Raw genomic sequence first — 144179 nt, 5'->3', positions numbered from 1 at the left:
CTCTTTCCGATTGCCCGTCAGTTTGCGGATGAAACGCAGTACTGAAATTCAATTTTGTACCCAAGGCTTCCTGCAACTTTATCCAAAACCTCGAAGTAAATCTCGGATCTCTATCCGATATAATAGATTTAGGCACCCCATGTAATCTCACTATTTCAGCAACATATAATTCTGCCAACCTGTCAAGTGAGTAATCAATGCGTATCGGAATAAAATGAGCCGACTTTGTCAATCTATCAACAATTACCCAAATAGCATCTTTCTTCTTTGGAGTTAAAGGCAATCCTGTCACAAAATCCATCGTAATACTATCCCACTTCCACTCTGGAATCGTTATCGGTTGAAGTAAACCCGATGGTACTTGATGCTCAGCCTTCACTTGTTGACAGATTAAACACTTTGATACAAATTCCGAGATATCCTTTTTCATGCCTGGCCACCAATACAACTTCTTCAAATCATTATACATTTTCACACTACCCGGATGAACTGACAAGTCACCACTATGTGCCTCACATAAAATGGTCTGAATTAACTCATCATTTCTTGGTACACATACTCTATCCCGGAACATCAAGCAATCATCTGAACCAATTTGAAAATCTGAGTCAACACTGCTTCACACTGAGCTCTCTTGCTTGCAATTTACTGTCATTCTTTTGAGATTCCCGAATTTGCTGAAGAAATAATGGTCTAGCTCTCAATTCAACCAACATTGAGCCATCATCAGATAAAGTTAACATCGTACCATAGCTCTCAAAGCAAATAAGATTTCTGCTCAAGGCATCAGCAACCACATTAGCTTTCCCGGGTGATAATCAATCACTAGCTCATAGTCTTTGATTAGCTCGAGCCATCTTCGTTGCCGCAAATTCAAATCTTTTTGGCTCATCAAATACTTCAAACTCTTATGATCAGTGAAGATTCGGCACTTTTCACCATACAAATAATGACGCCAAATTTTTAAAGCAAAAACAATGGCAGCCAATTCTAAATCATGCGTCGGATAATTCTTCTCATGCGGTTTCAATTGTCTCGAAGCATAAGCTATTACTTTGCCCTCTTGCATTAACACACACCCAAGACCATTCAACGATGCATCACTGTAAATTACAAACTCCTTCCCGGACTCAGGTTGCACCAACACTGGCGCCTCAGTCAATAATGCCTTCAACTTTTCAAAACTCTGTTGACATTTATTGGTCCATTCAAACTTGACATTCTTCTGCAGTAACTTAGTCATAGGAGAAGCAATCATCGAAAATCCCTTGACAAAGCGTCTGTAATACCCAGCTAAGCCCAGAAAGCTTCTAACTTCTGTCACATTCTTTGGTGGCTCCCAATCAACAATTGCTGAAATTTTGCTTGGATCAACCCGAATACCTTCACTTGAAACTATATGTCCCAAGAATCCAACCTCACGAAGCCAAAACTCACTTTTGCTGAATTTAGCATACAATTTCTTTTCTCTCAGAATCTGCAACAGAGTTCTTAAATGTTCTGCATGCTCAGATTCATCCCGAGAATAGATTAAAATATCATCTATGAACACCACCACGAACTTATCCAAGTACGGCCGAAAAATTCGGTTCATCAAGTCCATAAAAATAGCTGGAGCATTTGTTAACCCAAAAGGCATTACTAGAAATTCATAGTGTCCATACCTTGTTCTAAAGGCGGTTTTCGGCACATCAGACTCTTTAACTCTTAACTGATAGTAACCAGACCTCAAATCAATCTTAGAAAACACTGTTGCCCCTTTTAATTGATCAAATAAATCATCAATTCTCGGCAAAGGATACTTGTTCTTTATAGTCACCTTGTTGAGCTGACGATAGTCAATACAAAGTCTCATAGAGCCGTCTTTTTTTTCACAAATAACACAGGAGCACCCCAAGGAGAAAAACTCGGTCTCACAAATCCTTTATCTGTCAACTCTTGTAACTGAGCTTTTAATTCCTTCAACTCAGTCGGAGCCATTCGATATGGTGCAATAGAAATCGGTGCAGTACCAGGTAACAGATCAATAGAAAACTCAACTTCTCTAATCGGAGGTAACCCAGGCAATTCCTCTGGAAATACATCTGGAAATTCACAAACTACCGGCACTGATTCAAGCTTCGACCCAGTAATATCCGTGTTCAGCACATAAGCAAGATAAACTTCACATCCCTTTCTCAAGTATTTCTGAGCAGACATGTGCGAAATCACCATAGGCAACTTATTCGGCTCATTTGTTTCAACCCGGAGAATTTCACCGTTTTCACAATTTAATTCAAGAATTTTCTGTCTACAATTTACCTTGGCATCATGCAATATCAACCAATCCATCCCCAAAATAACATCAAACTCATCAAATGGTAACAACATCAAATTAGCCGGGAAACAGTGACCTTGAATCATCAGGGGACAATTCTTGCAAACCTTATCGACTAAGACATATTTGCCTAAAGGATTTGATACTTTAACTACAAATTCAGTGTTTTCAACAGGCAATTTCTTACTAGACACCAAATTCATGCATATATATGAATGAGTAGAGCCGGGATCAATCAAAGCAATAACATCAATATCATGAAGAGAAAATGTACCAGTAATCACATCGGGAGATGAGGCATCCTCTCGAGCGCGTATAGCATAAGTCCTGGCAGGCGCTCTAGTTTCTGATCCTCCAGCTGCATCTTTATCACACTCTTACCACTGGCTTTGCTTCCCACATTTCTCGGTGGTCTGCCTCTACTGACAACATCACCCGATCCAGCTCTTTGTAATCTTTCTTCTTCTATTCTCTCAGGGCAGTCTTTTACATAATGCTCTTGGGAACTACATCTGAAACAAGCTCGTTTAAATCCCCAACACTCACCAGTATGTCGCCTGCCACACTGTTGACATTCAGGTCTGGTGTTTCCTACATTACCCACACTTGCCACTGAGGTAGCTCGAGTTGTAGTTCCGGAATATGACCTCCCTCGGTCTCTGCGTGAATACCCAACTGAACCGGTTGGTCGTGGATCCATCCCTTTAAACTTCTTCGGGTGAGATTGAAATGTTCTGCCCATTGACCTCTTCCTTACATCTCGAGCTTCCATCTCTGCCCTTCTCTTTTCTCTACTCAGCTCTTCAGCTTTGCAAGCACGATCAACTAATACCACAAATTCTTTTAACTCTAAAATTCCAACATGTAATCTGATGTCTTCATTTAGCCCCTCTTCAAATCTTTTACACATAATAGCCTCCGTAGGCACACATTCCTGGGCATATTTACTAAGCCGGACAAACTCCCGTTCATATTCTGCTACTGACATTCGGCCCTGTTTCAATCCGAGAAACTCTTTGCGCTTCTGATCAATAAACCGTTGGTTTACATATTTCTTTCTGAATTCTTCCTGAAAGAAGTCCCAAGTAACTCTTTCTTTTGGAACCACCGTTATTAATGTTTTCCACCAACGGTATGCCGAATCCTTCAATAAAGACACAGCACATTTCAAACATTCCTCAGGAGTACAAGATAATTCATCAAATACCTGGATAGTATTTTCAAGCCAAAACTCGGCTTTTTCCGGATCATCATCAACATTGGCCCTGAAATCTTCAGCCCCATGCTTTCGAATTCTATCAACGGGTGGTTTACTTCATCTCACCAATTCAGCACTTCGTGGAGCTACGGGGACCGGCGGAGGAATAGGAGGGGGTGGAGGAGGTGGAACATTCGGATTTACACGGACATATTCTGTATACCAATCACTCATCATTCGGAGGAAGGCTTCTCGAGCCTCATCCTGTCCACGTGTCTCATGTCTACTCTCTTCATGCGCGGTCCCTTGTGCGGGAACCGGCGTGTTACTTTCAACATCATCTGCCATACTTCGATTAGGATCCATTTACTATATAAAACAAAATTTTAAATTGTCAGAAATCATCACACTATCACAATATATTGATGGCATGTATAGACTGACTTTCACACATATTTTATTGGTCCGAGAACCGACTAAACCGTAGCTCTGATACCACTAAAATGTAACACCCCTTACTCGTATTCCGGCTCGGAACAGAGTATGAGGTATTACTAAGTTTTTTTAAAAAAATTTCGACAGCATTTCTGCTTAATTTTGCTTAAACCTCCTGCAAATTTAAATCACAATCCAATATATATATATCAACCAAACTCATTTATAATAATACTCACAATTTAACTATTAATGAACACCACATTTTAAATCAAACCATAACATATATTTACATGATGATTCCATATTTCATAGGTCGTCTATACATGCCATAATTTTCCGGAACGATAGTAGCAAAATACCCCAAGTGTGAAGGATAGTGTGGATGATTGTCTGACTTCGTTCCAAATTTCCGAGTTGTCGGAAGTCACTATAATCAAGGGAAAAATAAAATCGAGTAAGCATATAGCTTAGTAAGTAAACACATGATAAATAAGTAATTACTCACATAACTACACCAAAATATAAACTTATTCATGAATAACTTCATTGTTTAGGCAATTTCCAGCAAACTGTTTTTCTGCGTCATAGTCGCTAATTTATTTTTATCCGGAGCTACAGGGCTCCAAATTGAGTTTCGTAAATTTTCCCTGAAACTAGACTCATATACCATTTCACCATAAAAACTTCAGAATTTTTTACCCAGCCAATTAGTACAGTTTATTCATTAAAACTTCCCCTGTTTCACTGCCCAACGGTTCTGACCCTTCCTCAAAAAAATTCACTTAACTCTCTGTACAAAATTTTAAAAATGGTTTCGCTTGTTTCTATTAAAAATAGAGTCAATAAGGAATCCAGGAATTTAAATTTCACACCATAATTATTTTTGTACAATTTTTGGTGATTTTCCAAAGTTAGAACAGGGGATCCCGAAATCAATCCAGCCCTGTTTCAGTAAAATTCAGATATCTCCAAAAATACAACTCTTTTGCTTATTCTATTTATTTCATATGAAAATAGACACATTCAGCTTCAATTTCATATATTATTCAGCTTCCCATTCATTTTCCACCATTTATGGTGATTTTTCAAAGTTACCCATCTGCTGTTGTTCAACACAGTTTATAACTAAATCGTTCCTTTTTTCGTTTTTGATATTTTCTCCCATCTCATACATGGATCGATTTAGTATCCAACTCAATATTTGCCCCATAAAAATTTCCACCATATGGCAATATTCACCTTCCACACTTTTTCGTTGAGCACTCGGAATGTTAACCGTTATTGGTGGATCTCGCACTTAGCACCACCACTTAATCGGGGAATCAGCACTTAGCAACCCCTTGGGGAATCAGCACATAGCAACCCCCTTTTTATTTCAGAGATACGGTGGATATCGCACTTAGCACCACCAATGAACCGGGGAATCAGCACTTAGCAACCCCTCGGGGGAATCAGCACATAGCAACCCCCTTTCACATTTCAAAGATACGGTGGATATCGCACATAGCACCACCAATGAATCGGGGAATCAGCACACAGCAACCCCTTTATGTACAACATACTTCGGCTTATTCCGAGTGTTCAACCCATAAATCATATATTGCAACCCTTTACCACCTTTCCCGATTTAACAACATTTTTAGGATATGGCCAAACATTTATTTTAATTCCAAATAAATCTCAACATATATCAATTAATGTCAAAATAATACATCAAGTCACGTGTTTACTTACCTCGGTGCAAAATATCGTAATTTTGCACTTCACTCCACTATCTTTTCTTTTCCTCGTTTGAGATAATCTTCACGTCTTTCTTGATCTATAATAGCAAATTTAACTCATTTAATGTTCACATTCATTAAAATAATCCACCACCCAACTTTTTGAAAAATTACAATTTTGCCCCCAAACTTTTGCATAATTACACTTTTGTCCCCAAGCTCGGAAATTAAACTTCATCACTTATTCTTAGTTTTATGACATGCTGAACATTTTTCCCTTCTATGGCAACATCAAATTCTCACTCTAACATACACTTATGAACAATAATTATTTTTACCGATTATGCCTATTTACCCGTTTTCGCTTAAAATCGCTTAGCAAAAGTTGTTTAACATAATTTATAGCTTCATATTCCACCATAAAACAGCAAAATAAACACATTTCACCTATGGGTATTTTTCCAAATATGAGCCCTAACACGAATTATTGCTAGAATAAGCTAAACCGAGTTACGAGGATTCCAAAAATGCGAAGAACATTAAAAACGGGGCTAGGATGCACTTACTATGAGCTTGAGAAAGCAAAGAAACCTTAGCTATGGCTTCCTTCAAATTTCGGCAGCAACTAATGAGGAAGATGATGATTTTTGTCATCTTTTTCCCATTTTATTTTTTTTATTACCAAATGACTAATATGCCCTCACTTAAAAAAAATCTATTTCTCTCATTTCTTATGTCTATTTTTGTCCATCAACTAACTAATGGTCTAATTACCACATAAAGACCTCCAATTTAAAATTTCATATCAATTAGATACTTCTACATATAGAACTCAACTTTTGCACTATTTACAATTTAGTCCTTTTGACTAAATTGAGTGCCCAAACGTCGAAATTTTCGAACGAAATTTTTACGAAAATTTTCCGTGAAATTGTAGACCATAAAAATATAATAATAACCATATTTTCCCTCGTCGAATTTGTGGTCCTGAAACCACTATTCCGACTAGGCCCAAAATCGGGCTGTGACAAAAAGCGTATGGAAAGGGTCAAAAGGAGATGCAGTTTTGTGTATGGGATTGATGTAGGAGCTGTAACAACCCGGTTTTGACCCTAATCAGAATAGTGGTTTCGGGACCACAAATCTGAATCAGAAAAATATTTTAATATTATTTTGTGTGTTTATTTTGTGTGCATTCGATGGTGTGAAATTTTCGTGTTTTAATTTCGTCGTTTAAGTGTCCGATTTAATAAAAGGGTTTAATCGCGTAAAATAAAAGTTAAAGGTTAAAATTTAAAAGCACCTATTTATAGTTGTCTTTTTAAGTGGGAGGTCTAAAGATGTAATTAGACCAAGATTTAGTTAGTGGGTGGTATATGCCAACATTGCCCTTAAGTTATGTAATTTATAATTTATTTAATTAAGGTTAATTTAGTCATTAAGTAAATTATAATATTATAACTAAAATAAGTCATAAAAAGATGAATATATTCATCTTTGTTAGCCGAATATTGGAAAGGAAGAAACCATCCATGGTTTCTTAAGTTTCGGCACTTTCATAGCAAAATTAAGGTATGCTTTGGTTTCGGTTTTTGATAATTTTTACGTTTTTGAGATCGTTGCTTTGAATACTACCCGACCCATGCTTGAATTTCTAATTTTAATGAATATTTTGAGTTATGCCATTGATGAATATTTGTGTTTTGTGATGTTTGATGATGAATAATGGAAGATATGTCTTAGATTAACATGTTTTGTCTTGGGATTTTTGATGAATTTGAGTATTTAGGGCTAAATTGTGAAAATAAATTTTTGAGGGACTAAAATGTGAAATAAATGCAATGTGTAGACTTGTATGAGAACCATGAATATTCGGCCCTTATGTGGTATGGACAAATTTTGTGTATTTTGTGTTTTGTGCAAAAAGGACTAAATTGCAAAAAGTGTAAAATATTAGGGACAAAATGGTAATTTTCCCATTTATGTATTGTTGGACTCAAATGAATGTTTTGATGAATAAAAAGGTTAAATTTGACTATGTTTAGATCAAGGAACGAAGAAAACGAATTTGGATCGGGGGAAGTCGAAGGTAATCGAATAGTCGATCGTGTTTGCTGATATCCGAGGTAAGTCTATTAGCTATTTAATGTCATAAAATCAGTATATAAATAAGTATATGAGCTGTTTTTGGATGAATTATAATTAAAAATATGATAGTTGAAATAATTAAAAGTATAAGTGAATTATATATATATTATGCAAATCTACATCTATATGTTCTCGTATTGAACTTAGGTATGCCATTTATACAAGTTTATAAGGGGTTCGACTATGCAACTATGCATGTATATGTTCTTGTGATAAATTTAAGTATGAAACTTATATATGAAAGAGGGAGATTCGATTAGGTATGTATGTTCTTGTAAAGGTTCTTGAACGGGGTTGAAGAGATGAAATTATTAGTTTGGATTATCTTAATGTGTTCGAAAGTACGATATTAATAGTATGCTTCAATGTGTTAAGTTATATATATATATATTCGGATGTATAATTTAGATATTGAGTTGAATTTGATGACTGAACTTTTTATACCGATGTGGGTTAAGGATATAGTTTATAAATTATTGAGCTGAATTTTTATGTGAATTCTATATACCATTATGATATACAACTCCTATGAATTGAGATTCTTTTGTTAAAGCTCAGTATCATTCGGTTTATCGTTAGTGACATAATTCAGACTTTACGTCTAGCAGGCTTAATGCCGGTGAAATTATTCAGACTATAAGTCTAGCAGGCTTAATGCCGGTGACACATTTCAGACTATAAGTCTAGCAGGCTTAATGCCGGTGACACATTTCGGACTATAAGTCTAGCAGGCTAAGAGCCGGTGTATTGAATCAGGTTTTAAAACCTAGCAGGCTAAATGCCGGTGAATCCGTTTAAAGCATGTGATAATATACAATTGATACCTCTATGATTTTGATTATATGAAATCGATGTATACATAAATGTTCAATCACATGATTTTAGTCATATTAACTTGATGAGCATATATATATACATATATTTGGTCTAAGCAATTGATAGATATGTATATATATATATATATATATATATGTTGCATTCGGCATAGGTGGATATATTTATGTGTATGCATTCGGCATAGGTGAAAATAAGTGTATGTATCTATGCATTCGGCATAGATGGGTATAGGTGCATATGTGCATTCGGCATTTATGGATGATAAGCATAAAAATTTGGCTTTTGATATATGTAGTTGAATAGTTGTATTTAAATGGATTCGATGAAGTGCGAACAATAAGTACTCTAGAAATCAGTATATGCTGTTAAGGATTATGCTAGTAACTTGATTATATGCATATAATGTATATACATTTGTCCGTTTATGTGTATTAGATAAATATACATCCTTTTAGACTTAAACAAAATGACTCAATAAAGTAGTGTTTGATTAGTAATCATATTTGATGATTGTAATTTCAATAAATTTACTTAAAGGATTATATGATTCTTTTATATGTATTTTAGATATGCTGTAGACTTACTAAGCTATAAAAGCTTACTTTGTTTGCTTTTGTTCATTCGTTTTTATAGATTTTTTTTGGAGATGCGTTACGAGCTCGGGGATCATCAGCACCGCCCATCACACTATCGACTTCTTTTGGTATTTTGTTAAATATTTGAACTCGATCTTATGGCATGTATAGGCTTGATAATGTTTTGGATAATTTTGAATCCTATTGTGTAAATAGCAATGCGAAAAGAGTTTAACTTCCATGCTTGAATTTGATTATATATGTTCATGAATTGGACTTGCATTTGGAATTAGATATTAAAGTTATGTTTATGTGAGCTTGGTTTCGTAATGCCTCGTAACCCTGATTCGGCGACGGAGACGGGTTAGGGGTGTTACAGGAGCAGTAGGTTCTCGAGGTGGGATTTGTTTGGCATGGAAAGGGAAATTACGGTTAGTTTAAGAAGTTTATCAAAAAGCCATATTGATGTGATGATTAAAGATGATAGTGTCAATGAAGAATGGAGATTTATGGGGTTTTATGGTTCACCTTATGTAAGCAACAAGAGTGCATCGTGGAATTTGTTAAGGACTCTGTGTCAAGAACAGAATCATCATTGGTTGGTAAGTGGTGATTTTAATGAAATAATGTATTCCTTTGAAAAGAGCAAAGGTCAACCGATGGAGGAGAAAAGAATGGAAGCCTTCCGTGAGGTTTTAGATGAATGCCAATTAATGGAGAAGTCTATTGAACGAGAAATCAAGGAATATTGGGAGTCATCAAATGGATCGCTATTTGAAAAACTTGAAAGGCTGCAAATCAGATTGAAAAGATGGGCAAGCTCAATCAATAAGAGCCGAGACAGTTTAAAGAGAAAGCTCACAAAGGAACTAGAAAATCTAATGGCAAGGGAGAGGGATGATGATACAATGGCAAAGCTAATTGATACTAGAATTATACTTAATATGGAGATTGATAAAGATGAAATGTATTGGGAACAAATGGTACGAGCCAATTGGCTTCAATTAGGGGATAAGAATTTTGCCTTTTTCCATAAATATGCCCTAGTTCGTAGACGAATTAAAAAAATAACTAGGCTGGAATTAGGCGAAGGACGGGAACTCTCTAATGAAACAACGATTAATGAGGCCGCTTCTATTTTTTTTTAGAATTTATTTTTGTCTAATAGAATTGGGAATCTATCCCACCTATTAACGGCCATTGATATTAATATCTCTTCTGATATCAATACAACTTTTGATGTGATCCGGCCCGATTGATTGAGTCGATTCACTTGATTGCCCGATCGTCGACGAGAAGTTTGTTCGATTTTGTAGATAGATGGAGTTAAATGATTTTTTTATAGCGGAAGTTGAGAAAATGGGTTCAAAAGATGGTTTGGATAGATGTTTGATAGGCGATTGTTGAGCTGAGATTGAGCTTCATCTTGCACTTGGGGCCCTCGTGTTTAGGCCAATCATGATAGCAACGAGTGGTGCCACAACATGATGCGATTGAGATCACATCAACTTTATTATCAACATATACGGCAGAAGAGGTTCATTCGGCTTTGAAATGAATAGGGCCCACTAAAGCACCAGACTATGATGGTTTTCTGGCATTATTTTTCAGAGATTCTAGCATATTATAGGTAAAGATGTTGAAACTTTCTGTTTGGGAGTTTTGAATGATGGTAAGGATTTTGACTCTTTAAACCTAACAGATATTGTGCTTATTCCAAAAATCTTGAACCCCACAAGTTTTGTAAATTTTAGACCTATTAGTTTATGTACGATTATTTACAAAATTGTGGCCAAAACAATAGCAAATCGTCTTCAAGAAGTCATTGGAAGATGTATTGATTGCAGTCAAAGTGCTTTCGTTCCTGGAAGGTTAATCTCTGATAATGTGCTATTAGCCAATGAAATCTTCCACACTTTACGTCAGAAGCGTACCGGAAAAAAAATGCTATATAGCAGTAAAGTTAGATATGAGCAAAGCTTACAATAGAGTTGAATAAGATTTTTTAAATGAAGTTATGCTTCGGATGAGCTTTGCAAAGGAATGGTTGGCACTAATTATGAAATGTATCTTCACTGTCTCTTATGCAGTGAACATTAATGGAAGAAGGGGATATATTTTTAAACCTACTAGAGGGCTCTGGCAAGGCGACCCACTCAGCCCTTTTCTTTTTCTTATATGCATTGAGGGACTTTCATCTTTAATGAGACTGGCTATAAGAGAGGGCTTGTTAAAAGGAGTAAAAGCTAGCAGAAGGGGACTAGAGATATCACACTTACTTTTTTGCAGATGATTGTATTCTGTTTGGGGAAGCAACAAATAGAGGAGCGATGATTTTAAAAGAAATTTTGAAGGAATATGAACGATGCTCAGGCTAATGTGTAAATTTTAATAAATCAACGATCTTCTATAGCTCAAACACAGTTGAGGGGAAAAAGAAGACATTTCAACTTTATTAGGTGTGAGAAGCTCAACAAATCTGGAAAAATATTTAGGACTCCCTAATATGGTAGGAAGACGGAAGAAATAATATTTTCAAAATCTCAAAAGATAGGGTTTACTTGAGAATTGAAGGGTGGAGTACAAAGCTACTATCACAAGGAGGAAATGAGGTTTTCATAAAATCTATGCTTAGGTAATACCAACTTATGTTATGTCATGCTTTCTTCTACCAAAATCTTTATGTGGGGAATTAGAATACATTTTTGCTAAATTTTTGTGGCAAAAAGGACATTGGAAAAACGGAATACATTGGTGCCAGTGGAAGCATATGTGTCATTCAAAAGAAGAGGATTGAGTTTCAGAAACATGTCTAAGTTCAATGTTCCCCTACTAGCAAAGCTAAGTATTTTCTGAATGATCATTTTCTAAAATCTCGTTTGGGAAATGCAAGCTCTTATATATGGAAAAGTAGCTGGGTGACGAAGGATATTTTGGCAAAAGGACTTTATTGGAGGGTGGGTATAGGTATTAATGTCTCAATTAATGACGATGCATGGATTATTGACGTAAAAAATTTTAGATTATCTTCGTTTGTTCATATTATGCGAGATTCTAAAGTTGCTGAATTAATCGATAGTAATGAAAGAATATGAAAAATGGAGCTGATTGTCAATACCTTTTCGGAAGAAGATGCTGAAAAGATCCTCCGTATCCCATTAGCAGGAGGACCTCACGATGATTTTCTTATTTGGTGAGGTGAATCTTTGGGTGAATTCTAAGGAAAATCCTAGAGTTTACGCTTTACAAATCGACTGTAGAAACTGTTAGAGTATGCCTAAAGATCAATCATGAGATGGTTGTAATAACATACTTAATTTATCATGTTTATTAATATAAGGTGTTACCATTATTATTTCAGTTTCTTTTCTGTGTGTATAAATAAACTGTTTTCTAATAATGTCCTAAGAATAATATGATTATTCTTAAAAGATCCTTAGTCAAGTATTATTGTTGGATAGGACAACAATAATGCATTAAGACTAACATGTAGTTGATTGATGATAAAGAGTTATCATTGATATGGAATATCAGAATCGATGCATGAATATGTGTGTTAGAGAACAACATATTGGACTGACCCATTATGAGTATGTTTCTTGGATTATTATGTAATTGTCACAACATTACTCATAGTGATTAATATGTATATGATCCTCAGACTTGAGATCATCATAATCCCAACATCGTGAGTAGTATATTTTGATACAGTCAAACGTACACTGTAACTGGTTGTTCTATAAAGCCTGGTGTTGGATATACCACAATCGATGTAGAGGGATATGGTTAGTCGATATAGAATAAGTTCCTCTTATATAATGGGAGTAATATCTTAGGCCACTTGATTAAGTGAGACTAGAAATGCATGGCCATGCTCAAATAAGTTGATATGAGATGTCATACTTATTTGTATATCGTAGTCTGCTTAAAATATCAAGGAACATGGAATGGACTATACAAGTGTGACTATTCCATGACTTGTGTCCAATCCAGAGATAAAGGACTTAAGGATTATTGCATAAAAGGTTATGTCCAATCATGACCTCTTGTGACTTAGGTAGCAATGATGCATTGCTAGATGCCACTCATTGTGTGTAACATTGGAATCGTTCTAGTATTACTGCTAACGTTACAAGAACCTACAGGGTCACACCTTATAATTAAAATGAACGGAATAAACCATAGTTGGTATTGTTTTTAGGTGTCACTTGAATTAAATTAATTATAGAATTAATTTAATTCGATTTCCAACACATTATGTACAAGGTTGTTGTACACATAATGAGGTTAGCATATGAATTCAAATAAATATATGGTTTACCGAAATTATAGTATAATTAATGTAATTATAATTTTCAGTTTAAAATATTATTATATTTATTTTAATTCATAAATAAAAACCCTAAAAATAAATAATAAGGATATAAGTATCCCGTTTTTCTTTGTTTTAGTCTAGCAGCCGTCAAAGAAAATTCACTCTCAAAACTATTTTGGGGATTTCTTCCGTTCGTAGTCAACTGGGTGGATCACGTAGAGGTCGGAGTCTCGATAGATTGCGGCTTAGTTCGACTGTAGATCAGACTACACGTTGTTGACAAGTTGCTGTCTACTCAGAACAGCATTAGGTAATTTCGTAACCCTTTTCACCCCGATTCGTTCCTCACACATGGATCCGTGGTTAGGGTCGCCGATTAATAAATTTTTCCGCTGCGCCGTAGGGGTGCCGGCGATCCAACAGAAACTTTTACAAAAAAACTTTGGCTGCTAAATCTACCTACTAAAATCAAAGTTACAATCTGGAGAATATCATGGAACTATTTGCCTACAAAGGTCAATATGCAGCATAGGAAACTAGTCAATAATACAATCTGCCCCCAACGTAGAGGAAAAGCTGAAACAATCGATCATATATTTCGCGAATGCCCAGTTTCAGTTGAAGTTTGGACAACATTATCAATCCAGAATATCCTCATGGATACTAATATGGATTTTTTACAGTGGCTTACCTGGGTTTGTTATTAGTATACCCCTCGTCAATGCAGTTTTTTTTGTTGTGCACTTTGGGCCATCTAGGGAGAAAGAAATTCTAAAATGCATGAAAAGAAAATTAGCACTGGACAGGAAATAGCGAGTTTCGTAAATAATTATATTACTGAATAAAACGATATTGAAAAAAAAATCTAGTAAGTTCGAAGTAGTTTAGAAGATGGAGTCACCCACCTAGTGAGTTCGTTAAAATCAATTTTGACGGTGCGTATGATGGGCGACATTACCAATCGACTCCGGGTATCATGGCCAGGAATGATGACGGGACAGTTCTCTTATCTTGCTCAAAAATTCATGAAGGGGTGGCCTCCGCCTTTGCTGCTGAAGCGATTGCATGCCGAAAAGCAGTCCAAATAGGAATCGAAAAGCAGTGGCCGACGATCATAATCGAAGTCGACTCTTTAACAATAATCAAGAAATGTAAAAATAAGAGTCAAAATCGATCACAAGTAGGAGTGTATATACATGATATTCAACAGAGAACAGGTAGATCTAGAAATATTGTGTTCAAACATACACCGAGATCAGCAAATGCTTTAGCACATATACTGGCAACAGAAACTCTGAAAAAGGAAAAGGAGGTATACCTGGTAAAGAATGTCCCTGGGTATGCCGAAAATCAAAAGGAAATTGATTGGGTGCTTGAACCAGACTAAAAATGACCGGAGAAGAGGATAAAGAGAGGAAAGCCTTTAAGCAAAGTAAATGAACACTTTTTGAAAGGATAAGCTTCCCTGAGAACTGAAACCGTCAAAAAGAAAAGAGAAATGGTGGTGAGTCGATAAGATGGGTATCAGTAATTTCTGATTGGGCAATCGTTTGGTGCTTTTATTATCTTTCTAGATTATTCTGAATTAATATCTAGGCTATTTTTTTTCTTTTTTGGGCCACTTTAAGTTTCGGGACCAAATTCTTTTCTTTTCTTTTCTGTTTATTCTCTTTTAGACCTTTGTTATGTAATCTAATTTCATTTACTTAATAAAGCCCAGTCTAAAAATTTTGTCAAAAAATTATCAAAATATTAATATCATTAATCAAATTGTAAACATATTTTAATATATGATATAAACAAATTAAATATAACATGTTAAGAAAAAAAATACCTCCTTAAATTTATAGACACTATTTATGTTATAAGTATATATGTGTTTAAAATTTTAATCAACATCAAAGTGAATTTGGAAAATATTTTAGGACACCTATATTATGTTTATTTTTTTAGTATTTTAGGTGTTTTTTCGTTGACATGATTGGATCTGGCAGTAATTAGTAGTAATTATTACTCACAGTAAATCTAGTGTGTAGGAAGTTACCTGAAAAACGGACAAGCATGTGGCTGTCTTTGTCCGTGAATCGTCGCCTAAATGGCACGTGTCTAACATCCTATCCTACATAATTATCAGTTCAATGATTGGATTTATCACGAATTCACCGATATACCCCTCAACTCATATGTGTCCATTCATCAGCATTTTTGAGCCCGTACTTATATTAGTAAACCGTGTCGCACTAGAATATTACCTCCCAATAGAGTTCGGTGAACATTTTTTAACGCAGTTAAGCGGTGGATTAGTACTTTGATTATTTTATGAATTTTTTAATTATATTATAATTTTTTTACAAATAAAAAAAATCTATTAACATATAATTTTTATTTTATGTTGCCAAAAGTAAGAAGATAAGAAAAGTTCCTTATAAATTTACAATTATAACGTATCCTCATAAATTAGATAATCGTTTTTAATATTAATTTAAAAGTTTGAGAAGAAAAATAATTTTAAATTTTAGTGAAGAATATTACTACATATTTAATGAACTTTTTATTATTATTATATAAATTTAAGATGATCAGTTAAACAGTTAATGTAAAACTTATCTTCTTTTTTTGCCAAAACGTTAAATTTATCTAATGTCACACATTTATTATTATTTTTACACAAATTTATAATTGTTTGATTTGATTATATTAATTCGATATATTTGTAAAAGTAATGTATGTTGAATAAATAAAAATATTTTTTATTTATTTAAAATAATAATTATTAAATATAGATCAAAATTTTTTAATATAAATATGAAATCTATTTTAAAATTAGATAATGTCACTAAATTATTAGTAAGTTTATGTTTTGGTTACTTAACTTTAAAAAGTTACAAAATAGTCATTGAACTTTTTAAAAATTTTCATTTAAGTTACTATATTATTAAAATTGTTGTTGTATAACATTCTCAGTTCACATCGCTTGTATCAATCAAAAGCTCCACTCCTCTTCTCTTTACAGTTTAGTGTTTTTTTTAAAGAAAAAACTTTGAAAGCCATGAATCTAAAAATCAAAATCAAAATAACTTTATTCTCCGGTCTCCGACATTGATCGTTAGATTGACTTAGATATAAGGTATGTTCTTCTACTTGTTGATGAGTACCGATCTATCCTACCATTTGTCAAATAATCATTTGGAGCCTGCTAATTGGACTTAAAAAAAAGCTTAACAATCTAGTGATTTAAATAAAAAATCTCAAATAATTCAATAACAATTTTACAAAACTTTCTGAATTTTAGTGCTTAAACATAAACTTACTGATAATTTAATAACTCGAGTATAATTTATATAGAAGTATGTAAAAAATGTAAATATTAATATAATCATCTCTCTCTCTATATATAGTTTCTTAAGCTAGAAAAACACAACTTCTACATGGTTAGCTGTCCACTGGTTTTTTTTATTAATCTTTTTTTCCTTTTATTCCATCAGTTTTCCCCAGATTTTATTTTCTCTTAGCTTATATTTTTCTTCCCCCACCGTTTTGACATTTGAAAACTTTCCGGGACTTTATTTCCTTTAAAGAAAGTCCCAGATTCTTAAAACACATTTCTCTTGGTAGAGATCTGGAGTTAAGGTTTTTGCTCTGTTTTAGTCAACGATCTGGGGAGTTCAGTTTGGTCTGGTTTTTTCTTACAGCTAAAGAATCAAAGGATTCTTTTTTTTGTTCTTGCCTTTGGTGAGACGCCATTGGAGAGAGAGTGAAAAACAACAACACGAAGACGAAGACGACGAGTTTCAGTTCAGTTTCTTTTTATATTCCTTAAAGCTTTTATCTTTGTATATAATACACGCGTGAACCTAGGAATTTGACTCGTGTAATGCTGCGAGCAGACTCAGTGAGTCTTACGCTTTCTCTGAAAAATGCGTTTCTCCATGATTTCTGAAACACAGATCGTTCATTTTCAATCTTTATAGAGATATAAAACCTTACCCTCCATACATATTTTTTTCTTCGTTTCTTTTTTTTTTGTTGTTGTTGTTGTATAGTATAAAAAAATGATGAGAATGAAGACTAAACCGACGGCAACAACCTTTAAAGGCGGAGGTGAACCGGTTGCACGTGAATGGGAACTTAGACCCGGAGGTATGTTAGTACAAAAACGAAACCCAGATTCCGATCAAATCACGATCCCACCGGCGCCGACTATTAGAGTTAAAGTCAAACACGGCTCTATTTACCATCAAATCAACATCAATTCTCAAGCTACATTCGGTAAAAGAAAATCGCACTTTTTTTTTCATCATAAAAATGGTTTTTTTTATTAATTACAGTGAATTAATTATAAAACAACACTTTTTTTTTTGGTTTTTTTGCAGGGGAATTAAAGAAAATGTTAACGGGACCAACGGGATTACACCATAAAGATCAAAAGCTAATATACAAAGATAAAGAGAGGGATTCGAATGTGTTTTTGGATATGGTGGGTGTTAAAGATAAATCGAAAATGGTTTTAATTGAAGACCCAATTAGTCAAGAAAAGAGATTAATGGAGATGAGGAAAAATGCTAAAATGGAGAAAGCTTCTAAATCTATATCTGAAATTAGCTTTGAAGTTGATAGGCTTGCTGGCCAGGTAATTTGTTTTTTTGGGAGATTATGTTGTGTGTGTGTTTTTTTTTGTGGGTTTTGATTTATGATGGAAATTATTTTGTAGGTTTCAGCATATGAATCGATTATTTCAAAAGGTGGGAAAGTAAATGAGAAAGATGTGGTTAATTTGATTGAGCTGTTGATGAACCAGTTGCTTAAATTAGATGGGATTATGGCTGATGGTGATGTTAAATTGCAAAGGAAAATGCAGGTAAATTATAAAAAAAGATATCCCAATCTCTCTTTTTCTTTTTTATTTTATAAAACCCCTCGACCTAGCGGATTAGGCATCGGCTTGTTGGTTAGGCGAAAACTTTAGGTTTTTCTGTATTCAGGTTCGAGTTTTACTATACTACCTGTATTTCGCTTGATTTCATTTTAGGCAAAAATATTATGAAAGTTTTACTATACATAATTATTTTATTTTAACTCAAAAATGAAAAAAAATTAATTTTTGTATATTAGATGTCTTTTCTATTAAAAATTTATCTATTTTTACTATTAAAAATTGATGCGATGCGTGTATTTTATAGACCAATTTTAAGCACTAGAAATGAAAAAAAATTTTAATAGAAAGATTAATTTACTCATTGATCTAACGTATTTAGATTAATTTGTCTATTTTTTCAATAGAGAAGATAAAATACTATCCTACTTTTAATATAAAAACTTCGATTATACTTTTACCTTTCATTTTACATTTCAATTGATTTGACATAAATTTATACTTATGAATGTACTGAATTACTATTTTTTTTCTTAAAAAAAAAACCTAAAAACTTGCAACCCAAAATCATTGGATATGTTGATGAAGGTGAGAAGGGTTCAAAAATATGTTGAAACATTGGATACGTTGAAGATTAAAAACTCTATGCCTAACAACAATGGAGGAGGTGAAATGGAAATGCAATCTGAAGACAAGCATACCAATGGGCAAAAAGTAGCCCCAATCCAAGAACGCCGCTATAATCAGCAACAGCAACAATCGTCGGCAGCGGATGGGGTGGTAGTAACGACAAAATGGGAGACATTTGATTCATTCCCAGCATTAGTGCCGGTCCCTTCGACATCTACATCGACTGCCAATAATTCAATCTCTCCGCCGAAGTTCCCTTGGGAATTCTTTGACTGAAGCAAATGCCATTTTTATTGTTCGTGTGTGTGTGGATGTGCTTTAGTGTTTGCCATATGATCTTATTGTTTTCTTCTTCATTCTTTGACGTAGTTAGATTTGGTTGAACAAAGCCCCCTTATGTTTTGAACATGTCATTTTATTAGTTTGAATGGGAAAATAAATACGGGGGCTTCCACTGTAGTTCAATTCTACAGTTTTATTTCAATTTGTATTCTCCTAAATTTAATGGTCGCAAACAACTATATATATTTTTTATGTTACTTCTTCTGCTCTTCATATTTCTTTTATTTGCATTCTACATTATTTAAATATAGATTTAAGTTAAAATAAATCTAAATTAAGAAACTAACATAATGTAAAATCTAAAATCTTAAAATTTGCGTTTAGTGAAGATCTCATTGATAAAAATATAGATCATATTTAAATAAAGTTTAATTTTTTAATAAACCATAATCACTTCCTACTTGACTATAGTTTTATTATCATCATTTATTGTATATGTAAAAATGTTATATTTATCTAATATTTATTATTTTAAATTACAAATTAGAAATAAACACTATTTCATAAAAAAATACCCATATTAATTTTAATTAATCACTTTGCTAATAAAAATAAATAAATCAAACACGATTCTAAATGGTGCGACCAGAGATGAATTGAAGGGGTAAACAAGAGTTTTGGCTCTCCAAAAATAGAAAAATCTTTGTACAGCCCTTTAAGAGATGTTTAAATTTTAATTTAATAATGTTCAAATTACACTTTGACCCAAATATGATTTTTTTCTAAAATTCCTTAAAGATAATATACTTATAAATTAATAGATAATATATATATATTCACTTCTAAAAACATTTAAAAAATAAAAAAATTCATGTGTTTATACCTTGCTTATAATGGGGACAATATCTACATTAAAACAGACACAAAAAGGGGAATTTCCAATGATAGGAAGCCAAGTATCACAAAAAAAAAAAAGTGATGGGGTTGAATGTTAAGAAGTAGGGATATCATTGTTTTTTCTTTACAAATGTCAAGTGATTCCAAATTCAGAAAAGAAATGTATAAAGACCTTCCATCTTTGATAGACTTGGTTCAATTGGTTGGTTGATTTTGAAAGGCTATATATAATGTACCTTTTACCTACTCAAAATAAAGTAAAAGAAGCAAAGGGACCACATTGTAAATGAGATTGAGTAAAGAGTAAGGTCACTTAGTTTTCATTTGCCTTCTTTTGCTTGGTTAAAAAAAACATGATATATGATGATGATGATTATCATCATTATTATTGTTATGTATCCTTTTGTATTGTTGAATAAGAAAGGACTAAAAATTACTCTTTTTTCTTTTTTTAATTTATTTATGTTTGGGGCTTGGAAAAGGGTTAGAATTAGAAGGACCTACTCAAATTAGATTAGTTCCAACCTACCCAAAATGCTCCTAAACTTTGAAATATATGTATAGATGATTAAATATTCAAATTGGATCCACTAATTGATTTGATTTCATTCAAAACTTATGGAATGCATATAAATAGAACTAAAGAATTAACAAACCGATAAAAACTTTAGAGATCAACCCAAGTTAACTTCCAGAATCCATACATTTACATAATGTGAGACTTGAATCTAAGACTTCAAAATTTTTAGAATCCTCAACCTTGTCGTTTAGTCAAAACATTGTTTGCTAACTGATGTAAATTGTTAATTTAATATGATATACTATAAAATTCATCATTCAATAAAAAGTTGATTAAGATGGTAAACATAATTATATATAATTTTAAAGTTTTCATTTTTTGTAATGGTATAATGTCAAACTTAGGCATCAACATTTACATTTTTTTGTCAAATTGACTCTTGTTCTTTTATTTAAACTAAATTTGACTTTTAACCTTTTAAAAAGAGTTATGTTAGCATGAAGTGCACGTGCACTATTATGCGTGTTGCTACACTAACATCGTTAAGAAATTGATATTTTAGTTAACATTTTTGTTAAAAAAATAATTCGACTCTTTTTAAAAAGTTAAAGGTCAAATATAATTCAAAAAAAGAATAAAAATCAAATTGACAAAAGATATAAATGTTAAACATTAAATTTCACGATTTATCTTTTTTAATTAATAAGATTTCACCATTTAATCTATTAATCATTGAACATTAAACACGGTAGCATTAAAACAAATATTATATTAAATTCAATATATACATTTTTTAAAATGAATATACATATTTTTTTAAAAATCAAATTTAAAATAATTAAATTCTTCTTAATTAAGCCATCCTATCAAACCTATAGCTATTAGAAACAATATCATATATATATTTGTGACTTCTCCCATAAAAAATTTCTCCTTTTTTACATCAAATTATTTTCAATCCAACATAGAAACAAAAACCCTAAATAAAAATAATAATTGATAAAGTGCTCAACAAGGGAAGGGTACAGAGGAAAGGATAATGATTACTGAGATGGTTGATTCACTTGGTTGGGGCTTAAAGCCAGAATTAAAGGTGGAGAGAGTTTGCAGATTGAATATAGAACAAGTATAGGCTAGGCATTCTTGAAAAGTCTATCCTTTCTTCAACTTTTTTAGGTATTTATAGGTGGGGCATCATACAATATGGTGTTAATGTGTTGGACTTACCATCTAGTCATTATTATGGAGCTTGTGGGAGCAATGTTTTCAATGGAACAAAGATGTTTGTGACATGATGGATCCTATCATTCATTTTAATTGTAATGGAATAAAATAGTTGAGCTCACGTGATGTTTGGTGACTAAACGACTCCATATTCTCAATAAAAAATCAAGTCATCCATTGTCCGAATAATCCTCTCGAAAGAGTGAATTCATAGGGGACCACTTGAGTTGCCAGTGGGAGGCTTACTATTCAAACATCTTTATAAACTTACCAGTATAATAATAATTAAGAATAGAAAATTGTGAGGAGGAAAGCTGAGATAGAAGTTACTATCAAACAAATCATTTGAGCTTGAACGGCGTTGACATATCTGGTTAGCATTGCAAGTTATTAAAATAAATAAAATAAAAATGGAAAAAAGGTGGTCATCTAGCATCCAATTCAAATAATTATAGCTTGTTTAAATTAAAAAGGAAAAAAAAAGTTAGCATTCAATATTTTTGTTTAAATCAATAATTGCTTGCAAAATATGAATATATTTAGTCAAATTTTATTTTATTTAATAAAAAGATTAGTTGTCCCTCATAATTGATAAAGCATTGGCCATCAGGGTAATAATAATTCAATCATATATATCTTTTCAGTACACAGTTTGTTTGTTCAATTTGCCATTTTTCTGAAAATTTTGTGATGTCATTAGGATATACTAATACTTAATTAGTAAACAAATATATTAACGTATTATGGAGGTTTAGGAGTTGAATTTTCTTTTGCTTTCTTTACTTAAAAATAAGTAAATTAGTCCTTGTACATTAAATCAAAAAGTAAGCTGATCATTCTATAAAAGATTGATCTTTGTATATATAACCATTTGATTATTCTGTCAATTTTTAATAATAAAAATTGATGAAATTTTTAATAAAATTTTATATAACATACAGAGAATAATTTATTTATTTATTGAATAAAAGAAATAAAATATAATTTAATACTTTTACAGAATATCAACATTAATCATCATCAAAATAATGATTCTGATAATTTTGATTTATCGCATCAATTTTCTTTTAGAAAAAAAGCAAGCTACTGATAGTAACTGAGGACGGGAGTTCCAAGAAGAAAAAAAAGAAAGAAATTAATTGATTGAGACGAAGAGTTGTGGAACCGTACTATATTGTTCCATCACCCCTAATGTTGTTGGACTTACATGTAATATCAACCTCAAGTGCAGTATTATATTCTTATTTATGAGTTAAAAAGGAACTATAAATAATTTTAAATATTATATCAAAAAAAAATATCTTTAAAAACAAAATACAATTAGTGTTTGAAAGCAAAGGTAAAAGTAAAATTGAAGTCACAATTTTTGTTTGATGCAAATCTTAAAATAACGTGTTTTAAGTGTGCTTGATCTCTGTATTTTCTAAATTATTACAATAGTAATAATATGGGTTAAACTAAAATTTAGTCCACAAGTGAACACATTTTTGTGCATTGAATTTTCTTGTAAAAAGAATAGAGAATGCAGGCAATGGGTCTGCTCCAATTAAGCCCAGAGAACAACTACTTAAACGGCAAGATGCCCACTTGGTATATTCGATGTGGGATATCTGCTCCATTTCTTGAATTTCGTTAAGCCCGTTGTTCGTTTTGTTTAGATTTTTAGTTGGGCATGCAAAGCCCAAGAGACGTTTCACAAACCTAGCAATTTATTTGTATCACTTTTTAGATTATACTCATATATTTGGTTATAAAAATATTAATTCACTCGTGTATCTTTTTGCATTATAATAAAATTCCTTAGTTAACATTATTGCTCTAACAACTCAAATAATGAGGGTTTCAACGTTTTTAAGCATACAATTTCTTTTGCTTTAGGAATTCAAAGTGATAATGCATTGGATTTGGTGTTTCCAATTTAGTAACACCAACTTAATCTGTGAAAGTATGATCATACCAAAATCATTATATAAAAATACCCATAGAGGAAGGGATGGTGAAATTAGTTAAGATGAAAAAATCATAAAAAAAAAAACTATATTACCTCAATTAGTTTCAATTTAACTATTATTAACTCACCTCCGAGTAAAAGTAGCCTCCACCCACTATCATTCGACCATATTTACTTTTAAATATATAAATATTTTCATCCACCCCAGACTTTGTTCGCTATCCTCTTCCATAAGGAACACCCCTTTTTAATATCTTTAGTGGTGTTTATCTTTATCTTTTAATTTGAGCTTGATGTTTGTTAATTTCATTTTTCTCGTGGATATACTTTAAAAAAAAAAAGGTGCTGATTCAATCTTTAAGACAATATTCATATAAAGTTAAAAGCCACGATTAAGAAATTAAAAAAAAAAAGGAAAAGAAAGCAAAAAAGTGTAATTGTCAAATATTTATATCCTATTTTTGAGCATCATAAAGGCCCACTAAATCTAATAACTATAAAAAGAATAAGGAGTGAAGCTTGGCCCAACTCAGCTTTAATCCTATTCATATTAAAACCAACATTTTTCCTTCCACATTTCACACTTTTATCAGCCGCCACCAATGGATAAAAAAGTTAGTATTCTAGACCTTTTTATATTCATCCTTGAAATTTTTGGGTTCATATTAATCCCCAAATTTGTATTTTCTTCTTTTAACTACGTGTCACGACATCACTTAACTTTAACGCATTATAAAATCTTCTTTTTTACGTTAAATTCATTGAATAAAAAATATTATAACTTTTATTTTTATTCTTCATCGTTATTAGTAACTTTTTGAAATATATAAATAAAGTGATCCCTACTTTTAAGGGGGGGAGTTCAAAGTTGACACGGATTCGTAGCCCAGTGAGCAGCCAAAGGTGTCTCGCAAATGCAAGATGATGGAGCCATGCCAACGTTCCCGGGTTTGCCAAATACCCATCCTCGCCTTTGTCTCCATAAAAGGGCGCCACCGTCTCTGCTGTCGCCATTATCCCCCCCCCTACTATTATTCCTTTATCTCTCTATACAATATTCTTTTTACTGGGCGGTGCTCCATTCTCTGAAAATGACCCTTTGTTTTCTTTTTTTTCTGGAAATTCAACCTCTAAAGTGGTGCTTTGAATGGAAGCAATGCATCATCGGATCAGGGATTTATTTGTAGTTATCGCCCTCAATAGTGTTAAGATAATGTCACCCCATCTTATTTATTTATATAGAGAGATAAATAATGGCAGCCTTTTTTGCTTTTCAACAGTTGAAAAGGTAGAAAAGAATATTTTTTGTTTGGCTACTCTTTTTTTATGTCCAATATGTGGATCTTACACCACTTACAGGGTTCTATTTTGATGAAACGAATAACTATGGGGCACAGCACACACAACTTGGTTGCTAATTTCATGGAAGCATTTTGGAATTTATAATTTACTCATTGGTTTTTATATATATTGACAAGGGATAGGGGTATCGCGGGGCAAAAGTTAAAACAAATTTTCTTATGGATAAATATTAAATTATACATCAATTTTCATATAGTTTCCGAGGTTATATATTAATTTTAATTTGGTGTACTTGTAAATTGTATCAAAGTTCATATATAATTTTAGTATTTATCCCTTTTTTTTTATATTAGGGTGATCAAGATTGGCTTATAAAATTTTTAACCATTAAGTTAACATAGGCATAAATATAAAATTTATACATGGACTTTGATTTGATGCAATTATATATATAAAACTTTGATTTTGATCAATTGTATAAATTTAAAGAAATAAATACATACATTTATTTTTATACTAGATTAATATAATTGTTTGTGTATGTAATATATCAACGTGCTAATTCGATAATATTGTCAATAATTTGTGAAAATTAAATCAAATAAAAAAAATCTTGTATAATTTTATACAAAATCAAAATTTACATTCGACCAAAGTTTAAGTATATTATTTTTGAACAACCAAAAATCCAATTTTATCAAACCACATATGAGGATGGCCCTGCCTACCCCCTCCTCCTCGGTAGGGGTATAAGTTGTCTAAACATTAACTTAAAATTACATCCATTTGTATTTATAAATAGTGGTCTTCGAACATTATTTCGTCAATTATATAAATTTTTAACAATAAAAATAATAAATTTTTTAATAGAAAGAAACGTTTTATTGTAATAAAAAATTTAATAAAAGTAGTGTATTAAAAGGAAAAGGGATGTAGTAGAACAGTGGGAATTTGGGCAGTATAGTCATGGCACACAAAGGAAACATTGTACAATGAAAAGAGCAGAAGAAAAGAGGAGTCAGCAGATTCGTGGCCTCACATCTAAAAGAGAAAAACAATATCTAGTAATGAAGAACGTATCTGTACCTTGGAAATTTTTATTCTCTATTTACCAGATTTATAACTGTCCTTTAAATCTGTGGGACGTCACATATGTCGCCTTAATTAATTAATGTTTTAATCTTTAATTAATTGATGACAACCAAATAAATCTTTTTTATCTTTACATATATGCTAGATTTTATTCCATTGATTTTAGTTATGTTATATTATGTGTAACCCTATCAAGCTACGACGTGCATTGAACAATGAAACTAGACTCTAGGTTTAGGATTGAATCAATGATGCTATAAAAAAATATATTAACAAGGATCGTAATGTAAATTATTTTAATGGTTAAAATTGGATTATAATTTTTTTTAAGAGATTTCAAATTATAACTTATTAGGTAAAAATATTATAAAATTCTTGGATTAAGAGCCGGATCGTATTTTGTCTTTCTATTAAAAAATGAATAAATTAATCATTGTATATTAAACAAAGAGTCAATCGATCATTTTATTAAAAATTATTCATTTTTACCATTAAAAATTAGTATTTGCATATCAACTGTATGGTATTTCATCAACCATGCCAATTTTTTACATTTAAAATGGATGGACTTTTAAATAAAAAGAACAACCGTGTGACCCCTATTTTTTGTTTTGTTTTGAATTAATCTCGGCTTGTTTTCAAATTGATTTTAGAGTTATAAAACTTTAATTTAAACCCTATTTTTATATGAGTAACATGATTATTGACTGAAAGCATATTAATGATTGTTTAAAGATAAACTTTGGATTTATTTTGTTAATCGTCGTAACTCTAATCCAATGACGATGACGAGTGAAGTGTATTATATAAAATTCGCATGGTTTGCGATCCCAAAAAAGGCATAAACCTTGATAAATTGCAGGAAAAAAGTTCCAGATGCATTATTTTAAGGTGAGGATAAAAGAATTTGTTCCCTGAAAGAGATGATTAAGAAGAAAGAATGAGATCCCCGAGGCCGAGAAAGAGAGCAAAAAGTTATACATTTAAGTTGACACGGAATTACGGCCACATTATCCAAACATCACTATTTCTCAAACGGTTTATACTAATGTATACCCAACAATTATCCCAAACCAGGTTTGGTCTCTCTCAACCCAACAGTTTTGGCGGTCTTGTCTCCTTGACTCACTGCCATTTTGTATATATATGCATTTAGTTCTCTTATAGTTTATAGAGGTATAAAATGCATATGATACGTTAGTGATATAAAATTTTGATTTTAATTTAATTATATTTATTTATTTTAATATTAGATTAATATAATTATTTGTGTGTATAATATATCAACATAAAATAGTACTAATTTGATAATATTATTAATAATTTATGAAAATTGAATTAAATTAAAATTTCATATATAAAATTCCACAAAATTAAAATTAATATATATATTAAATAAAAAATTATTGATAATTTTAATATTTATCCAAAAGAAAACGTAGCTTTATTTAAATGGGGATTTTTTTGTATAACATTCCAACTCATGAGAGCATCACTCTGATAAGTTCGATTGACTTCCATTACAAAAGGATTCTGCAAGTGGTGCCACTGCCACCCTTCATCTGAATATGTTCCTTTACTTATCACCCCAAAGATTCTGCTTCAATATATTATTCAAGTTTTACACTTTTTTCGTATCTATCTTATTTTTATCCAATTTGGTACTTATAGTTGAAAAAAAATTATATATTTTAGTATTTAAAAATAAAAATATTAGTTTTTAATGTTAAATTCAAATTTGAGAGTTGGTTTCATAAAAATTAATTGTTAATATTATTAACTAATTATAAATTTTCATCAAATGAACTCTAAAACGCTAAAAGTATATAATTTTAAACAAAAAATAATCTAAATACTATTTTTAGAAAAAAGTGTCAAATTCATACATTAAGCCAACAATTAAATTATCCAAAAAGAAATTAATACTAGTTTCATGCCACTAGCTTTGGTTCAATTTTTTTTTTAAAATATTAGCTAAGAGGATGTGAAAGTGTTTTATTCTTTTAACAGGGAGTTAAGTGAGTATACCAAAATAATAGTAAAAAAATTGCTTCAAATTAGTCCTTTTAAGCTTTACATGAATCATGCCTCATTGGACCGTGTCTCTGCTCCTGCATCATGCAGTTAACTCAAGGAACACTGCGTCTCTTCATGCGTTTCAAATTCATTCAACCAAAACCATTAATTATTAGTTTTTGGTTCATCCTTTTGCAATACATTCAAAGGACCTAAACTATGTCCACACAATACTACAAATAAAAGTACATTAAAAAATATATAGGGTAAATTAGGGTATAACTGACCTGAATTCGAGTACTACTAAGTTTGAGTTTGAGCTCGACTCAAAATTTGAAATTTAATATTTGGTTTGAACTCTATCGAATAACTATTTTTAAGTTTAAATTTCGCTCGAGATATAATCAAGCTACTCAAGTTTGATTAAACTCATTTATCAATTGTTGTACTCGAGTTTGAACTTGACTCAATAATTAAGCTTAAGGTTAATAATATATATTAGGGGTAATAACGTAATATTAAAATATGAAAAACTCGATAAGGCTTGCAAGCCGGTTAAATAAAGTATTATTAAGCTTGAATTTGGTTCGATATTTATCCAATCTAATTCAATTTTTTCGAGTAGAACACAAATAACTTGTGAGTATTAATGTCTCATTTACACCCCTAGGGTAAACTGCACCTAAGGTCACTAAACTGTTCAAAAATTTATGTTTGGTAACTCAACTTCAAAATAAAAACTTTCAAATAGTTTGGTGATCATTTTTGTAACATTTTGAAATTAAATAATTAAAATATAAATTTACTAAAAATAATAATAATTTAATGATGTGAGAATTTTTTTTTGACATAATGGTTTTATAATATTCATATAGTTAATGATATTCTTTTTATACAATTGAATTAAAAAAGAAAACAAACTTTGAATAACTCCTTTTGTTCCCTCCCTTTACCTTCTTAAGATATACAGTACAGGTGACAAAAAGGGGGATAAAAATGGTTAACTAAACGAGGCAATAATGATTTGAATCACTTAATAAAGAAATAGATTCCTCCTTGAATTCTGCTTTGTCACTGTCATCGACAACCAGTACTGTTCCGGTCAGTTGTTTAGCCTTTGCAGCTTCCAAATCCCAATCTGTTCTAACCAAGACCACCATCATGGTCAACACACATGAGCCTTGTGCAGCCATTAGTCCGAGCCATAGTCCCTTGAAATCAAACCCAGCAAAGAAAGCTAGCCATATTGCAACCGGCATGCCAACAAGGTAGAAGCAACCGAGGTTTATGTTGGCTCCTACTTTGGGCCTGGCAGTGCCTCGTAACACACCACAGCCTGTGGTTTGTGGGCAGTTCCCGAGCTCGCATAAACCGATTATCGGCAAAACGAGGGAGGTTAATGCTATGATCTCTTTATCGGCGGAGAACATAGTAGCCCATATTTTCCTAACTGTTACGGCAAATACAAGTGCTGAAAACCCCAACATGAAGCCACAATGAAGGCCTACAAAGGCGGCGAGTTTAGCTCTTTTGGGTTGGTTAGCACCGAGTTCGTTCCCTACCCTTGTTGATACACTGAAGCTTAGTGAAGATGGGAATATGTAGATCAAGGCTGTTGTTTGAATCAAAATGCCCATTGAAGCAACGGTGGCTTTGGGGTTTAACAACAACCCACATAGAAGGATCATGATCTCGTACCACCACCATTCAAGGCAGACTGAAATGCAACTTGGAATGGCTAAATTCAATAGGGATTTCCATTCTTTAAAGCACTCCATTGAAAACCCTCCCCATGTCTTTTTATGAACTTTGAAGTAAAGGATATAGATTATCAATGAGGCTACAAGGTTGAAGTTGGTCCATACACCACTAAGAGCAACACCTTTGGTTCCTAATTTGAGAGGGTATACGAGAAGGTAATTTATTGGTACGTGGAGAAGAATTGATAAAATGGCACAACATGTTAGAGGTAAAGTTATGGATTGGGTCCTTAGATAGATTCTCAATGGGTGTAAAAGGGATTGAGCTAAGAGATCAAGGATGGAGTAAATAAGATATGATTGTGCTTCAATGGCTATAGCTTCATCTTGGCCACAAAGTGTGAGTATTTTCTTCATGTTTATCCATAGAAGAGAAATGGGTAAAGAGGTAACTAAAAGCAATAGCACCGTTCTTTGCAACGTGATGCCAAGAAGGGTATACTTTCGAGCACCAAAAGCTTGTCCACAAATGGATTCCATTCCCATGGCAAGACCCGAAAGGATAGAGTAACCGGTGATATTGGCAAAGCCAATGGCAAGTGAACCACCAGCTAAAGCAAGTTCACCGAGTTGACCGAGGAAGAGCATGGAGATCAACGAGCGGGAATATAACACGAGCCCCGTTAGTATCATGGGAAGAGCTATCTTAGCTATGGAAATGGCTTCCTCGATTGCAAGAGACACAGAAGGCATGGCCCTTTCAAGCTTTTCGTCTTGGTTCCATATTGGGCTTTTAGGGGTAAACGATGGGTACATGTTGGACCCTTTGTTGGCTTTGATAGGGAGAAGGTAAGGCACGTTTGGATTGCAAGTGCAAGTGTCATTAGAGGATGTAAATTGACACATCTCTTTTCTTATTTGTATTAGAAACGAGAATAGAGAGTTTTGGGAGGTGGAATTGAAGAAAGTGGGGGATTACAAGGGTTTTTATAGTGGGTTTTGATGGGGAGGGGGATGACTCTTATCAACTTCACACGCATTTTACTAAGCCATAAGACTAACCCACTTTTCTTTTCTTTTCTTTTATTTTCTTTTTTGTAAGCTTCTATATGTCGTCTTGTGCCAATGCAAAGGAGCCAAAAAAAGAAATATAAAATGATTCGAGATTAAAGGGCTTTAACCCAAATTTTCAATTAGCATTTGAAATCTAATGAGTCAAAAGTGTTATCGTGGGATGTCTTTGGGGTCAAACTTTAACACACGAATTTAGTGATGAAAAGGTCAAAAAAATAAGGCCTACGAAGACCGTCTATTGAAAGTGTGTACACTTGCCGTAAGAGGTAACAAACTTGTACCAATTTTATTTCTAAGATCATTGGTACTCTCTGTAACCCTTTAACCCTTTCTAAATAAGGAAAAGGAAGCATTTAGTTCAGTTTTGTTGTTGCTTTTGTTGGTAACTTGAAACCCCATTTGGGATTGTTGTGTCTCAAGTGTTTGGTGCTTTACAAAAGTCAAGTAAACCTTGGGTTAAATTCTATTGTTAGCCCTATACTATGCAAAATTCATGGATTTAGTTAATGTACTTTAATTCAATCAATTTTTTAGTCATTGTACTTTTCAAATTGGTTAATTTTAGTCTATTTATTTTTTGAATTTTAAAATTTAGTGAGTAATGTAGAAATAACAACCTGACGTGGTATTACACATATCATGATAATATATTTTCTGCATCAGATTTTGGAAATAACAAAATTTAACTTAATGAATTTAATATTGTTTGGGGAGGATTGAAATTTTAAAACTTGAAATGTACAGGGACTAAAAATGACCAAATTAAAATATATAGATTAAATCCACAACTTTCGTAAAGTTGAGTGACTAATGATAGAATTTAACCTAAAGCTTTCTGTTGGGGAGTTTTGATTGAAATGAAGTCACTACAAATATCTCCGTGAAGACCATGGAACATTGTTTGGTGGTTAAACAATGATGGTTCCATAGATGAGTGGGTTTGGTCTATAGAGAGAGCTATATGTGTTTTGCAATGTATGTTCATTTTAGGCCCCTTCCCAAATATGGCATGAGTCCTAAGCCCATCGTTTTGGCGGCTCCTTTTGTGGCCTTCAATCTAATTTTTCTATTCTTTTTTCTTATCATGTGTTTTTGAATTATCCCTGAACTTGATAACATTTTTCAATTTGGTTTTTGAACTTTTTTTTAGTTCTTTCAGGACCCGGCAACTTTTTCCAATTCGATTATTGAACTTGAATTCCATTAAGGAGTAAGGATGTGGCACTCTGAGATTTTGTGACATCATCACCTAAAAGTTAAAAAAACAATATATCAAATCTAAAAAATACAAAAAAAATTAAAATTATTAAAAATAATAAAGAAATTATAAAATTATTACTTTTCAAAAAAAAAATCAGATGATAATGTGCTAGTGCCACGCCATCATTCCTTCACAAAAACCAAGTTTAGGGAGCAAATTGAGAAAAATATCAAATTTTGAGATGAATGTGGACCAAAATAAGTTAGGGACTAAAGTGAAAAAAGTTACCAAATTCAAAAACTAAATGTTATTTTATCCTCTTTTTTAACCAATATTAGCACTACAATTTGAGGAGGGGATATCATTGTAAAGGTTTGAACTAAGAATCATAAGATGTGAATATAGAACTTCAAATATTTGCTACTTTTGATTGTTGACCAAAAAAACTTTGTGTTTAAACACAAATTAGGAAATTCAGTGGTGAATCTTGTCATCGAATTAAGAAAATCCAATAGTGGATCTCACCATTAAGGTTTGAGGAATTCAAGTAAAATATCGAAAACAAATTTGAGGCCTGATTAAAAACTTTAAAACTAAAAACCTTTAAGGGATTTAATGAGAATTTAAAAAAAATTAAAGGACCCAAATAAAAATTTCAAAAAAAAAAAAGAGGAACTCAATGAAAATTTCTCAAGATTTTAGCCATTGACATCTATAACCTTTTAATTTGGACACAAAAAGTAAAGTAGAGAGAGGGAGTAAACGCCCCTAGTGATTGAAAACGTGTGGAAATTTATGGAAATGGAAAGATAGAAAACTATACAAATGTTTAAAGTTTGATAATTGATACCTTACTTGATTCTCCAGAAATAAAAGAAGTTTGAGTTCCCATTTATTTGATACCTTTAGACTGAGTCCAAGGCATTAAAATAACCAACTCTTTTTAATTGGAGTCCCACCACCATTTTTCGGAGGACTCTAATTTTGTGGCTAGGGGGTCTTCCACCTTTCGGTGGATCCCTTGGAAGCTTTTGTTGTATTTAATAATTATACAATTACGGTTTTCGATTCTTATAAGAAAAGTATACAAAATACCATTCATTTAAACTATTTAACACGTTTTGTAAATTCTCAATTTGAAGTTTTGTCTTCATACGTTGTTATTGGAAGTTCAAATGCTCAAAGAGAGACAAGTTCCCACTAGGTATAGTCCTAGTAGTAGGATTCTTACGCCACAAGTGCCTTATATGTTGTAAAGAATAGGGGTTTGATCGGTTTGACAAGGGATAACAATAATTAAATAAATAGTTACAAAATTATAAGATTGGTTCAATTGTCAATTGTTTATCCTAGTTTTACAGTTTTTACCAATTCCGAGCGATTTGTTTAGAGCAAGGACGAAGGTAGAATATAAAATATTGTTTTATTCTTAGGACCATGGCCATTGTCTACCCCTATTCAAAGGTCGATTCAACCCCCAATTCCAAGGCGCTACATTGGTAGATTCTCAATTAAACCGATCCAATCGATCAATTCAATTCAGTTCAAGTAATACTAGTAACCATGCACGCCTATATACTCGATCTTCTTCGGCATCCAATGTATTGTTTCTTCAAGTATTCAAGCTCCTAAAATAATCAAGAGCTATCGTGGTGTTGAGGGATTAAAGGACCCTAAATAGACAACAATTTATATACTTGTTTCAAATGAGTTAAAAATCTCTGGAAAGATCCCTAAAGAAAAATTATATAATTAGAAGTGAAAATAGGGATGCATGTAGGGGTGTTAATTGAATTAATAGAAGTATTTAAAAAAACCAGCACCGTTAAAACTTCAGAAAATAATAATAATAAAGCTTCAGTTATAAAAGGACGAGATATGGTTGTGATGGGAAATCAATCCAAACGAAACGGCTGCCCTAATTTACAATGATACAGAAAAAGTCAATAATCCAACACCATTTTGGTTTTGAACAAGTCTTCAATACGACTTTGAACAATAATATTAGCACGCATGCACAACCAAAATTTTGAATTCTTTTTTCTTACAAAGAATAATTAGGTCGCAATAATCCCATCTTCTTCATAAGGTGGCTTACCCACTGATTAAGACCATGCATGCAAACTGGTCGGGTCTTCTTGTAGGTGTTTTGTCTGTATGTTGAAGAAAAGCATCCATTTTTTTTCTTCACCAAAAAAGCTATGATATGGAAGAAAGTTGGCCAGATATTAACTTCACCTAATTGAATGATAAAGATGGCTATTTTTTTTTCTCAAGGTGAAGAAAAGTATCTAATAATATGCATCAGCTACCAACTTCAGTATTTGCATTGTAAAACGTCGGTTTAAACTAGTTGGAGGTCGGGCATGAAGTTTCAATCACTGTATCAACATAGCTATAGACAGGGTCCTAATAATCACACCCATTGCCCATTGCCCATTGCCCATTGCTGAAATTATAGTAAGGCCCCCGTTTTTAGAAAAAGCCTAGCCTAAAGCTCATAATGAGCAGTAAGCCCATTAGTTGGTGTTAGTTATTTGTCTTCAAGTTTAGGGTTTAATCCGTGAATTTACTAGCTGTGGGTATAGGGTTTTAGGGTTTAAATTTGAACTTGCATTGTATCAAGAAATCATATATATCAAATCTAAACCTATCATCTTCAAAATATAACATTATCAACGTACTCATATTTTATGAATAGTTGATGGATATGCTTCAAAAAATGGATATAAAATTTTAAATTTTCTGTAAGAATTTATATTTATATTATTATTATTTAGACCCGTGATTGAATTGGTATTGTTAGTTAATCAAACTCCAATTGAATTAATATTATAAGTCAATTGAGCACAAATTCTATTGGAATATGACTAAAAGTTATTGTTTTTACAAAGTAAATTATATTACTATGAGAGAATGTTTTTGTCTTTTAAATTTTCTTATATATTAAAATACAAAAATAAGTTACATTATTATAAGAGCTTTTTTTTAAGATTTTTTATATAGAAAATAATTTTCTATGCATGAACAAGTTTAAAACTAAGACACCATAAGTTTACACAATGTAGTGGATCTTGGTGTTAAGTTTCGTGGGTCTAATTAAATTTTTCAAAAAATTAAAAATTTTAATTAAAATTTTCAATTTTTTAGAGGGCTTAATAGGAATTTTAATTAAACATTTTCAAAAGAAAATTTGAGGTGCTTAATAAGAACTTCTAAAAAAATTCAAAAAAAATATTAAGAGGCTTAATGAGAAATTACAAAATTTTGGGGCATGTGTAAAACTTTTATAAATTTTAAAGAGCATAACAACAATTTCTTAAATTTTTGGGGTCGAAGGTGTATATAAAATCTTGAGTGATGTGTATATGTTGGAAGATTATTTGGAGATTAAAAAAATAGTTGTTCTAATTGTGTTTTTTATTTTTTATTTTATATTTTATTAAATTTAAGTATAAAATTAGGCTCGGACTAATTTGATCTATCCAATTCAAATGATTTGAAAATTTTAAACATAATCCAAGGTCAAAATGGCTGAGCCAAGTTGGCCACTTGGCCCATAAAAACCTAATTGTCCTTGTTGTTAGTTATGTAGCTAACTAAAACATCCTAATTAAATTCTCAAAATATTAATATCTTATCTATTAGCTCGAGTACTAAATATTTGCTCAAATATGATAAACACGTATACATATTACATGAACAACTTAGATTTAATTCGTTGAAAAAAAAGTTTCCAAACATTATGGACATTATTTATGTGATAATTACATCTTATATAAAATAAATTTAACACCTCATTTTGTATGGTATTCAAAATGAGGAGATGGACATATTTTATGGGAATGGGGTCCTTAGATTTGAATGGAGAAAGCAAGGGACTATTAAGTAATGATGAGCCATTTTCAAGAAAAAGAAACTATTGGTTTGGTGGGTCGATTTTGATAGTATTGTATACATCTCTTTATTATCTATGTGCGGCTCTTTCAATTCTTATGCTTCTTTTCGCCATCTATGAATTCTTAGCTAAGACATTTTCTTGGGTTTTTAAATTTCATTAAATTCCTATAAATACTGTTTTTGAATAGTTTTAATCTTTATTTTATTAAAATATTATTTGATAAATGTTAGATGTAATGATAAAATAAATTGAAATACCGGTGAGAGAATTTAAGTTCAAACATTGAAGTCAATTGTATCTTTATTTAGTTGACATCGATACTAGTATGGCAAGTCCAGGAGGACGTAGATTTGGGCATACTTAAGTTTATTTTTTCTGAGGTTATTGAATATGTATTATTAGAAGTGGGCATTGTATAAAAAAAAGTTCAAACATTGGAGACAATGTTGTTAAGAGTGGCAATAACGAATCTCAAAAGGATTAAATTCGATTGACTGTTTGAATTTTAAATATAGACAATTTAACATATTTTTTTGATGTTAATATTATAGTGTTATATATTATTATAGATTTAATTTCACGTGATAAAATTTACATAATATATAAATAAAATAAAATAAAATAAAATATTATAATAATAAAAACGACTCGGGTTAGGTTAGGCTTGGGGCTTTGAGCGTTAGCGTCTAAGTTCAACCCATATTTTAAACAAGCTTAACTTTATTTCACGAACCCATATTTCACAGCTAATATTTTGATTTAAACCCTCTCAAATATCATGTCGGACTTTGAGCTTAGACAAGTAATTCAGTCCTTAAAAAAGTCTAGGCCATTGAAACTTTCGGATCTCAATTTTGAGTCTCATTTTATAAAATTCATATACGAGTTCTTAGTTCGGATTTATTCTGGTCTAAGTCTCATCATATGTTTGTCCCCCTTCCATCCTGATGTATTTGGATAATAAATCTATTTATTTGTGCATTGTAATGATTGATTTTGATTATACTTATACATATACATCAATTTTAAACTGATTTGAAAACTATTTTTTCAACTAAAAGTTCATTTCAGGGAAGGTTTTCATATTGAATTTTAGTTTAATGTGTAATTTTATACATGAACTTTGATTTTGTGCAATTTTATACATTAAATTTTGATTTGATCCAATTCTCACAAATTATGAACACAATTATTGATATAATTTTATTTTATGTTTATATATTGCATACACATGTAATTAAATTTTATCCAATATAAAAGTAAATTCATATGTTTAATTATGGCTGAATTAAAATTAAAGTTTTATGTAATCGCTTAAGGGTGGTTCTTTTTTACAAAAAGGAAATTAAAGTTTTACTTATACATTTAAATCAAAATCAAAACGTTACATGTACAACTAAATTAAATTAAAGTATGAGAATTATAATTATAAGAAAGTTAGGATATAATGGAAGATTTTCAAAGTGAAATTAATTAAAAAGATGGAACAAAATCTTAATGGTTGTGTTATAGGTTAGGTTAAGAGATATGTAAATATAATTGGACCATCCTTTTTCATTTTCTGTTTATAGGACCAATCTTATCAATATAATTGATCTGTCAAAACTGCAGAGTTTTAACCTTAAGTTATTATAGCACCGAGATTTTTCGATAGCTGCATTATTTCGTCGGAAATTGCCTTTATTGTTATTTATATGTGTCTATTAAATGTGAGATGGCCGACAATGTTATATTTTAAGTCGTAAAATTGGCATTCCTTGTATAATATTTTATTTTATATCCATATAATTAAATCATGTATTTTGAATAAATTTAAAATATATATTAATTTTATTAAATTTGAGTTGGCGGGATTTTATCTAACAAACCCTAATTAATTTTAATTATTTAATATATTTGACTTCAAAATGAATATTTTGAAATGATCTTGTTGTTTAATATATGGGATGGTCCTTTTTTTCCTTCCTTATTTTGCATTTGTTAAATGATGAATTTTATTTGTAAAAGACGAGCATTTTATATTTATTTAATCTTATTCATTTCATATTTGTATATAGTTTTTATATACATAAATTAATCTATATTTTTATTTAAGTTCCTGACTGAGTTAGTGTCACGAGTTAGAGATACTGTGAAAATATCATTCGGTAATTAAAATAAATTATATTATTCAATGATATGAGAATTTGAACTCATGTTATTTACATTTTAATTGTACTGTGCATACGATATTATTTCTATAAATTATATATCTATATTGATAATGTTATTGACTGAGTTGATATTACAAGTCAACTCGACACTAATAAAGATTGATGACAATACTGTAATAAACAATTGTAATACATTTAGGCCTCGTTTGGTTATTGGTGTAATAATATAAGGAAAAAAGTTTATTTATTACTTATGTATTGCAATAGTTAAACACGAAATAAGAAATAGTTAGTATATATAAATTAAAACTTGAAATGAGAAAGATAAGTAAAAACTCTCGTAAAGAATAAGACATTTTCAATATAAGCAAAAACATTACCAATTGAAATAGTTACTACTAAAACATGTGTAAACGCAACATTAGTATTCTTAATACGACGTATTTATATGTTTAAATTTCATTTTACTCACAAATTAATCTATCTTTTCATTTTAATATCCTGTTTATTTCATGTATTATCATTAATTAGTTTCAAATCATACATATGGTACATTTAAACGGAGCTTTATGTTAAGAGCACATAGTTTCCACACTGATAGAATTTAGAATAATTATTTTTAAAATATTAATATATATGAAAGGTACGTAAAAACATAGTAATATTTGTAGGTAGTAGCGACAATAGAAATACAAGTACTCATGGTCGTTAACATTATAGAGCAAAGTTTGAGTCTTGTGTCGCCACTTCCTCCTCAAATTTGTGAGGAAAAAACAAGCAAATGTGTGATAAATGTCTACTTTTTAATATTAATAAGGAGAAAATTAAGAGGTAGGGGACCAATCATCCTTCATTAAACCCTAGGGGTGGGTCAGTGGCACTGAGAAGTAGTTCAGAAGTTTTAATTCAATTTTCTTACACCAAATGACACTTCCCCAATATGGAAAAATTTTATATAAGATTCAAATAGAGAAATTTTAATTCATTTTGTATAAAAATATAAAAATGCCAAAATAAATTATCCATTATAATTTATAAATAATAACTAAGTCAAAAGTATTCCTAGTCATGGTTCTAATTGGTGATTAGTGAAATGTATGATTACTTAATTAATTTGTATCGATAATAAAAATATTAAGCAATTTTGAGGGATGTTGAGATTAATTTAGATAGAGTCTAAGGAGCAATTTTATCAATCAAGGCCCTCAATTTGAGTCAAATGGATGTTGAGATTAATTTCACTCAAGGTGAAAACAAAATTGATGATATTCTACAATGCAATGCTGAGATTAACTTCAATAATTAATTATGGTTTAGGTCTTTTATTTACTTTATTTATTTCTCTTTCACAACCACAACAAATGTTTATTCGATTATTATATCATTAATAATATTATTGTCTGTGCTTTTTTTATTTTTTATAATATAATTATTAATATTTATATTTAATTATTTGATATCTAAAATATAAGAAACCATTTTGTTTATGGTTTATATGTTTATTATTCGTAAATAATTTTTTTATTTACAAACATATTCATTATAGGTTCGTAAACATGTTCATTTTCATAAATAAATTAATTCAATTTAAATGAGCGAACACGAACTCAAATAATTTATTAACAGAAAAGATAACTCGAAATTTTTTTAAATTGCCATAATAGCATTATTAACCTTCAATATTTATTTATTTTATCAATTTAGTCTTGACTCTAAAAAAATTAATCCTCAACATTTACTCATTTTGTAATTTGGTATTGTTTTTGCAGTTTTTTTTTGTGACATTGAGAATTAATTCTAAAAGAATGAGAAAAGATGAAAATTATTATCTTGTAGTGTTGGACGTTTCTATTTTTAGTATATTTTATTATCAAATTTAGTTGATAAAATTATTTTTTTTTAGCTTTTTAAGTGAAAGAGTAAAAAAATAGTAAGACTCCAAAATACACAAAATTACACAATGTGTAAATGTTAAGGTCAATTTTTTAGAATTAAGATTAAGTTCACATAATATATAAATATCGAGGTTTAAAGTTGACATCATTAATGAGCTAGTGACCAAAAATGATAAAATTAAATAATAGAGTAACTAAAGAACACCTCGAAATCCAAACGATTACATACGACATAAATAGGCTCGTATTAACTATTTATAGTTGGGTTAGTAACTATTAATACAATTTTCTCTAAAATTTTATAAGAATTGAAGATGTGGAGAATGATTGTTATATATTTTCTATTACATGGATTGAAATAGAGATGAATGAAAAAGAAGGGATATGAACCTCATAGGATAGCCTGATAGTGGAGGGTGCTTACAATTTTAAGTGTGGACTGAGTTTAAATCGGGTTAGTCAATTTAATTATTTGGGTTGTTGTAATTGAAAAAAAAGAAAAGAAAAGGAAAAAGGAAGAAGGAATATGAGTAGAATTGAAAAAGGGGATCATAGAAGGACAGGGAGTAGACCGTAAGACAAAACAGTTAATTTACAGCTAATCCATTTTTTTAATTGTCGAGCCCCTATTTGTCCAATACGTGTGCGCTGTTTTAGCGCCTCGCTCTCATAACCATCACATCATCAGTCATCTTCAAAGAAGAAAAAAAAAAAGGTTCCGCGATTTCCCCACGCGGCCACGCCCTTTCCCCCGTCCTCTTCGTTCTTTTTTACCATATAAATCCAATCCAATCCCCAACCCATTACTCATGATTCAAATTTCTGCCATATTACACACAAACATGACTGAATCTGATTCTTCTTCAACCAATGTGCCCCCAAAAGACCAGCCGCCACCACCAACTGTTCCCATCCCTGACGCTCCGCCGCAAGAGCAGTCGCCGAAACCATCATCTACTCCATTGATCTCATCGAAAGAAGGCGTAAGTGGGAATTCCACATCGAGAAAGTTGCCGGCGGTTTATCGAGGAGTAAGAAGCAGGAGTGGGAAATGGGTGTCGGAAATACGTGAGCCGCGTAAAACGACGCGTATATGGCTAGGGACATACCCTACACCTGAAATGGCAGCCACCGCGTATGACGTGGCTGCTCTTGCCCTAAAAGGTCCCGACGCGGAACTGAACTTTCCGGATATGGTTCATTCGTATCCGAAAGTGGGTTCTACATCGGCAACTGATATTCGTGCCGCCGCTGCTAGTGCCGCCGCTTCTAGACTACTACCCAAGGCTGTAACCAACACTGGGTCATCATCAAAAAACGAGGACACCACATCGACTACTGCTATGGAGATTACATGTTCAGGTCAAGAATTTATCGACGAGGAAGAGCTTTTAAACTTTCCCAATTTGATGGTGGATATGGCAGGGGGAATGCTAGTAAGCCCTCCAAACTGGATAAACTCACCACCTTCTGATGATTCACCAGATAATTCAGATGTAGATACACTATGGACTTACACTTAAAATAGAAAAATTCACTGTAAAAGTGATGAATGAGAGAGAGTATACAGTACAATGAAATGTAGAAGAAGAAGAAGCATGGTTTAAAAACTAGGGTCTAGATGCTTCTGATGATTCAGTAATATGAAATGCAGAAGGTACTGTCATTTGTCCTCTTTTTTTAACTCTGTCTCTTCTGGTTTTTATCTCTTTTAGGGGTTGTTCCATTGCTGGAAAAACATATGAACAAATCAGAAGCCAATATAAGAAGAATCTGAGTGGTTTTACATATCTGTTGCAATGTTGATGCTATTATAAAGCTTGGGTTTTCTTTTGTTTTTCTAATAACTAGTGTTTCACTTACTTATTGCATCTATCTCTACTAAAGGATTGAGCAAATTAATTTTTACAAGTACAATTAAAGTGTAATACGTGAGCATAAGGTCTTTTTCCGGTGTTTCACTCAAAATCCCAATGGTGGACGACGACGACTCATAATTTTTTTCTGTTGGTACGACAGGCTCTCATCCTCAGAATTAGAGTTTTTCACCTTTTTTTTTTCTCTGGTATTATTTTCCTTACCTTATTGCCTATGAAAAAAAGCCTATTTCTAAGCTAAAAGTCATTTGGGGTGGTCTCACAGACTTGTCTGTATGATGGTTGGTACCACCACCAATTCTCTTTCCTTTTTATAGTATTATTTTCAATCACCATATAGAATCCATAGGCCATAGCATAAAGATACTAAACTGGGATATTTCATATCCTTACTATCACTGAGATGCACGGATTTTGATACTCGAAGCGACACAACTTTCTTTCTTTAAAGTGGAAACCTTTTATATATATATATTATTTGCTTTATCCTGTTAACGGCATAAACTGTTTTTTAAAACAGGTTTTGTTTACTTTTGTGTTGTATTTGTTCCCACTTAAACCACCATGTCTGGTTTTTGTTGGTAATAATAATACTGCAGGCAGGGCTGCAGCATTAGTGCAAGTGAAAAAAAGAAATATGTGAGTTAATTGCGCGATAGCATTGATTTTAAAATGTTGAAATATTATATCAAATTCTTATGTCCATAAATTTAAATGTTTGCGACATCAACAATTATATTTACCTTCAAAAAATTTTATTGGGATTTAGAGCAATGCAGGTTAGGGTTTTTTCCCATCGGTTGATTCTAATGCGCTGTTAGTTTCATGGTAATACTTAGGTTCTGAGAAATTTCAAATCTTAACCTCAAGTCTTTGAAATTTTTTCTGATTTATTTTAATTGTAGTTAACAATTAATTAATTATTTTAATGTTTGTATTTATTGTTTCTAGCTAGATGAAACTGGTGACATAGTTGTAATTAAAAAAAATCAAAATTCACCTTATCACCAAAACAACATCCTTTACGTATCTATTTGAAAAAAAAACATTACATTAGGGTTTGGAAGATATCAAAATTTGGGTATTAAAAAGATGTTAAGCTAAATAGTTTTTATTTTATTTTAAATTTATTAGAATCTCAACATTTGGTCTATTGGTCAAGAGTGGTTATACCGTATTTCTAAAATTATGGGATCAATCCATAAGCCATGTTTATGTGGTAAGTTAAATGAGTATGTATTGTTTATGTTACTCATAAAAAAGTAAATATTTAAGGATTCTTTTTAACTAAATCGTTAATGAGAATTTAAAAAAAAAAAGAAGATTAAGATAATGACATGTGCCTGTATTTTAATTCTAAACATATATTGAAAGAATACATGTCATCTCTCTATCTTTTTATCTCATGGAGAAGATCACTAAGCTGATTTGAGGCTTTTCCTAATTGTTTTCATTCATTTTCTTCATCATTCCTTTTGTTATAATAACTAATAAGCAACAGCTCTTCTAAAGTTAAAAGACTCTTTTTTGAACTCTCTCGGGTAATGGTATGAGAGGCAGGATTTTGTAGCCATTCCAGAGTGGAGTGGGGAGAACCTTTTTTTACATGATATGGTGACATTCACCTTTAATTCCAAATTTGGCGCTTTGGATCTTTCGTTGATGAGTTGCTTGACATTTTAGTCCGATATTGTAGTAATTTGTTCTTAACCCTCATTTAGTATAACTTTTAGAACATCATGCCTTGCGATGGTCTAAGTTATTTAATTTGCAAAATTAAATCCATGTATTTTAAATTAGCGATTACCAAATTTAAACCGGAATTGAAATCAAAAAATGAACTCCAACTCCAATCTCCTTATGGTTAGACTCTATTCAACATTAATATCATGCATATATGGAGAATGATACCATATTCGGAGATTAAAAAGGCAAAATTTGTGGCGAAAGTCAAGGAAAGAAGTCTCCATCCCAAAAGATAAAGAGAGAGATTTTGTGACGCTTTTTGAGAAGGTATTTTCTTGCATGGGATCACATGGGTAGTCTCGTTTGCAGCTTGAATTTAACTTATTTTCACCATATTATCATTATTTCATCATGGGGTCCCAATCCAGCAAGTCTCATCCTCGATTTGCAAAACAAATCTCTCAGACAATCATCAATTCAAAATTTTAAGGCACAAATAAGTTGTTGGGGCTCAACTTCATTGCTATTCTTATATTAGGGTCTCAAGTTTTGAATTGATGTTAAGGTCTGAAATATTTTTATGTCATGAACTTGACAACTGTTTCATATTTGGGCTGAAATTATCTTTTTGTCTAAATTAGTAATTAAAATAAGAATAATTATTAAGTTTAGATATTGATTAGACGATGAAAACAATTGCCTAATTCAACTCAATTGTCAACTACAAAATTTAATTCCATCTCTAAAAAGATATATTTAAACCTACTGAATCCAAGATTTTATAGCAATAAGTCGGCAATGGAAGATGAGTGTAGGTCAAACAGAGGTTGTCTCGTAAAAAAGAAAAAAGAAAACGGTCAACTTAGTCACAGACAGAGGCTCATATTATCATCAAAGTTAAAAATGTAAGGTGTGAAATCAGCAACGACCGACATATCTTCAGACAGGTAAATTTCACATTTCACGAGACAATGATTCCAAAAGTTTTAGCCTTTAAGTTGTTCTGGGTTCCTTGTAGAAATTTTAAAAAAAAAACATAATCTTTTGATCTTATTGAAGGAGTAATAATTTTATAAATCAATTAAGTTAAGTCCACCAATGGTAAAATAACACATTTTACCATAAAATTAGTCATTGTTAAGCATCATTTAATTTTTGAGACAAGCAAGGCTGTAACATTAAACAAACTGATAAGTGGGCCAATCTCTCATTAATGACATGATTTTTTCACATTTATTTAGAAAATAAGGTTGAAAAATGACTAACCAACACTGTACTATGAGAACTACTGTTTATCCACTGTTTTATTTAGTGCTAAGATGTGAGGGTAGTCCAAATGAAAATTCAAATGCTCTGATCATGTTGGCCAACTTGCCTGATAAAGACCATCAAATAAGTCAGACATCTTTATTTTAAAAGAAAAAGTCTGCATAGACTTTGAAACATATATGGCATGGCAGACCATATATCTTACTGTCCAGTGTCCACCTCCATTTCCAAATTTGTCATGTTTTTGAAAATGAAAGAAACTACTCTCTACCTTCAAAACTTTTCGTTTCTTCAATCCATTCATCAATTTTCTATTTTTGTTTTCATTATCTTTTATTTATATTACTCTCCAATTTTAACATTGGTTTTTTAGTTTGTGATTATATAACAAGGGCAATGGTAGAAAATTTTTTTGTATTTTCTTTTAGAACCAAAATATAATTTTACTATTTTGATACTTTATATTTTTTGTCAACTATTAGAAGGATTAAATCACAATTTTATTGTTTTTGGATGACTAAAAATATAATTTCTCCATTTTTAAACATATAATTTTTTTTTAAAAAAATAAAGGGTCAAACAAAATTTTTCAATTTTAGGAGGCCAAGGACCTTCTCTTCGCTCCTAAACGATATTGTGGTTTCCTAAAAAAAATTTAAAAGATATAAAACCTAAAAATAAAAAATAATTATTAAAAATTTTAAAATAAATAAAAGTTTTTGAAATGATGAAATACCATAATCTTAAAAAGTTAAAAAATCATATATTGATAAAATATAAAATGTAGGATCAAATCGGAAAAATGTTTCATATTCTCATTGCTTATCCCTAAGAAATTGAATGTCCCTTATCTAAGAGTTTTGTAAATATAAGAAAACAATATTAAAAGAGATTTTTTTTTATGTTCTTGATCTAATTGTATATTGAATGTAAAAAAGAATTAATAAATAAAAGTTTTAAAAAGCATAGCGAATAATTCAAGTCAAAATTACAGATTTGGGGCCCTCTCTTTTGTTCCATGTTTAAGATTTATATATTTCAATCTGTCTCATTTCATCAACATTTGGTTTAAATGGTGGAGCCTTCATAATACAAGGGGTGAAACTTGGAATTTTATTTAGTAATTAGATTTTAGTGTAATTATTTGTAATTTCACGAAAATGACATGTTTGGGTAACTATTGCATTTGGTGGGTCTCACCGAATTGAGTGTACTTGAAGCACCTCAATTCTTAAGGAGGAGAGTGAGAATTAGAGTAATTACATTCAAATCTTTTTTTATATAATTTTACAAAAGTTGTAAAAATATATATTATAAACATAAACACATGTGAATATTTGGAATGGCTATAGGCAAAAAAATACATCATAAATCCTACAAAAATTGTTATAAAAATAATTTGTGGATTTTATAAAGTTATAACAAACAATTATATTATTTAAATCCTAAAAAATTTCTATGAGGGAAAATTATTATAATTTGTTTATATTTTATAAAAGTATTATAATTTATTTATTTAGAAAATATTATGATCAAATATGGACATAACTTATTTATGTGTTCGTGTTATATATTATAAAAATAATATACTTATTCACAAAAAAAATGTTATAGGTTTTTTTTATTGTAACTTATTTATATATAAAAAAATTCTAAAATTTTGACAAAAAATTATATTATTTATAAAAAAAAAGTGTTTTGAAAGTATTGAGTAATTTATAAATTTTTTTATCAATGTTATATATTATAAAATTTATATTATTATTTATTTAATTTATATATTACGAAAAATATTCAATCTAACATAAATTGTTCTCTAAATTAAATTTTTATAATTAAAAATATAGACTAATTAGACTATGAAACCAAATATTATAAAGTTGATTCTAATATGTAAATAGAAAAAGTTTTTTTGCACAATATATTGGGGTATAATACCATAGATTGCTCGCGAACTCTTTAATTTTAAACATTCAAGGCTTCAAAATACGGTTTAGAATACATTTGTTGTTCTAAAAAACTATTTTTTTATATTAATAATAGCACCTTAGTATAACATAAAAAAACAATGTTAGATCGTACTAGTATGTTGCAGATTTTATAACTTCAGTCATAGATAGAATTGATATGATCCAAACTTGATAAAGTACATGGAAAAAAAGAGATTTGATTATTAATTGTTTATCTTTTTTACTGTTTTTATTATTAATTGTGTTATCAACTACTTTTTTAGACTAACATAATACACATGATGATTTAATTTTATTTTTTGTTACTTGTCTAGAGATTATTTTTATCCTAATAATAATTTTTATATTTATTAATATATTTTTAAAAATATAAATTATGTAATTGTGTAATTACAATTTGTACTACCAAACATGATATAGAAAATTACGATGTAATTATACTATATCAGCGAAATACGTCTAGACAATTATAGTTCTTTATAATTACTAGAGAATGTAATTACTGGGTTAATAATTACTTTTTCATTTAATTATTTTATGAGTTCTAAACAAACGCTAAAAAAGTCCTAGTCGAGTTTAAATTTAATTGTTAATATGTGCTAGGAAAAATGTTTTTTTTTTTTGGTAAGAAAAAGATGAATTTGTGTCTTTCTAAAAGTGGATTAAATTATAATAATGGACTATTTGATTATTATAATGTAGATATATCATTCAATCTAGCTTATGATTCGTTTGAATGTCGGTAACTGTGTTTTATGATTGGATGTTTTTAGATATTCGATCATTTATTAAACAGTGTGAGTTAAATGTATAATGTGGTACGTAAGTTTAATTTTAATGTTCAATTTAATATATAAATTTGGATTCAATGTTAAATTTGGTACTTATATCGAATGATATTACATAACTTAATGGATGTTTGACACGTATTCTCATAAAAAAATATAATTAGTTTATTGGGACAAAAAAACGTATTCAATTAAACATTAAAAACAATACTAAATGGTATATTAACCTTTACAATATCGCAGTGATATAAGAGAAATATCTATGTAAAAGTATCATAGAGATCCTTATATTAGGAATAAGATTGTATTTTGCCCATCTATTCAGAAAATTGGTAAATTAGTCACTATATGTTAAATCAATGAGCAAACTAGTCATTTTATTAACAATTTCATTTATTTTTAATGTTCATAACTGGTTCTTGTACCTACATTAGCATAATGTACATGTGGCACGACACATGTAGCTATCTGGTTATTTCATTAGCCACAATAAATTTTAATTGTAAAAATTAATAAAAATTTTAACATAAAAGGCCAATTTATTCTTTGGTCTAACGTATTAATAATGATTTACCGTTTCGCATCCAATTCTTGAATTAACAATTTACTATTGGGGTAACAAATATCAATTGAAATATTAGTTGAATGTAATGATAAAAGATTAAAATTGACTGAAATCATCAATTAACACTTAAATCTAGAATTTAAAGATTAGACCATCTTTTTGTCTCAAACCCTAATCAAGAAAAATGGCCCTACAAATAGAAATTGGAAGAGGTGCATAAAGTGTAAAAATCAAATGATAATGTTTAAAAAGGAAGTCCTTTTCTAGAGAATGGAATAATTGGGTTTTTCTTTTTTTGCCTTTTCTATCTTTATTATTACGAGAATCAATTTGTGTAAGGAGACAAGAACATGGTCTTTTTTTTTCCCTTTACAAATTAAATTACATGGTGTGGGTGAATATTTTTTTAATTTTAATTTATGTTTTATAAGATTTAATGGCTAAATTGAGAGTTTCAATAATAATAAAACATAATTGATAATTTAATATGTAATTAAAATGTTGTAATTTTTAATCATAAATCGGAAAAGTTTATTCAATTAATTCTTTAAACAATAGTACGGAAGTATAGATATAGATTTGCCCTTTAAAAAGCCCAAGAGATTATGATTTGAAGTGATGAATCCACAATTTGCCCAAATACTTTAAAAGACTAAGTGGGCTGTCCAAGACTGAGAGCCCATATACCATAAAATGTCTAAAAATGCATTTTATATTAGGATTTTTAATAAAGAACCTAGACATTATATTTAACTGAATCTATTAGTTTGTATTATATATATATTTTTAAGTTGATATCAATAACTTTGATAAAATCAACACAAGAATTTACATGGCAGTTTAATTTTTTTTAAAATAATTTCATACTACCTAAAACGAAATATCTGATAAATAACTCAAATTGGGATAATAATAATAGGTTTTGACGCGGATAATATCCGAGCCTGAGAGGAAGCCACCGCAGATGGGAATGGGTTATGGGCCACGCCGTACACGCACTATGACGCGGCAAATACAATAAATAAGTAAATAAATAAATTATAGTCCTACTGGGTCACCAATCCATCAGCATCGGCGCACCTTTTGTGTGTGTGTTTCTTTTTCTGTCTGGTAGTGGAAAAATGGCGGTTGGGAAGTATTTAACTGTCAACCGTGTATTAGGAAATTCGTGTGACGTCACTTCAAGTTTGGTACGGCTTTTCCCTATGCCGGTTGCCTTGCCACCCCAAATATGTTTTCCACTCTTGTCTTAAAATGTTCCGTTCAACTGTCCTGCCCTTTTCATCTCATTTCTAATTCATCGCCCATTTTTTCCACTCACTCGTCCTAACTTTTGTTTTCCAACTTTTTTCTATTTCACTAATTATGGGACGAAGACAACATCTTCGTATTATATCACGTGATTATCAATTTTTTAAAAATAATTTATTAAAATAGTTACTTTTGTTCATCTTAAATTATATTTTGGTCACTTATGTTTGAAATCTTACATGTTGTAATATTTTAGTCACTGAGCCATTAATTGTTATTAATGATGTAACAGTAAGCTGGCGTGGCACGTTACATCATCATTTCAAACAAAATTTTTAAGTTAAATTATACAATTGTTCCCTTTTGCGTAATTTAATTTTCTTCTTCTATATTCTTTTAACTTTCATTTTTTTCCTTTATTTTCTATTCTCTTCTGTTTTTCTCTCTGTTTTCCTCCATTCTCCATTTCTTTTAACGTATCAAATAACAAATAAATATCAAGCAAGAAGGTCTTAAAATACAAACTAAGCCTTAATAATGTAAGCAATAGAAAATAACTCTTCGAAATGAAATGTATCATACACATCTTAACAAAGAATCAATTATTGTGAAAACAAAAGTAAACCTAAAAAAATAGGTAATAAAAAATCCAAGATACTATCTTCCTCCCCAAAATTAAACCAATTTTTTTCCTTTCCATTTTTCCAAACTTTCTCAGCATCCAAACACCCAAAATAGTCCACAAAAAAAAATCACAGAAAAAACCTGTCGACGACTATAGCAAGGGTTTTGATATAGCAATCGATCCTTTCCTACTTAGTAGCTCATTCTTCATCGGGCTTATCTATAATGATAAGTCAATGCTCATAATCACAACCCAAAAACAACCGGGCCATTTCAATCGCCAGTTGATTGCTGAAGTTCGACCCTAAGTTGAGCAAAGAGTAAGTAGAGTTCCCGGAGCATTTGACGCGACATTGGATAGAGGTGAAGCATGTGGGGGCAAGAGGGAGACATTGAACGATATGGGAAAAAGGGGTAAGAGGGCGGTGGGAGAAGCGGAAAAGCGGAGGAAAGGGATGAGAGGAGAATGGGTGATGGATTTGAAGTATAAGAGGCGTTTGGGGAGGAGAAAGGATAGAGTAAGGTGGCATGTGAAGGTGGATGTGGCGGCACATATAAAGGTTTGTGCCATGGTGAGTGAGAGATTGAATTTGATGAGAGTTGAGAGTGTAAGAGAGGATAAGTTGAGAGAGGGTTTGTGCCGTCCTGTTTGATACGTTAAAAGAATTTGAGAATGGAGGAAAACAGAGGGATAAGTAGAAGGGAATGAAAAATAAAGAAAAAAAAAGTTGAAAGAATATAAAATAAAGTTGAAAGAATATAAAAGAAAAAAATTAAATTGCTCAAAACATAGAAAAATATGGGGAGCAGTTGTATAATTTAACCTACAATTTTTGTATGAAATGATGATTTAATGTGCCACATTAGCTTATTGTTATACCGTTAGCGGCAATTAACAGCTCAGTGACTAAAATGTTACAACATGATAACGTGACTAAAGTGTAACCCGAGGTAAACAAAAGTGACTATTTTAATAGTTTACCCAAAAAATTAAAACAATTTTTAAAAAATATATAAATATTGACATAAAATAAATTTGTAATGCCCCAATATTTTAAACGGAGTAGAAAGCTCAATAAATACCTCAAACAAAAATTATTCGAAACACTCATTGACTTAACACTCATGAAGGTTCCACTTACTTCTTAAAAACAAGTCTTGCTTATTAATTGTCATCTCTGATTTCAATTACCACAGTTAATCTAAAATGCTTAACAACATATCCAATCGTTACCCTATCCAAACCTATAATAACAAATCACTTGACAAATCGTATTTGACCCACCAATAGAGGCTCGACAAATGGCACGTTGAGGCCACAACTAAAGGTATAAAAGCCCATAGCCACAAAAGGATAGGAGACTCTCTCTTTATTCTCCCTCAACTTTCTCTCTCAATTCCAATATTATCTCTCATGAATATTGTCCAAGGCAACTCTTCACCTTGCATTGAACAAGATGAATCACCCATCTCTATATTGTTAGATTCGGACGTCAACAAATTTAATATATATTTCAATAATATTTTGAGTTTTTGGAGTTGGATTTGAACAAACAAAATATTTATTTGCAAGAGATGAATTAATTAGTGATGTAAGAAGCTAAGATAAGGTGGTTGATTGATATTGTAGTGAATGATTTGTGAGTTTAATAATAAAATTTCCTTAATTTAGCGAAGAGACAAATCTTTTGCTTACCATAGCATTATGTATAGGCTTCAAGGTTGTACAAAAAATTGGCAACTATAAAAATAAATCAAAATTAAAATTACATCACTCATTGGAACAGTTAAAAGATAAATGGTGCGAGTAGCTCGAAATGTAAGAGATAATACTGAAGCTGACGCTTATGACTCCGACAGCTACAGAAACAATAATTTTCTCGAACACAAAAAAATAATAATCAGTCAAAATGTCAAATAGAACACGTGTCGTTCCCTGAAGTATCGAGAAGTTGTCTGAAAAATTGGTACAGCTGGCTAAAGAGAAACCCAAGCGTGGATGCCCATCCACCTTTGCCCCCACAATTCCCACAGCCTGGATCCTCTTCGACTTTCCGTGTTCGTCCCCCTTATTTTTAAACTGTATAAAATTCGTGTACTTTCTAATCCTATGATCTCAACAACTTCAGATACTTATAAACCCCTTTCATTTCACACTTCCAATTCATACACTTACCTTTTTTCTTACAACTTTGGGTTTGATTTTATTCTACTGGAAGTGAAACTTCAGTGTCAAGCTCCTTATTCAAATGCTAAAAGTCAAATATTTGATTAATTGAAAGTTGAGTTCACAGTTTTATTCCTTGTTATGGATTCTTTGAGTTTAGATTATGGGCCGGTTTCGTCACCGATGTCGGATAGTGGGAGTGGAAATGGAGCTTCTCGTCCGCCGAATTTTTCCGATGAAGACGTGATGTTAGCTTCGTGTTACCCAAAGAAGCGAGCGGGAAGGAAGAAATTCCGGGAAACTCGACACCCGGTGTTCCGAGGAGTTCGCCGGAGGAACTCCGGAAAATGGGTTTGTGAAGTAAGGGAACCTTACAAAAAGTCAAGGATTTGGCTCGGGACTTTTCCGACGGAAGAGATGGCGGCGCGTGCTCACGACGTGGCGGCGTTAGCTCTGAGAGGAAGGTTAGCTTGTTTGAACTTCGCTGACTCTGCTTGGAGACTCCCTGTACCAGCTTCTACCGATCCGAAAGACATCCAGAAAGCGGCGGCGGAGGCAGCGGAAGCTTTCCGACCTGTTGATTCCGCCGGAGATGGCTCAAAGACAGCTGAAAAAACGGCGGTGGAGGGAACTAAAGAGTCGGAAGAAGTGTTTTATTTGGACGAAGAAGCAGTGTTTGGGAGAGAAAAGTTTCTGGCAAACATGGCGGCGGGGATGATGATGTCTCCGCCTCACAGTGGATATGAAAAAGATGAACAAGAATTTGAGTTTGCCGATGGTTATGTACGGCTGTGGAGCTATTCTATTTAAAGTATTAAATATACATAGGAAATTCTATAATTAGGATATATATGTGTATACATGGACGAGATTAGTAAGATTGGCTTCTCGTCAGGGTATAGCTTCTTGTTCCCTTATTATTGCTCCGTACTTCAAATATTTTAGTAAGTACGGATGGTCTTAAATGGGGTCCGGAGTTTTGATTCAGATCGCACGATCCTGACACGTAAGTGTTACTGTGTGTATTAGGTGCATCATTTGATTATCGAAAAAATGATAGAAAAAAATGACAAAAATATCTAAAATTATTTATGGCCTTTTCTAAATTTATAAATAGGAAGATAATATGTTTTAACGCACCTAATCTCACATCTTCCTACATTAGCAATAATGTCTGTATCAGTCGAATTAAGATTCAATTGGCATAAAAAAATTTATTTTTAAGCTCAAAGGAAAAAGTCTAACCATCAATCCAAAGGCCATTATAAGATTTCACATAAATCAATTGATAATTAAGCAACTACAGCATTAATTAAAGCTAATGTTGCTGTAAATAGCATCAGGTTTAGCCAACTTTAGCTTACCACACTACTTGCTTAGCCCAACCATTGTAAATGGGCTTCCAACTACTTCTGGGCTTTATCTCTTATTGTTGCTTCTCTAGGGATTTAAGTTGCTGGAGTATTCAATTTTTTTTAAATCGATTAACAAACAATTCGATGATCAATACGATATATCAATATCCATAATTAGTAGAGCAATTCTTAGATCTAAATTGATAACACGGTCCATGCGGAAGATTGAAGAATAAAATATTTAAAGCCATTTCAAGAAAAAATTAAACTATAGAAGAGAAAAGAAAAGAAAAATCTTTTGATTGATGCAGAAAACTATATATAAATAATTTTAACAACCCAATAATTTGAATGAAAACTTTTGAATAGTATGGTGGCTAATTTGTAATTTTAAAAAAAGTAAAAGATAAAGACATAAACATACTAATAATTTGGGTATAATTTACCTTAAAGTTTAAATACCTACTATTTCTTTTAAGAAATAGGAACTGTAATTACACAATTGTATAAGTAAAAAAATTAAAAAGGGCTTGAAATTCGTTGTTGCTATTTATTTGCATGTAAAAACTGCAATATTCAAACTATACTTAGATTACCCATAATTATAAAAAATTAGACTAAATGAGTTTTCAAACTAGTCTCAGGAAAATTTAACATCGAAATCCCAAAACAAAATAAAATCAATTTGAAAATGATATGAATATGCTTTAAACATGCCTTCGTTGCTACATAAAGCTGACTAAAACAAGCAATGCAAGTAAAACATGCTACTTTAAAGCTACAAAACACAAAAATTTACATTGAAATTGTGTTATCTTCGTGAATACACGGATCTTCACAAAAAAAAAAAAAAGACGGTCTAAAAAATTGGACTTACAGATTCTACAGAAACGCGTAAAAAGAGAAGATGTGGAGAGCCCCCATCGATGGCTTCATCACTGGTGAGTTCGGTTACTCGATAGGGTTTCGCTGTTTTGGGGTTAGTGCACGCGTTTCTGACAGATAATAAAGTCATTTCGTTTTCTTGAGGAGTGTTGAGGTCCTGAACACGGCATCGTCCCTGACAAAGCTCCAGGAAATGTATGCGAGAGGGATATTGGCTGCATGCCAGAGAGCATGAGCATCGATAAAGCCTTTATAAGGTGGGAAATCGTATATTTCCAATAGCAATGCGATGGTTCCCCCTACATTGAACAACCAGACCTTCCACCGTGAAGGATGGCTCGTTATACCGGCCCAAACTCCCCAAATGAGGAGGTTGGCTACACCCATGGCCATACAAACTTTCGTATTTAGACCTGCAAATAAATCCGGGTTTGTTATAAAGGATACCAAAACGAACCGATAAGAGAATAACTCAGGATAAGAGATCAGTGATTCATAAACTGAATTACCATAATCAAGCTTGTAGAAGTTCAGATACAAGATATGTGTCATCACAAACGCAATCAACGGAGCAGCAACCATGACTCTCGAAGCTTCGTCTCTCACATCAAAGGTTCGTAGGATTGTTAGAATAAAACTGAATCCAACTAGTGCAACGGCAGATGAATAATCCAGCTTCTCTGTCAACTCAACATCTCTACAGGTGAATTAAGTTAGAGAACATTGCACAAGAGTTACACTATCCACGCTATGGTGAACACATGATCAAACACCTTATCACTCGAATTAATTCCTAAAGGCATTGAAAAAAAGGACTAATCATTGTCAAAATTCTCTAAATCGTGACATTAGTACAAAGAGGACTACTTACCGAGTGTGACAAACGGCACTCCAAAACCAGAAATTCATTGCAAGGATGGCATAGATGTGAAACAAGCCAGTGTATTCATAATAAGTCTTTTTATCAGGCCTTAAAGGCAACTTATAATTCAAAAGGATAAAAAACGAGAGCCAACCATGAAACTGAATCGCGAGGCTTATCGCAGAGAATGCTACAGCTGCCGGTTCCTGAAAAAAATCACCCAAATTAAACCGTCACTAACAAGAACAACAATGTAAAAAACAACAACACAACAACAAGACACATTTCGCCTGTGTTAACCTGGATCGCGTAGACGCGTTGGAAAGGCCATTTTCCGTGATATTTGATCGGTTTCCCACCGAGTTTCCATCTCTGTTCCTCTCTAGCAATCATACAATGGTACCGACAATCGGACCGACAATCCCATTGTTTCCATTTCTGATAAAGGGGTTCTTGCAAATACCATGGTCCATCAATTGGTTTCCCATCGGAAGAGAATTTACAGTGTTGAAAACACATTTCCCCTACACACCCACTTTTTTCACAGTCTTCTAAACAAGTCCTGAACATACCACGTAAGAATAATTGTCAAAAACCTAACGAGAATAACAGTTAAATTGCCGGGAAAGGACATTAAGGTCATCAAATTAAATCCAAATAGACAATATTGTAAATATAGCAAATTCAAACACCATAAAAATCTGTAATTATTGTTTGTTTTTTAAGAATATTCTTATTTGTATACCACCGATTATAAACAAAATTTTCTCAAAAATAATCAACCAACATAACTTTTTCATGAAATTAAACAAAAAGGGCATCTATTTATATCAAGAAATTATCACATATTCAAAAGCTAAAGACCCAAGCTTCATTTTTTTTGTTGAATCCTGCGAATAGAACCAAAAAAAAAAAGAATGGAAATTGAGTCAACTTACTTGTAAATCGGATCAGCATCACCTTCACTGGCTTCAATTGAAGGAACAAGAAAGGAAAGAGCAAAAAGAAACATAATCAAATGGCTTCGAGCTATTTGATTCATGGCCAAAAAGAAAGGGGAAAAAAAGTCAACAGATAAAAAAAATGTCTTGAATTATTATTTTTTCTACAGAATAAAGGATAGGTGATTGAGGTTCCAGAGATGACGCGATGGATTCTGCCCCATGGAATAGGATAGAAAGAGAAGGGGAGAGTGCGTTCGATATGCAGAACCGAGTTGAGCTGGTTTTAAAAACGAACTCAGTGGAGAAAAGAGGAGAAGAAGGAAAGGTGTGAGAGTCAATGTTGGGGAGAAAAAAGGAGGAGAATAGTTATTTTTATTTTATTATTATCATAATTATTATTTTATTGTTTTTATGGAATCGTGACCGTGAGACCAGAATCTCGTGAAAGTGCTGAGCTCAGAATCTTGACACGTAGGTATACAATGTTGTCTTGTTTTTCCTAAAACCACATTCGATTTCATCCGTATTGACGATTATGCCACTGGTCATTGACCATTTTATACGGTGTCGTTCCTTCAGAGGCGTTTTTTCTTTTAAGGACAAGTTTGGTTTTCGTCCCTTTAATTTTTATAGATTTGATCTTATAATTGCATGGTTAGCTTAAATAGTTAATATTATTAATTACTCTCATTAAAACACTAATATGATCTTTGTCTTAACAGCTTTTCTTCTAACATAAAAGAATCTAAGCATGATAAATTGAAAACAGGGTGAAATTAGAAATTTTTTTTGGGACAGGTCGAAATTGAATTATAAAATTTGAGAGTCAAAAAGCAAATTTATTATTATATTAACTTATAACTTTATACTTTTTAAAAGCAATAAATCAAAAGTTTTAACATTTTTTAGAGATTAAAATATAATTTTATTATATATTAGCATGTAAATTTACAATTTTCAAAAATGCCAAAGCATAATTTTCTTACTTTTAAGTGGGCTAGGACCCTTCTTCCTCGTTGCTACCGTCCCTCATTGAAAAATGATGTTTCTAAAAAAAAATCGATAAAAGTGCTATGGAGGCACATATACCAGAGTTCGGATCACATTTTACTTTCTTTATTCAAAATATGAATAAATTAGTTATTATATATTAGATTAAAAAGTAAATTAATTTTTTTATTAAAATTTTCATCAATTTCTATTGTTAAAATCTAGTGTTAATGACAAAATAACCAGATAGTTACATGTGCATGCCACGTATATCTCATGCTAATGTACAAAGGCTAGCTTTTAAGGGTAAAAATACATAAAATTTTTAATAGAATAACTATTTTACTATTTGATCTAACATATAAAAATTAATTTACCTTTTTTTAGTAGAGAGAGTAAAATACAATTCAACTACCAATACAAAAATCTCCGTAATATTTTTACTAAAAAATCACATCAATATAACTATTTAGACCTAAAAGTATAGTAGCCAAATTAAATTATAGGAATTAAATACAAAAATTAAAGTATAGAAGAAGGATTAAAATCAGAATTTAACAAGTTTAAAAACAGTTACTTCGACGTAAAGACACGTGCTACGACCAACCTTGTCTCCGTCTCTGTAACCGTGCCTCTCCTTAGCCAGCTCAATCCCACGCGCGAAAAACTCAAAATTCCCCTCTATACCAATCACATCATTTCCAGCCAACTTCTCTCCCTGCCTGGGCAAGATTGAAGATTATCTTTCGCCGTCCTATCGTGAGTGAGTCCGGCTCGAGGATCTACGAGTCAGAAACGGATACCGAGTAAAAGCCGAGTCGCCAAACTTTGATAACTCGATGGCAGTCTTTTTGTTCCTCTTGTAGTCTCTCAATAAATGCTCATATTCTCTATAAGTGATTTCTCTTGATCTTAAATTGAGCTTACAGGCAGCAGGCCAGATCCGTTATGGAAGTTGCTTAGCCGATTATGATCATTATTATTTTGGAGGTCAGATTTTAGAAGAGTTTTGCATCGAAAGGTTTAAAATAGTTTATGATTATATTAAATCTTATTTTCTTTAGATTTGACATTTGAAACATTTGTTGCAATTAGAATCTGCATGTTCGTGAAATTTTCTATCTGTCTATCCAGTTTAACTGGATATATGCTGGTGGAATTTGATTTCCTAAAACTGCAAAATCAGAAAATGGCAATAACCTTTTTTTTTTTCAAAAAGAAAAGGTGTGAACACATGCTTTGGTGACTCAAATGATAACTTTGGTTGTTCATAGATAAGATCCTTTGGTTGGGAAAAAGAGTGAAATATCAATGGAGCATGGTAAGATTTTAGGCATGATCTCTTTTATGCACTTAGGGAAGTTTTTATCGTCTGTTGAAAGTTGTTTGGTAGAGCTAAGGTTAGTTTTGAAGGGTTTTTGTAGGTTGTTGCTTATCAGAAACACATTCAAATCCACAAATGAACCTTTAACCTTGGACAAGGTTGCTGTCTAGATTTCTTTACTGGCATCCCTTTTCCATTCTCATGTTTACACCTTTTGCCATAATGCTCATGTCATACATTTGGAAACCTTAAACCAACTTTGGCTGCTTTTGAGAACTGACTTTGTCGTTAGTAGTTTGCAATGTTGAGTAATTCTACATTGCTAAGAAATGTGCAAGTCTAAAGGTTTATATATGATATTCTTTTAAGCTAGGTTAATTGAGTCTCCATGACTAGCTCATTTAGAGCGAGCTACTTATTCAAAGATAGCTTAGTTGTTTTGCCATTCTCTACCCTGTGAGCGAAGGTTAGCTTGGTCGGATGATGCTCTGCTCTTGAAGGTATATCCAATGCTTTTCAAAGATCTTCATCTTCTCTTTAGGCTTTACTTTAAGCTACATCCCTTCCACGATAAAAGTTGGTTTTCAATTTTTAAAGTAAGATGTGGAAGTTTAGTAAGTATCAAACATAAGATTATGCCTTCTTTTTACAATAAATAGGTAAAAGTCGTTTTCAATTTCGAAATTCAGCAAATTAGCCGTTTTCGAAAAAATTGGATCAAGTTAATCTCTGTTAACTTCGAAAGTGAGCAACTGAGGACAATTAATCACAGAGTTAATGTCATTCGTCAATTTTACATGATTTTGATTGGTATTATTTAGCCTTTAATGTTTACATATTTTGTTATTTTGGCCTTAATTCTAAAAAAAATTTAACAAATTTAGTCTCAACATTTACACAAATTTTGTGGATAAATTTGTTAAATTAGGGCCAAATTAATAGAATGTGTGAACTTTGAAGAGTAAATTTATTATTATACCAATTAAAATCATGTACAATTGATGAAAAACATTAATATTATCATTATGATTAATTGTTCTTAGTTGTTAACTTTTGAAATTGACATTGACAGAGATTAAATTAGAGGTGGTCATGGGCAGGGCGGCCTGGCCCGGCCCGACGGCCTGCCTGAAATATTGGAGGATTCGGGTAAAATTTAGGCCGAAATATGGGGTTGGGCAAAAAAAGAGGTCCGTTTAGAAAACGGGCCGGGCCTCGGGCATCACTTTTTTGGCCCGAATATAATAAATATATATTTTATTTTTTTAATTTTAAAATATTTTAAAATACTTTTTTTTTAAAATAAATTTTTGGTGTTTATTAAAAAAATGGGCTAGGCCGGGCCGGACTTGGGCTTAAGAATTTTTCCCGGGCCGGGCATAGACAAAATTTTAGGCCCATATTTCGGGTCAGGCCGGGCCTGAGCCTAGGATGAGGGCCGAAATTTTTTTGGGCCTGGCTCGGCCCATGATCATCTTTAGGTTAAATTACTTTTAATTTTTTGAAAGAGATCAATTTGTTGAATTTCGAAGTTGAAAGAAAGGGATTGGAAAGGTTTTTTACCATAGTATTATTTGCCCACTGTGAATGGCAATAATGATCAAATGTACAAAACCAACTAGTAGTGGTAATTCTACACGTGATGGAGTTTTTTTAATTACAATGGCGGTGTAAGAATAATCATCTTGGAACAATGATCAAAGATACAAAATCAACTAAAGTGCTTAATTGTCCTACACAGGTGTACATATTTCTTATCCTTGAGGCCTCCTGATATGGCAATTCTTAATGGGCTTAAATTTAACCCTAGCATGCAGAACTATGGCTGTTCTTCTAATCAGTTCAAGTGGCGCAGGCAAAAGCCCAATAGTAGACGATGGGTGAAGGCATAGTACTGCCTGCACGGGTTAGAAAGCAAACGATTACAGTGAAATAGTGTCCCCAAACATGCTTTGAATGGTAAGAATAAATAGCATTCTGACTTTTGTTCCAAGTTTACCCTAATCAAGATAGACAGTAATTTCCAGGCTTCCTCCTATGCTTTATATATATACAAACTATACATGTGTTTGAAATTATGAATTGCTGGCTAGGTAGTTGGTAGCTAAAAGGCTGTTATTTGAAGTTTCCATAGATACCATTAATTACTTTTAGTAGTGGCTTTCATGTTATTGCAACCTTGATTTTGCATGAGTTTGGACCATTCTTTTTTATGGAACTTCAATTGATGAGGCTTTAATATCCGCCACTTTTTATGGTTTTTTTTGGTAATTTTTTTTATATTAGTCTTGCTATTAATTATAATCTTCGTATCAAACCCTTAAATCAGAAAATAATATATGTTTAAGTGTGTTTCAAAACACTTCCTTCTGATGAGTAAAACTCAATCACCTCTCACTACACCAAAACAGGCTTTTAGCGGCGTTTGGACAAAAAAACGCCACTAAAAATCAAGCAGTAGCGGCGCTTTTGGAAAAACGCCGCTAAAGGTCGATCATTAGCGGCGATTTTTAAAAAATGCCGCTAAAAATAAGCATTAGCGGCGTTTTTTGGAAAGCGCCGCAAAAAGCCTAAGCCCAAGGCACCGTTTTCTGAGTTTTTGGGGTCTTTAGCGGCGTTTTTGAATAAGCGCCGCTAATACTCGTACCTTTAGCGGCGTTTTTGAGGAAACTCTGCAAAAACATTTTATCTATCTATTTGCTATGTAATTTGTTTATTTATATTAATTAAAATCCAATTTATTTTTAACTGAATATTTGTTAAAAATGGATAAATTTGAAATAATGACACGTAGAAATAATTTGAAATAAAAAAAACATAGAAAAATATTTGTTAAAAATGGAGAAATTAAAATACTATTATTTAAAATAATTTTAAAATTTTTTGGATACATAATTGATTGATTTTTAATTTATATATTATACAATTTCAAATATAATTGTAAAAGATACGATAGTATTAATTTTAAAATATTTAATTTAATTATCATTATAGTTTAGGATATATATATATGGTTAATTTAGGATTTAGGGCCGGTTTAAGAGTTACAATTTTAAGGTTTATAGATTATGGAATTAGGGATTTTGATTTAAGGGTTGTGATTTAAGGTTTATTGGTTAGGGGTTAGGGGTTAGAGTTAGATGTTAAAGGTTAGAAGTTTAGGGTTTATGGATTCGGTGTTAGGTTAAGGTTTAGGGTTTTGACTAATTAATATATTTTAAATTATATAATATTAAATAATGTTTTGGGGTTAGGGATTTAGGGCTAGGGTTTAGGATTAATTTAGATTAATTAGTGTTTTTTTAATTTATATATTAAATAATGTTTAGGGGTTAGGGGTTAGTGATTCGGGGTCGAGTTAGGGTTTAGGATTTAGATTAATTAGTATTTTTTAATTTATATATTAAATAATGTTTAGGGTTTAGGGGTAGGGGTTTGGGGTTTAGGGATATGGGTTAAGAGTTAGTGATTTAAGGTTTAGAGATTAAGGTTTAAGCTCAGATTAATTAGTTTTATTAATTTATATATTAAATATGTTCTTAATAATAAGATAAATATATTTAAATTATGAGTATATATTACGCTTTATCGCCTTGAGTATGTGCTATACCAACCGGGTAAGTATTGACCGCCCGGCCGCTAAAGATAAGGGTCTTTCGCGGCGTTTGCGGAAAAAGCACCCCTAAAGATCATGGTCTTTAGCGGCTTTTGTGGGGAAAGCGCCGCTAAAGGTCTTAGTCTTCAGCGGCGTTTGTGCTAGAAGCGCCGCTATAGACCAACACCTTTAGCGGCATTTTTTTCTAAAAACGCCGCTAAAGTTAGCGGCGCAGTCATTAGCGGCTTCTGTTGCGGCGCTTTGAAGTATTTGCGGCGCTAAAAAGCGCCGCTAAAAGCCTGTTTTGGTGTAGTGCTTCTTCTTTTTTTTGAAGTCATTGGAAAAATATTTGATTTGCGAGTTTTTTTTCGGGTTAAATATTTTATGGGACCTTAACCCTTTTTGTTTCAAGTTAGGTCATGAATTTGACAATTGTTCTTATATTTAGGGCCGAACTTTTTTAATCCAATTTAGGTTCTAAACTTGACAATTGTTTTCATATTGGAGGCTTGAACTTTGTTTTGTCAAAGTTAGCCCTTGATATTTCTTTTAAAATCTTAAAGTTGAAGCCTCAATTTACATGTAATTGTCAAGTTCATGGATTAACTTTGCCTAGTTGAAGCTTTAATATGAAATCAATTGTGAAATTTAGGTGTTTGAATAAAAAAATATACACCCCCAAATAATTTTGTTTTGTATGAAGCAAATAACAACCAATATAAGTTTAGAAGCAAATTCTTTAGTAAACTATAAACCATTACATTTAAAAAATATTAGAAAATTGAAGGGGGTTTTGAGTTTGTTATAGGGAGATTTTAAACTTCCCAAAGTTTGCATCTTTCAAATTCTTTTTAAGATGATTAAGTTTAGCATAACATTTTAATTATTAATGTGTTTGAGAGAAAGAAAAAATAATTTCAGTTGATAAATTTAACTTGAGAGTTTTGATTGATTTATTTAAGTTGGAATCTAAATTTTTTTGACTTTCATTGATACTTATTTACTTTTATTTCTTTTCCTCTTATGATGCAAGAAACCTCCAAAAGCTTGAGCAGATTGTTTAGAGTTATAGATAAAAACATAAACATACAAAATACTTAAAATGTTATGTGTGATTGTTATGAATTTTCAAATTTCACTTAACCCAAAAATAATAAAAAGAATAGCTTTCAAATAAAAATATTTCATTTATAATTCGCCAAGTCACTGGTTTTTTATTTAAAAATATTAAAATATTAAATAAAAAATTTTAAATTTTTAATCAATCCAATAAATCTCTATTAATTTTTTTTATCTAAATAGTTTAAACTTCTTTTTTTTTTTTAAATGAATGAGAGTGGTTATCAGTCACAAAGTGGTCCCATTTGACCTCATGTACTTGTTCAAAAAGCAAAACAAAGTCGGGTAATGGTATGAAACAAAGTGTTTTCCTTTTGGATTAATTGCACTAAAACCCCTCAAATTGTGATGCTAATTTTAAATTGATTTCTAAAATTAAAACATCCTAAATAAGTTTTGAAAATATTATTGTAGTATCAATTGGGTCATTCTATTACCTTAACTAATAGTTTAGACATTAAATATTATTGGGTCATCCTAAATATTATTGTCGTATCAATTGTGTACGTATTGCATGGAGAGCAAGAAAATTTAATTACTTACAAGGTAGGCACACTTGTTTATAGTTTGATCTACGTGTTTTAAACATGTTTCATGTTAAATTCGAATCAGTATTCAATATCTAAATTGACAACTAAGCTGATAGAAAAGATTTAATTGACACAATATTGATCATTTAAAAACTCAATTAGAATGTTTTGAAATTTAAAGAATAATTTAAAATATGAACAATAATTTAGGGATGTTCAGTTGAATTTTTAAAAAATTCAACTTCTTTTCCATTTATAAGACTTTTGATTGTGTGTACAAGATACCAAATATATCAACAGATTCGATCATAGCCAAATTACTGTACTTTCCGTTTGTGAACACTAAGGGTCACCAAAAAGAAAAAAGTGAATTGATCAACACCCAAAATACATCTTCACCGGCAATTAAGGTTTTACAACAATAAATTCAGACCAGGTTGCAAGCATTTTAACAAGCTTGAATCTTTGGTTCTAAGGCAAGGAACAAAAAATACATTGTTGTTGAACTAGAAATCTTAAACATTGGGGCATTCTTTGTACCTAAAGAACGTTAGGGTCGTAGTAAGAGGAAATGACAGATTATTTAAAAGCAGAGTAGATTGATTGATGTTCCATCTTTTAGTGAACACAACATGGGTTTCGAATTTTGGATGTTTCTTTCACTTGTTTATGTCTCTCATTTTCATTTTCATGGCCTCTCTCTCGCAGAGAAAGGTATTCTATGCATACATACATATATATATGTATATGATCTTATGAACGTAAAAGTTTGAATGTAATACGTGAACAATTGGGTTTGACTGTTTTTGGCTGCAGCTCCGTATTACAGCTTTGTTCATGAAGCAACGATGGCGCCAGAAGTGTTGTTTTACGACTACATAATCATCGGTGGTGGGACCGCAGGTTGTCCCTTGGCAGCGACGTTGTCTGAAAGTGCGAACGTTTTAGTCTTGGAAAGAGGAGGGTCGCCTTACGAGAATCCTACCAAGTCGGACAAAGGGAATTTCTTCCCTAATTTATTAGACGTCTCCCCCAGTTCGTATGCTCAAGAGTTCACCTCTGAGGATGGTGTGTACAACGCCCGAGCTCGTGTTCTTGGTGGTGGATCAGTGATTAACGCAGGGTTTTACTCGCGTGCTGAACCTGAGTTCTTGAAACAAGCCGGTTTGAATGAAGCTTTGGTTAATTATTCATACCAATGGGTTGAAAAGAAGATAGCTTTTGAACCACCTATGTTACAATGGCAATCTGCATTACGAGATGGGTTACTCGAAGCCGGAGTTTTGCCGAATAACGGGTTTACATTTGATCATATTTACGGGACTAAAATTGGTGGAACTATTTTTGATGGGGATGATCATAGACATACAGCAGCAGATTTACTAGAGTATGCTAATCCATACAGGATTAAGGTTTACTTGCATGCCACGGTAGAAAAGATTATATTTGAAACAGAAGGTAAATGGAACTTGTTTTTGTTTATGTCGTAGGAACCCCAACATATATATCTAATATGTTGTGTTTGATTCAGTTTTTTCAAGAACAAGAGCTCAAGGGGTTGTTTTCGAAGACGAATTGGGGAAGAAACATTGGGCGTTGTTGACAAAAGATTATAAAAGCGAGGTGATCTTATCGGCAGGTGCCCTTGGTAGCCCACAGTTGTTGATGTTAAGTGGCATAGGCCCTTCTCAGCAGCTTAAGAAATTTGGTATCAAAGTTGTGATGGACCAACCCATGGTGGGTCAAGGACTGGTTGATAATCCGCTCAACGTTCTGTTGGTTCCGTCTCCGAGTCCTGTTGAGCTCTCACTCGTTTCGTTCGTTGGCATCACCCGGTTCGGCAGTTATATTGAAGCTTGTAGTGGGATAAGTTTCACTCCCTCTTGGTCTCGTAGTGTTGCTAAAGCCTTGGCTGCTATCTTAAACCAGGTTTGTTACTTTTAACTAAAAAAAGGCTTCTGTATATTTAGAGTTCAATTTTTAACTATGGTTGAAAAATGTAGACCGAGCAGAGTAGTACTAAGCTGTTTCAAGAAGGGATACTGAACCCCGAGTCACTCCTCGACACGAGGATACGAGGCGGAATTATTTTTGAGAAAGTGAAAGACCCGATTTCCTCAGGTTATCTTGAGCTTCGGAACATGAATCCTCGTGACAACCCTAAGGTGACCTTCAACTATTTCCAGGCACCAGAGGACTTGATGAAGTGCGTGCACGGTGTGAAAATCGCTATAGACGCTGTATATTCCAAATCATTCTCGAATTTCCGTTATGAAATCTTGTCGGCTAAGGCTCTCCTAGAACTGATCGTTAACCTTCCCCTTAATCAAAGACCTAGGCACCTTACTTCGGCATTCTCCTTGGAAAAATTCTGCATGGACACCGTGATGACAATTTGGCACTATCACGGAGGCTGCCGCCTCGGCAAGGTTGTCGATCGCGACTACAAGGTCCTTGGTGTGGAGGCCTTAAGGATTGTTGATGGATCCACATTTACTTCCTCCCCTGGGACTAATCCTCAAGCTACTGTTATGATGCTTGGAAGGTAAGCAACATTAGCACATCAATGTGTGTGTGTGTATGTATGTATGATTGAAATTAATATGGGTTTTGTTCAATAAATCATGAGATGCAGATACATGGGATTGAAGATACTGCAAGAGAGATATTTCGGGAAGTATCGGAAGAAATAGTTGGATGCTTGGGAATGTGCAATGCAAAGCTGATTTTGGTTTTTTGATAGAAGGCAAGACATGGTCCTGCTTGATTTGTGCTATTTTGGCCGTCTGTTTTTATAGTTTTTGCTGTTTTGTAATTTCTGTTTATGACTTTGATTGATGTGATGCCCTTTATTAATGTTTGAATATATCCTGATTTATACATCTCTTATTATTATATTTACAGTCAACCTTTTTTATTAAAAGAGTTAAAATGCTTATAAGTTCAGCCGATACGATCATATGTTTAACATGAAGAAATTCCATAATACATCAATAATTTAATTAAATTTTAAAAGATTGAGATGTATCTTTTTATGAAAGGGTTATTGACTAAGGCATTTTTTCTCTCTAAACTAGATGGAAAATCAAATCAATAAGACAATTAATTTACGATTTTGAATAAATTATGAATTATTTTATTGAGGTTTTTTAAGGGTAAAGTGAGTCAAAGTTTGGGCTTCCTAGTCTTTCTTTTAACATGAATTTTGACTGCACCAACTTCCTTTGTTTTCGTATATTTGTAATTAATATATGTTCTTTTACCTTAAAATCTACTATTTCAACTGATTCATTTTCCTATACTTTTATTCAACATATCAAAATATCTCCTTTAATGATAGGGATTATTTTTTAAAACAAATTGGTAAAATAAGTATTTTTTTATTAAAATTTATTAATTTGGTATGTTGATTAAGTTGCACTCATATGATGTGTTATATAATTGACGAAAAATAAATAGATTAAGTTGATAAATTATTGGACTAGAATTTTAAAATTGAAATCTATGGAAAAAATATAAAATGATCATACAACTTTTTGACCCTTTTTCAGGTAAAATACACCCGTAGTTATCCAACTATTACTATTCTTTTTTTGGTAATTTACTTATAAAAAGATATAAACTATTATTTAACTTTTTGACTTTTTTTTCTGTCATCCTACTATTCAATTTTTTATTTGTTGGTCACCACCCATTAAATTACCGAGGGAAAGACAATTTGGTACCTTTTAAAATTAATATAATAGTACTTTTAACTCTCAACATTTATAAATTGTATCAATTTAGTCTTGGTTCCAAAAATCTAACCCTTAACATTTACATATTGTGTAATTTGATTTTTTTTTGTAATTTTACTTTTACTTGTGACATTAAAGGCTAATTTTAAAAGAACAACAAAAGATGAAATTATTATATTAGATTTTCTAGTGTCTCCTTTTTGGTATGGTCTCGATCAAATTTAGTTGATAATTTCTTTTCTTTTCTTTTCTTTTTTTACTTTTTAGGTGAAAAGATCACAAAGAGAAGTAAAATTGAAAAAAAAATTACACAATTTATAAACGTTGAGGGTTAAATTTTTTAGAATCAAGACTAAATTGACCCAATGTATAATGTTGAGGGTTAAAGTTACTATTATGCCTATTTTAAAAACTGTCACGACATTTTCCCACAAGTCATTTAACAATTAGTGACCAAAAAAGAAATAAATTGAATAGTTGAATGACAAAAAAAAAACTTACCAAAGTTGTGCGGCTACAAGTATAGTTTACTTTTTCAATTTTTAAAATACAAAGACTAAACCTCAAATTCTATAAAAGTTGAAGGACTAAAAACAGATTTTAACGTTCTTGAAATAAGAAAAAGTCACAATTCCCACACCCACTTTGTTTTTTTTCCTTTAATGCAATTCATACTCTTTTAACTCAACAAAAAAAATATATAAAAAAAAACATTAGGAAGTCCAATTAAAGCAAACCCCCACACACACTAAAAAATATGTAAAACATAGTAAAAGTTATGGCTGAACTCTCCATACAAGACAAGACACGTGACATGTCTGCTACCAACATGTTGGCGTGTCGGCACACCATTGCTCCAAACCTCACGTCATTGTACGATGATGTTTCTTTCATATATTTAAAAATTAAATCATTAGTATTATACTTATTTTGCTACTATACTCCTTTCAATCTTTCCTCTTTTCTTCCTTAGTTTTACCAAAAACAAAATAATGCCCAGACCCAGTCTTTTGAATCTCTTTTGATCACAATTTAATTTATTTTTTATTTGGGATTTGAGAGGTTTTTTTTTTTTAATTTTTGTTTCCATTCTTAAAGTTTTGGAGATATAAAGAGAAAAACGGACCTTAGGGTTAATTTGTGGTTAGAAAATAAAGAGATTTTCTTCTTCTTTTTGGTCCCAAAATAAAGAGATTGATACTTCAAAAAATAGAAAGATTCTAAGCGTTTTTGTTTTTGAACTTTTCATTTTGTTCCTTTTTTTCCGTTTTTACAGCTTTGATTATTCCCTTCTTCTTCCTTTAACCAGAAATTTTTTGTTCTATTGACTGCAGTACGTTGTTAAGTTGTGAATTCCATTGGAAAATCTATCTGGGTTTTCCTTAAAATATAATTTCCATTGAATTCTATACATAATTTTCCTTTATATATCTGGGCCCAACTAGAAGAACCATTTGAAGTATTTTTTCTTTTTAATTTTTGGTGAGTTTTTTTTTTGCTGTTTTAAGCTTTTAGGGTTTTGCAGCATTTTTTTAAAAAAGTAGGAGATGGTGAGAGGCAAAATTCAGATTAAGCGAATTGAAAATGCAACGAGCCGGCAAGTCACCTTCTCTAAGCGACGAAATGGGTTGTTGAAGAAGGCTTATGAACTATATGTTCTATGCGATGCTGAAGTAGCTGTCATCATATTTTCTCATAAAGGAAAACTCTATGAGTTCTCAAGTTGCGAGTAAGTTCATTGTTCATTGATTTTCCTTCATTTTTTTCATTTCCCCATAACGTAGATTTTCAAGAAATTTTGCTGGAGTTAGTATATATGAATTCGTGTTGTAGCAATAAAGTATGGGTTAAGTTGCATTAGTTGAGGATAGTGGCTGATGATGTTTTGGGCTATAATTGCTTTGAAATATAGGATTAATTTCATGCCTGTCTCTTCTGACTCCTTTTTTCTCGTTTGGTCTTAATCATATCTTTCTATACCAATTAAGTTTTATATTTTTTGTACGGTTAAGATTTTATGAACAATCTTCAAATCTTGTTCACTTACGGTGGATTTTGTTTTGGTCCTTTGACTAAATATAATTATACCCTATTTGGCAAATCTTTTCTTTTGTTTGTTTGTTTTTGGGGGTTTTGGCAAAGAAAATTAAGAGCAAAAATAGTATATAAGTTCTATGATCAAGTACTTGAATCCTTATTATATTCATGTGTTTCTGCTTTTTTGTTTACGAATTTTTTAGTTCCCTATCCTTGCTTAAGAAAGTAGATCATCTCATCATCCCTTGAAACTCTGTTGACCTGTGTCTTCTAATGAATTGATTGTCTTTTAGGGTTTTGCAAAAGGTTTTTGAACAGCCAGTTGCAAGCCTAGCAAGTGTTGCTGGGAACCATCCATTGACATAGTTTTGGTTCAATGACTAGATTTTCAGTAGGGCAATCTTAAATTAATTACTGCATATTAGTAAAATGGACACCCTTTTGTGCCATAGGATAGCTTTACCAGCAACACCAGCGTATGTATAAGAGGTAACTAGATTCTAGTTTAAAACAAAGCTTCTTTCAATCATGGTAGTGAATGCTAAGCTCACACACTAATGGATCATAAACATGCAGACTCTGCTCTTAAAAACAATATTAGTCATTTCTAATAGCTCACCAACATGTGCTTAACTAGGTGGAAAAATAGAATGATTGAATGAGGGAGTGATAAAATGAAGAGAAAATAATTTTTGAATATGTTTGATAGAAAAAAAAAGTGAGATTAGGAAAGAAAATAAGAGAGAGAACCATTTTTCCTCATAATGCATAAAAATACATCATATAAAATTGAAAAGTTAGTTTAAAACTATGCATTTTTTAGAAGCTTCATTTCTACCAATTAATAAATGGAAAGAAAATTATTGTTTCTTTCAAATTTTCTTCTTTTTTCTTATTAAGCACACTAATGAAAAGAAAAATTATGTTTTACATTTTTTTATTTTTCTATTTGTAACACCTCATACCTGACCCGACCGTCGGGTCTGAGCTATAGGATGCCCAATTCGTTGTTGGTTCAACTACGATTATTTACAATCAATTTATACTATTAGATTATTAAATTTAACTAAAACATGCATTCAATACAATATAGACTTGATTTACGGAAACGAGATCCTGAAACTGTAATTTTCAACATCACTGACTTTCGAGTTATTTTCATTTTTTAATTTTCTTTCCGCTCTACCAAGCAAATTAGAAATAACTGATAGGGTGGTTAAAGACACATCTCCTATTGTTGATTTTCATCTGCAATCTGAGCTTTAAATGTTCCTTTGCCATTGCCCCTTTGTTCTTGCAAACTCTCGGCATGTGACCCTTTTGCTTGCAAGACCTCTTTCAAAGTGAATAATCTTTTGAAAGTGTCCATAAGGTGGATATTTCTTCTTTCCACCATCATTTGCATTCTTTGTTTCTCCTTTATTTGTCGCTTCCACCATCATGTTTTCCTTATTGTATGAATTCCCTGGCTTTTCTTTGCTCTTAAGCCTGAACTGCACTCTAATTATCATGTTCTTCCTAATTAGCATGTTTGGTCTTGTTTGATAAGATATAGTAGACAAGTCTCTTGGATCTTCAAGATATGTAATGATTTCTTTTACTCATACCTGTAAAATTGTAATGACTTTTTCCACAACTATTTTTTCACTAAACTCATCTCCAAGTAGCCAGGTGCTAATGACAATGACCATATTAGCTTCATTATACTTTTATCTTCAGGTTCTCAAAATCTCTTCTCAAGAGTTGTTCCTGTCAGGGTTTTCTTTGAAACCTTGGAACTACTCCTTCAGCATGTCCATGCCTCCTTTAACACATTAATATAACAAAAGATATCACATGTCAAGCAAAATATAACAAAGAAATATGGAAAAATCTCTCTAACAGCAAAGTGCCACGACAACACTTTAACACATTGGCATTGATATTCCTTGATGAAGAGGCTCCACTGGCCATTAGCTAAGATATGCTACTCTAGTAGACAATAATCTATCTATCTATATGTATAAGGAGGCATAGGGAAAGTAAGGATTGACACTAAGCTGTTATATCCTATAAAACAAAAGTCTTATTTTATCGTTAGATTAAAAGGTTGTTGATGTTATTACAAATTATCTTGGCCTCCTATAACCCTATAACATGTTCCATAAACGAGATGATGAGAACCTAGAACTGTAGATAAATATCTTGGTCTCCATGTCAAATGGTAAATCTAAATCTAGTCAATGAACATGTATTTTTAATGTTTGTAAGAGGAAGTCGTAGTTGTTTGTAAAGATCAATGCATTTGCAGATATATAAGGTTTATGGGTGGTTTTCTACCGAGTAATTAAATTTCATATGCTGCATAGATGAATATATGGATTTGATTAGACTCAAAAGTATCAAATACAAATGAAACTAGAAAATTTATTGGCCTTGCTTGGAACTGTTTTGAGAATATTGTGATTATAACTTTGATGGCATGCTTTATTGTTTGTTTTCTTTATTTTTATGGTCCTAGATTTAGGTTACTTCTAGATGGGTTGTGAGCTTAGTTTTAATGAGATTAAAAATAGTACAGTACCATAATTGTAAAATTAAAAAGAATGGTTGGTTATGTGATTGAATATAATAATGAGATGAGAATAGAAAATAATGATTAAAGACATTAGTATGAAAATTTTAGATAGTGTTAAATTATTTATGTATTTATATTAAAATTTTAAGAATTTTATTCTACACATTATTTACAATTATAATTTGTGTTAAAAATAAAAAAAAATTTGTAATATTTGAAGAAATGATAATTATGATATTTATAAAATATTCTTTTTAACAAAGATAATATTGACAATTTGCATCGGTGAAGCTGGAGTCATAATGCACTAGTTAATAACTGAGGGTGCAATGAGATTTATAATTTATTTTTCACCACACTGATACTTTCCGAACAGCTACCTATGGTGGGATTGGATGGAAAGAAATAGCAGTTAAACGATTATCTAAAGGGGTCTTAGTCTTTATATTTATTTTAGTTCATGTAATTTTTACTAGTAATCTTGCATTATGTATACATTCCTCATTTTTCAGTTTAATTATTTTTAGTTTTTGCACTTTTTCAAATTTAAAATTTTTTGTGCTTAAACAATTAAATTCTTCAATTAAATAAAATGATTTTCTATAAATATTATGTAAAAATAATAAATTAATATAATATTATACATGTGATTATATGTTAAATTCCTCTTTAATCATTTGTTATTTTTCTTTATTAAACTATAATGTCGCCATTCATGTATAAATAATATTCTAATTTTATTTAATTTATAAATAAAATTTGATGCTTTATGCAGCAACATGCAAAACACCATAGAACGATATCGCCAGTACAAGAAAGATGTCCAAAGTAACACCCCTCAAATTGAAAGATACACACAGGTTAAACCTCAACAATATTATTTCCATTGTTTTGTTGGCATAATTAATTTATTTTCTTAATGAGTTTTTAATTAATTTTTAAATTGATTTGCATATTGTTACGCAAAAACATTTTTATTCTTGTGTCTCGTAGTAATTTATCTTAGTTTTTTTAAGTTCTTGTGTTGTATCGTACTCGTGTTGCATGCTTGTATATGTTCTAAGAGAAGATAAAAATATGATGGAGACATTTGTATTAAGTATTAGATTGCATTTTGTTCTCATTACTTTGTTCTCATTATTAAAAAATGGACAAATTAGTTCCAGTACATTAGTTCAAAAAGTAAATCATTAAGAACTGATGTTGCTGACGGAATAACCAAACAGTGATACGTACGTAGAGTGCCTCGTGTACATGATGATGTACAGAAATCAGTTTTTAACAGTAGAAATGGATAAAATTTTTAACAGAAAGACCAATTTGTTCTTTGATCTAACGTATAAAGACTAATTTTGTTAATTTTTTTTAATAATGAAAGAATTAGTCAATTTTTTTTAATAATGAGAGGAAAATGAAATCTTACTCTGGGATATCTGATTTGATTAATGGGATTTTGCATGTAGCAACTAAGGCTTGAAGCAGAAAATATGGCTAAGAAGATTGAGTTCCTTGAGGTTTCTAAAAGGTTAATGATTTAATTAGATGTGTTCTTCTTACATGGGTTTTCATTAAGCAATTATTACAAATATGAAATCTGTTTGAAACATAAGAATTTTGTTGTCTCAGGAGAATGTTGGGTCAAAATCTTGGTTCTTGTTCTATAGATGAACTTCAAGAGGTTGAAAACCAGCTTGAACGCAGCTTAAGAAACATTAGGGCAAGAAAGGTTAGCTCAACTACAATTTATACTTTTAAGATAAACCATTGAAATCTAGCATAAACCTAATTGAATTTAAGATAGTGAATCTGTCATGTTTTTGTATGTTGCAGGGCTATTTATTCAAGGAGCAGATACTGCAACTAAAAGCTAAGGTATGATATGGCTAAACAAGTGCTAGAAGTTAGGTTGTATTTTGTCTCTTCTATTAAAAAATGGACAATTAATTCCTATATGTTAGATCTAAGAGCAAATAGATCTTTTATGTTCATCAATTTTTACTGTTAAAAACGGGCTAGGCTAACAGAATAACCATACAGTGACGCATGGCGTGCCATGTGTATTTCATGTTGACGTATAGGAACCAATTTTTAACAGTAGAAATTGATGGAGTTTTTAATAATAAAAAAACCAATTTACTTTTTAATCTAAGGTACAGAGATTAATTTATCTATTTTTTAATAGAGTCGACAAAATATAATTCAACTACTAATACAAGAACTTACATGATACTTTTACCAGTAATAATTTTTCTTATGTTAATCCTAATCTAGGAAAGATATATGCAAGAGGAGAATGCCAAGTTATCTGCTAAGGTGATCTACTTTTTTATATTCGTATCAAACACATGATGCTATGAATATATGGAATGTCTTTGTATCGGCTAAATACTTGTATCTAACACATAGTTAACAACCGAACAGAACAATGGTACAACATGCAGCCAGCAGAACGCGGAGGTGGAGACAGAATTGTTCCTCGGGTTGCCGGAAAACCGCTGTTCCTAACAGGCAGGTCTTTGGATATGGAATGAAAATGGTATTCCCTATAGGAATAATGCTTGCTTGTACGCTATCGCCATTGCTACTGGTTGTGTCACTTGGATGTATGTATGTATATATATATATATATCCTCGACGCTCACCCAGAAACTGGACATCAGTGGATGGGACAAAGCTCGATGGGGAAAAACAGATCTTAATTCAATGTCGGTTTTTTGCTGATTACTCGTCTTCACTTACAACAAATAATGGTACTATATATATATATATAAATGATTATTAAATATGAAATAGAATTAAAATTTTAAAATAGAAATTAATAGTCTAAACGAGGCTTTACATCTTAAGGACATGCAATTAGAAGTTCATGTGTGAGGTTGTAATTAAGCTTAAGCTATTATTAAAATATTATTTTTGTTTAAGTCCGATATAACTCAAAACATGTACCTATTTAATACTTATTTATTTATTAAAATTTTATATAAACAATTAGGAATTTCTTAAATTTCCAAGAGAATATTAAAAAACAAAAAAAATAATTGTATGAAATAAGAATATTATCTTTTTCTTATAGTTTAATGTCATATTAACTTTATCTTCAATTTTTAAATTTTTATTTAAATCTAATTTTTTATTCAAAATAAAGATAATAATGTAGCATTAAATTATTAAAAATATGATTATTTAATTAATCCTTTCCGAAAAAAAAAATAGAGAGCAGCAAAGTACATCCTGCTACATGTCGGCATATAAATTATTAATACCCACATCAAACATGACACGTGCATGTCTTTTCTAAACTCATGATAAGTTATGGTAAAATTTTGGTCCCATGTTTTGCTTACTTTGAGGGTTTGATCATTTTTAAGGTTACTTTACTCTATTTAACCTAAAAAAATTAATATTTATAAAAATGACTTTGGTTCAAAAATATTTATTTAAATTACTTGAAATAAATAATAAATTTGGGTTATGAGAATCCAATGGTCGGCACCTCCTTGTATCTCAGCCCCATGATTGCCTGATGATTGTGTCAGACTTTTAAAAAATAATTTTGAGTTCTAAAAAAAATTTTGGGTTTTGGCCAATAGATAGCCGGCACTAACACCTTTTTCGGGTCCCAAAATTTTTTTTTGAGACACTTGTAATAGCCCGATTTTTAGTAATGTCAGAAACAGTGGTTCGAGACCACCAAATCCAGCAAGTAAGCTCATAAATTTTATTATTTAATATTTACGAGCCAAATGTGGTTCTTAAAAGGTTTTTTTATTAGTAAATTTATGTTTATAAGGATTTATTAGATTAATTGATTTAGAAAATGAGGTATCGAGACCTCAATTTTATAAACCGAGCTGTAAATATTTTTATAAATATTTACGGAGTATCATTAACGTAGTATTAAAATTTCGTTAAAAAATTTTAACGTTTCAGTAGTCAATTAATTAAAAAGAATTAAATTAAAAAAGGTGCAAAACTTGCTAACGTGATTAAATAGCTTAACAATTAAATAAGGCAGGACTAAAAGGGCAAATGGACCCATTTTAAATGGCTGAGTCGGCATAGCCTACAAAAATCAAATGTTTTATGTGATTAAGGGCAAAATTGGAATTAAAACAAAGTTTATATGGCCAAATGTGATTCTAATAGTTTCTAGACATTTTCTTCATCATTTTTCTGTCAAAAACAGCCATTGAAGAGGGTTTAAGCTGGTCATTCATATTTTAGCTTCATGTAAGTTTAATTCTTATTTTTTCTTGAGATTTTTATGTTTTTAGACTTTTACAATTAGGTCCAACTTACTATTTCACTTGTTTGTGATTTTGTTGAAAGTTTTGAAAGTTACCATTGATGAATTCATATGATTTTAGTTATTAGATGATTTAATTGAGATTTTAATGAATATTTAAAGGTATTTATTAAGGAATTTTGGATGAAATCATGTTTTAGGGATTATTTTGAAAAGTTATTGAATTTATGTGAAATTCTAAAATTTCATGGAATTCTTGAGTTTTCATTGATATATATGAACATATCTAGGATTGGAATAATGATTAAATTGCATGAATTTCATCTTCCAAGCCTAGGGAAGAAATCGTAAATAAGTAAAAGTATAGCGGCAAAATGGTCATTGTAACAACCCCTTACCCGAGACCGTTTCCGGATTCGAGCACGAGGCGTTATTTGACTTAACTTACTAGTTCGGAATACAAAAATTTGCTTTTAAAATTAATTTCACTATTCCCAACAAAACTGTCCACCTGTGCGACTGTCACTAATTTAATTATAACTCGAGTTAGGAAACTCAAAATTTAGATTCGTAATTTTTTTTCTGAAACTAGACACATATACCTTTTTACCATAAAGTTTCAAGAATTTTTGGTTTCGCCAATGAGTACAGTTTATTCGTTAAATTCTCCCCTGTTTCACTGTTCGACGGTTCTGACCTCTTGTCACTAAAAATCAATTATCTCATTTTACAGAATTCATATAATATTATTGTTTGATTATTTTGAAAATAGACTTACTAAGGAATCTAGACATATAAATTATGATCCATAATTATTTCTGTATAATTTTTAATGAATTTCTAAAGTCAGAACAGATGATTTCAAAAACCATTCTGACCCTGTCTCACTAAAATTCAAATATCTCAAAGTATACATTTCCTTTGCCTACACGTTTCTTTCATGTAAAAATAGACTTGATCAGCTTTAATTCTATATATCATTAACTCTCTAATTCTATTTATACTATTTTTGGTGATTTTTTAAAATCACATCACTGCTGCTGTCTAAAAATTGCTTCTTTGTTTAGCTACCATTGAAACATATATAACACCAAAATATGTTCTTTACTAACCATTTCAATAGCTAATCTTTAGCCATATCATATGAACATACTCAAAATGAATAAGTCTCTATACATGCCATAGCTTTAAACGTTTTGAAATCACATAATACCGAGGTGTCTGTTGATAGTGTGATACGAAGCTTCGACGACCCCAATTCGAGTAAGCTCAAAACATTATAAAACAAAGGAAAAGAAGAAAGGAGTAAGCTACTAATAGCTTAGTAAGTTACATGTAAACAATAAACACTCATTTAATATATTAACATTTTTTTAACATATAACTAATCAATACATTTCTTAGCAATTTCAATCAGTTATATATGCACAATCTTACCAAATTCACTTGCATATACATTTAAACACTTAACCTTTATCACATATGCTCATTCTTTCAAATGTACTTGCATACACACCTCATTTTATATTCACTTTAACTCATTATTAATCCCATTGAACACTCGGAATATACACGGATACGTAGAGAATTAGCACATAAGTGCCACACTGATATGTAGCAGAAGCTACCACTGAAATGTAGTCGAAGCTACCACTGATCAATAACACTAGAAATGTCCACAGGCCTGTTCATACAAGCTGTCAGGTATCTGTAACACATGCTAGATTACTCAGCACCCGGGACTCACTGTAACACTGTAACACTGGTCTCTAGTGACATGTCACTTGTATCCACTTCTAGTCCTAAGTTCAACCGGTAATTTACACTTAACACTTTATTTTAAACACTTTATCACTTGAATAATCCATGAACAATTTTTCTTCCACATTCAATATTAATTATCATATCAAATATAATTCACAATTTATAAAAATATATTGCTATTATTTACACGTAACTTACCTCAGATGCAAAACGACTATTTTCGTAAATTAGTCGATAACCTTCTCTTTTCCCTGATCACTTTCACTATTCCTTCTTTCTTGATCTATATTAACACAATTTAATATATTTTATCAACATTCCATTTAAATACGATTCATACACAATATTTTGACAAACTTACATTTTTCCCTTAACTTTTTAAAAATTACACTTTTGTCCCAAAGCTCTTAAAAATAAAATTCACTAAATTTCTTAAATTTTAAACCTTACTAAATCATATTTCATGCTCATAACAGCCCTCAATTTCACAAAATCACAACTTTATGCACATTTTACTATCTTTCACAATTTAGTCCTTTTCTAACATTTTTATCGAAATTCATCTAGTAAAACTCGTAATTAGCACTTCAATCATTCATTATCTATCATCACTCATCAAGTTACAACTATATCATGAATGGGTAAATTTTTTTAAACTTTAATTTTATTTAAAATAAATGGTAGAAACAAGAAATTCAAGCTTCAATAAGCATAAAAATACGAAAATAATTAAAACGGGGAAGGAAATCACTTACAATTGAGCTTAGAAAAATCAAGAGCCCTAGCTATGGTGACATGAAATTTTTGGCAGCAAGGGTCTAATTTGAAGAAGATGAACACTTGTTTTCATCTTATTTTGTCTTTTATTCAATTTTGACAAAAATGCCCTTGACCCACTTACTTAGATAGTTTTCTAGAATTACCCTTATGTGTCCATAGCACTAATTTATGGTCTACTTGCCACATAAACACTTCCAATTTCATGCAATAATTCAATTAAGTCCTTTAATCACTAATTAGACACACTTTATATTTTTCTCAATTTAGTACTAAAAATTCAATTAGGCACTAAATCATTAAAATTTCCTATCCATATATTCACACAATATTTCAATCAATCGGTAATTAATAAAAATTTATAAAATTAAACTATTTCACTTCAGATTTGTGGTTACAAAACCACTGTTCCGATTAGGCCCTATTTCGGGCTATCACAGTCATTTTTCCCAAGGTGTGAATTGAGATGAATTGAATATGAATTGTATTAAATTGAGTTAAATTTACTCATATAGATCTGGATAGATCAAAAATGGAGTTAGATCGTGGTAAAGAAAAAATATCGGATTAGAAGATTTCAACTCACAAACAATTGTCGAGGTAAGTTTGTGTTACTAAATTGTGTATATTTATATGTTTAAATTGAATGTTGAATATGTAAATTGTATAAATGACATGTATGTGTATATAATTTACCTCATATCCGACAATTCTTGATAATGAATAAGTCTCGATAAAATGAATGAAACTCGATTGGATACAGGGTTCTGTTTCCCAAACTGGTAATGTTTTTGCATATGTTGCGGGCGTACTATAGCTCGAAAGAGCGTCCCGTTATAAGCCCTCTCAAGCTTCCTATTATAGTGTTTCTTGCGAGCTTCCCGTTAAATACTCTTTAGAGCATCTCGACTGGTTGTGTTCTGCATATGTTGTAAACACACTCACGCTCTTACAGGCGGTCTATTTAAAAGTTCTTTGTGAACCTCCTTTTAAAGTGCTCTTCGGAGCTTCCCGTTAGTGCTCGCTTGAACTTCCCGTTATATGGCTATCGGATGCTTTCTGATTAAGTGCTCTTCGGAGCTTCCCGTTAAGTGCCCTTCAGAGCTACCCGTTAAAGGCTCTTTGTGAGCTTCCCGTTTTTAAGCCCAGATAAGTTTCCCATTACATGCTCACATGAGCAATCTGTTATATGGCTTGAAAGTGTGCTTTTTATTTAAGTGCTCTAATGAGTACTCCCGAATATGAGTTGACGAATTTTTAATTTGTACACTTTATGTGTACTACCCTCGTTTCCATCAATATTACAAATGATTCAACGGGTGAATCAAAATGAAATCAATATTTGAAAAATACATTAAATGTATCGAACTTGGTATTTGATGAGCTCATCTTTGTTATTGATATTTACATGAAATGAATAACTAACATATTTGATGAGATTGTGTGCTTAGGCTATGACCAATTTATTTGGAATGTATGTGAATTTTTTCTTAATGTACAAATGAATGGTAAGTTAATTGTTTGTTATACGGACTTACTAAGCATAATATGCTTACTCTGTTTTATTTCATCTGTTTTATAGTAATACTAAAGCTCGTTGGATTGGACGTTTGGCAGAGATCACTCACACTATCCACCGGCACATTTCGATACAAATATGATACTAATTATAGATATAATGGCATGTATAGGTTTTGGTTAGCCAATGTTGGCATACAAATATTTTGGTTGTAAATAGCCATTGGAATGGCTTGTGATGAATGTGTTTTGGTATGTTAACATATGGGTTAATTTCATGTTTGATATTAAGCAAACATGGTCAAATAGATAAATTCACAAACATGGATTATGAAGTGATATGGTATGTATGAGACTTGAGTTTTGCATGATTTAAATGTTTTGGACTGACTTTTGGATGTGTTAAAATGTTTGTGTAGGTGGATGATCAAATGGGTGAGAAATAAAGCTTGGAAATGGTCTTATTTTGTCCACAAGGGCAGAGACACGAGCATGTATATCAACCGTGTGTGACACAACACACAGCCTAGCACATAGGTGTGTGTTTTGGTCGTGTGTCCCCTGCATATTAAAATTCAAAATATATCATTTTTTATTGTTTGTAAAAATACTTTAATAATAGGAATTTTTTATCATAATTAATATATTTTGATAATATTGTAGAGTACATTCTTACCGCCACTCAAACCTTGTTTAGGTTTAAGTATGAAGCACCTAAGCATTTAAGACAAGGCAGAGCTAGTTAATTATGTTTTGAATGTTTATTTTTTAATATTATTAAAATATTTATTGATCTTTAAAGTATTATTATTTTTAATATGGTATTTGAATTTTTTTTCATTACATAATCCTATTTAACCATTCGAATAATAAATTAAAAAATTAATTACAATAATTAAAAATACATTATTTAAAAATTAAACATTAGTATTACCAAATACTACACATAATTGGAGGTCCAAATGCCTCAACTAACACATTAGGGCTTATCCACCGTTCATTTATCAAAATCATAGATAATTTTAAATTAATATTTATTTCTTTCAAAAAAATATCTGTAACATAGATATTATATATATAATAAATACCTGTTAAAATATTTTGTAGTACTTTCAATACAACATTAGCACTTATATCTATAAAATTATTATAATAATTAAAAGAATGTAAATTTGAGTACGAAAAACTTGGATTGGCTGTAATCATTCATTTATACAATATTTTTTTTAAAAAAGTTTAAAATTCTTTTAAAAGTAACTTTTAAGTTTGTGTTAAAGTCAAAAGAAAATTTGATTTCGGGAGACTAATTATGTGTGGAAAAGATTTGATATCCTTGTTGAAATCTGTATTATCTAATTTTTAAAAATATGAGTTGAATTCAATATTTAATTATAATCCGATGAAACGAAAATTTATTTATTTAAAATAAATTATATTTTATATAAAAATAAAAATATCTTCGATAATTTTGAAAATACTCGTTTTAAGAAGAGCAATTCATTTTTAATAAAAATGGATGTAATCCTACACATATATTCACTAATGCATAAACACAAATACACATGGATAACGCACATACAAACATGTTCATAATTATAACATGTACATTTAACCATGCGTGGGAAATTAAACCCATATCTACGTACGTGAGGCATCTAACCAGGGCGTAGTTATGGCTAAAATAAATAAAAAATAAATTTTTTTAAGTTTTTTAAAATTTCAAATTAATAAAGATAAAATCGTATTTTGACTCCTCTAAAAATTATAGAATTTTAAATTATTAAAATGATAAAATTATACTTTTATTATAATAAAAATTACTCCTAAAAGAATTTCTGAGTTGGTGCCTACATCTAACTATCACCATGCTTTCTTTCGTTGTAGCTTTGGATTCCCATACTGTTTGTCGTGTGAGTTTTCAACTTGAATTTAATTTTTGGCCTTTTCGGTGTCCCAACCAACCACCATCATTATCTCCCTTTTTAATATTATATTATACCATATTAATAATAAATAATAGGTAAATTATATTAACGGTCATTTAATTTTGAGGTAGTTAACAAAGCATTTAATTTTTAAAAAATAACAAAACAGTCACTAATTAACTAATGTGATTAATTAACTGATGTGACAAGTTTTTATTAGTGTCTTAACGGGACTGTTGATGTGACAAATTAATTAACTGATGTGACTAATTAACTTGTCACATTGGATATCCATTATGGAAACTCACTCAATTTAAAAAGAAATTGAAAAAAAACCCTTAATAACAGAGAAGAGAAGAAGAAGAATGTTCTACGAGTAAACAATATTCCTTTAGGGAAGCCGTTCAAACAGTGACTCAGCATCCGCCATCGCCTCACACTTGCAATACGTTGTCAAAAGTGCATTACTCACAGCTGTTTCTGATAAATACTGCATCTTCACAACTTGGGCATGAAGTTGTTTTCCTTCTTCGAGAGTCGAAAGGATTCCACAAATTGCTAGCATACTTGAGTATGTATAAGAATTAGGCTTGTTACCCCAGCTTTCATAATTCATGAACAAGCTAAAAGCTTCTTCAAATAATCCACAATTAGCATAACCAGAAATCAATAAGGCTGGTATTTACAAACTCATCCCCATTAAGTCCAGTCTTTGCAATCAAACCATGGTAAGTCCTTCCAAATTCTAAACATCCTTCACCACCACAAAACTTTAGAATGCTAATCAAATGACTAATGTCCAAATCATTTCTAGCATAATCACCATTTTCCCCAGTTCCAGTTTCGTGAAGATTTGTTAACGCGCCAGTACCAGTTCTTTCAGGAATTCGAGAAAATACCCTGCATTCATTCTTTAACGGAACTGGAAAGTTACATCTTTGAAGCAAGGTTTGATCTTTAACAACCAACAAAAGACAAGGAAGACTTTTTTTTTTAGTCTCTTCTTCTTAGACTATCTGTTGGTGTAATTTACCTCTATTATATAAACACAAACATAAATCCACTTATCTCAACCTCAATATTCAAGTTTTCGAAAGTTTTACATTTCGAGTTTCGTTTTAAACGAAATTTTAAAATTCATGATAAAGTCAAGAATGTACAAAGTCGAAAATTGAATTTAGTGCACGAAATTTAAGTAAAACTAAACTAAAAAAAATATTCGAATTAATCTGACAGTACACCAAATGTTATTACAGCAGGAATGATCTTATTATTTATAAGACCAAACCCAAACATAGTACAGATACGAATAAAATGCTGATTTGGAACAGGGAAGTGGAGCTGGCGCGTACTACAGATACCAAAACTAGTATAACAATACAATTTTTAAAATTTTAATTTAATAAAAATAAAATTATACTTTGTCCTCCTTCAAAATATAAAAATTTAATTTAATCATTTAAAAAAATAAATATATAAATTATTAAAATAGTAAAATTATATTTTTACTAATGTAAAAATTATAATTTAATTTTGAATTTTTAAATAAATTTTTTAACCCTTGTGGAGTACGTCCAGTCATTAAACATTTAAAAATTATTAGTGCAAATAAAATACTAATCAAAGTTGAATATAATATATTTTAAATTCTCCCCCCATAAAAAACCTCATGCACAAAATGCTGATAGCATAGGGTCCAGAGTGGGTTGATAAGCTGAGCTACAAAACCTGGGTTTTTTCTATATAGAAATCAGACCAGATTTCACTCAATCTAATGTTTTTTCCTTTTTTTTACTTGGTGTTTTCATCAGCTGGTCAGTAATGGTGTGCGGTGACTTCAGTACATATTATAGTTTGATGGGTGAACTCTCTAAAGTGACATGGTTTCGTTCTGATCTTTACAACTGGGAAGAATTTTCCCAAATTCTTTTCAAGAATAACAATACTAGTTGGATTCCATCTTTTTTATTCGGAAAAATAGGCAAGACGGATTAAAACGAAATTACTTCTACGACACAATAATCATTTCAGTACAATTTATTCTTTCCTGTTTCCAATAATATATTTTTAACAATTTACCTATTATTGGAAGAAAAGGTTGTAAACTTCAGTCGTTAATGGATATTTTCAAGGAAATTCGTTCTTCCAATACGTACTAAAATATTTTAGACGTGGAGCCTCACACTGGACTAGATTAATGGTATATGTGTTATAATTTGAAGATATCAACCCATATTGAATTATTCATCAAAATCATCGCTCATTTTACTGCTCTTACAACTCGCTAGCTATTATTATAATAATTAAAAAGAGAGTCCCCAAAGATAAACTCATGCAAAACATGCTGATACGTCGGTTCGTGTAATCCAAAGGGCCCCGAGTGGGTTCTCAAGCTCAGCTATAAATACTGGGTTTTTTCGATATAGAAATCAGATCAAATCATTTCTCTCTCTGGTTTTCTTTCTTTTTTACTTGTTCAATTTGGTTTTTTTTTTCATCAGCTGGTCAGTAATGGAGTGTGGTGACTTCAGTACATTTTATACTTTAATGGGTCAACTCCCTAAAGTAACATGGTTTCGTTTGGATCTTTACAACTGGGAAGGGTTCTGGTATGTGGGCGATCACCTTCCTGGTGCCATGGATGCAAAGTCCAACTTCCAAGCAAAAGACGACGATGTGCTTTTGACTTCTTCTGTAAAGACGGGCACCACATGGCTCAAGGCTATCATCCCAACAATCATGAACCCCAAAGGTCGCAAAGATGATGGTAGCGATGACCCTTCGCTCAAGCACCACCCTAATGAGCTGACGCCATCACTGGAACTCGGTTTTTATAAGGTCAACCCCAACCCTGTGTTGGGAAGAAACCGAACAACCGAAACAAAGCGAAAGCACAACCGGTGTTCTTTCTCTCCTTATAACTCCTGTCAAAAATTATGGCAAGCACAATAGCACAAGATATGTTCTCTAGCAACCTTAATCAACCACAAATCAACTAATGCAACCACAACAAAAATAAATAAAGACACCGGTATTTTACGTGGAAAACCCCTCTAAATTAAAGGTAAAAACCACGGGACTTTAGAGTCCGATAAAGAGCTCCACTATCATCAAATGTTCGGCTACAAGATCACAATATCAAGCCTACAACAAGCATTCAACTCCGACAAGGCTAACAATATGTAATCTTTAGCAAAAGAGAGAAAAATGAGAGAACATCACCAAAAAACGCAGCTGCTGAAAAATGGGTATTTCCGACGCTAAAAGACTCGGATGAAAAATCCGACCGTACAAAGTCAAGAACACCTTATCGCCTAGCTGCTGTCCAAAAATCAGCTCAATCGAACCACGGATGGACCTTCGATCGAAGAGTTGATCACTGCTGCACCAAGCTTGAAAAACTGATTTTTCTATTCTCTCTTTTTCTCCAACGAGCTTCAATTTCACTCTCTTTCTCTCTGGATGTAATTGAGAATTTTGCTCTCAATTAAGAATGCTGCCCACTCCCACGTTAAAAGGTCAAAAATTGGCTTTTGACAAAACCAAAAAGAAGGCAAAACATTGTGGCAGAAAATATGGGTTTTTCCCACATAGTGGGACCCATACCCAACAAATCTCCCCCTCCAACTATGTGGGGAATGCCTCCATGCCGGAGGTCAAACAACATGCTTCAAACTTTCCTCTTGGTAAGGCCTTCGTCAACATATCAGTACCATTATCAAAAGTGTGTATCTTCTCAAGCTCTAACAGCTTAGCTTCAAGAACATCTCGTATCCAATGGTACCTCACATCAATATGCTTAGATCTAGCATGAAAAGTTGAGTTCTTACTAAGATGAATAGCACTCTGGCTATCACAGTACAGCACATACTTCTCCTGAGTAAAACCAAGCTCATACACAAACTTCATCATCCAAAGCATCTCCTTACACGCTTCGGTTGCTGCAATGAACTCTGATTCGGTGGTGGACAATGCAACACACTTTTGCAGTCTCGATTGCCATGCCACAGCTCCCCCTGCATAAGTGATTAAGTAACCTGAAGTAGATCTCCTCGAGTCAATGTCTCCGGCCATGTCTGAATCTGTATACCCAACAAGAACAGGTTTCTCATTGCCGAAACAAAGTTTCATGTTGGAAGTGCCACGAAGATATCTCATAATCCACTTCACTGCATTCCAATGCTCTCTGCCTGGATTAGAAAGAAACTGACTAACTGTACCAACGGCATAAGCCAAGTCTGGTCTCGTGCAAACCATTGCGTACATCAAACTACCCACGGCTGAAGAGTAAGGAATTTTCTGCATCTCTTCCTTCTCCTTTTCTGTGGAAGGACTATGCTTAACACTCAATCTAAAGTGCATAGCAAAGGGAGTATTCACCGCTTTAGCTTTGTCCATACTAAACCTTTGAAGTACTTTCTCAATGTACCTCTCTTGTGATAACCATAATTTCTTGGCCTTTCTATCACGTGTCAGTCTTATGCCAAGAATTTGCTTTGCTGGCCCCAAATCCTTCATTGCAAAGGATTTACTCAACTCTTGTTTCAACTTCTCAATTCTAGAAGCATTCTGACCAACAATAAGCATATCATCAACATAGAGCAAAAGAATAATAAAATCATCACCAGAGAATCTCTTAACAAACACACAATGATCAGAAGTAGTCTTCTTGTAGCCTTGCTCCCCCATAACAGACTCAAACTTCTTGTACCATTGCCTTGGAGCTTGCTTCAAACCATACAAGCTCTTCTTCAATCTGCACACATAGTCCTCTTTCCCTTGTACAACAAAACCCTCTGGCTGCTCCATGTAAAGCTTTTCTTCCAAGTCACCATGAAGAAAAGCAGTTTTCACATCCATTTGTTCAACCTCTAGGTCATAACAAGCTGCCAAACTCAGTATAGTTCTGATAGAGGACATCTTCACAACCGGAGAAAATATTTCTTCAAAATCAACCCCCTTTTTCTGAGTATAACCCTTGACGACCAATCTAGCTTTGTATCGTAGAGATGAAGACTTCTCTTCTTGCTTCAACCTGTAAACCCACCGATTATTCAAAGCTCTTTTGCCCTTAGGCAGTTTCACCAATTCAAAAGTATGGTTCTCATGCAAGGATTGAAGTTCGTCTTTCATCGCTTCAACCCACTGATCTTTGCATTCACTCTCCATAGCCTCTTCATAACATTCAGGTTCTCCCCCGTCAGTCAAAAGAACATATTCATCAGGAGAATACCTGACAGAAGATCGTCGATCTCTGGAAGACCTTCGAAGTGGAACTGCTGGTGGAGCTATAGGTGCTTGTTGTTGATCATTCACAACATCATCCATGGGAGTATCAAAGTCACCTATAGTCTGATGGTCACCACTAACATCACCATGCACATCATCCTGGATACGATCTGGTGAAGAGTCTAGGGGAACCGGATTCACATCGATCAAGTCACCACTACCTTGTGAATCCACTTTCTCCGTCTTATCAATGTCATCAATGGTCTGATCCTCAATGAAGACAACATCTCTGCTTCTCACGAGTTTCTTCTGAACTGGATCATAGAGTCTATAACCAAACTCACCGTCTAGACCATAACCAATAAAAATGCATTGTCGAGCCTTGGCATCCAACTTGGATCTTTCATCCTTTGGAACATGAACAAATGCTTTACAACCGAACACACGTAGGTGATCATATGACACGTCTTTACCAAACCAAACTCTATCTGGCACATCACCTTTCAAAGGAACACTAGGAGACAGATTTATCACATGTGTCACTATATTCAAAGCTTCAGCCCAAAACGATCTTGGTAACTTTGCATCTGACAACAAACATCTGACTCTCTCAATCAATGTTCGGTTCATTCTTTCAGCTATAGACATTCCTTCTTTATATTTCAGCGCCATCATTTTCTTCAGCAAAAATAACTTGTTATTGCCCGACCTCGAAGCATACAAGCTTTCAAGCTTCTCCCACAATGTTCGAGCATGTGTCTCCTGATCAATGTGGTTGTAAACATTTTCTTCAACAAATTGCCGAATAAAGCCACACACTTGTTGATGCTCAAATTCCCATTCTTCATCACTTTTCGAATTGGGTTTTTGAGTAGTAAAGACCGGAAGATGCAAAGCCTTCACAAACAACAAGTCCTTCATTTTATTCCGCCAAAGTTGATAATTTGTGCCATTCAACATAATCATCTTGCTCGTATTAATTTCCATAATTATCTGACACAATAACCAAGCTCTGGTACCAGTTTGTTGGGAAGAAACCGAACAACCGAAACAAAGCGAAAGCACAACCGGTGTTCTTTCTCTCCTTATAACTCCTGTCAAAAATTATGGCAAGCACAATAGCACAAGATATGTTCTCTAGGAACCTTAATCAACCACAAATCAACTAATGCAACCACAACAAAAATAAATAGAGACACCGGTATTTTACGTGGAAAACTCCTCTAAATTAAAGGTAAAAACCACGGGACTTTAGAGTCCGATAAAGAGCTCCACAATCATCAAATGTTTGGCTACAAGATCACAATATCAAGCCTACAACAAGCATTCAACTCCGACAAGGCTAACAATATGTAATCTTTAGCAAAAGAGAGAAAAATGAGAGAACATCACCAAAAAACGCAGCTGCTGAAAAATGGGTATTTCCGACGCTAAAAGACTCGGATGAAAAATCCGACCGTACAAAGTCAAGAACACCTTATCGCCTAGCTGCTGTCCAAAAATCAGCTCAATCGAACCACGGATGGACCTTCGATCGAAGAGTTGATCACTGCTGCACCAAGCTTGAAAAACTGATTTTTCTATTCTCTCTTTTTCTCCAACGAGCTTCAATTTCACTCTCTTTCTCTCTGGATGTAATTGAGAATTTTGCTCTCAATTAAGAATGCTGCCCACTCCCACGTTAAAAGGCCAAAAAATTGGCTTTTGACAAAACCAAAAAGAAGGCAAAACATTGTTGCAGAAAATATGGGTTTTTCTCACATAGTGGGACCCATACCCAACACCCTGATCTTTCCCATATGCCTTCTCCAAGACTGTTTCGGACCCATATCCCGTACACTTCGTTATCCGAATCCGTTAAAACCTCTGCTTGCAAGATCGTGTACATCACTCGAGAGAGTCGAGACCCAAAGGACACGTTCGTGTCATCGTGGCACTTCGTCAACGCTTTCATTGGTGATCAGGGAATAGATCCATGGCCTTTCAAGAACGCTTACGGGAGCTTTTGCAATGGAGTTCACGCAGCGGGGCCTTTCCATGACCATGTTTTAGGTTCTTGGAGAGAGAGTATAAAGAGGCCTGAAATGATATATTTTATGAGAAACGAAGACATGAAGAAGGACCCAAAGGGGGAAGTGAAGAAGCTGGCTTGTTTCCTCGGCAGGCCATTTGAGAAGGAAGAAGAGGTGGAGAAGGTGTTGTGGAGGTGCAGCCTGGATAGGCTTAAAAACCTGGAAGTGAACCATCATGGAATGGAGCCTTGGTCAGGCGTGGGATTGTCGGGGACTGGAAGAACCACTTCACTGATGAGATGAAAGGGAAGTTGGACCAGCTTACAGCCATGAAATTTGAAGGTTCTGGTCTGGATTTCGGATATTAAATCTTGGATCTGGTTAGTGTGGGTGTCTGTTTGATTTCATGAGTTTAGGGTTGGTTTTTCTGTAAGAAGAAGTGGTGTTGTATTGAGGTATATTAATAAATAAAATGCTCTAACTGTGAAGATTCAATAATAATATTAATCTTACAAAAAATGAACACCTTTATAAGATCAATTGCATTTATCTCTTTCTTTTATTTCCTTTTTATTGGTTATTTAGGTATATTTTGTGTTTAATAATTATTTCAACACATGGTAATTGAATTCTATTGCAACGTAGGTAATTAATAAAAAAACATTATTATTTGAAATAATAATTGAGAATAAAAGATGAAATAATAGAGAATATTTAGGATTATCTATTTCATTACATTTTTATGTTTCCAATTCCAATTATAAAAAGGTTGAATCAAACTAACCAAACCAAAATAATTAATCGGGTGAAATAATAGTTGAATTAAGTTTTATATTTTTTTTAAAATTTTTATGAATTTTTAAATAATTTATTTAATTGAAATCGGACCGACAATCAAATCAGTTTAATATAAAATTAATAATCTAACAAGTTTAACCACCAATCATTCGCTCACTCTTTCGGATGGTTGACAATCAAAATAGTAAATTAAATACTATAATACTTTAAATTTAAATTTGTATATATATTCTAATACATAAAAATATAAAAAGGTAAAAGCACCAAAAAGAATATTTATTATTTTATAAAAAATAATAAACTCTTAGTAAAAATTCCTTTTCACTAATTAGTGTCTAACTATTAATAAAATTTTAATTATGTCGGATAAATTAGCAAAATATATTCTTAATAAAACATTATAAATTCTTAACTTTTCAATTACGTTAATTTCCACTAACATAAATCAGTCACTTTTAAAATGTAAATCTATCATTACTTGATATATAGGTTCAAACGCTCCAAAGTGTATTATCACCTTATTTAAAGTAGGACTAAAGTTATAAATCCTGATACCAAGAAAAAAAATTAGACATTGCTAGACCTGAATAGGATACTGTTGAATACAACAACTCCATGGGCTTTCCTTGTCATCTTCAACAATGGGTCTCAAACACTCCAAAACCAAACTACAACACTTAATTCCTGTCCCCAATCCAAGAACCCAAATCTTATCGCCTTTCTTCACTCTCCACTTCCCTTCCATGTAACCCAATTCATACCACCATGAAGACGATGACTGGTTCCCGAACCTATGTAATGTCATTAAAGCAGGCTCAATATTCCTTCCATTAAGATTCAACCCTTTAGCCACCTCTCTTATCAACGGTTTCCCCGAACTCGGCAAACAGAAATGCTGTACTACGGTCTTGAATCTCGGCGTGTAAATTTCTGCTGATTTATCGATGAGCTTTTTACGCAGGATCGAAATAACATGGAAAAATTGTTCCGTAAATGGTAAGATTTGGGAACCGAGGAGTGTTATGTGTGACCGAAGAGTTTCACTGACGGCTTGTAGTAAATCTTTATTGAACGTGACACCGAGTATCCCACGAGAGTCTTCTTCACGGTATACGGCATAGTAAGCTGTATCATCGTAAGCTCTTTGGGTTCTTAAGCTGTGTATAAGCTTATATTTCGATGTGTTTTCTGCTTGTTTTTTGTTTGATAGTAAGATTCCGGCGCCACCCATTCTGAAAACGCAGTTGAGGATTAGCTTGGGTTTTTCGATACCGGAATACCAGCCGGTGGATAAGATTTCAGTGCTGAGAACAATGGCGGTTTTGTTTTCATGTGTTTTGAGGAGGTTTTGAGCTAAATCGACACCGATGGTTCCTGCACTGCACCCCATACCGGAGAGATTATAGCTTTTGATATCACTTTTCATGGAGTATTTATTGATGATGATGGAAGAAAGAGAAGGTGAAGGGCAAAAACCACTACAGTTGACGATGAGTATATCGATGTCGTGAGGGGATAGTTTTGTTTTTGATAACAGTTCATCCATTACAGGGAAGAGTACCATTTGAGCTTCATTGATGGATTCTCGATCATGGGTTTTCGGTGGAATACAATGTAAAGCTGGTGGAAGATAAGTTTCTTGGCTTAATCCTGAAGAAACCAAAGTTTTGGCCATGAATTCGACACTTTCAGTATCGAAAGCTTCGATCATGGAGGCATGGTGTATGAAGGAAGAGAAAGGGACTTTACATTTGCTCGGTGGCTTGTAACACGAGAAGTCTACGAGATAAACAGGACGAGGCTGCTTTGACTTGAGAAAGTAGGTTTTAATGGCGAAAAAGAAGTACGATAGCAGCAGGAAGTGGAAAATAGTATGCCGCCATTGTTGAAGGATGAATAAAGCTTCAAATGCTACGATAATGAAAGCAAAAAAAGTTGGCTTAGATAGCATGGTGGATAGAGGAAGAATGTTGATTAAATTCAGAAAGAGCAGCCCATAATCATGCTGAGATATGGCAGCCATTATATTGGAAGGGTTGCATGAGTATGTGTGATGGACCGTTGGGGAGGTTGATGCTCATTTATTCAAATTTGTTGCCCCAATAATAGCTTACTGTAAATTTCAATGTAATATACAATAGGGTTAATATATTTTTTTCAAATCGGTATTTGAGTCTAGTTTTAATATTAATTTTAATATTTAAGTATTTTTAAATTAATATTTGAGTGTTTTTTTATTTTAATTAAGTATCTATGTTTGATTTTAATGATCGATTTGATACTCAAATTTTTTTATTCCATATTTATGTCTTTTTTACTAAAGTACATTTCGTTTAGATATCAAATAAAACCTTAAAATTAAATTGAAAAAAGAAAAATTCATATACCAAAATAAATATTAAAACTAAACTATATTAATCTTATTCTTAATTCTTTTTAACAACAAATGTTTTGGAACTCACATATCTGTAACTAATTGCTAGCCTCAGGCTTTTGATTGCAAAGAGACATACAAGTCAAAGCTTATTGAAGTCTGGCATTATAAAAAAATTACATTAATAAAAGTTATTTGACGTACTCTTAAAATATATATTTTTTATTATTTGGTTGGAATTTGTGAGAGAAATAAATTTGGTTGGTGGAGAGATAAAATGAGCAGGATGATGCCACAAATGGGGCTGTAAGGGTTTATACAACGAAGCCCACCGTCATTTTGTTGACGGTTCAAATTTGAGGGGAAATTATTTTATCTACTATTCCTTATTTAATGATATTTTACTAATTACTTTTATGCTGTTGATATATAATTTTAATATTTTTATCTCGAGTTCAGGATTTAGAATCCCGAATAACCTTAAACTCGAACTATGAAATTCAAATTTGAACTTAGAATCAAGCTCAGTGTTTAAGACTCAAGATTCTAAATTTTGAGTTCGGATAAAAATTTACTAAAATTGGTGGGTGGGTATTAATTTCAAATGGAGCAGTATCAACCCTCATTTAATATTTTCAATATTTTATAGTGGCTTAGAGAGACCCCAAGCCAGTCGTTATGAATGGAAGCCCTCTAACTCCTTTTATCAAAAATATTGAGATTTATTTGGATTAATAATTAAAAAATTTTCAGTTCTATATGTGGGTGAATTAAAATAACTTTTTAACAAATGATATTTTTGAAAAATTAGTAATAATTGATAAATCAATAGAAAAATAAATAAATTAAATTAATTAGATTTTGATTGTATTCAGAAAGTAAATCTTAAAACCTTATCCTATTAAAATAAATACTATATTTCCACTACATCAAATTATTTGTCTGCAGTTAAATAAATTAATTCCGTCTCAATACTCAAAACTAATAAATTAAATAAAGTCAAATTTTATCATTTTACAAATGAAATCATTTGTTAATTTGAATTGTGATTGAAAAGAAAAACATATTACTTTCTAAATAATAATTATTTAAAATGTAAACTTTTTTAGTTTATTAAAGTAATATAAGGAATAATTCAATTAATAATAAACACTGATTTAATTCGATCTCTACACAATTATTTTATCTAAAAATAAGCATAATAACTTATTTGACCTTTCAATTTTGTGAAAAGATTATTTTAACCCTTCATTTATTTTTATTTTTTATCTTTTCTGACGAATCACACCAAAATGAATAGAAAAAACATTTTTTAACTTTGCTTACATTACATACACATGAGCTACCACGTATGATATAGCATTTAATTAATTTCTTAAATTTTAAAAATTATTTTTAAAAATAAAAATTCATTAAAATCGTTAAAAAATTATAAATAAATATTTCTTAAAATTTTAAAATTAATTAAATGATAACGTGTCATTCACATGACTATTGTATACTACGTCAAAAAGTTGACAAATACAAACTTTTTCTTCTCTTGATAAAAATATACAAATTCAAAGATTAAAAAAGACAAAAAAAAAATTAAATCTAAAACAAAGATAAAATTTATCGTAAAATTGGAAAATCAAAAAATCATTATGCTAAAAAAAATAAAAAGTTTGAAACAAGTTTATCTTTACCATATTTGCTAAACTCAATTATTCAACCATTACTCTTCAGTTTTAATACTAAATTATATACTAAAATTTATGGTCTCAATTAGGTAACCCATAATGCTATCATAAACCTAATTGGTCCCCAATTTAAATCAATAATCCAAACCCTCCCAATTTTTTAACAAACCTCCTTAAGATGTAAAATATATCCCTTCTCAGTGTATGCAAATAAAATAACAATATTCATGTCCATTTAAGATCAAATGAATTTTCATCATATCAATGCTGTTCTAACATAAATACTCAGTTCACCATGCTTAAATATTTTTTATAATTCTTTTCTCCTGCTAATGTTTTTGGTCGCAGGCAAGGATTACATATTAAATGTATTTTTCTTACATTTCTAGCAAAACATAAGAAATAAAACTGGGGAGGAAGGCAAAACCCCCAGGGATTATCATACAATTTAAAAACGAAAAATAAAAATAAAAAAATACAGATTAACACAAGTAGATAAAATGTTGCAAGGGTTCATATCTTCTTCTTCATCTTCAGGTGGTGCCACTTCCCTCGAGTACTCTTATTACATTGGCTGAAGTCAAAGAGTTCACTCACCATCTCTTACTATTATAATGACCTCGCCCACCTCCATTCCTTCTATCGGAAAACCCACCTCGGCCACCACCTCTGCCGCCAGAGAACCTGCTACCACCACCATTTCTATCACCAAAACCACCCCGTCCACCACCAAATCTTCCTCTTGACATGTCCCTCTGTTGCAAGGGTGGCAACGCATTCTTCAACACCTCTAAGTTAACATTAGCTGCATTTTCAGCACCTGAAAACATAAAGCAAGTAAAAAGTGTGAAACTACAACCAACATTACAAACCAGTAAGAAACCAGAGAATCGAATCCCCAACATTCAAGAAGCCCAGCAAAACAAACACTTTGGCATAAGAGAAGCATTATACATCATATATTGTGAAATTAAGCTACAACAGAGTTCAACAACAAAATGAACACGCGGGCAAGGTAGCAACAAAAAAATAACCATCAAGAACAAAAAGTTCAATATAATCGCGGAGAAAAATACCAGTAAGAAATGCTTCCACATCATCTTCTGCAACATCAAAAACTGCACCCATTCCATCAGCGGTAAGGGTCAGACCTTGCACTGACTGAACCTTTTCCTCGGGCAAGAATCTTTTCAAGACACCAAAAACAAATCTAATACATGCAAAAAAGATAGGGTCAGGAAATGAATTTAGATGGCTCAGAAACAAAAGATGATGATGCAATGAAAGGTGATACAAGAGGAATTCTAATGTCCAAGAATTTAGGACTTGATTGAGATATAATATCGCATTCTTAGATTCAACTCATTTGACATTCATACATATAGTACTCTTAAGCTTATTTAATCAGGGTTTTGGATACCTAAAAAAATTAAAATCTCCTTGAGTCACTAGTGATTATCTTTCTTTGAAAATGCTACATCAATTTAAAAACTAAACAAATGAGAACTTCGTGATCTTACGAAAGTGTGTAAATAGGTTTTCCAGCTTCAAGAAGTAAAGTAACATGGTTCTCCATAGACGTTAGAAGGGATCTACTCTTTATCTCAGAGTAACCCTGAAAAACCATGCAATAATTAGTTGCTTTCAACCGAAAACATAAACAAAGAGTCAAATAATTAGGTGCTTTCAACTAAACAAGAAAGCGAGCATTAACAATATAAAGTGAATAAAAATGTCTGTTATAGGGGTGGAACAGGACTCACTGCAGCCTTGGCAAGTGCTTTGGCGAGCAGATCTTGTGCTGATAGGCCAGAAGTTTCCAAAAGCTCCTGAGCAACGTCCTTGAAGGCAGGGATTACACTATAATTTCATAGAGGTTAAAACTACAGTTGACAATACATTAAAAAAGATCAAATAACAGTAGTAGCAAGTATACCTGTCAGAGACTTGGGTTATTATTTTTGCTGCTTCTACACCAGCAGATTTCGCAATATCAACAGGCTGAGGAGCAGATATGTGCTCAAATTTTACACCGGATTCTCTTTCTATCTTTGATACGCTTGACCTTTTAGGATCATAAAGCATGACAGCAACTCCAGTATTGCCTGAAATTTCATTATTCTCAGTATCATATCAAATTCAACATACCAAATTGAAAAGAAGAGCTGAACTGTTTCATACCTGCTCTGCCTGTTCGTCCAGACCTATGAATGTATGCTTCTACATCACGTGGAGGCTCACACTGGAAATAGATTAATGGTAAATGTAAACTTAAATGATACGTATAAGCATAAACACATCAGCAACTTCAGTAAAACAAGTGTATTGGAACATACCTGGATGATTAACTGCACATCATTGATATCTAATCCCCGCGCTGCCACATTGGTAGCCACTAATGTCATGAACTTGCCTGAGCGGAACCCATTAAGGGTGACCTACAAGCACATAACACAGTGAGAAATAGTACATACATGGTATGTTTTGCTGTAGGAGAGCATGAATAATTATACACAATCCATATAACACTACCTCACGTTGGGCCTGCTGTATGTCACCATGCAAAGCCCGGGATCCAGGCAATAAGCCAGCAAGCTCAGAGGCAGAATCTTTTGTTTCTGTGAATATAATAGTTCGTCCACCACTGAATCAAATTGATCAAACAAAGAGGATAAATTAAAAAAAGACAAGAAAAAAAGGCAACTCGGACAAATCAAATGGAATCTATATTGTAGCAATACTGTTATATTAAAACTACATCAAACCTGCTATAACAACGTATAATATCTGGGATCAACTGTGACCTTGCAGACTTAGAACAGGGCAAAACAATATGCCTAACATTGGTACTAGCCTTCATCTTCTCATTACCAACTAGATCAACAGTCTTCTTACTTGGTTTAAGAAACCTTGAAGCAATCTGTCAATTAGAAAAACAAATGTTTTCAATCAGACGGGGTAAATAAACAGGAATTGTATTAAATTAAACATCAATTCTTTTAGATGAATATATTCAAGCTAAAAACAAAGATAAATGAATACTAATAGTTAAGAAACATACACCCTTCACCCAGTCTGGCAAGGTGGCACTAAAAAGAACTGTCTGAACTTTACTTGCATCCGCTACCTTGCCTGGAAAATTAAAACCATGACATGCATAATCAGACTGCAGTGTTACACACAGGGACCACTGCCTGCCAAGAAAGGTAACATTCACAAAAACACATACCTAATATAAGTTCAACATCATCAACAAATCCCATTCTCAACATTTCATCTGCTTCATCAAGAACTCGGAATGTCAATGAGCCTAAGTGAATATTGCCCCTCTCTATGTGATCCTGCACCAGTTGCAATAGTACATCAAAAATCATAAAATAACATGGCATTTTAAGAACTATAAAACTTAATGTTCCCTAAAACTAGCTAAACTGCTTGAATTATTAAAACATCAGGCTACCTTTACACGTCCAGGAGTCCCAACAACTATGTCGACCCCTCTCTTCAGTTTCATCTCTTGGGTGTGGTAAGGAGCACCTCCATATAAACAACATGATGTCAACCCCACTGCCTCACCATAAACTTCAAAGTCCTCAAAAACCTAGAAACAAAAGATTAATTATCATAAACTTCACAGACAAAAGACTGGCATTATCGAAGAATCACATGTGTAGAGAAATAAGCAAATACCTGTTTAGCCAATTCCCTGGTTGGTAAAAGTACTAGAACACTTGGTGCCCTTCCATATCCAGACGTCCTTGACGATTTTCCAGGGCCATTTGTTAAAGACTCCAATATAGGCAACACAAAGGCCAGTGTCTTACCCTGCAAAATATTAAACAAAGGCTAATGACAACAAAGAATAGAACTTCTAAAATCAGTCACACGACAATGGTTGAATTATATTAACCAATTTCAACAAGACCAACAGACTAGCAGTCATAACTTATTAATCACGGTAGGACTTCAAAATTAGGCAAACGGAGAATATAAACAAAGCGTTTCGTATGATATTTTGGTAAATCACCTACGTAAGCTATAACAACAGGACAATCACTTCAATAGCAACACCGTCGTCCATTGGACATTCATAAGATATCAACGGTTACGAAAATTATACCTGACCGGTTCGTGCGCGGCCAACTAAATCAGTGCCATCAAGAATCATATCAAAAGTCATGGCTTGAATAGGGAACAAAGCCTCAATCCCCTTGGACTTAAGCTTTTCCCTAAGCGCTTCCGAAATCCGAAACCTCGAAATCGCATTAGGATCCTCACTTTTCCCTTCATCTCCATCTCCTTCTTCCTCGACCTTAGCTTTCTTTTTCTTCTTTTTCTTCTCCTTTGGATCCACCGGCTCAACAAGCTCCGAGCTCGTCTCGCTCCTCTCCTCCTCTTCCATTTGGAGCTCCGAGGCCTTACGCTTCTTTTTACTCTTCTTCACAGCCGAATCATCTTCCTCTTCTCTAACCTTAGGTTCCTTGATCTTCTTCGTTTTTTTCTCGGATTCAGGTGTTTCGAGAGCGATCTTCTTCTTCATCATTTTCTCTTCTTTCTTCTCTTTGAGGTCAGATAAAGCCAAAGAAGGCATTTGGATTAAGATTGTTATAAACTAAAATCAAAAGCTAAAAGGATGTCTCAAGAGAGAAAGAGAGAGAGCTCCTTCTGCCGCTGCAAAATATAGTATTTTGCAATGTGAGGCGGGCAGAAACAGAGGAAGAGAGGAGGGAATTAGGGTTTAGCGGTTTCTTTTATAGTGTTGCCATGTGGTAATCTTCAATTAAACCGTCAAACCCTAATGTTGCTTTAAACTGACGGCTTTGATTTGACTTTGAGTTGAGTACGTCTCCTTTTGAGTGGGATGCGAAACGATGTCGTTTGCATCTAGATATTTTAGTTTTGCTATGGTAAAAAGCCCTCTCCAATCCTTCTCAATTTCAAAATCGAGCAAATTGATCCCTCTCAAACAATTCAAAGCAATTTAATCCTTGTCAATTTTGAAAGTGAGAGGACAATTAATCATGGTCATGGCTTTAATTTCTTCAGTAAATTGTACATGATTTTGATCAGCATAACAACAAATTTAGCTCTCGATATTTACATATTTTATTAATTTAGTCTAGATTCTAAGAGTTCAACAAATTTAGCCTCACCATTTACACATTTACATAAATGTTAAATCATTACTAATTTGATAGAATATGTAACTTTTAGGGCTAAAATTATTATTATACCAATCCAAAATATGTACCATTAATAAAAAATATTAAGTTCGTGATTAATTATATTACCTTTTACTTTAAATATCTCTTCAAAAATAATTAATCACTTATATCCACACTGAATCAATAATTTCAACCAAAAATATCCACAAGATTACAAAGGAAAACAATGTTACTTTTCTATTAAAAAATTAAACTCAACTTTTATACTTTTATCTTGACTTCAAACTTTACGATGTTTAAATTTCAATTTCAATTAATTTTTTAATATTATTTACATATTTATAATATTAAAATTAAAATTGTAAAAAATATAAACTGATCAAATACTTAAATCTAAGTCATTTTATCAAAAGAAAAATGTATAGGTGAATGATTTTTTTAAAGTATGAAAAATAAATTCTAATGTTAATATATATCCAATTAATCATAACATAATATAAAAAACAAAAAACCTGAACAATATACACATATTAAAACTAATAATCTACAGATTATAATTACGAATGATGAATATTTAAATGATGGGAGATCCAGAGGGGTAAAATTATTTTTACTACTAAAATAACAAGTGTAGTTTGGGGTAAGATTTGTGAGGCATCCAATTTCATGGGCCTGGTTAGCTTACATGATGGTTGTGGAAAGTCCTTTATTTATTAACTCCCTACTTCATCTATTTTCAGCGTCACATGTTATAATACCTTGGACGATCCACTAGAGTTTTGAGACCAAATGCTACTTCAAACAAACAAAACAGTGAACTCCAAAGCCTTGTCTTTTGTAATAAACAATTATTTGTGGGTAAATTGTAATTACAAATAAAAGCAAAAGGGGATGCAATTCATTTGTTTTTTCATTGTTGTTTTTTATTACAAGAAAAGCAGTGCAGAAGTAAAGAGAAATTAGATTCCTTGTTGCGTTTTTTAATTCCACATTTCCCCCTCACAGGCCCACCATTAAAGATGTTCAAAAGGTTGTCATTCCAATTCATTTTTTATATTTACCAAACACTTCCCTTGCATATGAGAATCATTGCAACGAGGAATAGACGGCTTAAAGATGGAAGAAAGGTCACGAGTGTGGTTGAGAGATGTAGTAGGTTTAGTGTTCATCTCTTTAGTGATATAAGAGATGTTACGTTTCTGGATCTCACTAGCGATTAAGGATTCGTTTGATTACCAGTAAAATGTTTTCCGTAAAATGATTTCTAAAAAATGTTTTACTTTTCTGTAAAATAATTTACTGAAAAATATTTTCTGGTGTTATTGAATCTGTGTAAAATATTTTCTGCTGTTTGACAGATTTCCTGAAAATATTTTCCGGAAAAGTTGTTTTTACATTTGTTCTAGTGATTCAGTGTTCTATCCACATATCCTTATGTCCTATTAAATCTATATTTGGGCTAAAATGAAATGGTAAGTGAAATTTATTAGTGAATTGATGAGTAACATATAATAATAGTTTTGAGAATCTTAATGCTTAATGTCTACTTAATTCCATTTTAATATATCATAAACAAGGTATTTATATGTTTAATATTGATTACTTGCAAAGGCAAAGATTAATTCTTGACTATTTACTAAGTTTTTACAAGCTTAACGCATTATTTTTTCAACGCGTAGGTAAAGGCTCGACTTAAAGCGAAGTTACTATCTTAACTAATCTCATCGCATCTTGAATATTTTGTTAGCTCTATGAACTTGGTTGAGCTTTATTTGGAATATATGTTGATTTGATGGTGTTTTATGTTTTATAATGTTTAGAAATATTAGGGAATGATTGGTAATGGTTTTGGCTTGATTTTAGGTGTTCCGGACATGTTTTGGGGGCCCTTGCACACTTATTTCGCAACAAGTCAGGCTTGTGTGAATACAAGTAGACAGAATGCCCCAATGAACAATTTCAAGGCACTTGTATCGGTACAAGTCATGGTTGTATGCTGATTGAACGATTTAATGCGGAAACTAGAGATATTGCATCTCTAATAATTAAACTTTCATCCTTTAATGTCCAAAGAGACAAAGTTAGATTATAGATACGACCTCAGAGAAAGTAAATATTGATCTCAGCACACAAAAATGCAAAGCCAAAACCTTTAGTTAAAACTATAGGGAAAAACTGAAAGATATTCTCGTATTTTCTTCAAGTAAAATCGCTTATTATATATATTTAGACCAAGCTGTGTATAAAATGTCAAATCACATAACAACAGTGAATAAAATAACTCGAAGTCTAAAAACTAACCATGTACGTATGTATGTATGTATATATATACACATAGGCACGTAACAACACCAATAAATTAACAAATGTAAAAAATGTAAAGGAAACCATAAAAGAATCAGTGAACGATATGTAATAAAGGTCTGCTTAGTTCCCACAGTACCATTTTGATGTAGGAACACAGCTCAGGTAATGGCACCAGCTGCAATGGTCATGTCCATTCTCTTCTCTAAACAGCATTACCAACCCCACTGTGAAATTGTCATCATTCGAAAAAGGAAAACAGAGGAGATTAAACAAACGGGACCAGAATTATAAACACGAGCTGCTAAACTAGTAATGTAGGGTTGAGAGAACTTACCCAACAATGAGTAAAACCATAGCTATCACCAAAAATAGGTATTGGTATGCCTTATGCTTAGATGTTACACGAGCACCGGCAGGAAGATGCACCAGAGGCACCAACAGAAATGCTACGTTGAATGAAAAGAGACGATAGTACGCTGCCACCAAAACCGGACAATAGATAGATAAGCCCAACACGTACTGCCAGGATAAAGAACATATGTCAATTAAAAAACCAACCAAAGACTGACAAAACGCTTATAAATGTTACATATTCTAGAAATATTATACAACTGCAAAAAGGAACAGATAACGTACTGAATCCAAATTCTTGTTCAAGGCGAATTCCAATGAAGATCAAGCTCAACATGTTTGCAAGCAGATGAATAACACCAGCGTGCAGCCAGATGCAAGTGATAAGCCTCCACGCTTGATTGCCATGCACTACCTTGTCCCATTTTAAGGCTCCCAATTTTTCTAATCTGAAGGAGGAGGAGAAAAAACAACATAAAATTACACAACTCGCGATTATCAAAGACGACATGGCATAATAAAAAAAAGGGTTGCTAAGCCATAAGGATATAAAATGTTCGACATCATTTACATACTGAATGACAATAGCCAAAACCGAACTTCTACCCAGTTACTATCAGAAACATTAGGATTTGCATTAGACCATACAAAAACAAAAACAAAGCTATAAATCAACTAACTTCATTAACCAGTCCTTGATTTCCAGACAAAGTTCATTACCCAAATTAACAAAGCAACTAACTTAAGTTCCTATAAAACCATTCATCCTTAAATTAACAAAGCAACTAACTTCATTACCCAGTCCATGATTTCCAGACATGCCATTATTTAACAAAGCTCAAATTTGACTCAATTGATAGCTCGACCGAGTTCGAGTCTTTCTTTAAGTAGTTTGCAAGCACCTTTACACCCCTACTATAGACAAAGCAAACCATGACATTTCATATTGAGAATTCTTATTGCTGCTAAATGAACAAGGAAGAACAAATCTAATAATAACCTTAAATAGTATCAATCATATCAGACACAAATTTCCAATAGAATCAAAATAAATCACAGATTGATATATACTTTAGCATGATCCAAGGATAATCCTATAGAAGATCAATTGGGAACTGCAGTTGAATCATCAAATAAGAACTTCCTACATGAACAACTTCTAAAAGATACCGTCAGTCCATATCTAAAACTTGCAAGCAATTTTTTCCCCTTCTTTAGAATTGAAAGTTGCAAAAGTACCCTCAACTTCAATTCCAACCCAATTTCCCATCACATTAAAAAAAACACAAAAACTGAACAAAATCTCAGAAAACCAGAGACAGCAAAAAGAAGTGAAATTTAAAGATAGGGGGAACATGATACATACGTATTAGAAGAAGGACCAAAGAGAGGATTTTCTTTCAAAGGTTCAAAAGAAAGCCTGCCAAGGAACCTAGCCACACAACCACCTTCAAATCCCTGATTGTTCTTAGGACAGTTTCTTACTTAGGCAGTCGATGTGGGTAGCAATGGTGTTAGAAGAAGAAGAAAGAGTGGGAATTAGAAAGATGGCTTCCAGCATTAACAACCGAACGAAGAATAAAAGAAGAAGGAAGCTTACCCATCATTTGAAAGCAGAAATGGCAACGACAGTAGCAGCCAAAAAGAAATGAAAAATAAACGGAGCATAGAAGCCAAAAAGAAATGAAAAATAAACGAAGTAACCGTCGAAAAATGGAAATGGAATTGCAACGTACCAGCAGCGGTTTCCAGTTGTGAACCAAAATGAAGCTTTCAATAACGGAAATTTGAAAGAATGAAGGAAGGGAGAAGAATGCCCGAGAGCTTTAGGAAAATGTCTTACGGAGATTGAATCGGTAAAACAATTTTCCAAAAATTGTAAGACATTTTCCTGTGTTTTGTAGTTGATTTTCCAAAAGGAAAATATTTTCCTCCATTCAAACACCGAAAAATGAGGAAAATCAATTTCGAAAAATATTTTCCCCTATCAAACAGACCTTAAGTTTAATTGTAGTGGCATCTCACATGCTCCTAACAAAAGTAATATTGGAAGTTCACTTAGTACAGCCTGCAGAGGTAGCATAACAATTTGTGTATATACATGTTTTAATTTTCTAATCTAATTACCTTTAATGTTTTTTTTCCTCCTTATAATTCATTTCACTATCACCATAAATGAAGTTTCATGGTGTTCCCAATTTTCATAAAATATTAATAAATTAAGATAAAAATTCCTTTATTTTGATTAAATTTTGAATTAATTAAATATTACATTAACTTGTTCTCACCTCTATTGGGAGTCACAAATTGTCGAATCAACTCAAACATCATTTATGAGCTAAGCTATATTCCTACTGATTTCTAAATTCTAAGGATATGTTTGGTTCAGTGTATTACCTAATACAATACAGGCCGAATACGCGCGTATTACATGACGCCTCTAATCCGACGTTTGGTTCGCTGTAATAGGCATTACGGGCGTAAACCAATCCCGACCTAATCCCCTTTTTCGCTGCTTTTGTAATCCCTTCCCAAATCCCTGTAATACCTATTACGTCCGCCTTCCGTCCCCTGCTCTCTGTTTTACCCTCCCTCCCTACCCGACCCTCTCCTATTCTGTCCTCAAAATTTCTCCTTCCATCTCCCACCGTTTTTGTTTATTATTCTGTCCTCATTGTTTCTTCAGTCTCTGTCTCCTCCCATTTCCTCCCAACCCTATCTGCAACTCTCTACTGCTCTTCAATATTTTCACAAAATTGGAAATACCTGATAGCTGAATCCAGTGAATCCTTTGAAACTGAAGCGTTTTTCGGGTCATCACCTCTAATCCAATATCGGGTGAGTTTTATTTCGGACCGAAATTAATCTGCCAATTCTTTTGTTCAACAATCTTTTATCAAATATTTTTGCTTGGTTATGAATCTTTAGTCTTCAGTAGTTTCTGTTGAAATTGCTGTTTTATTTTATGAAATTGTTGCTGATTTCATTGGAATTCTTGTATAATTGCACTTGTGGCTTTTTATTCTTCAGTAGTTTAATGCTGATTTCATGGTTATGAATCTTTTACTCTTCTGTAGTTTTAGTTAACGAAAGTTTTTCTGGGTTTAATATCCCTTGCTTTCTGATGGTGATTTCATATAAATTATGTGCGGTGTAATTTATAAATCCTGATTTTTGAAAGAGCAACATCAAAAAGTTTAAAGCATATACTTCTTTCAGTAAATCATATTTCCATTTTCGTATGACAAATTGAGTATGGAACAGAGGGACTGGTACAGTCTGAAGCTTTGCTAACTAGGGATGGATTGTTTGACAAAAGTGTTTATGGAACAGAGAAGAAGAAAGCCAGTTCATCTTCCAAATCCAAACGAAGAGGAGCCCTCAAAAGAAATAATGGTAATATGTTTTCTTTGAAATTTTTGGGTAGAATAACTCTTATATAATGTTGGGTGAGTTTGTTTGAGTTGTAAAACTTCTTTCACATTGACATGTGGAATCCCATGAAACTATTCTTTTAGACCATGCTGTTTTTTTTTAATTACTTTTTTTAAGAGATAAGAGCAAGGTGCAGAACTAGGAATTAGTTTCTGGGAATGCCTTTCTGCTACTGTTTCTGTAATCTGAAATTGTGCATTGGAATGCGAAGTCATGTTGGACTGTTAGATATTTGTTCCAACAAGTTTTTGGGTGATTCCTAAACTTTGGTTGACTTTGTTACCAAGTTGGATGGATGTGTTTTTGGAGAAATAATCTACTGTCTTGGAAGACAATGGTCTTGCAGACTCATTTCTCATGAATTTCTACGTTTCTATTGATGTCTTAGATCTATGGTGTTGGGCAGTTGTCCTTTCTTATGCTTCATTTTATATAATTCCTGTGCATTGAATGAACTGTTGTTTCTTTTGGTGTATTATTATTGGTAAAGGGGGGAAATATGGTGCTATTTTCAAGAAAATTGGACAGAAATCATTGAATGAGCAAAATTCTGAGTTCTGTCTGTGTTTTTTATTAGTCGCTGTTTATAAAAGCAGAGCCACTTCTATCATGTCATTGAGCAACATTTTGTATTCAAAGTACAGAAATTACCTTCCATCTACAAGACTCTTCTTAACTTTTAAATTGTTAGAATGCTGACTCCATCACCTTTCAACTACTTGTGTGTCATTCTGATGTTGTTTTACATGATATGTAGAATCAAGCGGCAAAATGAAGGTGTATCATGGTTATTTGGCCAGTTCTTATCATACAGCAATCATTTCTGAGTTTTCTCTGATTTCATCCTATTTGGAAAGTGTGGCATCATCAGGGAATAGGGTAACGCTCATTCTCTTTTCTTTGTGGAATATTTGGTAGATTTTTGCCCTCCACCTATTTAGATATCTGTAATTGCTGTTTTGCTCGTCTTCATCGGATGTTGAAAATTTATGGTTGCCAGTTTTAAGTATATTTGGTGGTCATTTGATGTGATTGTTGTGTATTGGGAATAGACCTACTTTAGCCAACTTTCAGATTTGGAGGTCTAATCTTTGTAGCATAATGTTTGTATTGTTTCAAATCGTTGATGTTTATTTTCTTTGATGCACTGCACTACTGCTCATGTCAGAAGTCATCTTTCTCAGGTTAAAACAGTTGTGATAGGTCTTGGTGCGGGCTTACTTCCTATGTTTCTTCATGGATGTATGCAATCTATGCAAATTGAGGTAATTCTTACGTTACCCTGTCAAAGACATGTTAAACTGTCTTTCAAAAGGAATTGCTTTGTTAAAAATTTTATTGAATCTTCTGATTGATTTTGAAGTTGACTTCACTTGATGGAAATAGTGCAATGGAATTTTTATGCACAGGGAGTGGAGCTAGATCCTGTTATGCTTAACCTTGCAAGAGACTATTTTGGTTTTACTGAAGATAAACGAATGAAGGTAACTGACTGTATCTCAGTGCATTTTTAGTTTGAAGTGATTAATCCTTTCCTGAAAAATTAGTACCATTGTCACTGAATAGCTTGTTTCCAATAATTATCAAATTGTTTTTGTTTCATCCTTAAACCTGGCTTCAATATAACTCAACTTGGGAAATATTCTTGATTCATAATTTGACCTTCATAGGCGTTTATGGTCAATGATGCCAAACCTTCCAATTATTGTCATTAGAGGCTGGATTGTTTGGTCTAATTAGGAAACCTGTGAGGCCCTGAATATTATCAAGCCTTAACTGAAAGTTTCTTATGAACTTTCTTAAACCCTCTTAGGTCAATTGTCTAACTACACACAAATATTTATGTTATTATCAAGACGTCAGCCGTATAGGAAGTATCTTCAATGTCTTAGGTATAATAATAAAAGTTGGAAAAGATAGAATGAATATGGTAGGAAATTTATCTGTTTCACCTTTTCAAGAATGCATTTGTAAAAGAATTGTAAGATGACAGATATAATATATATTTTAAATAGAGCTTCAAATATTTTCGCCTTCCAATTTTTTAGGTACATATTGCTGATGGCATCCAGTTTGTCCGGGACTACAGAAACTTATTTTCAGCTGGCAATGAAGTGCTCCTTTCTTCCAACGGAAGTTGCAAACTTTCAGATGCTGAAAGCAGAAGTACCGCTATTGACATAATTATTGTTGATGTGGACTCTTCTGACTCAAGGTGAATTGCTCTATTAACGGCTACAACAATTGTTGTTGCAAAGCGGAAAGCTTTTAAATACATCTTTTAATCACCTCTGTTGTATTGTCTTTATAGCTCTGGACTGAGATGTCCTGCTGCTGATTTTGTGGAAGATTCTTTTCTTCAAAACGTAAAAGATACTCTTTCCGAGCAAGGTCTCTTTGTTATTAATTTGGTCTCAAGGTCTCCTGCCATCAAGGATGCAGTTGTCTCAAGGATGAAAGAGGTGAGATTAAGAACATAAATACTCGCTAATCAAAGTTCATATCTTGTTTCATGGTTCTATACTCTCTCTATAAATCTAATGTAAATATATTTAAAAGCTTCTTATTACTATTTATTTCTATGTTGGTCCGACTCTTTTTTCCTTAAGTACCCATGTCCGACCTTTATCTTTACATGGATTCAAGGATATGACCCTCCTAGGAATGTTTACTGCATCCCATGTAGTCTAATGCTACTATTTATTTTTATAAATTTAACTTCGTTGATTGTTTTAACCATCGGGAACTTATTATGTGGATTTAAGAATTTAGAAAGCTAACAGTAGTTCTTGGATTAACTAATTTTTCGTTCTCCATGCTTACAACATTTATGTAGCATCGAACCATGCAAATCTCATTGCAATTTGGTTATGTTATGCTCATCATTCAGGTTTTTAGCCACTTATTTTGCATTCAGCTGGAGGGAGAGGTCAACCTAGTACTTTTCGGTCTTTGTTCGGAGTCTCACATTGAGGAGGATTGCATACCTGATGCTGCCCTTAAACTTGATAAATTGCTCAAGTCCGAACATCCCGAGATAAGCCAGAGCATCACAGATGCAACAAAGAAGCTTAAACGTTTAAAGTGAAGACCGTTTGATAACAAAGTTTCCCCTTTAATGTATTCTCAAGGAAACTAACATGCCTAAGATCAAGCTTGTAATATGATTCATATAATACTAAATTAATAAAAATTAAAATTTATTTAAATTTGAAAGTCTTATCATGCACAATTATGATGTATGGATGTTCAGTATGGGTTATGTTTGAACCAATGGTTTGTACTTGTGAATGTACTTTGTAATGGTAAACTTTCAAATTGAGGTTTTCTATTTTTGGATCGGGTTTTAAGAATGATATTATTATATTATATATATTTTAATTTCTATTTTTTTTGTATAAAAAAGTATGGATATTTATCCAATTCATGAGTCAATTTCACTTCATTTACTCTAGTTTTGAAAAAAAATACAATCTTGGGGCTTTATCGAGACTAAGCCTAGCGATTTTATACTAGTAAAATATATAAATACTATACTTAGTCAAAAGAAAAAAAACAAAAATTATGGTCTTACAAAATGACAATTACTGATGCTCATCTTCAAGGGGGTTCCTCATCTTCAAACAAGAGAAAGAAGAAATCTGATGCTCGTGATAATGTGTTTTCTTCATTTAATGAGGCTGCCACTTTGTTCGGGGATAAAATCCAGGCCGTTGGCGATGAAATCAGTAGGAGTTTTGCCTCCGAGGTGGTAGTTCAGCAGAAGTCAGAACAACATATGAAAGAGAGAGCTTCAAATTTATATTCAGCCTTATGGTCAATTGAAGGTTTAACCGATGATCAGCGGTATGATGCATTGAGTAAAATTCCCGACCATCCAACTCAAATGATCGTTTTCTTTAGTTTACCTTCAGTTGCCCGATTTGGAATGGGTTAGGAGATTTCTTTCTTACCATTAAATATCAATGTTCAAACTTTTTGATGTTGTAAAACTATATAACATATGGATTTTAATGTACAATTTCATTTTCATCTAACCTTTTCTTAATATAAGTTAATCATGTTTATGCATAATATAATTCTCAAGTTATATATTGATTTTAGTAAATTCATATAAGAACATTTTATTATTAAGAATTTTATGAAATTATATATCACTATATAATTATATTTAATATTAATTATTTTAAATTGTATAAATTCATATAAGAAAATTTTTATTATCAAGAATTTTATGAAATTATATATTATTATTAAATTATATGTAATAATTATTATTTTAAATTATACAAATTCATAAACTATAACCATATTAGTTATAATAATTTTAAATTTTATTAAATCATATATTTAATTAAATCATATTAGTTATAATCATATATTATGATTTGAGTAAATTCATATAAGAATATTAATTATTAAGAATTTTATTAAATTATATATTTTAATTATATTATATTTAATAATAATTATGTTATTTTATATTTTACAATATCATATATTATGGTTTGAGTAAATTCATATAAGAATATTAATTATTAAGAATTTTATTAAATTATATATTTTAATTAAAATATATTTAATAATAATTATGTTTAAATATGATTAAATTATTTATTATTGATATTAATCTTATTAAAATTTAAATAAAATAATTTACCAAAACAAATTTCTGCTAATTATTAAGAATTTTATTAAATTATATATTTTAATTAAAATATATTAAATAATAATTATGTTTAAATATGATTAAATTATTTATTTTTGATAATAAATAATCTTATTAAAATTTAAATAACAATAACAATAATCATTTACCAAAACAAATTTATGCTAAGGGTATTCTGGTCATTTTAGTTTTCTCCATTATGCTATTACACCTCTATTACATTCAACCAAACACAGTTTTACTATTACGCCTCTATTCCATTACATTCAACCAAACAGTTGATTTGCTATTACACCTCTATTCCATTACACCTCTAATCCAATCCAATACACCTCTAATCCAATACAGCGAACCAAACGTGCTCTAAATCTTCAAAGCCAATCTCTTATTACTCAACACAACACAACATATTCAGTAACTTTCACCATCAAACCATTATTATTATATACAAAAAGTTAACAGTGTCAGGGGGGAGTCATGCCCCTATCCCATCCTTTAAAAATTAAAAAGTAATAAATATAAATTTCTGTATATTCTCTGCATTTCTAATTTTTTTCACCCCGAGCTTCCAATTTCCATTAAAACCATCATTTCCACTTGTAACCAGGCTGCTCATGCTCCTTATTTCTCTTCAACACTCCATCAATGGCGACATCAAATGCATCCTTAATACTCTCCAAACCATTCTCAGGCTTTGCATAAATTATCTTGGGAATGAATTCAATCACTTTCTCCCTCATTTTCTTCACTTCTTCTCTACTGTAACGTTGAAGCACGCTTTGAATGCTCGCCCCATTTTTCACCTCGTCCCGGTGGATAAAAACCGAGTAACTTTTGGGATCATTCGGTAAAAACCATTGGTACTGGAGATAAGCCGTTCGGTGCCAGAAGAAGACGGGGATGGAACCGGTGACCATGCAGTCGAAAATTGACCTACGAGTGAAACTGTCGCCTCTGGGTTGCAAGCAAAAATCGGAATCCAAAAATGTTTCGAGGATCGCCGATGTGCCGTTGGAGCAACGGGTACCGGCGCAATCAACGACCCGGCATAAACCGGAAGCGTTCATACATTGGTTCAACAGCAAGCCTCGGAAATCGTTCTTCACGGCGCCGCGCGGCGCTCCGGCAAAGCAGAAGAGGGTGTCGCGTTGGCGGTTACGGACGAAGTACTGCCATTGGAAGATGTCGGAATCGGACCTGGGGTGGAATCCACTAGGATAAGGTACACCGACGTCAAAATAGTCCCAGGGGTTTCGTTCAATCAAGAGACGCGTGATGTTCCTCATCCCCGGCATGTAAATACATCGGGAACCCCAGTCTTCGTTTTTGGACCGCCGGAAATCCCATGTGATGCGTCCCATCGTCGTGAAATGATCCCATCCGTCGGAACGGTTCCAATACGGTTGATCTCGGACCCAGTCTAGTATCATCTCGCAGTACCTATCACGATCTTTTGTAGTATAATTGGACCACAAGTACTTCCCGACGGCGAGTCCTGCGTAAAACGGGATATAAAACGCCGTCGCGGAATCCGGTTCCATGGTGCGACACTTATGGTTCAAAATACGGTTGTGGTAAATAACTTCCATGGCGAACTGGTCTGTCCAGTACCAAGTCGGGATCAACTCTTCCGGTACGACGCCGGATAATCCCGTCGCCTTCCTTCCTAACCCACCGTTGGACAATGCTTCGCAACGTGAATTCCATGGGTCCAGCTCGTGGCAATTATCCAACAACTCTTGGTTGAAAACAAGTGGCAAGTTGTAAACGAAGATACGACCCGACGAGCACGGGTCGGATACTGGGTTCGGGAAATGGGTTCGGCCATTGTAGAAAGGGACGGCGCGAGCCATAAGGAGAATGGTTACCTGAAGTGAGACGATGAAAAGGAGCAGCCATAGAAATGAAAAAGGTTGAAGCTGGAGAGAGGAGGAGGAGCTGTTTGTTTTTGTAGTAGAGTATATAGCGGCGCTGCTGGAGTTCGGAGGCATTAAGATCTCTTTTGAGGGCGACGTTTTGTGGAAGTTCCCGGCCGGAAAAGATGGTGAGAGGAGATGAGTGAAAATTGCAGTTTGGTCCTTGAGCCTTGAGCCTTGAGATGGAAGGAAGGAAGGAAGTAGGAACCTTAATTTGTATAATGTAGAAATCAACTATGGCAACCGAGGAGAGGGGGAAGGGAAAAAACACGTGGCTTGTGGTTATTGGCTTTTAGGCTACCGACAAAGTGTGGATATCGAACCTTCAGTAAACTCACACATGGGTATTGCCTGTAGATTACTGGAAAGCGTTCCGCTTGGGACGTATTTCAGTTTAGGTTAACGGAGCAAAAATAATTTTATTTTTCTTCCGTGTCAAGAAATATTAAAAAATGATCCAAAATTTAAATTGTTTACCAAATTATCGGTTAAGTTCAGTCTAATCGTGGCAATAAATCTCAGCTTAAATCTCGTTTAAAATATGTATCAAATTATGATTATATCTGTATTTATTATTAAGTATATTATTTTAACGAATTATATATAAAAACTTTCTTTAAATTAAATATTCATGTATTTATAATTTGATTAAGATGAAAAACACCATATATATTATTACTGATATACTGCAAGAATGGGATGAAAATAAATAACGCGATCACTGCCCTAATTTAGCTCCATTGCTATATATATTTCTTCAAATGTTTTTAGGTTTTGGGTGGAGGATTTACCAGCGGCGGCAGAGGTATTTTTGGCTAGAGACCTTTCGGGTCTGATTTCTCAGATCTAAGGGACTGGAAGCTGCGTTTTTTGGATCTCTGGTTTTATTTTAGAGCAAAATTTCTTCTTTCTCCGCTGGTGCTTTTGTGTTTGGGTATGCTTTATGTCTTTTCATTTACCCACAAGCCGCCGAGAGTTACTGCTTAGTTTTACGCTTTCTTTTGTGTGTTACAGCTACGGCGGATAATGACTTTCCTGTTTTGCCCTCACTTTGTACTTGTTTTTTTCATTATTGAAATAAAACTCTCGGTTTATAAAAAAATTATTTATTTTTATTATTAAAACTTAACATCGAAAAATAAATACAATCCAATTTTAATAATAATAATAACTCTCGCCATACTTTCACCCATTCAAATTTCCGGTCAATAAACATAAAAAATCACAGATTCAAAAGTCCAAATCATGACGCAAAGTTAGCCAGGTGGAGATCGGATTGTGGGCCCAAGGCTTTAACACCTGTTAGTTCTAAAGTAAAGCCACGTAAGTGGGCCTCTAGAATAATCCAATTACAGTTCCGATTAAGCTGGCACTAGGAGTTTCGGTGTGGTCCGTTTTGCAGCGGCGGCTAGCTGTTGGGATAATACGTAATGTATTCCTCTCTCTCAGCTTTACTAAAGGACGGGAACGGCGACAAATTTGGTTTCGTAAATTTTGGGGCTCTGACAGTGAAAGAGAGAGATTAGTGAATGCGTGCCTTAAATTTGTGACAATATTTTATCACTGATTTGACACTTGGATGATTATAACTGGTGAACTGGCCGTCTCCCACAACCTCATAAATGTTCTGCACATGGTTTTGCTTCTTATATTATATAGGTAATAATTAACAAAATTATTCAATCAATTCTTTTTTTTAATTAAAAACCGTAATTTCCATTAAAATAAAATAAAACCAAACCCAATTGGAACAGTTAGTCAGCAAAAATAGAAAAACAACAGTAGAAGAAATGAAAAGTAAAGTGGAAAGCCGGTTAACCCAAAGACACCAGACCACCATGTAGATCTCTCTGGTGACAAAACCTAACCGTCAATGAATCCAACAATCCGGTCCCTAACCCAAGCCTTCAATCAGTTACAGCACGTTGCTCGTCTCCTCCGCAGCCACCAGCTCTCTTGCCACTGCCGGAATGTCTTCTATCCAAAAGGTATTCTCTGATTTACTGTGACCCTCCCTAGCAATGATATGTGCCACTTGATTTGCCTCCCTTCTGACATGCTTAAAGCTAATCTGCTGAAAAAAATTTTGAATGCTTTGATGTCTGCTATAACTGAATCCAGATCTGCTCTACCATCTTCTCCCTGAATGATTTTCTCGATTACTACCCGCGCATCCCCTTCAACCTCTACATTTGCGAAACTCGTTTCTTTAGCAAAGAGGAGACCTTGATAGCAAGCTACAGCTTTAGCCAAACCCACATCCAATAAGTTGGAATGAAGGGTAATTCCACTACCCATTACTTCCCCTTTCTCGTTTCTAATAACAAACCCCAAACAGGACTTATTCAATTGAGCTTTGCAGGCTGCATCGAAGTTCAATTTTACCCATGAATTTTGTGGGGGTTTCCATCGGTCAATATCCACCTCTCTAACAGCAGGTAATTTCTCCTTCAATACATCGATCTCAGCAAGTAAACTCAAAATTTTTGCTATAGTCTCGTGTCTTTTTACAACTTTGCCTTCCATAGTTTGTCTATTACGAGCCCACCAAATAGCCCAAACCGCAATGACGACCTTTTCCCAGACCCTCTCCGCTCTGTCCTGTACCAAATAACAAAACCATTCCCAAAAATTCACCAAATTCAGATTATTAGGCCAGGTAATACCTATTGCTTCCCAGATGCTTTTGACTTGATTACAATCTGCTACCACATGCAATAATGTTTCTGATTCAGCATTACACTGAACACAGGTTGCATTATTTCGAATCCTCCTATTATAAAGTGTCTGACCTGTTGGGAGGAAACCTCGAAGCGCTCTCCACATCATTATCTTAATATTTGAAGGTAAAGATAGAGACCACAATCTTTTATACATTGAGTGCATGTTATCTGTAATTTCTAAATTTCCATGTCGAGACATAAGCTCTTTATACCCACTCCTAACAGAATATTGGCCTGTTTTTTCCCCACGTCATACCAGACAGTCTTCGCGTACAACTTTGGATAAAGGAACACATTTGATTGCTCTCGCGTCTTCAGCTGAAAAAATATTGGTAATCATCTCTTCTTTCCAGACCCGTCTTTCCTGACCAATTATCTGATCCACTGTTAGGACTAGATTATTAATAGGATAAGAATTCACCTTGCTGCCAAACTTTTGCGGTAGCCAACGATCATGCCAAATTGATATCCTTTCCCCTGTACCTACCCTCCAACCTATCCGTTGCTCCAACAAACCCCTAGCCGCGTATATACTTTTCCAAGTGTACGAAGGGCAAGTTCCCAGTCTAGCTTCCCAAAAACTTGAACGAGGATAGTATCTTGCTTTAAGAATTCTAGCTAACAACGAATCCGACTTAGTAATTAACCGCCATCCTTGTTTAGCTAATAAAGCGATGTTAAACTTCCCCATATCTCGAAAGTTTAGACCCCCATCATCTTTAGCCTGACATAAATCAAACCAGCAGGACCAGTGCAAATCGTGCCTATTACCTCCTTTTCCCCACCAAAACCGATTCAAAATCTTTTCCATTTCAACACACAATGACTTTGGAAGAAGAAAACAAGACATTGAGAAAATCGGCATGGCCTGTAGTACAGCTTTAATGAAGACTTCTTTGCCCCCTTGAGACAACATACAGCTCCCCCACCCAATGATTCTTGCTCTCAGTCTATCACAAAGTCTTTGAAAAGCCTCCTTCTTCCTCCTCCTCACCATTGTAGGCAAACCCAAATACTTTTCCATACTCGTGACAGACCTAACACCCAAATAATTCGTCAAAAGATCTCTAGTGTCTTCAGGGCAGTTAGAACTGAAAAAAATTTGTGATTTATCCAAATTGATCTTCTGACCTAATGCTTTCTCATAGTCATCCAGAAAGCCTTTCATTATCCTGCAACCATCCTCATTTGCTTCTCCAAAAATAATGCTATCATCTACGAAAAACAAATGAGTTACCCTCGGACCTCCTCGACAAACACGCGCTCCTTGGATAAGACCATCCTTCTTAGCTAGTTTAAGTAGTGTTGAAAAATCCTCAGTACAAATAAGAAACAAGCAATGACTCAGTGGGTCCCCTTGTCTGAGGCCCCGTTCCGGTTGAAAAGGCTCACTCAACCTTCCGTTGATCGTAACAGCGTAATGGACCGAGGAAATGCAATGATAAATTAGCTCAACCCATTTTTCATCAAACCCCATACTCCTCATCATGCCTGTGACAAATCCCCACTCAACTCTGTCGTATGCTTTGCTCATATCGAGCTTTAAAGTAAAAAAGCCCTTATTCCCTTTCCTCCTATTCTTAAAAGCGTGTAGGATTTCATAAGCCGCAAGGACATTATCCGTAATAAGCCGACCAGGGACAAACGCTCTTTTGAATCTATTAGCGATGACTTTCGCTATAATTTTATATAACACCGTACACAAACTTATAGGCCGAAAGTCTGTCATACAATCTGGCGTTAGGGCTTTGGGGATTAACACAATCGTTGTAAAATTAACCTCGTTCAGCTGGAGTTCTCTATTAAGCACTTTAAGACAGAAGTTTGTAACATCCTCGCCTACAATTTCCCAAAATCTCTGAAAAAACACCGCATGGAAGCCATCAATACCCGGAGCTTTATTTCCCCCATCTCCTTAACCACCCTCCTAACTTCATCATCACGAAAGATGTCCAATAACATCATGTTCATTCAACTGTTATCGTTTTTTGGACCCCTTCAAAAATTTTTCCAGCTTCTCTACATCTCTCACTAGCAAACAACCCTTTAAAATAACTGGTTGCAATGCGCATAAGGCCTTCGTCCGTCTCCATGATGTTCCCATTTTGATCCTTCAGCCCAGTAATCTTGTTTTTACGGTGTCTACTTGAGGCGAGATTGTGGAAAAAACTAGTATTCCGATCCACATACCTTAACCAATTTGATCTAGCCCTTTGCTCCCAATAGAGCTCTTCCTTATCGATCTCAAGATTCGTCTCTAGTTTAGTCCTAATCATGGCCCCGATAATGTCATCTGAAGGGTCTTCCTCAGACAATTTATTTAATTGGTCTGACAGCTTCTTCATATTCGCGCCCCTTTCCCTCTTTAAATTACTTGCCCATCTTCGTAACCCCTCACCCATCAGTGTTAATCTTTCAGGCACTGACGCATTTTTGTTGGAAACCCACAAAGATCTAACTTGCTCATAACAAGAATCTTCTAACAGCCAAGCAGTTTCAAACCGAAATAAACACGTTGAGTTTGAAGAGGTACCATTACTTGTCGATAAATCTGTTTCCAGCAACAACGGACAATGATCAGAAATTGAATTGTCAATATGAATGAGTCTATAAAATGGAAACATCTCAGTCCACGCCAGATTTGCCACTCCCCTATCAAGCCGCTCTCTTATATTATTTGCCTCAAAATTCCCCCTCTCCCACGTATACCATCGGCCACTGTACCCTATGTCCACCAACTCATAATCATCCAAAGTTGATCGAAAAGCCTCCATCTGCCTTGCTTACCTCAAACGACCTCTTTGTTTTTCAAAGCTAAATAAAATCTCATTAAAATCCCCTATAACAAACCTCATCGAACGTTCCAGCTCAATATTTTCATAATGCTCGGCTGACCTGCACTGCAGGTTCAGCCGTTATTCAATCAATTCTTAAAACATCCATAAAAGTACAAATGATATTTTAATATATAGAATTTATATATCTAATATATACATAGCTCTTATTTGATTCATAAGAATTAATAGGCTTAAATTTATAATTTAATCTTAATTTCTCTTGTACTTATCAAAATATTCATTTAATTTCTATATATCATATTAATAGGGTCAAATTTTTTGTTTTTAATTTTTATTTATAAACATATTAGATAATTAAAGTTAATAATAAATTACAAATTTGTTTTTTTTTGTTATTCTGCTTCTATTTTAAGTAAATATAAATAAAAAATTAAACTGATAGGTTAAGATTTGGATACTGTTAGTAATCTCGTGAAAGCTTGATTTATTTTTAAAATGCATTATGTGAAAAGAGAAATAAATAAATAATAATAATGTGATAGAAATACGGATAACCAAATGTGTTGGTGAATAATATTCCATCTATTTTCAATATGCCTTATTTTGTGTTTTGAGTTTATATGTTAGGATTTGTGAAACAGATGCAATCTACACTCTTACTTACTAGTCTCATTTTTTGTCAAGTTCTTTTCTAGCTCTTCGTGGAGGGAACCTTCGATGATATTAGTTGAATGTGAGAATGTCAGTTTTATGTAGTGGATAATGAATCAGCTTGAAAGATGAAAAATACTTACTCATCCATGTTCTTGGTCATAAGATAATAATAATATATAATGAAATTAATAATTTTGAGCCATTCAGCAATTCACAAGTGTAAGGCTGACATTTACTGGATTGCTTGCTCATAGCATAGGCATTTAAATTTCTTCATTTATTTTTTTTGGTAAAAGGAATCAATAATGCAGGGTCAAATTTTATTAATCTTTTTTCTTTTTCAATATATACACACATTTTTCACACTTTTGGAAAAAAGGACAAAAGAATAGAAAGAGTGAAGCTGTTTGGAAATATTTGGAGAGTGGTTACCCAAAATGTCATTGGCCATGTCTGTGAAGCGAAGATGTCGGCGGCCCAATTGAGCATGATGTTCAAGGACAAGAGATGGCAAGTTGTAAGAATAGAAAGTGACCAGAGCTCCGACCACCAAACTTATAATTCCGGCAGCCCATCCGAGGAAGATGAATGCAAATGGGAGGCTGAGAAGCGGTGGTGCAACAATTGATGTGGTCAAGTGGTAACCACAGTGCAGCCATGATCCTATACGTTCAATTAAAACATGTTAATTAAACAATTCAAACTTCATTTGGCCACGTAAGCTTGAGTTCCTGTTTTCTTTTTGACCATCTTTCAACACACTTTTAAATTTTACTAGTTGATAAATAAGACAATAATATGATTAAAATAAATTAAAGGTCAAAGATATAATACGCTGATTTTTTAGTTTTAAATTATAAGTCTTCAATCTCGATAAAATCTTAATTATAAAAAAGAGTAATATATTCCATAAAACCAATAGCTTATGCATGTTCGTCGGTGCCTTTATTATGAACAATATGATATAAAAAAGGATTTATATGAACTTAAAACTCACAAAATGGTAATTGAATTATTTAAGCTAATAAATTATTTGAAAGTTTTTATTTAATTCATTGAGCTGTTAAGTTTTTCTTTTTTAAATAGTGTGATTAGCGAGTTCCAAGCAATGATTCGACGACTGATACGGTGGATCAGTACTGATTTGGTGGTTAATGTCAGAGATCGAAAAAGAAAACTGTTTAGATTTTGATTCGTAAATTCGTGATTTTCAAAGATATTTTATGAAAAGAACTGAATTGTAGAAGAGAAAAGGAAATAGAGCTTTCATTTGGTGCAGGTGGTGCGAACAGAAAAAGGCCATACAACAGCGACTTTAATAGTTTAATAGTTCAATGATTTAAATGAAAACTTTCGAATAATTCAATGACTGTTTTATAACTGTTTAAAGTTGAAAGATTAAAACATAAATTTATTAGTAGTGTAATAACTTTGGGTATAATGTACCTTTTTCTATATATTAATATATATTAGGAAGAAATTTTAAATTTTATTTGATGTGATAACATTAAAGTTATCGATGGTATATGATTGAATATTAATATGAAGTGTTGTTGGTGTCTATGATATACGAAGGCAAAAAGTGGTGACAGAGAGAAAAAGGGAGAGCCAGGAAAAAACACAGAAAGAAAGTCGAAGATTTTTCTTGATGATAAATTATAAGACTTGGATGGAAATTAAAGAGAAAAGAGTAGAATAGAATAGTGAATACATTTCATTATTTAGAAAAATAATCATTTATTTATATCTAATAATAAATGTTAGACAAATGAATTAAATTAAGTTGTGAAAGTAGATATTAAATATGACATATTATCACTTAAATCATTGATAATATAGTCGTATAGTGGATAGACAAAATTCCAATTGCTATCTGGTTGGTGGGATCTTAATTAAGAAATTGTTTAAATGAAGCGTCAAGTGGTCACAATAAATAATAATATTTTGAATATCAAAAATATAATTTTATCATTATACTAATTTGTATTTATATAAAATTTAAAGAAATTAATTGGATAATTTTATCACGTCGGGGGCAAGACGAGTGTGAGTGGTAGAGTAATTTACTCGTACTTTTTAATACCTCAAATTTATCATCCATGGTTAATATGATAATTTTGAATTTATGTTGTATTTATATATTTTATCATATTATTATAAGAGTTAATTGAACAAAAGACTGCTAAATTATGATCCTCATTCAAATTGGTCCTCAAACTCTAAACCATTCTAATTACATCCTAAAACCATCAATGTTATATCAATAAGACCCATTCGTTATTAAAATGGTTAACTTAACCGATACATGAGATGTTAGATCTTATGTAACATAATTTATGAAAAATTTAAAGAAAAACAAATATCATAAAAACATTGGTTTTAAAGGTTTTGAAACTTTTAGATTAATGCACTCTCATTTTTCGGTTTTACTTGTCTTTTAGTTTTAATATTAAAAGTTACGCGACAACATTTGATTTTTCTTTAAAAAAATCATTTTCAATTACTTCGCATAAGATCTTACATGTCATTTAATAGTTAAATTAATGGTTTCAAAAATGGAAGGGCTTGATTGATTTAATATCAATAGTTTGAGGATGCAATTAGAAATTTTTGAAGCTTGGGGACCAAATTAGAATGAGGATCATACTTTAGGGATGTCTTATGTAATTAACTCTTATATAATCATGCATATGAACTAAGTCTGAAAGTGCTCTTTTTGCGTATGGGAGCGTTATCTTCCACTGAGATCGTTGAAATGAGTATTGGGTATAAAGTGAGAGCGGTCATCGGTGGACTAGTTCGGAAGCTGGTGGATGGGGTTGTTTTCGCAGAATCAGGATTGAATAGGCAAACCGTTGAGCACTTTTGTTGGAACTACCTCTGCTTTTGTTTCGACTGTGGTGTGGTGTGCTTGGTTCCTAACTCATAAGTAGATTGCATAAAGAATAAGATAAAAGATCAAGGAGCAGAATCTGCTGCTAATCAATAGCATAAATCAAAGCTAAGCAACTTCTAAGAAAGGCAATTAATACAGATAATCGGAGATAAAGGGGCAAACATAGGATCCCAGCTTGGTCAAGAGCCATGAAACTGTTTGTATATGTAAGTACGTGAATATACTACCAATGTTGGGATTCATGAATATGGCATTGTGCCCTGAATCTGACTCTAATAAAATAATGTTATAATCCACACTCCATATACTTGGTTAAACTCTAATACACAATGGATTCATCGTTTGCTTTGAAAACAAGATATAAAGAATACCAATATTGCTTTGCAGCTGACGGTATACGAAGAAAAACATAACTGAGGAAACAAACACTTCAAAACAAAATCAGACCAAACACAAACACAAGAAGGTTCTCAGTTCATACGATTTGATAATCAAATTTAACATCAAAGTCCAAAGCCATGATAGAGAAAAACCAAACCAAAGGGTCACTGTTTCTTCAAGAGCAAAGGACCAACATTGTCCCCTGTAGCCTTGTTGTGTTTCACATGTCCTCCATCGCAAAGAGGGAAAGTACCTGACCTCCAACATCTGCAAAAAACCAACATAAATAAACCTTCGTAATATAGTGAAACTCAAGACACAACGAAAACAGAGAGAACCAACCAACCTGCAATAAGCTGTAAGGGGCTTAGAGAGTTCAGTGACTACAACTGAGTCGACCACCTTCTCCTCCGTTTTCCTTATCTCTGGGTTTATGGTTTGACCCTCAGCTCTGACTACCATAGCCGACGAGCGGCGAGGCTTTGGAAAAATAATGGTAGCGACACCAACAGTGGGGCTTCGCTTGAGGCTGCTCAACCCCAAAGCTGTTGTTGATACGCCGGAACCGAATGCGGTCGTACTGGACGCCATTGAAAGGGCTTTGGATTGTCGAGAGAAAATTGGTACTGCGTTTGTGTGTCTGGTTAATAGAGATAACACAAACACGGGGTTATCTTTTGGGATCGAAAAATAGGCGAGAACTTGTGGCAAACACGCTCTCCTTCAACGCCCGTGGATTCAACCAGCGACACGTTGCTTTGTTTTGTACGGATTAAAAATAGATGTTGGTGCTACGCTCTAGAGCTGTTTATGACCAAGGCCGGGCCGCAGCCCAATTTTAGAAATGTTTTCAAGCCCGGATACGAGTTCGACTCAGGTCATTCAAATATTTTATTTTACTATATTTAAAAGATAATAAAACATAAAATTTTCATTTATATATTTTTATAATTAAATTCAAATGAATTATTTATCTAATTTAAATTCAGGTCAGTTCGAAATCATCTAAGAACAAAAAAAATTCATTCCCAAACACAATTCAAGTTGGGCCAAAAGGCCTAGACCATGCTTCAATATTTAATTTGATACTTCAGTTTATTTTATCTCAATTTGGTACTTAAGTGTGGTTCCAATGTTTATTTTGGTATCTAAGATTTTTTGGTTATAGTTAAGTACCCAAGTTTAACTTTAATGTTCAATTTGATAAACAAGCTTCTTTGTATCCTAATTGAGTACCTATATTTTTATTACTAAAGCACATTTGTCAAAATTCATTGATCCATATAATGTCGTTTGGTCCGAGTATCAAATTGAACAGTAAAACCAAACTCAGGTACTGAATTATGACAAAAGAAAAAAAAAAGCTCTCAGTCAAGCATGATCAAGTATCAAATGGTATTTAAAACTTAAAGCATAATAAATTAATTTACATATTGTTCTTACATAAAAACGAAAATCCGAAGGCATTTGTGCGAGATACTAATTCCGGGCTAAGCCCGAAGGCATTGGTGCGAGTTACTAAATCCGGGTTAAGTCCCGAAGGCATTTGTGCGAGTTACTAAATCCGGGTTAAGTCCCGGAGGCATTTGTGCGAGTTACTATAACCGGGCTATGTCCCGAAGGCATTTGAACGAGGAGCTATATCCGGTTAAACTCCGAAGGTACGTGATTTGGGAATGAATGATCTTGCTGTAAAAATTTCAGTTAATACTCTAGAAACATCCCAACATTGAGGTATGTTTCGTATGTGCTTGAATTTAGTTGAGTCCTTACAAATAAGTATTCGCTCAGTTGATAAACGAGCTACCGGCCTTTGGCTAAGTTGATCTTTTGTGTATGTACATAAGGGTTGGTAATGTGAAGCAAGTATGATATCGAAAATTTGTGCATATGAAATTATCCGTTTAGCTATATGAATGCTATACTTTTGTTGTGCTGGAATTCCTTGCTCAAAACTTACTAAGCATAAATTGCTTACTCCGTTTCATTGCTCCTCTGTTTTATAGATTTGGTTCTCCAGCTATCGGACTCGGGATCTTGAAGTCAAAGTCGCCCACACTACCAACAAAAAAATGCAAACCTACGTAAGCAAGTAGCTTTGATTCTACAACCACATTAAAAAGATTCAACAAAATAATATAAGGTTTTCATCTCTTAATTTTGAAGAAAACTTGCAGCCAAATCGTCCTATGTTTCTTATTTCATGGCTACCTTCTTTGTTGCATTAAATGATCAAAAGCAGCAACAAGGGATTCCTCGTTGAACTCCTCCATCGACATCACCTGCTCGTAAAGCTGTGTGGCGTTAACTTCATCATCACTAATAAATTTTCCCATGGCATCTGCGATCTTTACGAGTGCATTCATTACATTGTTGATGTGTTCATTTTCGACACTTGCTCGAACAGTTTTCCTTCTAGGACGAGACCTTGATTGTGCAGTTCCAGCTGATGAAGATGCTTTTCCCGAGTTAATATCAGCCTCGGAATCTTCAGAATCAAGCAAAACTTCCGGTTGATATTTCTTCGTCAAAAACCAAAGCCATCTCGAGTTTCCTGTTCAAAACCCATTCGTACTTGGGATGTTTCTGTTTCAAATCATAAATACGAGGAGAATAATTAAACTATTGCAATAAAAACGACTACTGAACGAATAAAGTTAAGATATTACCCTCACTGCTTCCTCGTAAGTTTTTTTTTTATCACAAGTTATCATCTTATAATTGTCGTTCCATCCAAATTCATTATCCTTTCGAATTTTGCATATAATTGTTGGAACTGGTCCGTGGGAAGGTGTTCCATATTCAAACGTTTGGTGGGGTTATTCCCACATGTCTACATTTTGTTGCCGACCACCTTCACACCTTTGTATGTGTAATAGTGAGATGTGTAGTTGATGATTTTGATAGGGAATCACCATTATAAATATCGACTAGCATAAGATTTATAAGCACCGAAAAAAGTAAAAAAAGCAAACAACAAATGCATTCTAGTGGGGTTTTCGAGTGCTTAGAAAATTTTGACGGTTTTCAATTTTTCGTATTACTAAATTCGATGTCCTTGTCAGTGGTTTGACGTGCTCGACATACATGTCACAACAATTCAATCTTGGCATTTGATTTAGGCAATGATTAGAATTTATATTTACTTTTTTTCGCTACATCGTATTATAAATCGTTATTTATGCTAACAATAATATCACATCTACTTTTTACCTATTAAGAGGATTGTCCACGTGCTCAAAGTATAAGACGACTTGTTTCGTTTTTGAGCCTCCTCGACAAGTATCCTTTGATAGTGTCCGCTTAAATTGCTACCTTGGATTTACCCATTTCTAGTAACTATATTAAGAAGCAAATATAAACAACTAAAAGAAATTATGTATACCAATAATCAACTCCAAGGTCAAACAACTGAAAATAATATAACATAATAACATAGAAGCTATGCATTTTGTGGAAGTGATAGTAACGTAATTTCATCCCAACAAAATAATATAAAGTGATTACGTTTTTCCCATTACGACTACAAAATCTGTTTTGAATTTTAAGTGATACAAACGAACGAAGATGTTCCATCTAATGCCGGTACACAATCATTACAAAGATAAGCCTTTCTGCAGTAATTGATACATTAAGCAATCTAAATACAAGTGAAATGTCTCAATTGATTTTGAAAAATTTGCAACCTTATGTTATGGCTAAGTAAGTACTTGCTCTCTACCTTCACCAACCTAGTTTATCAGTATAAAATGCTCTTATGAAAACTCTATCTTTCACATGCGTAAATTTTATACTAAATTAGCTCAACAGATAAGCCTCCATTTATTCGCATTCAATTTTCATTCTCCATCTAATTATCCGCTCGGTTTAATTAAAATATTATTACAAGATCTATAAAAAAAAAAGTGAATATATATTATATAAAAATTGGTTCAATTCCTAACTCGATCGATTTATGGATTGATCAATTTTTTTTCTAGATTAATATATCGACCGGTTCTCAATCCAATAGACCAATCTAATCTTGTTTCAACCAACCTTGGTCTTTTTAATATATTATTATTTTTAATTTTTAATTAATATTGAAAATTTTCATTTTGAGTTAGAGGTGTAGATGAGACATTAGTACTTATAAACTATTTGAGTTTGACTCGAACAAAATTCGAGCTCAATTCGATAATTATCGAGTCAAGCTCGAGCTATTAATCAAGTTGAATTCGAGCTTAATAATAATTGACTTAAACGGCTTGTAAGCCTTATCAAGCATTTCATTTTTTTTATTATCAAACCATGTTATTACCCTGAATATATATTATTAATCGTAAGCTTAATTATCAAGTCTAATTTAAGCATGGGTACAGAAATTGGTAAAAACGTTTAATCGGGCTTGAGCTCAAGTAGCTCAATAACATCTCAAGCCGAGCTCGAGCTTAAATACAAAATGTTTGGTTGAGCTTAAGCCAAATATCAAACTTCAAATTCTAAGTCAAGCTTGAGTTTGGTAGTATTTGGACTCGACTCGTCCCAATACACCCATTTAGAATTTAGTAAGTCTAATTATTATCACTATTAAAATTATACGTCTAATTTATTTATTTTTGAATTTAAAAATATAAATTTATCTGTTAAACTATAAAATTATTTTTTATTCTTACATAATTATCAAATAAATATTTTAATATTTCAAGATGTGAGAATAAATAAAATTCGTTAGAGAAATAAAACACAGAACTTTTATTATAAAATAATAATAACAACAAAAAAGTAAAAGAAACTAGTAACTTTAAAAAGCCACTAAACACATGTTCTCTTTCGTTAAAATCAATATTTTATTTATGAACTATTTCTTTCGTTTAAAATAATATTTAAATTTTAAACTTAATCTATAAAACTCAACATTACTTTTTAGATTTAACTATTTCTTTCGTTTAAAATAATATTTAATTTTTAAACTTAATCTATAAAACTCAACATTACTTTTTAGATTTAAATTTCAGTAACATGTAATGATATGAGATTTTAAAATTTTTATATAAAATTAAAAAAAAATATTAATTTTCAAACCATGACATAACACAATTTTAAAGTATTATGTCATAATATTTTAACGGAATTTAAATTTAAAAGAATTATTAAATTTCGAGATTAATATAAACAAAAAATTAAAATAAAATTAAGAGAAAGATTAAAATATGCTTACCATCTTTATAAATTTAAAATTTAATACTTATATTTTTAATTTTAAAATTTTAGTTATCTACCTTTTATATTTTAAAATTAACAAAATTAAAATTATTTTATTAAAATTTTATCTTTTTAATTTATTAGCCGCAGTCTCAGGGTGGGCTCAGCAGTCCACCCATACTACCCCTACTTAGCTAAGTAGTAGCTCGGCTCAGCTCAGCTATCTGTCAGCTTTTATTAAAACATTTACTAGGTGGCCTAAGATTTGGCCACGTGGCTGTCAGTTTGTTGATGATGTGATGGATGGTGGTCTTAGTGCCTCGGTTACCTCAACGTCTCCACCTCCCTCAAAGATAATATATATGTACCTAAAAACGGTCATTAAGATTTTATCTTTTTTCTTGAATTGTTTCGCAATGCAAGAGATAGTAACAATAATTTTAAAAAATTGTAATTATTTATATCTTTATTTTAAAATAATTATTCAATCATTGTAATAAGACAATTAACAATTCAATTCAATAAAAATTTGTCAAAAACGAAAGTCTGAATTACCAATATACGCAATTGATTTTTTTTATAAAACTAATATATATTTTTTAATTTATAGAAATTAAATTTTCGAGATTTATGATTGTACTTTTTTTAATACTTTTTCTTTAATGCTCGAATTAGAGACAAATACTAAGACCTCAAGTGAAAACTTTTCAATTCAACCCTTTTATAAATAATACAATTATAAGGTAATATATGATGAAATAATATTTTAATCTCTTAAAAATCACGAAATCATTAGTTAATACATAATATATTTATATTTTAACTTTTAAAAACTTTATGTTTAATTTCAGTCCTCTAAAAATTTATAAATTATTTATTTCCTAATTTTGTGTTCTTATTCTTTGAAAGCAGGGGACAATCTTTTATGCAGAGGGAGCTTTGGAAACAGACAAAACAGGATCAGACGGCTGGGGATATATCTTAGATTTTGAACCATAAGTCAGAAAGTGGGACCCAATCCCAATAAAGATTAAAAAAATATATTAATTAATATAACTAATATTTAATGGAGCATATTTTTTTTTTATTTTTTAAATTAAGAATTTAATTTCGGGTTGAGTCTACTTATAAATGAAATGTTTTATGTTGGTCTAAATTTGATTTAATTGGGAATATTTAAAATTTTGTTAAAACATGTTTGTATTTAATTGGATTTGTTTGTTTTAACTTTTCTCATATTAATTTTTAAATATATTTTTAACTTAATATTTAATATTTTAGATTGTTTTTTATTTATCAAAATTTTTAATTTTGACAATTTAAATATTTGTTTAATATTTACATAGTTTTGTATTATTATATATTTATTTTTATGTGATATAAATTACAAAATATATAAAAATAAAATAAAAAGAGATTACACAACTATAATATGGGTCAAGATAGATTTGGGTTTCACATTTTTATCTCAATCCATCCATATTTTAAAGAGACCTTCAACTTAAGCAAATATGCAAGCCATAAATCGTTAAAATTCAAATTCAATTATCAACCTTGTTAAAATTCTTCAATTAAATTAATATTTATTGCTACATCATTTTAATGGTTATATGAATGTCGAATGTTTTTTTTTTAATTTTAAAATATTACTCTAACATATATAAAAAAAAACATCAGAAATCGTAAACCCTGGATGAACTCTTTAGGAAACAACATTTTATTTCACCACACGTAAATTTTATTAAATAAATAAATTGAACACTTTAAAAATAGTGATATAATGTAGAAAATTTTAAAAAGCAATTTGTTCACCATCTATTTACTCAACTAAATAAGGGAATAAGAAATGAATGGAGTCAAAGTTGGGAGGGCGATAATGATAAAATATAGTGAGGACCATAATCGAATTAATGTGAACCAACAACTTCGTTGTATTATTCATCATACATAAAGTAAATTTCAGTAATTTTTGAACCCTAAATTCAATCATTGTAAAATTATTGAACTCTATTCATTTTGAAAATATAGAAGAAGGTAAAAGTCCCCCCCTCTTGGACCGACCTAACTTTCTTTCTTTTTTTTTTAGCTCATTTGTGTAGGGATCTTAAATGCACTTTCCAACATATTATCTGTGTGTTTAGTTTCAGAATTTATTTATTGTAAGTTGTAACATAAGACAGATTCCACGTACATATTTACCCTCTAATTCATATTTTCTTGTTTTGTTTTCAGGCCAATTCGGCGTTGCATTAATGCTTCATAACGTTCCAATATTCAAATCGCATTTTATTTATATAAAATGTTCCAATATTCCAATATTAAAAATCAAAATTTTATATATATATAAACATCACAATCCAAGTATTATGTGTATAATTACACAAATTCAATGTTCATGTTTCGAATTGCACACTGAACCAATGTTCATATAGAAATGTGATATTTATCTTTATTTTTTAAATTTTATTTATTTTTTGATAAAATAAATATTAATGGTTTGATTTTTTATATCGAATTTACATAAAAATTGTTAGGTAAATTAGTTAAAATTAAGTACCAAATATATGTTGTTTAATAAAAAAACAACTATCGATATTTGAAAGTTTATTTTGTTATATGTAAGGAGTTCTATCACTGTCAAATTACCTTCGCTTTGAACTATCTTTACCATTCTAGCTCCATCTAGTTTTGGGAGAGATACTATTTTACTTAGATTTAGAGAACACGTAAGTCAATTAGCCCTAATAAGTAGGTTATACTCATATGATAATACTCGATTGTCATTGAGATACCTTGCAACCTAGATAATGGCGTATTATGCACCTAACAATGATCTTAGAAGGGATAAGTTAACCCACGTAGAGACAACCATGTGTCCCACATGATCAATTTATATATACTCTCTCTCACCTCAAAAAATAGCATGCTCACTCATTTCTTACCCCATACTCTCACTTAACTCATTACTTTCACGATCCTTTTTATTTCCTCTCGTCTCCTCATGGTCTAGTCATCCATTGTTATTATCACTAATAAGATTAAAGCTATAAAATTTTTTGAGAGGTTGGAAATACATTATATATTTTTATAATAATTAAAATGTAATTTAACTGTTGTATTAATTAATATATTTACAATTTTTTAGAGAACTAAATAAAAAATTATCATTTTTGGAGGCTATGTACTAACTTACAAATTAATACATTTTAAAAAGTAAAAACTATATCCTAATCCTCGACCATTAATATAATACGCTTGTTGACCCTTTACCAATATCAATATATCTTTTTTATTAGTAATTTAAATATCTCAATTTTTATATAACATGATAAAAAATATTATAATTAAAATAATAACATGGACTCATACACGCTCAAGCTGAGTTTGAGGTGTTGTATTTTGTGACTTCACTCACATTAAATATAATTAAAAAAAGCATTATGTGTTAGTATTAAATTAAATAGCCACAATGTGATCAAAAGAAAAAAGATGGTTAAAATTATATCATAAGTTGTTATATTTTTTTATAACTTTGAAATTTAATTTATTATTTTTTTATTTTTCGAATTTCAAATTTTAGGTCTAACTATTAAAATTATTTTGTTAAATTCAAGTTAATTATAATGTCATTAATATTTTTTATTTGAAAATGTCGGAACAAGTTTAAATAAAAAATTAATAATATTAGTAACTGAACTTAAATTTTGAAATCTGAAAAGTAAAAGGATTAAATGCATGAAAATATAAGTACCGAGATGTATTTACAAATTTTTAAAAAGTACAGGGACCAATGTTATATTTTAACCAAAAGAAATTGGTTTAATTGCCACGTACCCACGGTTAGAAGACATTATCCAAACGTCGAAAATCCAAAAAAATAATAAAAAAACCCGGAATAAAATCCCATTCCGTTAAATCAAACTTGGTCTGAGAGACTCAGTAGTAAATTTTTATTATCAGAAGTGAAGTCGCCAAACGTCCCTTCACCGCCGTTTACAACGTCTTTTATAGTTTCTTGTGTCTTTCACAGTCTGTTTTGAGATAGACAGACACAGACAGATACAGCTTGAGATAGATAAAGAGAGAGAGAAACACAAAGTGTGTTTTGTGTATTGTACTCTGTTTTTGTTTTCTCTCTCTTAATAACATCTCTGTTTCCTTGCAGTTCACGGCTTCACGCTAAAAGCCTGTTCTTTCTTCCTTCTCTGTCTGCGTAATAAACCCAACCCTTTTTTTTTTAAAGCTTTTTTCTTTGGTTTGTCAAAACAAAGTACCAACCTTTCTTTTTCTTTGTCTCTTGGCTCATCGTCGTCGTTATTGGATTTTGTTTTAGAGCGTTGTCGGGTGAGGTTTTGAGAAATGGAGGAAGGGGTGTTGCTGAAGAAGATAATGAGAAGGCAGGAGCTTTTAGTAATGGTGATAGCGTTTCTTCTTCTTCTTCTTCTTTGTTCTCATGCTTCTTCACTCAATGACGAAGGTACTCTTTTTTATTTTTCCTTTTCTGGGTGGTTTAGTTAGTGAATGTAGCTATTGAGCTTGTTACAATGTGTTTTTGAGCTGAAATCATTTGGGGTAATTGTTTTCCTTGTAGGAAAACATTTTCACTGTCATAGCTTGTGTGTTTAAGCTCAGGAGCACGTAAGAAGTGCTGTAAATTAATATTCCTTGCATTTTGGAAGCATTAAGCTCGGAATTCGATTTCCTTCTTTCTTGGTCCGAGTGTTTTCTCAACTTTCATGGTCATTAACATTACCTGTTATGGGGACAGAGGAGATAGTGTGTTTTTAGCCACTAAGTCGTTTTACATTGGAGAAGTGTATTGACTTCTTTACATTTCCAGCTCTTGTTACTGTTGTGCACCAGTACTTGATATATAGAGTATAAATGGTGGGTGTAGGGAAGGCGTTGATGTCGATAAAGGCATCATTTAGCAATGTGGCAAATGTACTGCTCGACTGGGATGATGTTAACAATTTTGACTTTTGTTCTTGGCGTGGTGTTTTCTGTGACAATTCTAGCCTTGCTGTGGTTTCCCTGTGAGTTTTTTCTTTATTTGTTATACTATTTCTGGGTTACCATGCTATGTGTTTGAACTGATGTTGATATTGGTGCTTTTTTTTAATGTTTGCTGTCAGGAATTTGTCAAATTTGATTCTTGGCGGGGAGATTTCACCGGCCATTGGTGATTTAAGGAGCTTGCGGTCCTTGTATGTCTTTTTTAAGAATTTTTTTTTCAATTCTAGGTGTTCATTAGCTTGTTGATAACCCTGTGTTTTTCTATCATGGCAGAGACTTGATGGGGAACAAATTGACTGGACAAGTTCCAGATGAGATTGGAAACTGTGGTTCGCTTGTTTATCTGTATGTATTGGTTTGTTCGGTTGTGTTTTTATGGTTTTTGTTTGGTTATGTCTGATTTTTATCATATAATGCAGGGACTTATCTGACAATCTTTTGTATGGTGACATACCTTTCTCCATATCCAGGCTCAAGCGGCTAGAATTTTTGTATGAATACATTGCTGCTTGCTTGTCGGTTTTTTTTTCCGGATAATGCTTTAGGTTGTTTGTAGCAATGTAATTGTGATCCTTCCGTTTAGGAATTTGAAGAACAATCAGCTAACAGGTCCTATTCCTTCGACCTTAACCCAGATTCCGAACCTGAAAACTCTGTGAGTTAATTATGTTCTATCACATTGTTCGATAATCTCGGAAGCTTTGTTAAGATGAAAGCTTGCTATAAGTTTTTTTTATGTGATTTTGAACTTTCAGTGATCTAGCAAGAAACCAGCTTAAGGGAGAGATACCGAGGCTAATCTACTGGAATGAAGTCTTGCAGTATCTGTAAGTTTTAGTTCCGTGATTATTGAGATTTTTTTTTGTTGGATGCCTTACATAACTGCAAAGTCTAAATCCGAGGTTCTTTTGAACTATTGCTTGTATTCATGTGGTATTGGTTGCTTTATACAGTGGCTTGCGCGGCAATATGTTGATTGGAACTCTTTCACCTGATATATGTCAATTGACTGGCCTATGGTATTTGTAAGTACCGATCATCCATGGTCTATTTATTATTCTTTTTTTTTTGTTTTTCTTGTAACTTGCAAAAGTCTAATTGCTTTCAGCGATGTTCGGGGAAACAATTTAAGCGGTAGCATCCCGGACAGCATTGGTAATTGTACAAGCTTTGAAATCTTGTAAGTTGAATGGGTACCTACATCTTTTTGTGCTGGTTTATTATGATTTACTGGCATTATTGGTTTATTATTAAGTTACTTTAATTTTTAAATCTACATTATTGGCAACTTTAGGGACATTTCCTATAATCGGATTACCGGGGAGATACCATACAATATCGGTTTCCTTCAAGTTGCAACTTTGTAAGTTTATTCGAGGCATATTTATTATCTTGTTCAGGGTCTTGCAAATTATGTATAGTTTATCCACACAAGTCTAATATTCTCATGATAGGTCACTTCAAGGAAATAAGCTTACTGGGAACATCCCGGAGGTCATCGGTTTAATGCAGGCCCTTGCTGTACTGTAAGTATTTTGTTTTTCCAAAATCTGAGTAGAATCTTGTCGGCCAAAAATTTCCGATTTAGACATGCTATACTAAGTAGCTTATGCATGTTCTGATCTTTTCTTTTGTTCCAGGGACTTGAGTGAGAATGAACTAGTCGGGCATATTCCACCAATACTCGGCAATTTATCGTTCACCGGAAAATTGTGCGTTTCTATAGCCTAATGAACTTATTTTTTTTCTGCTTTCTGTACACTGAATTGTTGGTATCCCGAGGCAGGTACCTTCATGGAAACAAGCTGACCGGTCCAATTCCACCCGAGCTGGGCAATATGTCAAAACTTAGTTACTTGTGAGTTGCCGTACCTTGTAAATTTCAGCAGTTGTTTAAGTGGTAGCATTCACTTATCCAAGATGTTTATTGGACTTTCACAATGTTAATCGTTATGCAGACAATTAAATGACAACCAACTCGTTGGTTCTATCCCAGACGAGCTCGGGAAGCTGGAGCAGTTGTTTGAATTGTAGGTTTTTATCACTTTACCTCATTTATTTATTTCTTGCTATTATCCATCTAAATTACCACTGCTTTCTCAGGAATCTTGCCAACAATCATTTAGAAGGACCCATTCCGCATAACATCAGCTCCTGCACTGCTCTGAATAAGTTGTAAGATACCATTTGAATGTCCGAAGTCTTTATGTGCATTTCATTAAAATGTTAAAAACTGATTCAGCTCAACAAATTTTCATGCAGCAATGTGCATGGTAATCGCCTAAATGGGTCTATTCCACCAGGCTTCCAGAACTTAGAGAGCTTAACCTATTTGTAAGTTGTATAATTGGGTTAAATCCCAAAATTTTTGTTCATTTGTCATCAAAGAATCGTCTTATTAACATATTGATCATCTTTGGGTGTTTAGAAATTTATCCTTGAACAATTTCAAAGGCCGGGTACCTATCGAACTTGGACATATCATTAATCTTGATACTTTGTAAGTGAATTAGCCTTTTACCCCCCCCCCCCCCCAAAAAAAAAACAAATAAGTTTAGGTTTCTGTTCTATATTGAACTTCTTTGTGGGACGGTCGTGTTTGCAGGGATCTATCCGGAAACAACTTTTCAGGCCCTCTACCTGCTTCCATAGGTGAACTGGAGCATCTTCTTACACTGTGAGCTACTCCGATGTATTATTTTTCCAATCCATGTTATTTTCATACTAGTACGGTTCTTTAGTTTATTTTTACATTTGCAGGAACTTGAGTGATAACAAACTTGATGGACAACTACCTGCTGAGTTTGGGAATCTCAGAAGCATACAAATCATGTAAGAAGGTTTTGCGACTTTAAGACCGGTTTCACTACCTATTTGATACTCTGAATAAACTTATCCGCATTTCCCTTTGTAGTGATCTCTCATTCAATAGTATAACTGGCAACATTCCTGTAGAGTTTGGTCAGCTGCAAAATATTGTTTCTCTGTAAGTTTGTTCCTTGTGCTTGATGGAGGTATTTATGTTCAGTGTTCTAGTTTTAAAGCTAATGCCATTAAGACATTTTCCGAAATCACAGAATACTAAAGAACAACAAGTTGCAAGGTGAAATCCCTGAGCAGCTTACGAATTGTTTCAGTCTTACTAACCTGTAAGATTGTGTTCTGTTTTTCTTCTACTTTAGTTCATTCTATGTTATTTCGGGATTGTTTCTGAATATGTTTAACTACTCCCCCAGGAATGTGTCGTACAATAACTTATCCGGCGTCATACCTCCGACAAGAAACTTCTCCCGGTTTTCATCCGATAGGTACGCGAGTTTACTCTTTTTTTTCGTTTTAAAAGCCCTCTCAAATTAGTTTTATTAATTCGTTTATATATGGCTGTCAGCTTTCTAGGAAACCCAATGCTCTGTGGAGATTGGTTGGGATCAATCTGTGGCCCATCTATGCCAAAGTCTAGAGGTATCAACTTGTGATGTCATTGAGCTCATTTGAATATCCTTTCATTAACACTTCCTCTTGCTTTATGTTCTCGAGCAGTTTTCTCCCGAGCTGCTGTTGTTTGTATGACTTTGGGCTTCATCACTTTGGTGGCTATGACCGTTCTTGCGATTTATAAGTCGAACCAACAGAAGCAAGTGATGAAGGGTCCTATGAAATCTGTTGCGCATCCGCCGAAGCTGGTTGTTCTTCACATGGATATGGCTATTCATACCTTTGATGATATAATGAGATTCACTGATAATTTGAGTGATAAGTATATCATAGGCTATGGTGCTTCTAGCACGGTATACAAATGTACTTTGAAAAATTCCCGTCCAATTGCAATTAAGAGACTCTACACCCATTTCCCAAACAACTTGAGGGAGTTCGAGACTGAACTCGAAACCATTGGCAGTATAAGACATAGGAACATTGTCAGCTTGCATGGCTACTCATTATCTCCGTATGGGAACCTTCTGTTCTATGACTATATGGAGAATGGCTCATTGTGGGATCTTTTACATGGTTTGTTGACATGCCTTTAGCTTTTCTTCGATCTTGAATATTTGTACTGTTTAGCAATTTCTGATTCATGTCAATTAACGCGCTGCAGGGCTGTCCAAAAAGGTGAAGCTTGACTGGGAAACAAGGTTGAAGATTGCTGTTGGAGCAGCACAAGGGCTTGCTTATCTTCACCATGATTGCAGCCCTCGAATTATTCACAGGGATGTCAAGTCCTCGAATATTCTTCTAGACGAGAATTTTGAGGCTCATCTGTCTGATTTTGGGATTGCCAAGTGCATACCAACAACAAAGACACACACCTCTACTTATGTTCTGGGAACCATTGGCTATATTGACCCTGAATATGCCCGTACCTCACGTCTTAATGAAAAATCAGATGTTTATAGTTTCGGCATTGTTCTTCTGGAGCTTTTGACCGGGAAAAAGGCTGTGGACAATGAATCGAATTTACATCAACTGGTGAGTTTAACTTGAAGCTTTACCCCACTGTCAAAACACGGGCCAGGGGCAAGCCTTTTAATATTTTTGGTGTTCATTGTTATATAGATACTGTCTAAGGCTGATGATAATACGGTGATGGAAGCGGTTGATCCAGAAGTCTCAGTTACATGCATGAACATGACTCATGTCCGAAAGACATTCCAACTTGCTTTGTTGTGCACTAAGCGACACCCTTCTGAGAGACCAACCATGCATGAGGTTGCCAGGGCTTTGGTCTCCCTTCTTCCATCGGCTCCAGCGCCTAAGCTCTGCTCAGGTCCAACAAAACCAGTCGACTATGCTCGGTTTATCATAGACAAAGGACTGCAGCGGTCACAAAAGGAGCAGCAACAAAGGCAGCAAGTCCCACAGGAGACCAACTCTTCTGATGCTCAATGGTTTGCTCGGTTCCGAGAAGTCATTTCTATGAACACCCTTTAAAGCTATCTGTCTTGAGAGGATTCCCACTTTTGTTTGTTTCGAGGGGCAATTTCCGTCACCAGATCATCTGAAAGTATATAAACATAGGGGCGACTGAGCAACTGAGTTTTGCCTTTTTGTTAGAAACCCTCTTTTGCTTTGGATGCGGCCAAATCGGAGCCAGTGATATATTATAATCAAGAAACTGGGTTAAGATATTTAAATTTGTACTTTATAACTGTATTTCAGGTATTACAATGTTCCAAGTATTTTTATAAACAAATTTAGGCTAACTTTTTATCATCTATTGAAATTACTCTTTTAAATTCAAGCTGATTGCATTGATCAGAAGAATATGCTGGCATGCAAGGTTGAATCTCTAACATTGACGTCTCCCATGAAGCTGTTAGAATGTTAGTTGCATGGCTGCTTGCACCATCGGTCAACGAGGAAGCTATGAGACAGTTGGCCAAGAGTAGCCATTTGGAAACCAAATGTTCTGAGATCAATTTCGAAGACCACTAGTTCATCGGTGGGAAACAATCAAATTGCATTACATTGAAGTTATATGGTTTATAAGCAAAAGACGAGAGGTGGCAGGGATATTAGAAATAGTAAATTGGAATAATTTAGAGGTATTTATGTATTGAGCCATATTACATATCGCATTATGTTCGGATCTGGTCCATGTCATCTGTCTGAACATCCTCACCCAAATTGGACATTGATTTGTGAGTTTCCAACTCTTTTAACAGATTTTAAGAAAATAATAATATAATTAAATTCCTTGGGGTTTTTAAGAACCAAATACAGATTTGTCAAACTTTTTAACGACATTCCTCACTACCAATAGCAATGTGGTCACGATGCTAAAAACAGCTTATTTACAACTTGCCATCCCTTCTTGAAACTCTTAACCCTCTCACCCCCATGATGTGAATATTTATTTATGTTTCGTTGCGTGCATTGTATTGATTCACATATAAAAAAAATAAAAAGAATCCCTTCGTCCCACTACTTCCGGCAGGGGGCAGCCAGTGGTGGCCGTTAGCAATCAAACGTATGTCCCATAGAATTGGTCCAAAGGTATATTTGCCGGTTGGCTGGTTTTTAAATTTTAGCATATGAAATCACCCCAAAAATAATTAATAAAGTAAGAAAAAAAGAAATTCATGGAATGGGAGGTGGGGGATAATGTGTATCTGCTCGTCACATCTCTCTCTTTTTTAATTAACACATAGATATTATTATAATCTAAATTATATTTGTGAAAGTACTTGAAAATGTTTGAGTTGATACAATGCTTAGAATTATCCATAATTCATCCTAATCCTTAAATAGAAGAATAAACGCACTTTAACACGCTTAAACTCACAACCAAACTAGTACTCAATCGGCATGTTTTAATTAATTTTTATCATATTCTTATTTGAAATGTTTAATTTATATGATGAGGGGCCAAAAGGGGAGACAAAAGGTGGGAACATTTACGAGAAAACTGAATCTTATTAGCCATATGTGAACTATGAGCTGTACAATCAACAAAGTACATACATTAGATTTTATATATATTTGCACTAATTAAAAAAATACAAAGAGACATGAACAAAATGGTCCATGGAGATGGCAAACAGAATAATGGAGGAGTACTTTTTCTTTATAGTTTAAGCTAAGCTAGATCCTTTGTGATAATTTAAAAAATTCCAACTAGTCTTCCCCCATATTTTATTGCTACATAAATAAAATAAACCCAACTAGCTTTATAAAGTACATTAGAGCTTCAATAATAATATTTATTAATTAATAACGAATTGTACCTAAATGCTTTACCAATATTTGTGGAATTACAAATGCACAAAACAATATATAGATATATAAAGTTTGCCTAAAGTTGAAGAATCTAGCGTGTGCATATACTATTCACATTTTCAATCATTAAATATAAAGATTTTGAAAAACATATTTTTTAGTATATGAACTGCCGAAATTATAAAGAATATTTCATGATTTATCATTAATAATGAATTGAAATAGCATTATGCAGAAGAAAGCAAATGTAATAAATAGTCAAACTAGTGTATCGGTCCCAATAATAACAACAAAACAAAACTGAGTTAAAAATAAATGGAATATTTTCACATGCACTATAAGCCATCGATGAAAAGCCATGCAAATTTTCACTCAAATTCATCTCTCTAATATTATATATTATCAATTATACCATTTACAGAGGAACCCTTAGAAAGATCTGAAAACCCCCCATTGACATAAAATTTTGCAGAATTTTTCTCAAGTTAAAATTCCCAGAAAGGGAAATTATCAACTTTGCACATTAAAGTTGCTACATTCGAACAATGCTTTTGCTGTCATTTCCCTTTCGAATCTCCAAATGTAGTTCAAGCCGACCAGCAGCTCAGTTATGGCTGCTTCGGTCTTGTCTTTGTTGGCGAAGAACAGTGTTTGTAATAAAAGAACATTTGTTTTAGGCAACAAGTTTTGTTGTTCGAAGCTTCTTTCACTCTGCCATTTGATCATGTTGTGTGCTAATGGTGATAACCAACCCAAGATCCTTCCTAAAGCTGTTCTCCATTCTCCGGCGAGGATTGGGTCACCGGCTGAAAACCCGACTCCTTTTAACCTACCCCTTAAAGATGACCGGATGCTGTTCGGTAACATGGAGTAAAGATCATCTCTTGCATCAACGCCTACCAGTTGTGGTGACTTGATCATTTTTTCAATGATGATGATCAAGTTAGCATAGTGTAAAGCTAAAGCTGCCGCACCTAACGTGCTCGCCGGAGGCTTGAGGAGCTTTGTGTTCGACTCGAAAAACCCGAACCTCGAATCTTTGTTTTCTTCTTCGGAAGGATTTTTTAATGGACCTGACATGAATCCGTTAGGGTTTTCAGTTGGATGAACAGTTGCAGAAGCTGATAGACTTCGCGGTAATAACGAAGGACCAATCCCAAAAATAAGTTTGATCCTTGCTAAGATAGTGAAAATTGATCTCACCGCCATGGAAACAACCATATCAAAGCTTCGATTCCATAAAGATCTCTCTTTTAAATACTTAACTTCTTGTCTTTGCCAGAAAAGCTTTTGCTGCAAATCAATAATCTTTTGCTCTTTAATCGAAGAAGAAGAACAAGAAGAAGATTCGTATTCTTTTAAACACTTCCTCAAATTGTTCTCCACCGTCGATAGTTCCTCCATTTCTTTATACAAAGTGGCCGTGATCGTCACATACCTATCCATCTTCTTGTTTTTAGCTTCCATTTCTTTAGAACTCAAAACCCAACTATGGGTATCATGACCCGAGTTAGCGAACTCATCGAACCACCGATCAAAACACTGAAGACCCGAGTCTTGACACCGCTTGCTTATCCTCGAAATATACTTAGCCACCAGCCTAACATTCTCGGCGATCTCCGCACAAGCCAGCCCCAACAGGAAAGACTCGTCGTTCGACACGATCTTACGGACTCCTTCGAGAGATACCGATTCATCGCGAAGACGAATTACGTTCTTATCGGAAAGTGAATTCCAAAGGTGAAGAAGCTTCGACATAAGGCCGGCGATTTCAAAAGATAAAACTCCGACGGTGGATTTAACATGCTTTGAAGCTTTTGAGTTCTTTGGAATTGAAATCTTGGCAGTGTTAGAAATCGTTTTCTTCACTTTTATTAACCAAGTTTCAAGAGCCATGGGGATCAAATTGAAACAAATGAAAAAAAAAGCAAAGCTAAACCCTTTGAAGATAATGAAATTTTTCAAAGAGAACTAATTGAAGGAGTGGTGTTTGCAGCGAGATATAAAGGATATACTGGAAAGACATGAAAGCTTCTTTTTTTTCAGATATGAGGCTCGTGGGATGTTGAGGCCATTATACAAATAGCAAAAAGAGTTTAATTATTTTAATTAATAATCATAAAATAAATATGCACTGACAGGTGACAGCGCGTGAAAAATGAACTAATGAGGCTTTTTATTTGTCTTAATAGGGTTTGAATTTCACTCGCTTTGGATGCGCGTGGAAGGATTAAACAAGACCACAAGTGTGTCAATATTTTTCTTAATATATTTATGTAAATAAATTATAATTACAAAAATAGAACTAAATTGTGAATTGATAAAATTATTTGAAAGTTTTTATTTAAGTTATTAATTGTCAAAATCTTGATAAACGAGTTTTAAGCAATAATTCAATAATCGATACGGTTGATCAATACCTATCATCGAGTACAAAAATATATTTTAGATTCAAGTCGATCTATTAGTCAATGTCAAATATCAAAGAAGGAATCTATCTGAATTTTGATTTGCATATTCGTAATATTCAAAACTATTTCATTAAAAGAGTTGAATTGTAGATGGGAAATGAAATGAAAGCTTTTGAGTAGTGTAACAGAAAAGATCATATAATAATGATTTTAACATCTCAATGTCTTAAATAGATATTTTTTAATTTTTTAATGTAAACTTATTAATAATTTAGTGATGCGTGGGTTTACCAATTAAGAAGCTTTATCTGGTGTGTTTGGAAGCAAAGAAACAATTGCTGTTGGGTTTTTAATTTAATTTTCCTTTTGGAATTCTTATAACATCGTCTTTTTCTTATGGGTAAACTACACTCATTGTCACTTTTGTTTACCTTAGGTTACGTTTTAGTCACTTATGTTTGAAATGTTACGTTTTAGTCATTTATGTTATCATGTTGTAACATTTTAGTCACTGAGTCATTAATCGTCGTTAATGGTGTAACGGTAAGCTGACGTGGCACGTTAAATCATCATTTCAAACAAAATTTTAGGTTAAATTATACAATTGATCCCCATATTTTTTTCGTTTTAAGTAATTTAAATTTTTTATTTTATGTTCTTTAAAATTTCCTCTTTTTTTCCATTCTCTTTTGTTTCTCCCTCTGTTTTCATATCTTTCCCATTTCTTTTAACATATTAGGAAGTCGAAGAGAATGGAAAATAAAGAAAATAAAGAATGAAAGTTAAAAGAACATAAAAGAATTAAATTGCTCAAAACGAAAAATTATGAGGACCAATTGTATAATGTAACCTAAAATTTTTGTTTTAAATGATAATTTAACGTGCCATGTCAGCTTACCATTACACCATTAACGATAATTAATGGCTCAGTAACTAAAATGTTACAACACAATAACGTAAGTGACTAAAACGTAACATTTTAAACATAAGTGACTGAAATGTAACCTAAGGTAAACAAAAGTGACCATGGGTGTAGTTTACCCTTTTCTTATTAGTGGCTTTGTTTTTGTGCACGTTACTGAGCTCATCAATCTTTCCTACTCTTTTCATCTCTCTCCCTTATTATCAAATCAATATTTTTTTTAAGACACTACTTTTGAGATTTTTCTAATATTACTAATTCTTCGCTTTAATCATTTACAAACCTTTTCTTTTTCTTTGCATGGGAATGCTATGCCATGAGCATCCTAAGTGAAAAGACAAATTTTAATGAAAATAACCAAGAAAATAAGAGAGGAAATTATCTCCTCTCTTTTTGAGTTTTAACCTAAGCTAATAGTTAACAAATTCGACTTATTGAATCGATAATCGTTGAATTAATTTTTTAATAAATTCATTAAAATCAATACAAAATAAAAAAATTGGGGCAAACAAATTAACTTATAATTGAAATATTTTTTAAAACTTCTAATTATTTAAATAATTATTATGAAATTAGTGATTGAATTGATTAAACAAAAAACCGATCATCTTATTAACGGTCCGATTTTTAGAACATTGTTTATTGCTTGAGATTGCTACCTTTCACAATATTTTTAAGATATATACTAGAAACAAGTATAACAGTTTTGACTAAACTCTCAAAAGATCAATCACTCTTACTGATCAATCTAATCATGTTTTTAAAAAATAATTATATAATCAAATCTTTATAAAATCTCAATTTAGAGATTAAAATAGATAATTCAAATACCAAGTTAACCAAAAAAAATACTAAAATGAACTTAATTACTAAATTTAAGAGTAAAAATTTTATTATCTAATATATATATATAAACAAGATCCCCACTTATTCAATCACATGGGATGGTGAAAATATTTTGGGTGAGTGTGGGGGTCATCACTCATCAAATACAAGCGAAGACAGCCTGAGATTTGACAATCGCCATTTCTAAAATTCGTGTGACAAGCACTTCTTTCTTTCTTTCTTTCTTTTTTACTTTGGAAGGGGGCGATCCATTGCCTTTGCTTTTGGGTACAAATGGAAAGGCAGTGAAGACTGGCCTTTGTTTAGTTGTCGGAGATGAATAGGCAACCCTCCTACATTTTCATGCCTCGTTTAATGTGCCTCTTATAACTATAACCCCATCACTTCCCACTTGCTTTTTTTCTTTCTTTATTATATATACTAAATCAACCCTTCATCTCTCTCTATCAACTTTCACATTCCAACTTGTGCTTCTTTACTTCTATTTTACTTCCCCTTTAACTGTGCCCAAATTAACAGACCCCATTAGTGCTCTATAAATATGAATTTTTTGGCCTAATATCAAATTTAATCCTCAATATTTACATTTTTTCAGTTTGATCCTTAATATTTTTTGAGTTAAATTACTTCTTTTAATGAAACTATTGGCATCTCATGCTATCATTATTTGTCTTATAGAACGCATTAATAAATAATTCTAAATTTATAAAAATATTTAAAAAAAAGTTCATAAAATTTAAAAATATAATGTGGAGTATATATGAATTGCCATGCGAGCTGTCATGTTTAAAAATTTGACGTTTCAGTCAATATTTTCAATAAAAAACAATTCGACTAATTCTAAAAGATTAATGGTCAAATTCAACTCATTTTAAAAGGTTGAGGGTTAATTTAAGTTTAAAAAATAAGAGTTAAATTTAGTTTTAAAAAAAATAGAAATCAAATTAATAAAGAAAGTTAATGTTAAAGGCTAAATTTGTCATTACATTTTTAAAATGATTTTGAGTAAAATTACTTTGTATTTGGGTGGAATTACCGACTTAATTTAAAATGAAAATTAATTCAATAATGTTC

General features: G+C 32.5%; 15 protein-coding genes, 1 long non-coding RNA gene and 1 pseudogene across 19 annotated transcripts; 8 read left to right on the top strand and 9 right to left on the bottom strand.

The window, feature by feature from the left end:
- Nucleotides 1-14114: 14114 nt before the first annotated feature.
- On the bottom strand, nucleotides 14115-15188 carry LOC107911509 (uncharacterized). Its single transcript, XR_001687912.2, has 3 exons — nucleotides 14868-15188; nucleotides 14455-14679; nucleotides 14115-14320 (listed from the first exon to the last, which is right to left on the bottom strand). It is a non-coding gene; the product is annotated as an uncharacterized lncRNA (long non-coding RNA).
- Nucleotides 15189-16947: 1759 nt separating this feature from the next.
- LOC107904621 (BAG family molecular chaperone regulator 1) lies at nucleotides 16948-19591 on the top strand. The gene is made up of 4 exons (XM_016831052.2): nucleotides 16948-17818; nucleotides 17923-18179; nucleotides 18261-18407; nucleotides 19011-19591. The coding sequence occupies exons 1-4, from the start codon at nucleotides 17602-17604 to the stop codon at nucleotides 19326-19328; spliced, it is 939 nt and encodes a 312-aa protein (XP_016686541.1). The 5' UTR covers nucleotides 16948-17601; the 3' UTR covers nucleotides 19329-19591.
- A 9588-nt stretch (nucleotides 19592-29179) lies between these two features.
- LOC107904622 (protein DETOXIFICATION 49) lies at nucleotides 29180-31013 on the bottom strand. The gene has a single exon (XM_016831053.2). The coding sequence runs from the start codon at nucleotides 30940-30942 to the stop codon at nucleotides 29341-29343; it is 1602 nt and encodes a 533-aa protein (XP_016686542.2). The 5' UTR covers nucleotides 30943-31013; the 3' UTR covers nucleotides 29180-29340.
- A 9935-nt stretch (nucleotides 31014-40948) lies between these two features.
- Nucleotides 40949-42122, top strand: LOC107904623 (ethylene-responsive transcription factor ERF027). Its single transcript, XM_016831055.2, has one exon. The coding sequence runs from the start codon at nucleotides 41070-41072 to the stop codon at nucleotides 41781-41783; it is 714 nt and encodes a 237-aa protein (XP_016686544.2). The 5' UTR covers nucleotides 40949-41069; the 3' UTR covers nucleotides 41784-42122.
- Nucleotides 42123-52398: 10276 nt separating this feature from the next.
- Nucleotides 52399-53533, top strand: LOC107904627 (dehydration-responsive element-binding protein 1D). Its single transcript, XM_016831063.2, has one exon. It carries the CDS (start codon nucleotides 52599-52601, stop codon nucleotides 53265-53267), a length of 669 nt encoding a protein of 222 aa, XP_016686552.1. The 5' UTR covers nucleotides 52399-52598; the 3' UTR covers nucleotides 53268-53533.
- A 982-nt stretch (nucleotides 53534-54515) lies between these two features.
- LOC107904625 (post-GPI attachment to proteins factor 3) lies at nucleotides 54516-56885 on the bottom strand. Its single transcript, XM_041105394.1, has 5 exons — nucleotides 56498-56885; nucleotides 55860-56121; nucleotides 55569-55765; nucleotides 55207-55394; nucleotides 54516-55110 (listed from the first exon to the last, which is right to left on the bottom strand). The coding sequence occupies exons 1-5, from the start codon at nucleotides 56599-56601 to the stop codon at nucleotides 54824-54826; spliced, it is 1038 nt and encodes a 345-aa protein (XP_040961328.1). The 5' UTR covers nucleotides 56602-56885; the 3' UTR covers nucleotides 54516-54823.
- Nucleotides 56886-64410: 7525 nt separating this feature from the next.
- On the top strand, nucleotides 64411-66943 carry LOC107904624 (protein HOTHEAD). The gene is made up of 5 exons (XM_016831056.2): nucleotides 64411-64775; nucleotides 64878-65519; nucleotides 65593-65990; nucleotides 66065-66606; nucleotides 66697-66943. Exons 1-5 carry the CDS (start codon nucleotides 64694-64696, stop codon nucleotides 66752-66754), a joined length of 1722 nt encoding a protein of 573 aa, XP_016686545.1. The 5' UTR covers nucleotides 64411-64693; the 3' UTR covers nucleotides 66755-66943.
- Nucleotides 66944-68742: 1799 nt separating this feature from the next.
- On the top strand, nucleotides 68743-75113 carry LOC107904628 (MADS-box protein SOC1). Of its 3 annotated transcripts, XM_016831064.2 has the most exons (7): nucleotides 68751-69527; nucleotides 73168-73252; nucleotides 73856-73917; nucleotides 74019-74118; nucleotides 74223-74264; nucleotides 74664-74705; nucleotides 74814-75113. In XM_016831064.2, exons 1-7 carry the CDS (start codon nucleotides 69346-69348, stop codon nucleotides 74895-74897), a joined length of 597 nt encoding a protein of 198 aa, XP_016686553.1. In that variant the 5' UTR covers nucleotides 68751-69345; the 3' UTR covers nucleotides 74898-75113. The 3 variants fall into 3 exon arrangements, with proteins under 3 accessions (XP_040961329.1, XP_040961330.1, XP_016686553.1); XM_041105395.1 differs by lacking the exon at nucleotides 74664-74705 and having other exon boundaries at nucleotides 68743-69527; XM_041105396.1 differs by lacking the exon at nucleotides 74814-75113 and having other exon boundaries at nucleotides 68744-69527; nucleotides 74669-74705.
- Nucleotides 75114-89327: 14214 nt separating this feature from the next.
- LOC107963315 (cytosolic sulfotransferase 3) lies at nucleotides 89328-90312 on the top strand. Its single transcript, XM_016899867.2, has one exon. The coding sequence runs from the start codon at nucleotides 89651-89653 to the stop codon at nucleotides 90164-90166; it is 516 nt and encodes a 171-aa protein (XP_016755356.1). The 5' UTR covers nucleotides 89328-89650; the 3' UTR covers nucleotides 90167-90312.
- A 790-nt stretch (nucleotides 90313-91102) lies between these two features.
- On the bottom strand, nucleotides 91103-92710 carry LOC107963574 (3-ketoacyl-CoA synthase 6). The gene has a single exon (XM_016900033.2). It carries the CDS (start codon nucleotides 92682-92684, stop codon nucleotides 91239-91241), a length of 1446 nt encoding a protein of 481 aa, XP_016755522.1. The 5' UTR covers nucleotides 92685-92710; the 3' UTR covers nucleotides 91103-91238.
- Nucleotides 92711-95010: 2300 nt separating this feature from the next.
- Nucleotides 95011-99563, bottom strand: LOC107962846 (DEAD-box ATP-dependent RNA helicase 7). The gene is made up of 14 exons (XM_016899390.2): nucleotides 98835-99563; nucleotides 98405-98539; nucleotides 98175-98315; nucleotides 97944-98055; nucleotides 97776-97846; nucleotides 97480-97634; nucleotides 97247-97358; nucleotides 97051-97152; nucleotides 96896-96956; nucleotides 96651-96819; nucleotides 96478-96574; nucleotides 96235-96329; nucleotides 95791-95924; nucleotides 95011-95534 (listed from the first exon to the last, which is right to left on the bottom strand). Exons 1-14 carry the CDS (start codon nucleotides 99303-99305, stop codon nucleotides 95308-95310), a joined length of 2082 nt encoding a protein of 693 aa, XP_016754879.1. The 5' UTR covers nucleotides 99306-99563; the 3' UTR covers nucleotides 95011-95307.
- A 2606-nt stretch (nucleotides 99564-102169) lies between these two features.
- LOC107902532 (RHOMBOID-like protein 2) lies at nucleotides 102170-104141 on the bottom strand (annotated as a pseudogene).
- A 3021-nt stretch (nucleotides 104142-107162) lies between these two features.
- LOC107963573 (eEF1A lysine and N-terminal methyltransferase) lies at nucleotides 107163-109060 on the top strand. Its single transcript, XM_016900032.2, has 5 exons — nucleotides 107163-107237; nucleotides 107382-107456; nucleotides 108021-108187; nucleotides 108284-108434; nucleotides 108863-109060. The coding sequence occupies exons 1-5, from the start codon at nucleotides 107199-107201 to the stop codon at nucleotides 109058-109060; spliced, it is 630 nt and encodes a 209-aa protein (XP_016755521.1). The 5' UTR covers nucleotides 107163-107198.
- A 1946-nt stretch (nucleotides 109061-111006) lies between these two features.
- Nucleotides 111007-113173, bottom strand: LOC107904629 (xyloglucan galactosyltransferase XLT2). Its single transcript, XM_016831066.2, has one exon. The coding sequence runs from the start codon at nucleotides 112630-112632 to the stop codon at nucleotides 111229-111231; it is 1404 nt and encodes a 467-aa protein (XP_016686555.1). The 5' UTR covers nucleotides 112633-113173; the 3' UTR covers nucleotides 111007-111228.
- An 8736-nt stretch (nucleotides 113174-121909) lies between these two features.
- LOC107904634 (CDGSH iron-sulfur domain-containing protein NEET) lies at nucleotides 121910-122793 on the bottom strand. Its single transcript, XM_016831071.2, has 2 exons — nucleotides 122356-122793; nucleotides 121910-122276 (listed from the first exon to the last, which is right to left on the bottom strand). The coding sequence occupies exons 1-2, from the start codon at nucleotides 122598-122600 to the stop codon at nucleotides 122174-122176; spliced, it is 348 nt and encodes a 115-aa protein (XP_016686560.1). The 5' UTR covers nucleotides 122601-122793; the 3' UTR covers nucleotides 121910-122173.
- An 8329-nt stretch (nucleotides 122794-131122) lies between these two features.
- LOC107904635 (LRR receptor-like serine/threonine-protein kinase ERL1) lies at nucleotides 131123-137420 on the top strand. 2 transcript variants are annotated; one of them, XM_016831072.2, is made up of 27 exons: nucleotides 131123-131406; nucleotides 131527-131670; nucleotides 132091-132229; nucleotides 132329-132400; nucleotides 132483-132554; nucleotides 132629-132700; nucleotides 132793-132864; nucleotides 132965-133036; nucleotides 133163-133234; nucleotides 133318-133389; nucleotides 133504-133572; nucleotides 133664-133735; nucleotides 133850-133921; nucleotides 133996-134067; nucleotides 134168-134239; nucleotides 134313-134384; nucleotides 134472-134543; nucleotides 134638-134709; nucleotides 134815-134886; nucleotides 134970-135041; nucleotides 135124-135195; nucleotides 135287-135358; nucleotides 135446-135517; nucleotides 135598-135671; nucleotides 135750-136217; nucleotides 136306-136676; nucleotides 136764-137420. In XM_016831072.2, the coding sequence occupies exons 2-27, from the start codon at nucleotides 131553-131555 to the stop codon at nucleotides 137136-137138; spliced, it is 2982 nt and encodes a 993-aa protein (XP_016686561.1). In that variant the 5' UTR covers nucleotides 131123-131406; nucleotides 131527-131552; the 3' UTR covers nucleotides 137139-137420. The 2 variants fall into 2 exon arrangements, with proteins under 2 accessions (XP_016686561.1, XP_016686562.1); XM_016831073.2 differs by having other exon boundaries at nucleotides 131148-131670.
- A 1854-nt stretch (nucleotides 137421-139274) lies between these two features.
- Nucleotides 139275-140964, bottom strand: LOC107904636 (protein PSK SIMULATOR 1). Its single transcript, XM_016831074.2, has one exon. It carries the CDS (start codon nucleotides 140820-140822, stop codon nucleotides 139437-139439), a length of 1386 nt encoding a protein of 461 aa, XP_016686563.2. The 5' UTR covers nucleotides 140823-140964; the 3' UTR covers nucleotides 139275-139436.
- Between the last annotated feature and the right edge of the window lie 3215 nt (nucleotides 140965-144179).

Source organism: Gossypium hirsutum, chromosome D11 (genome assembly GCF_007990345.1).
Source record: "Gossypium hirsutum isolate 1008001.06 chromosome D11, Gossypium_hirsutum_v2.1, whole genome shotgun sequence".
NCBI lineage: Eukaryota > Viridiplantae > Streptophyta > Magnoliopsida > Malvales > Malvaceae > Gossypium > Gossypium hirsutum.
The sequence above is the reverse complement of the archived record's forward strand: the minus strand, read 5'-3'. Positions and strand labels throughout refer to the sequence as shown.

Coding starts and splice junctions, on each gene's coding strand:
- LOC107904621 (XM_016831052.2), top strand. CDS start 17,602: ATGATGAGAATGAAGACTAAACCGACGGCAACAACCTTTAAAGGCGGA. Junction 17,819..17,922: donor CAATTCTCAAGCTACATTCG/GTAAAAGAAAAT, acceptor GTTTTTTTGCAG/GGGAATTAAAGAAAATGTTA. Junction 18,180..18,260: donor TTGATAGGCTTGCTGGCCAG/GTAATTTGTTTT, acceptor ATTATTTTGTAG/GTTTCAGCATATGAATCGAT.
- LOC107904622 (XM_016831053.2), bottom strand. CDS start 30,942: ATGTGTCAATTTACATCCTCTAATGACACTTGCACTTGCAATCCAAAC.
- LOC107904623 (XM_016831055.2), top strand. CDS start 41,070: ATGATTCAAATTTCTGCCATATTACACACAAACATGACTGAATCTGAT.
- LOC107904627 (XM_016831063.2), top strand. CDS start 52,599: ATGGATTCTTTGAGTTTAGATTATGGGCCGGTTTCGTCACCGATGTCG.
- LOC107904625 (XM_041105394.1), bottom strand. CDS start 56,601: ATGAATCAAATAGCTCGAAGCCATTTGATTATGTTTCTTTTTGCTCTT. Junction 55,395..55,568: donor AGTGCCGTTTGTCACACTCG/GTAAGTAGTCCT, acceptor ATTCACCTGTAG/AGATGTTGAGTTGACAGAGA. Junction 55,111..55,206: donor CTTCTACAAGCTTGATTATG/GTAATTCAGTTT, acceptor ATTTATTTGCAG/GTCTAAATACGAAAGTTTGT.
- LOC107904624 (XM_016831056.2), top strand. CDS start 64,694: ATGGGTTTCGAATTTTGGATGTTTCTTTCACTTGTTTATGTCTCTCAT. Junction 65,520..65,592: donor GATTATATTTGAAACAGAAG/GTAAATGGAACT, acceptor TGTTTGATTCAG/TTTTTTCAAGAACAAGAGCT. Junction 65,991..66,064: donor TGGCTGCTATCTTAAACCAG/GTTTGTTACTTT, acceptor TGAAAAATGTAG/ACCGAGCAGAGTAGTACTAA.
- LOC107904628 (XM_016831064.2), top strand. CDS start 69,346: ATGGTGAGAGGCAAAATTCAGATTAAGCGAATTGAAAATGCAACGAGC. Junction 73,253..73,855: donor AAATTGAAAGATACACACAG/GTTAAACCTCAA, acceptor TTTTGCATGTAG/CAACTAAGGCTTGAAGCAGA. Junction 73,918..74,018: donor TTCCTTGAGGTTTCTAAAAG/GTTAATGATTTA, acceptor TTGTTGTCTCAG/GAGAATGTTGGGTCAAAATC.
- LOC107963315 (XM_016899867.2), top strand. CDS start 89,651: ATGCCTTCTCCAAGACTGTTTCGGACCCATATCCCGTACACTTCGTTA.
- LOC107963574 (XM_016900033.2), bottom strand. CDS start 92,684: ATGGCTGCCATATCTCAGCATGATTATGGGCTGCTCTTTCTGAATTTA.
- LOC107962846 (XM_016899390.2), bottom strand. CDS start 99,305: ATGCCTTCTTTGGCTTTATCTGACCTCAAAGAGAAGAAAGAAGAGAAA. Junction 97,635..97,775: donor TGCCAGACTGGGTGAAGGGT/GTATGTTTCTTA, acceptor TCTAATTGACAG/ATTGCTTCAAGGTTTCTTAA. Junction 95,535..95,790: donor TGTGGAAGCATTTCTTACTG/GTATTTTTCTCC, acceptor TTATGTTTTCAG/GTGCTGAAAATGCAGCTAAT.
- LOC107963573 (XM_016900032.2), top strand. CDS start 107,199: ATGTTTCTTCATGGATGTATGCAATCTATGCAAATTGAG. Junction 107,457..108,020: donor CTGAAGATAAACGAATGAAG/GTAACTGACTGT, acceptor CCAATTTTTTAG/GTACATATTGCTGATGGCAT. Junction 108,188..108,283: donor GTGGACTCTTCTGACTCAAG/GTGAATTGCTCT, acceptor TTGTCTTTATAG/CTCTGGACTGAGATGTCCTG.
- LOC107904629 (XM_016831066.2), bottom strand. CDS start 112,632: ATGCCTCCGAACTCCAGCAGCGCCGCTATATACTCTACTACAAAAACA.
- LOC107904634 (XM_016831071.2), bottom strand. CDS start 122,600: ATGGCGTCCAGTACGACCGCATTCGGTTCCGGCGTATCAACAACAGCT. Junction 122,277..122,355: donor CCCCTTACAGCTTATTGCAG/GTTGGTTGGTTC, acceptor GGTTTTTTGCAG/ATGTTGGAGGTCAGGTACTT.
- LOC107904635 (XM_016831072.2), top strand. CDS start 131,553: ATGGAGGAAGGGGTGTTGCTGAAGAAGATAATGAGAAGGCAGGAGCTT. Junction 132,701..132,792: donor CTCAAGCGGCTAGAATTTTT/GTATGAATACAT, acceptor CCTTCCGTTTAG/GAATTTGAAGAACAATCAGC. Junction 133,922..133,995: donor TTATCGTTCACCGGAAAATT/GTGCGTTTCTAT, acceptor ATCCCGAGGCAG/GTACCTTCATGGAAACAAGC.
- LOC107904636 (XM_016831074.2), bottom strand. CDS start 140,822: ATGGCTCTTGAAACTTGGTTAATAAAAGTGAAGAAAACGATTTCTAAC.